Below are 126,343 nucleotides of genomic sequence, written 5' to 3' on the forward strand. Positions count from 1 at the left end.
ATGCCCTGATACATCGACACAAAATGCCCTGAGCAACACAGCACCTGCACAATTTTCTTTAGACCTTTGGGCAAGGATGGTCCCCAGCTTGTGAGGACAGTCTCCATCACATATATTTGTCTGTCCTGATCTCCCCCTTTTCACAGAATAATGCAAGCTTACCTCAGCAGTGAGTCATTAAATGTTTGCAGAATCTTTTGAATAATGTTAAATTTTAATCCAGAAGCTAATGATGAGTTTGATGGCACCTTGGTACTTATTTCTAGGAATGTATTCTCACAAAATGCATATGCACATGCAAAATATTAGAGAGAAGGAAGCAAAGGTATCTTGGGTCCATTACAGTCACCACACCAGGCTGGATGCAACTCCCTGCTGTTAGCAGTGGCCTTTCCATCTAATCGGGCTCTGCCAACTGCTTGGTGGCTGGGAGCCTCCAGAAAAGCCAGCAGAATGGAGGAGAGGAACGGAGACCATTGTGTTCATATGGCCAGGTAGCAAGTAAAAAGGACAGAGTGGAGGTTTAATACTGTTTTGTTTCTAGAACCTCTTTGGGAACTGGAGAGAGCAGCTTCCAGGGGAAAAATGTGCATAGATCTGGAAACCTCAGTCCCTCCTAGCCCATGCTGCATTGTGGCATAAAGAACAGGGATTCTTTCAAGACTTTGGGGAAGAAGCTCCTCTGAGGCCTAGAAGAGCCCTCACAGCTCCTCTCAGCTCGAGGTGAACAGCCTTTTGTCCAATGCGCTGCACCACCTGTCCTGTTCTTCAGTAGGATCTGACTCACATTTTATATGTGGTGACGATCCCCTTAGCCCTCTCTAATTTTAGCTTGGTTTATTTTGGTTTGAACCATGATGAAGAAGGATATTTGCCTTGGGAGTGTCCTCCTTCCGCCCCATCATTGCCACTCCTCCAGCAGCTGCCTGCTAATCTCCCTGTTTTGTTTTTCTACTCCTTTTGGGGGTATAGTGATACTATTTACCACCCTATCAGCAAGGCAGTTACTGCCGATTCAGGGGGGTGTGCTGTTTGCATTCACAATGAGGATGAGCTACTCAAAGCCAAATGCAGGCTTGGGAGAAGCAAAAATAGTTCCAGCCCAACATATGATTCAGGTTATAGCCAGAGGAAATGGCACTTTGCTGATGACAACAGCACACGAAGAATACTCTTGCATTATAACAGAAGTATATCCCGTGTTCATATTAGTAAAATCCTGGGGAATTGTATGCAAATGTTGCCTCTTGAACACAGGAAAATGCCAAGTCCTACACCTAGGGAGGAACAACCCCAAATATATTCTGGGGGCCACCCAGCTGGAAAGCAGCTCTGCTGAGAAGGGCATTGGTGTTCTGGCAGACAGCAAAGTGACCAGGAGCCAGCAATGTGCTCTCGCAGGAAAAAAGGTCAATAGTATGCTGGACTCCATTAGAAGGACTGTTGCCAGCAGGCCGAGGGAGGTGATCCTGCCCCTCTGCTCAGGCCTGGCGAGGCCTCACCTGGAGTGTTGTGTCCAGTTCTGGGCTCCCCAGTAGCAGAGGCACACGGAGCTACTGGAGCGAGTCCACCTACGAAGGGGTGGAGCACCTCTCCTGTGAGGAGAGCCTGAGAGAGGTGATGAAGATGAAGAAGATGGGGTTTTCTCAGCAGTGCCCTCTGATAGGATGAGAGGCAGCGAACACAAATTACACGTGAAATTCCATGTGAACACAAGAAAACTCTGCTGTGCATGTGAACAAGCACCGGCACAGGTTGCCCAGAGAGCTGGTGGAGTCACCCTCTGTGGAGATTTTCAAAAGCTTTCTGGGCAACCTTCCCTCGGTGGCTCTGTTTGGGGCAGAGTTCGGGCCAGATGATCTCCAGAGGGCCCTTCCAGCCTCAGCCATCCTGTGGCTCTGTGCTTCTGCCTGGTGGCCAAAAGCTTCTTGTGGCAGTGCCCCTAGAAGGAGTATTCACCTTTTTATATGAGTGATTTGTTTCCTTCTGCTCTTGTAATCACTCCCTTCTGTTATGGTTTCTCTAATTTTGCAGTCAGCTCAGCTAGGAGAAAGGTACTTTAAAAAATAAATAAATAAAAAATAGTATAGACCAAACACACCTCACTGACAGCCAATGTTTCTCAGAATGTGTTCAGGTAAGGACCATGCCATAACCAGTGGCATTTTGCTGCAATAAGGTCTCTAGGAGCAGGTCCTTCAGTTATTTTTCAGCCGTAGTCTGCTATTAGGCCTCGCTCATGAAACCAATCAGGGCTGCCATGTCACTAGGTAGTTTGAACTAAAGAAGTAACTTTCATGTAATCAAACCTAATTGACTTCAGTGACCTAAAAAGCAAAGTTGCTGGTTTCAGGGGCTTTGACTTCTCCTTCAGGCTGGAAGAACGTAGGCACTGGGGGTTGCTCCATTTTCAGTGCCTGTTAGAGAACGGGCAGTGGTAGGGTCTGAACTAGAAATGTCATTTCTCCTTACCCAGATGAAGCACACCAACTGCCAGCAGCAACTGCCTTGTTTAGCTTGGCACATGTATGTGATGTGGTTCCCTCCACCCTCTATCACAAGCTGTTTGTTGAAAGAAATGGTTTTTTTTTTTTTTCAGAAGAAATTTGCAGAAGAAATTTCCCATAAATAAGTGGGAAAAACAAGGTTTTAACAACAGGCACAGGGGAAGGGAAGGGAAGGGAAGGGAAGGGAAGGGAAGGGAAGGGAAGGGAAGGGAAGGGAAGGGAAGGGAAGGGAAGGGAAGGGAAGGGAAGGGAAGGGAAGGGAAGGGAAGGGAAGGGAAGGGAAGGGAAGGGAAGGGAAGGGAAGGGAAGGGAAGGGAAGGGAAGGGAAATCTTCTAGTTTGGTATTTTTTAAAGCAACAAATTTGGGTTTTAACACTCCGATTTAGAGATATGTTTTATGCATAGTCTGCTGCCACTAGAAACGCTGGTGACATTTTTATAAACTAAAAGTGGGAATTGCCTGAAAAAGAAGAATCTCTTGAATGTCAGAAGTGCATGAGGGTAGAAAAAATCTTAAATCACTAGGAGAATAAGCTAAGATAGATTCTTGGTTGAAATGAATCTAGTACTATGAAGAGAAAGGTGTTAGCACCTAGAAAAGGCAATCTAGGGCCTCTACTGGGTCTTGTCTTGAATTTATTTCCAAATGTGTCAAAGTGCTTATAGCTTATACAGCTAATAAAGCTTTTACATTTAAAAGCAATCAATATCTGTTTTCTCTCAAAGCTAAATAGTTTTTGCTACTGAGAAATAGCAATAAATATATACAATAAAAATATTAAATAATATTAAAGAATATGTCTGGTATGCCTGAGGTTGGGAAAAAAATAATATATATATGCTAATTTGGATGAATATTTAAATATTCTTTAATATAACTTAGTATTTTATTATTTATTCTTTAGTCTTATTCTTTTTCTCTGCCCACTTACGTCCTCATTACGTCTTCAAAATAACGAAAAAAAAAAAAAAATGGATGTATGTACATGAAGTTAGCCAATGGCTTTTGTTAGCCAATAAAAACATCCAGAAATCCAAATATTTATTAGACTCCTAAATCTGGGAAAAGAGATGAGACTCTCCAGAAGAAGTATCTTCCAGGCTCCTGAGCAGTGGGAGCCTCCTGCCATTGATGTCAAACCGTGTGCAGTGTTTGCTCTCCAAAACACAAGATTTGTTCCCTGTACCAGGCACAGTCAAGTGACAAGTCCAAGTGAGCTGTGCTGTGAGCAGTCAGGGCTAGGATCACGGCCCTCGTGCTACTGGAGAAGAGCTGAAATCCACCTTTTTCAGTGTGCACAGAGCATTTGCCCTTTTTCTAGCAGTTATATCAGTCAGAGCACCTATATTAAAATAATGGAAGGATAACAGCAATGCGTTTTGTACAGGGTTCTGCATTCCACTGTCTTCATCTGCTTTAAGACAGCAAACATTTCCCCCTTTCTCCTCTGTTGCTGGTGATGCACAGCCTTCACAGCAGCTGTTGCCAATGGTGACTGCCGGAGCTGGAGCAGATCAAGGCACCCATAAGGGTGTTGTTGCTGCCATGCCCCTGCTCTGTGGCTCACAGCTCAGTAGCTGCTGGCTTTGAGGTCACAGAGAGAAATATTTGCTTTTCTTCCTTTGTTCTATCAAGTTTATTTTCTGGCTTGTCCAGAGGATAATTTTGTCTTGTGATGGAGTGGAACAAAATAAACCTGCGACTTCCAGTGACTGCAGAGCTTTCTGTATCCTTCTCTGCATTCTTCCAGGGTGATTTAATAAAGGGTAGGAGCTCAAAATAACATGGCAAAAACTCGTTTTCAAAACTTGGGAAAAGGCTAATGGTGGTGCTCCAGGGCTGTTTAGTTCCAGAAGAAACAGGAGTCTTTTCTTAGCCCTGGCACAAGTTTCCTCTTTGATCATTGCCCTATATCCACAGCTGCTGTCAGACTAATATTTGTGAAATTGCTTTGGGTCCTTAAATGTATTCCAGAAGCATAAAGCAATATTGCCTCTGTGCTATACATGCAGAAAAACATAATGAAAAGAGGAGGTGGGTGATGCATCCAACAGTCCAAATACCTTTCTCTGTTGGGCTCAGTACACCTTCAGTTCTGTGTTCTTGTTTTTTTACGTTGGATGTCTAAAAGTTAGTGACAAAAACATGTCTCTTTACCTTTCAGCACTTACAGGACAAAATTCAAGGCTTGCTTTTATTCAGCCTTCCTTTCCCTGGCACACGTAGCTACAGCATACAGCACTCCGGGTGTGAGGAAGAAGGCGTTTGGTGTTACGAGACGTGTTAAGTTTCACGGCATTGCTGCAGCCCAAGAAACGATGCAGATGTGCTCTATTGACAGGAGAGATTTTGCTTACTTTGCATCAAAGACATTTACACTGGGGCTTACAAAAGGATTTAAGAGAGTTAGGTGCCCGAATCCCTGTGCAGCTTAGGTGGATTTAGGGGCCTTGCTGCCTCTGGTTCTCTTGCACAAAATGGTACGTGCATACAAGTCCTCTGCTTCAGTGCATTCTTCTGATGCACCAGCCTGGCACAAATCACCTATTGCCTTTGCACCGGTACTTTCAACTTATTTTTGTTGGCTTGTGTGTGAGAGGAAGGGAGAGGCAGCAAGACTGAAGAAGTCACAGAAGGTGGGTGTTGGAGCCCAGGTGTGAATGCAGAGGGGTACAGCTCGCTCCCCAGGAACTGGCAGGCTCCTCAAAGTGAGAATAACCCCTTTTGCTGCTTCCAGAGACACAAGGAGGTGTGTGACAAAGGATGAAGGGTATTTCAGACTGGCACACTCCTGCAATTACAGTTATTATTTTTGTAGTGTGGCTTTGTGGCTTCTTCAGCCTTTGTATTCTCCATCGTGCATGCACAGCATATGGGTTTCTGCTGCTTTGCAGGCTGGAGGTCACCTGAAGAGCTGTGAAGCAGGCTCAGAGACACAAATATGGCCCGAAGTTACATTTGCCCCAGCACAAACTTATTCTTAGCTCTGCTTCTAATTGTATCTGTATGTGTTTAAAGCTGAAAGACAAAAGTAACTGATTCAGATCACAGTTTAGACCAGCTCTTCTAAACCTTTTCCATTTTACACTGCTCTGCCAATGGTCTTCTAACATAATATGTAAAACCTCTTTGTTGTGTGAGTCAGGGCCTTTAGAACAAATGTTGTTACCTGTGCCAATCTGCACCCTGACTGTAGATGTGTGTTTTCTCTGCTACAAATTGTGTTTGCATTACAAAGCAGACTTTTCATTTGAAAATGTGTCATCTTCCATATCCACAGACTTAGAAGGTATGTTTTCATGAATAATTCAACCCTACAAAGAGCCTGGCAGGAATACACCTTAATAACGTGCTGAAGCATAGAGCCCTTAAGCACAGTGAACATCATTTTTAGTATTAGAAAAGAAAAGCATCAACTGATTTGACTTTGATTTGATATCAAAAGAATATTTTATTTGTTCAAATACTCAGGAAATCCCAAACTTGTAGGAGCCAATGCACCTCTCTGCATGCAGCATTTTGAGCATCAGCCTCATCAGCTCCATGGAGCTTACAGCACACTGTCTTGACACTGGGAGGGGTTTGTGCGACTCAGACCACACTGGGCGAAGTGGCTGGGTGCTGAAATACTTGGAAATGCCTCTCTTGTGCAGAAGTTGTTGGTTGTTCACAAAGCTTCCCTTTGAAGAATACTTTGACGCCCTCCCCCCCAAATATGTGCCATGTCCAGTGGGGTGAAATTGCACTTTACCTGATAAAAATTTCCAGGACCACATTCTAATTTTATTTTGCTTTTAAAGCTACAAGTCATCCTTGTAACACCCTTATGTCAAGCTATAAGACAGGAATGTACCTGCATGCTCATCCTTCCTCAGATATTCTCAACACACCAGGTATGTTGAGAATAGTTATGACTGTCACCACTAAAGGAAAAGTAAGGCCATAATCCACCACTCAGAGGGAGCTTTTTCATTGACTGCAAACACTTTGGATACTTCCTAATACACTTGCTCTCTGTCATAGTTTTGCCAGTTTGTAAATACTGGGGAACAAAGCTCAAGAGATGGAAGCTCTTTATGAGCATGAGTCTAGCACTTTTTATTTTACCTGCTTGCTACTCCCTGGAAGTAGGAATTGTAAAACATTTTAGCAATTCAGAAATATTAATTTTCTCTGTAGCCAGAACATTCAAAGCAACCAGCAGAACAGCAGCAGTCATGCCTTCATGAGCATAATAAATCACTAGGCAAGCAGCTATGTGACCAGAAGCTTTGAGAACACATTTAAGTTTTGACATTGAACTTAATCACATATCTTATTCTGAGAGTAATGGGTGGAGGATCAGGCTTAGGTAACATGAAAATCAGTGGTTAGTCAAAATCTGTGTATGAATGTTTACATCAGAAACCACTTGCTTCTCTAGGCACAGGATATGGCTGAGTATTTACACAGTTAAATCAGATTTGTCACCCTTCTTGTTGAACACAGGAAATGTGCTATTAAGTATTTGTTTAGATACTCATAAACATACGTGAAACTGTGTACACAGCCACTCTGTGGAAACCACGCCAGCCTCTCTCTGCCTCTTCCTTTATCTCAGCTGTGCTTTCTCATCTGTCATTTCTCATTTTAAGCTAAAATTCTAATCTTGTGGGCAGGTGACTACCTTTAACACCTACTGCCTCTTGTACAGAGGCAGTACAGTAATCAATTGTACAATGCATGTAGTCTCTAGGACTATTGTAGCACAATTATTTATTTATTTATTTATTTTAAAGAAGCACTAGTTAGATACTAAGAGTGCTCAGAAATGATTTTTTTCCCTATGAAGATAACTATGTGAAGAAGCAGAAGGGTTTAGCTCTCTGTAGCTGATCCACCATTTGGGCAGGAGGGCACTCAGTCTGCTCTTCCTGCTACTCTTCTGCTGGAGAAGGTCCTCCAGGTTTTGGAGAAGCAGCTGGTCCCTGGGAACAACAAGCTCAGGCCACCAACTTCACATTGCTGAGCACAATTGTGGTTTGTTAAGGTGAGGTTCAGTGCAGCTCAAGGAAAAGGACATCTTTGGAGAACAACGTTAGGAACCTAAATAAGTGTGTGATCTTCAAGGCTGCTGGTCACCTGCTGCTCAGAGTAAATGTAGACAGTGTTAGACAGGCCTTGCCGTATGTGAAGTCAACTTTGGGCTCAGAAATATTGTTTAGGGAACTGGCGGGAGTCTCCATGCCTTAGAAATGTGCTCTTCTCTTCCTTACTGTGGTTTATTAAGCTGCTTCCTGGGACCAAGCAAAGTGAGAGCTGGCTGGAAATGGAGCACACCGGGAAGCAAGGGGAAGTCCAACTGCTCCATACATTTTTTGGCTGTAGGCAATGTGGAGCAAGGAAGCATAGCAAATATTGTTCTCAATCCAGCAGGGAGATGTAACGCCTCCAGAAACTTTCCTACTGCAGTTTACGCAAGACGAGGCTCTGGAGAATATGCATCAAAGCAAAGGTGCTATTGCTCTGGTTCCTTGGGCTGCGATAGCAATTAGGCCATACTGAGTTACATTACTTATCTCTCAGTAGAGGGAAGGAGCTACAGAAGCCAGATATCAGCTACGTGCAGGGATTAAGGACATGACCCCAAATAGACCCCATTAATTTTCTTAGCAGCTCAAATGTCATCAGTCTTAAAAATCAATAGGTAACACTGAATTATGAATAGTTTTCAGCTGGAAAGTTTGAGAAATATTGATGTGGCTGCTGAGCAGTTGGTACCACAATATTAATGTGAACTGTGAATCTAATTAGAGGTACACACAGCAGAAAATTGACGAAGACAAGGTTAAAGTATTGCCTGCTGCCTTTCAGAAAAAATTGTGTTATTTGCCTTAAATTTCAGGTTTTATATTCTCTAGGTAGGTTAAAGAATGGAATTACAACGTAAACTAATAAACCCCAAACTAAAAAGCTCTGTGCAGAGCAGGAACTCCTTTGTTGTCCACAAGGACAAAACATTTATATGATTAAATCTTAATTTACTTATTTTTTCTCCCTGGGTGGTATATGTCCTTCAGTCAACTGAAGTTTTAATTTTTCATCCCTCTATTCAGACTTCCTCTTGTTCCCCAGTTATCTTTTCTTTTTCTTTCAATGCTGAGAGCGTTTATGCTTTCCCAATCTTTTACTGTCTCTATCTTAACCACAAGTACTCATAGCTCCTCTGTTAAGGAACACATATCATGCCTATCCGCCCTGTTTAAGTACAGGAAAGGAGCTTTTTGTTTAAAGCACTTTATAACAGATAAGAAAATGACAAGTGATTGTTGTACTGGCTCCTTCCCGTGGCTGGTGGGCAGTGGGAGACACTTTCCTGGGAGGCACAATTACTGGCACGACTTAGCACGAGTCCCACCAGCTGTGGCGTGGCCCTGGTGCCTGCTGAGAACAAAGATGTGAGCGTGCACTGTACTTTCCCCAGCCCATGAATACCTTAGGTTGTTACTGTAAGTGGGATAGGAGGAAATTCAGTTATAAATGGAGGCTTGTATTCTTGCCATTGCCCACAATAAACATATTTTTCATTCAGCGTTGTAAGAAGTCGTGGATGCTCAAGAAGAGCCTGTCTGTACCTCATGCATGGCGGACAATGGGAGAAATTCAGCCCCACGTTAAGCACATTGGAGTCAGCGGAGTTTCTTCTTCTTTGGGCCATTATTTCAGGCCAGTCTTCTCTTTACATCCAGATTACTGCTGCAGGGTGGGTGTGATGCTGGCTTGGTGACCACCCTGGTGCTGCTCTGCAGCACCCACTGCAGCAGGGAGGGATGCTCCCGGGACCCCGAGGGCATCTTCCCCACAGTACCCCCACCCCACAAGTGCCAACATGTCTCTTGGACCAGCCTGAGCCAGGAGCTGCTAAACATCACATGGAAATTCAGGCAGATGGAAGGGAAGTCCTGTTTTCTGCAGCCATCCTGTGCCTTGCATCGTGAAGACCCCCTGCCTCCTTCGTTACCCGCACACTTCCTTGAACGCAGCCTCAGGAGCTGTTGCAGACAAACCAAGATGTTCAATCAGATTTTATTATTTCCTGCTTCCAACACCAGTCTCAATGTTAATGGAGCTCTCTCTGTCCCTCTCTTTTATTTATTTCCCAGCCACAGCGTGTAATAGATGTCAGGAAGTGTGTTATCCCCTCTCATGGCCGCGGAATCACAAAAGGCTATCACTCTGAGTTTTCTGGTTCACGGGCAGTGCAGCTGGTATTTCACAGCTGGCAGCAGCTTGGGAGGTTGGGGAACCGTTGACAGCTACATCACAAGTCACTGCTGAGAATTGTTTTAATGAGGCAGAAATGCAGTGTTTAAAGTCCCAAAACATATACAAATATCACCAGATAGAATACCGGGGAAAAATGAAACAACAATACTGTGAGTACAGTTGTGCATCTGCTTTGTTCCCCAGTTCGTGTTTGCCCAAAATGTGATAATATATTTGAAAAATCTTGCCTTTGCAAATGAGAATCCCATATGATTTTGCCTAAGCCAAGCGACGTGAGATGATCTTCACTGCTCGGGCATGCAGCTTCGGGGGTCATTACTGAGCTCGCCACGCAGATGGGCAGTCTTGCTACAGACAATAAACGGGAATTGTCTTTGTTGCAGTGTTTAACTGGCCATCCCCAGATATTACAAGTTAGGGCAAGGCATGCTCCTCCATAATAAATGCTGGTGCACAATTACCAAGCTTTCTGAAAGCTTGCCTTTTGTCCGAGGGCTGATTCTTCTCTCTCATCCTCTGCCTCATCAAAAAGAGCAGCACCCCCCCTTCTCCCTCTTCACACACACACTTCAGCGTTCAGCAGGCAGCTGTGCTGCAGGTAAATATCTCCAGACATCATTGGCAAACCTGCACAATGCTGAACACAGGCTGTGCGGAAATCCTGCTGTGTCCTGAGCCCCAGATGACCCCTTCCTTCACCAGCCACATGCACAGGGCTGCAGCTGCACTCTGGCATCACATTTTTGGTTGTTCTCTAACAATTTAGCATCTAGGGACCATTCTTTCAGGCATATATATGCTTTGCTGTACGTGTCCTTGACTGAAGCAGCGTGTATAGAGGCAAGAGGGAGCTGCTATCTCAGGGAGATGCTGCTGCTAATTGCCTGCTACTGCTGAATACTGGAGTGCAGCCCAGGCAGAATTAACCTACGAGATCACAAATTATGCCCATTTCAGCTAGGAGTGTAATTGCACTGCTATTATGCATCCGACTTCTGTAAAATACCATTATTTTACTGTTTAGAAATGTGCCCTTAGCAGTAACTATAAATACGCTTGTATTCCACAGCAGGTTAATTAGACATCAATTAAAATATTTATTGAATAAGTTATTAATTGGCTATAACCACCATGTTAAATGACAATTGGTTAAAGGGATGTGAAATTTTATCTCAGACTCTGTGTAGTTACAGCTGATGGCATGGCAATTTTATTAGGTATGTTGGGAAGAAGCACTCATACCCTCTTTTTAAGGTGTCTGATTTTGTCCTTCCTATTGAAACATGGTTACTTGTTTAGACAGGATTTTAAAATGAAGATGACTAAAATGATGCCTAAACATTTCCTAGTTTACTTTTCAAAGTGGCAGAGATGAAGAGGAAGATGTGCTATCTTGACCTCTGCAGCATTAAAGCTCTTCAACCTTGGGCTTGGGGGAGCACTTGTTATACATAGCACACTAAGGAGCAAATGACAAAGAGTGACCTCTAGCAAAATGAGTTCATAAATTACGTTCTCAGCCCCTCCTCTTGGTGACATCCTCACAAACAAGCTGCCCTGCTTTCCTTGTGGAGGTGGGCAGCATCCCCAGGGCCGCATAGCCTCTCCCTCCCCTCCTCTCACCTCAGCATCACTCCAACCTGCCTGTCCCTGCTCTCCTTTCTCCTGCCTTTCACCTTCTCCTTCTCCTTCTCCTTCTCCTTCTCCTTCTTTTTTTTTTTTTTTTTTCTTTTTTTCTTTTTTTTTTTTTTTTTTTCTCCTGCTATGCTAGGCTCTCCTAACCAATTTTACTTCCACATTGGAGATGATAAAATAAAACTAGTGGCCGGTGTGACCCAACAGCCACCTGAGTACTTTCTTGTGTAGCGTTGGACCTTTCCCTTCCCACCTCCAAGCACAGAATCACTCTGCTCTCGGTGCCAGTCATTTCCTAGAGTTCATTTTGAAAGCATTACTGTGGGTTATCTCCTGCAAAAGCTGCTGCTTATCAGCTGCCATGCTCATACGGATGAGGGCTGCCTGCAGGAATTAACACCATGCGCGCAGAAGGAGCATGGGCTGTGCCTGCAGCCTGCCAAGCTGCAGCAGATCGCACGTGAACAGTGATGCTCTCCAGAGACATGGGCACACACACCGTCTCTCATAGATGTCAGGACCTCTTCACAAAACTCGAAGCAGAGCATTTTGCTTGCTTCTGGTTTGTGATTTTATGTTATTACGATTCCCCCACCCCCAAGTAGACACACAATCAAATGACCTTTATAATGAGGAAAAAATGAGGAGAGAAAATACGATGCTCTTACTGTTTCTCTCTTCTTATGCTTAATAGATTAACTATGGCTGTAATTTAGAAAAGGCTGTCTGCGGAGGGCATGTGACAGTGAGCAGATGCAGTGAATACTGTTTTTAAATTTGATTCTTTATTCAGTTACTGAGATTGAGACTGTGAAAGAGATTTCCCTCCAGACCACCATGCTTTTGATTACTGCATTCTGGTATTTTCACATATTTTAGACTGTAGTCATGCTACCATGCAGCTTTTAGTGAAAATCCCCTTTTTTCTTGGCCTTTTCCAGTTACTTAAGATGAAGGCTTCTTTTCCTGTAATGTTATGTCACAAGGAAGGAGATATTTCCTTATGGTTGGCTTGTACTTCTGTTGGTGCCTTCCTAATATTTAGGAATTGACTTTGTGTATGTACACACCACCAAAAATAAACAAATAAATAAAAATTAAATATGGTGAGGGCAGACCTTGGCCTTTTGCAGCCCTATCTGCTTTTCAGTGTGGCTTTCCTGTGATGGACAGTCTGGTAGCCTAGGCTGTTCACAGCCCCTCTGGGATTGCCCATTTCTTGCTGTGTGCCAGCACACGAGAAGTCTCTGGGGTCCATGGCACTGCCTCTCTCAGCATCACTGCTCTCTCCACTAAATGCTCCTGAGTTTGGTGCTTCCTCTCAGTTCTTTCTGCTCTTAGCAGGTCCTTATGGTAAATTAAGAGAAATTTTCCTTCTTTCCCTGGAATCGCCAGGGCAAGGAGGAGAGGGTGGGCAGCCCACGACAGCAGGGATCTCCCTGTGCTGAACTGAGCACGCCACACTTTCTGCTGGTGGGGTGATGCCAGCTCATTTGTAACATCTGCTGACTGGGGGATTCTGCATGTATATATATACACATATATGCATATATATATATATAGATACAGATATAGCTTTTGGCTTCTGGGGTGTTTTTCCCAAATAGCTGAACAGACAGAAAAACTCTAACTACAAAAGGGTATTTACACATTCAGATGGGTCCAGCAATGCTTTCCTAATCATTAGCCCAGCACTCTGCACATTCGTGTGATATTTCTGGATGGGAATCTGCTACACTGTGGGAAAAGGGAGTACCAGAGCAGGAAAAAAAATGAGAGGGGGGAACATGACAGAGGGGAAAAAATAGATGGAAATGCAAACTGCATTTTCACAGTAACTGACAGCTTTATCACACTTGCTGCTAAATGTTTAGAAAGGAGAAGAGCCCAGATGCCAGGGAGACCCAATCCCCCAGTTTGTCTTGGAGGGGGCTGGGATAAGGAACTGGAAATAGCAATAGGTTTTGTCCCAGACATCTGTCTTGTCCTCACGGCCTGTGTCGGGCCATGCCATGCCATGCCATGGGCCATGCCATGCCATGTCACCCAGCACAGCAGCATGTCCCTGCCACATCCTTCCTCCCTGGCCTGCCATCTACACTACCTTCTGCAACAGGCAGGTGATACTTGGGCTCCTCAGCCCACAGGAATTCCTTTCATCCCAGCTTAGGAAAAGCAGTACGCATGGCAAAGTGAAGAGATATTGTACTTAAATGACACTGGTGTGTTTGAAAAGAAAATTCAGAATTCCAGTCTCATTCCTCCCGTCCACGTGTTATCTACATCCTGCATGATTCATAAACAGCACAAAAGGGCCCCTGTCTCTTTTTCCTTGGCTCTGTCGTAATAGAAGGTTAATGAAAACCTTCGTGAAAATCAGTGAAAGCTGAAAATCCTGCTAGCTAATGTCATCTAAGCATTTAGCACAGAAAAAAAACAGCAATGCAACTTCCCAGGCAAATGCAAAAAAGCTTGATTAAAACCTCCTGCAGAAGGCTGGCATATTTGTCCAGGCCCATGATATTCAAAATATCGCCATAATACCTGCCTTATAAAAATGCATGTATTTCTTCAGCTGTGTGTATTTAGACCTTTTAGCAGTTCTAATGAGCTTTCAGAATGAAGCTACTACAGCAATCAGCTTCTGTGTAACAAGCAACATTTAAATATTAAAAACGTAAATTAGCTAAGCTGGTTAATTACAATTTTCCAAATATTGCAAAAGTGCGAGTAAGGCTATTAACTGCTTTGAAATTCAGATATCAGTTCCTCCCACTCAGGGAACATCCAGTTCAGTAGAGAAGATGAAGTTACAGAACAGTCTCCTGAGCTAGCCAAAACAATATCTGCTTACCAGAGCTAAAAGCCCTACATTTCAGCTGCCATTCAGAGATGTTAAAACGACACAGAAGCCTGAAATCAGAATTTACCAGTTTGTGGAAGTACAAATGTCTTCCAGAAAAAAGTTTGTTGCTGGCTCTCTGAGCCCTTTCCTAAGGATGCTGTGACTTCGGGTGCTGGGCAGACTGCATCCCATATCTGCAGCCCCCTGTGCTCATGAGGACCTTTCTCTCCCCGAGGAACATTTATGTTGGTTTGATGTGCTAGAAATGTGCAGCAGGCAGCATTTGAACTGCTCTTGCTTCTTCCCCAGATTCTTGGTAGAAATGACCCTGGCAGCAAACATAACATCAGGAAAATATCTGCAAAAGTCAACTGAAGAGGACAGTCTCTTCATTTTCTCTTAGTGTGGATGATCCTAGGTACACAAGCCCGTGGTGTGACCCTAGTTCTTTGAGCAGCATAAATTCCTCTTAAAGTCACCCACTGGGAATGCCCCAAGGTTTCAGCCTGGCTGCCAGGCCCCTCTGCTTTTCCTACACAGAGAGCTACTGCACACACCTCTGTTGAAACGGGTGCAGGCATGGAGTAAATGGCCTATCAGGAAGATGATGAATGGATCCAAAATTATAAATGTGAGCCTCTTTGGGTATGTCATCTGCCTGTACTGCTTTGTGCTGCAGAACAAAAGAAGGAACAGAGAAAATTCTTCCCTTGGATCTTTACTGGAGGTGTTCAAAACCGTACAGGACCAGTCTCTGCTAAAAGAGCTCTGCATGGCTTTTAGTTCCAATATTGCTAAAAATTGCATATTATTTCCTTCTTGTTGTTGTGGTGGTGGTGGTGATTTTTTTTTTCTTTTTTTGCTTTCTACATGGCTGTAATTCAAAAGCTTATAAGAGAGAATGTCTTACAAAAGAAAAGTGAGGAAAATATCTGTTTGATTACACTTCTTCACAAGCATAAAAGCTTTCTTTGTTGTAGCTCAAGGAAACAGCTTTTCAGAGCCAGTTCTGCAGCAGCTACATAAGCATTTGTATTTCTAAGGCATCTCAAGATTTTGCATGTTGCCTTTGTTTACTTTTAAGTAATCTCCAATTTTACATCTGTCTGTTTGACCTACCCTGGTTAAAATCCCCAGTAGCTCCTTCAACTCTACCTTAGGTGGAAATGAAGCTGAAAGCTCTTTCTGGAAGACATTCTGTGTTAGAAGCTATCAACACTTGGTGGTATCTTTTCTCTTGGAAATCCCATGTGGGCCTAATTTAGAGTTCACTCCAGGCAAACTTCTTTCAAAAAGTAAGTGAGAGAATGAAAAGGTTTGCTCAGTTGACTTTGGTTGACTGGTAAGAATTGAAGTAAATAATGTTTTTTGCAATCAAACGCACTGCAGACCACAACAATTTTTATTGATAACATCAAAAAAAAAAAAAAAAAAAAAAAAAAAAAAAAAAGCACTGAACATCTAACAGAATAGCTGCCTTTAGTAGCCTGAGTAATCTTTCAAATGAATTAATAGAAAGTTAGTCATTGCAATGATAAACTCTTATTTATAGTAGCTCAGTGTCTGTGGGTTCCCAGTCTTGGAAGACCCCTGGTCCTTGGCATTGCACATAGTGTCAGGGACTGTTCTCCCAGTACAGGTTATAAACTGGGACTGGGATGAGTCAAGGAGATAGTATTGTCTCCTTTTCACAGTTGAGAAAATGAATCATTTTAAACAGAAAGCCCGGGCCTGACCTGGAGCCCAAGCAGTCCTCCTGAATCTTGCTGTCCATCCATCATTTCTACGGGCCTGCTAGACATTATGTTGGGAATACATGGAAATGAACAGGTAACTCTATAAAATTTTGCTTTGCCTTAACAGTGATTTGCCCTGATATATTTGTAGCTATTGTTGTTTTTGGGTGCCTGAGAAGGGAATATGTGGGTTGTAAAATACCTCTGTTGAGGCAGTGGAGCAGCTTTAATTTCCCGTCACGTAGGGTGAGGCTGTTGTGGCCAGGAGCAGGGGATGCAGTGTCTCCCAGCTGCAGAGGAGTGATTTTGAAGATTATCTTTGTGGTCACTTGAAACTGTGAGGCAAGAAGGGCTGTAACTGAAGTGAATTTAGTTCAGATGGACTAGGGTCTAAAGGGAAATAATTGGGCTGTATGAAAGCAAGAGCTGCAGCAATGTTTTTGATTTATCTGCAGAACAGGTTTTATCAAGTCTTTGCAGTCAGTTCTCTTTAAAAGGATAACTTTGAAAATGCTCTTGATGGTGGCAGTGTTTCTGTGCCAAGCTGCAGCAGCAAGGAGATATCAGCATGATCTCCTGTCTGTGCAGGAGTGGTATTTGTACGAAGCATCCCCGCTTCATCTCTAATTGAAGTCCTTAATAACAAAAATACCTTATTTGATCATGCTGCTCGAATGTTAGCATCCCAGTGACGTTCTTTGTGCCTTACACCCTGGTAACAGGCATGAAAGTTACAAACCTTAAATAAGCCCATCAGTAGGAGGGAGAAATGCAGTGACAGACCCTTGGTGTCCCTTTGAAGCCATCCACAAGGAAACTAACCTGCCAACCTGAGCAAATTAGATTTTTTGATGTTCTCCTTCCTTTCTCTCCCCCAGTTCCTTTTACTGACTTGACTTTTATCTGTTCTTAAATGTTGTTAAATTTATTTTTCCAGGACAAACAACTGAGTGGATCCACAACTACTTGCAATAAAATTCATCTTTGTCTTTCCTGGCCATGACCAAAATTGTGGATTCATCCAAAATACCCCTGTGTTTCTTTGCAGCCTTATTAGGTCAGATCCTTACTGGATTATCTTCTACTTTCTGTTGCTGTCTGAAAATTATAAATCAATACAAAGTTCTTTGGGACAATTCCTGCATGGTTTTGAGCAGTAAGCAATTTAAGTTCTTTTCTTTGGAGAGGTTGGAGGCAGAGAAGGTGGAGAGGATTACTGCTGGTCCAAAGGCAAGACACTTGCTGTAGTTGCATGTCTGCAGCAAAAGTGCATGTCCTCTGCCCAGCGCAAATATCTGCCTGGGGAAGCTCCCTTCCAAGCACATCCCCATGGTATTTTACTGCTTCATCAGAGCAACCACTTTTGAAGGATTTTATCCTTTTGGAGAGGTGACTGTATGTAGTCAGATTTGTTACCAGTTTTGCTTCCAGTAGCAGTTCCAAGTCTGTAACCTGCAAGGAGTGCCCTTTATTCTCCTGAGCCTGGTCCATCTTCCTGCTCCTCCCTGACTTTGGTGATCACAGATGTCCAGGTGCTGCTCAGAGGCTGGATATTGGGATGGAAAAGAGAGGAGAGGGAAGAAATAATGCTACTATTGTTTTGTTGTTGCTGCTGTTTCTTTAGGACTCAACAGAACAGTGGAGATTTGCAGTAGCAAATGGATCACCGAGGAAATAAATAAGATGCTGTGGAAATATATGGTGAGTATAGAGAAAAAGGGAATTGGTCTTGCACATTGTAGATAAACTTGAATAATGGGGTCACATACTGCAAGCTTTGTAGTCCAATTTCATTTCCTTCACACATCATTCAGTTGTATAAAAGCAATTCATCCAGTTATCACCTCCTAAATCTCCTTCTACATTGTTGTAGGCATTGATGGCTCTTATCTCATTACCATATGCTGCTGCTGGTCAGGAGCTATTCTTTGTGAGCAGTATTACCCTGGTAACAAAATAAAAACAAATGAAAAAGGAAAAAGATGAATAATTTAATGTGGCTGTTTCAAAGACAATTCTTGATTATTATTTTTTTTAGATCAATTTTCAGACTGCAGTAAGGAATGAGAAGGTACCTTGCAGTGAGACTTGTTACGTCATGTGATTTCCAAACAAATGTTCACAGAAAATGGTATTTTTTAAAGTAAGCACTGGAAACAAAAGCTTGACATTCCTGTTGATTTTTCCTTTCTCTCCATGTATCTTCATATCAAAGGAATAAAAAGAAATGAGATTCCAACACCAATTCCTGTCACTACATAAAACAGCAATTTAATGCCACAGTCTTTTTTTTTTTTTTTTCACTGCAGAAGACCTGGCTTTATTATGTCATAGTGTGAGGAATATTTTTATTAGTAGCAGTTCTTTGCTGAGGGAAAAATATTAGTTCAGTTATAGCCCAGGTAGTAAGTGAAGTTGGAATCTGGCCTATGCTTGGCTAAAAATCAAGTATCTTCCAATATAAAATAAAATATCTTCCATTTTTAAGGTAGCGAGTTTTTAAAATACAAATTAAGGTGGTGTCCTGGTGATGTCCTTTTAAACAACCTTCAGAATGGAGCGTGCTGATTCTGAAAGTACATTTAAATTCCTGGGAGCATCTCAGCAGCTGGAGGAGAGCAGGCAGAGGGACAGATAACAGCAATCAATACCGGCTTTAATAAAGGACAGTGGCAAAGGAGAAGAAATGAAAAGAAAAAAAGAAAAAGAAGAAAAAAAAAAAAGTGAATTGCTGTAGGTCTAGAGGATTTCGGGTCACTTCTTTTGGCTTGACCTGCTGCTTTCTCCCATAATTGAGCCAGGGAGTTAAACCTCTCTCCAGGCAAGGAGAGGAACTGGACATAGGGGGAGTGAGAGGATGGCAGAAAGCTGCCTGCTTTCTTGTGGGAAGGGTTGGATTTTTTGTTTTGTTTTGTTTATTTGGTTTAAGATGAGAATAAATACATTAAAACACTCAATAGCATTTTCAAGCCTTGAATGGAGGTTTATCAGGGGGAACTATGGCTCTCTAGCATGTGCAGGCCAGCAGTTAAAACAGTATCACAGAGAATCACAACAATATCACAATAATAAGAATAAATCTGCATTATATTTACTGCTACTTAAGAGTAGGGGTCACTTTTAAACATTGGAACTGGAACTACATGTGCATTAAGCAGGGTTGGCAAAAAGAAGGGGAAAGCACATGTATTATTAGCCCAACCCTGCAGGGAACATGAAGTGTAAGAGGCTGTGCTTTAAGGTTAGAGATGGGCTCAGTGTGTGCACTTGTCTCCTCCACCCTCAGCTAGGGCTGCTCCCTACAGCATGTTCTCCAGCATTTTGCTCAGCCCAGTTTTATGTCAGGGACTTCAGTCCTGCTGCACCCTGCCGAGTTCATCTTTTCCTTTCCTTTTTTTTTTTTTTTTTGTTTTAATTTTTATTTTCTTGTGTGATCTGAGATGCACAGCTGTGAATCCTGGTTGAAATGCTGCAGTTGTGGTGTGTCGCTGCAGGTTGGACCAGAGCAGGCAAGCCCAGAAACATGAGAAAGGTGCAGAAGTCCTGGCCTGTGGAGCTGAGCCCTGGTGCTCTTGGGTGCTGTGGCTGTGGGCTGCTGAAGCCCAGCCAAGCTCTGCTTGGCTTCAGACATCCACAGAGAAGGCCATACATTGCATTTATGCCACTCCAGCCTCCTGCTCAACTTGAGATCTGCTAGAGATGGCCTTTATCTGGGTGCTTCAGTAAACCAGACCTTTGGCCACAGTGTGCCATGCAGAGCAGCCAGTGCTGGCTGTGCACCTCGTCCCTCTGCACTAGGGTGGGACGAGACCAAGTTTCCACTAAAGCTTGAGACCAGATGTGTTTTTTTCCCTAAGACTGGTAGTTTAAAATACAGAGCAAAATGATGGGGAGGTGGGGCAGGAAGGGTGGTCTGCAGGGACGTGGATGTTGTCTGCCTGCGCGAAGAAGAAAAGCCTTTTACTCCATTAGTCATCCCCTCATGAAACGCCTGGCCTCCAGAGGCCTCTGGGATGTTGTGATCTCATCCAGGCTGCAAGGTGGGTTTCTGAAAAGACAGCTAATGGGATCGGCTAAAGCTTTTACAGCAGCACCAGCTGGAGAAACCTCGCCCTGGAGCAGCCTGCCCAGCAATGCGGGGTGCTGAGCACATTGCAGCCCTGTGGCAGGGAGGGGAGAGCCGAGGCACAGCGGTGGCTCACCAGGGTGTGGTGCACCACTGCTGCCTAAATATGTGAAGGCACTGCCCCAACACCAAGCAGCCCTTCTGTTCGCTGTCAGTAAGCTAAATGAGAAAGCAACACGTGAATGTCGGCGCAGTTGCTTGGTGCTGCCCTTCGCCCTGCTTGCGGCATGGCCACATGGAGTCAGCCTCCCTGTGACCCAGTTTGCATCCCAGTTGTGCATCCCAGTTTGGGGGAACCCAGTATGGGGCTCCGGGGACTGCTGGCATGCAGTGGCATGGCACAGGGTAACATCAGGCTGACTGGGGCATCTCTCGTGGGATTCAGCAGGTTCCTGTAGCTTGGTGTCAGCACGGAGATGCTGTGCAGGTCTGCAGTGAACTGGATGCACTCAGGCATGAACAGGCACAATTACAGCATCCAGAAGCAAATTATAAGTTTAAAACTGCTCTTTGCAGTTTGGAAAGCCCAAATTATAGGGCCCACAGAAGAGTGCCAGAAGGATAAGAAGTAACTAGAAGAAAGTAATTATTAATGAGCTTAAATATTCTCATTTGCTGCATTCACATTGTAACAGTGCTTTCCTGTGAAATACAAATAAGTGGTCAACATCCCTTGGGGGAAAAGCAATGCAGTGGTTTTACGCCTTAACCTCCCGGCCAGTGATTGCTAGACACTTCTTGGTGATTAAGCATTAAGTAACTGGAATCAACCCTTTGCAGAACTAAACCTAATTTGGACATAGCCCAATGTGATTGCTTGATAGGATATAGCTTAATGGCAATGTGCTTGCAGTTAAGCAGAAGAGAAAGTAAGAGGTAAAAGATCCTGGAACAAAGAGCCTGTGCTTGTGCCTGTGACAGAAATATGATCCTTTGCTTCAGCACAAGAGGTCTTAAAGCCTTGTCATCCTCCTGAAGGTTGACAGTGATGTACAGACAGGAGAAAGCAGTGCAGTGGCACGCAGCAGCCTGCATCACTGCTGCTCTGGTTGCTGTTGAACAAGGACTTGCTGCAGCCAAGCTCAAATCCAGACGTCTGAGGAGATGGGGCTCAGAGCATCCTTCTGGGGGAAGGGCAGCCCTTCCTCCCAGGAAGCTGCAGCAGACTGGAAAAGAGGTGGAGGCCACACTGAATATGAGCTGCTAGCCCAGCCCTTCTTCCGAGTGATTAAAGACAGGGGAATATTGTGTGGGAGTGAGCAGGATACATTACCTCCACCTCTGGCAGCAGCATACTGGCCAAGTGAGTCCTCTTCTGGTGCCAGTGATTTAAAAAGGTCATTGAGGAGCTGGAGGGTGCTCAAGGAAGAACGATTAGGATGAGAAAAAATGGAAAACATGAGGAAGACCAAAAAGAGGAATCTGTTTATCTTATTGAAAACAGGATAATGCAGCCTGCGGCTTCCTACAGAGGAAGCATAAGTTTATTAGCAGATAATTCTTCAGCTAACAGATAAATACATAGCATCATCCATCAGGAAGAGCAGAAGACAATAGCACCTTAGAATAAAAATAAGGTGCAAATGTCTAACAGTAACATTAATTGACGATTAACCTAATTAGTGGCTATGGGAGATTACATTTTTTTTTTCCTGATGAAAGAGGTGCTCTGGCTCTGTCAGGGGTTAACATGGAAGTCTGAGCTCTGTGCTCTGCAAAATGTCAAATCGAATGATCTCAGTGATCTCTTCTAGCTCTGTTTTTGAATCTTGTAACATATTTCATTCCTAATTCAATATGGGAAAGAGGTTTCATTTCAGTATCTTTAATTTCTACCAAATGCATTTTGCATTCATCTTGCAGTGGTTTTGATTTCCTGTAATGAAATTCTGGCTGGTCTCTAGCTCCGTGTGCATAAACATTGCTAGCACAGCAGATAATATATAAGATGTCTCACAACCAGCCTGCAATATGCAAAGCTTCATAGGAGCACTCCATAACATCGCAGGCAATTATGGCAATAAATGATTAGATTATGAATCTGATTCTGTGTCCAGGGGGAATTTCAGGTGAAATCCCACCCTTTTCTAAAAAGAATGGCCAGGCCTTATATGAAGGGCTTGCAAAGTGCACCCATAACCATGTTTTATTGTAGTTGTACATTGCAGATGTGCATGCAGGTGTACCTAATTAAAAAAATAAAAATAAACTTTAAAAAATCTTTCATTGATAGTTTGTGTGAGATTTTAATTTTTCAAAGCTTTCAACTCCTTTTCTTCCAGTAGCTACTTTGTTACAACACTGGAAGTTCAAGGCAGCTTTCAGAAGCTGCAGGATCCAAACCTGTGGAGGGATTTCTGGGTTAGACCATTCACTACTTCTAGTATATCATTGCCACTGTTTCATTACAATGACATTTTAATAAATATTATTGTTGATATTACCCCAAAAGTTTACAGTGCCGTGGTACATCGACACATAACAAATAGAATTTATATCACTATTAATTTATAAATTGACCATATGCACATGCTGCAGGAATAATAAAAAAGCAGCTGTCTGAGTATGTTTGAGGACATAATGTTGGCAAACGCTGCATGGAAAATTTCAGGAAAGAACATTTTTATTAGGGTTAGTTCAAGATGCTCAGTTGGTTTAAGATGTCTGTCTGGATGCCTGGTACAACTCACTTTTCAACTCCTGACATGGAGCAGACAGAAGTTCTCCTACTTTCTGTTTTTAAATAGCCTACTTTGTGCAACACTCATGGGTATCCTATGTGAGGCTGATGAATTCAGTCACTAAATGAACGCATTTTTACTCCATGAAATTGGTCTGCATGGGCATGCTTGTTTGGCCAGCTAACTTTGTAATTTTTTTCAGACAAATTAAAGGAAGCAGAGGGAAAAATCCAATACACACACCATGGATTGTGTCCTGGACTTTGAAGGCACCCACAAAAGGATTTGATATTCTCAGGGTTTTATACACAGTGTTTCAGTTCTATCAACTCAATTATTAATGTCTAACTTTGTTGGTTTTCTTTTTTTGGATTTACAATGTACAAACATGTAGTTAACAGAAGCCCTCTGGGTTTAAATAACAATAATTTTAGGCACCAGTAAGCAACAGACAAATTCTATTGAAAAAACTTTAGACACTTCTTTCCATGCTTGCTTTAGAAATTACCTAAAAGCCCTGGCTCTGACTTACATTTCTGTTCCTCTGAGGAGTCCAGAGCCTCCAGTGGCCAAAACACATACTCTTCAAAATCAAAATGCGAGGAAAATTATTTCTCCTTGATATAAAGACACTTGGGGGCTGAGACTGAGCCTTCTGCCAGAAAAAAAAAAAAAAAAAAAAAAAAAAGACAAATCAAATTGTTTTTTCACATCAACAAGTCTGTGTTTCTCTGTCCTGTCATATGCAGGCATATGACATTTTGTTATTACTTTCATTTTCTTATTTTCCTTTTTTTTTTTTTTTTTTTTTTTTTTTAATTTGTATTCCCTTTTTCTAAAAGTTGTTACTGTCTTGTGAGGAAGACAGACAGCAATGTGGAGTTTTAACTAAATGCCTCTTTCAGATGACTGACCTGCCATGAACTTCAGATACAATGACTAAAACAAACAATTTTTTTCTCTTACAACTTCATGAGCAAGCCATCTTACTATAAAACTTCTTCTAGATCTAATTACTTAAACTTTTGGGGTTTTTAAGATTAAATTAAGGCTAGGCTTTGGATGAGCCAGGGTACATCTCAGAATTAACTTTTCTCTTATCTAACTTCGTCTTGGAGGCATTACCATTTATCATGAAAATATCTGGGGCAGGTAAGTATTTCAGCTGCTTTTACTCACCCATTGCTTCCTAAGACTTGTTAATAGTTCATTGGGAGCCTGATGCACACGATAAAAGTAGGACTATTTCATCAGAAGGACTCCCACACACAAAAGCTCCCTCTACACACTGTGGAAAGGGCATTTCATTCCCCTTGGAGCTCCAGGAATACAAGAACCAAAGTACAGACCTGGTTGAGCATCTGTGCCTGCAAAGCCATGGCTAAGCTGTCACTAAGAGTGTTATGTCTGTTAAGTAGGGACAGAGTTTGGAAGCATGGCTTTGCTCTGTTTTAGCGCTCATGTTGAAGGAGGCTGAGGTCATTCACAAGGAGGCTTTATTTTTCCAGTAATGACTCAAGACAAAAAAGGATCTTTTAATTACACCCCAGTGACAGCAAAGCATGAAAGCACGATTCATGATACACTGGAGACTGCATGATATCTTGGTGGCAGTTGTTTTGTCCAAAAAAAAATTATGTAAATAAAACTATTTACATTTTTTTTTCTACGTATGTTCCTCTGAGGATTAATATTTACAGAGGATTTTGGAAAAATTCATTTCATACCCATGCAGATATGTAACCAAGAAACTGGACATTACAGTAAGGGATACAAGATCCAGAAAACAAACATAAGATGAGCATCCCTGTTTCCTAGGACAAACAGATGCAGGTGCTGTGACTCAGCCCCCAGACCTGATTCCTGGGGACAGAGTTTTGACCAGTCCTGGCCCCGCTGAGGATGCAGGTGTGGCAAAGGAGCCTGGCAGACCAGGGACATGGCTGCCTTCATTGAGAGGGGATGATACTGTTTATTTATTTATTTATTTATTGTTTATTTTTGTTTATTTTTCAGTTGTGAATAGGGTGGAGCTGCCCCAGTCCTTTATCTGACAGAAATGAAGGCACTGTGAGTGTTCATACCTGGGATGCTGGTGTTCAGGATTACTGCCCCACTGGCAGGGGGCATCAGCAGCCCACAAGGATGGGCATTCACTTTGTCAAGGCAGTTTTGGTCCAATGCAAGGCAGGTTTTTGTGCAAAAGAAGGAGAGTGGGCAAATGTTAGGTGTCCTCTGTTCTTGTCCCCATTTGTCTTGCGTCTACCCCTTGGGGTCCTGTGCCTTCTTCAGGGGGAGCTGGAACTGGCCCCTGCTGCAGGCACAGTGCTGAACTGCAGGGAATCAGGGGCTGAGCTATTTTGGGCATCTCTCACACTCCAAACTGATAGCTTTGTGATGGGATTTTTGTTCTAAAGCCGGGGGAAGAGGGAGAGAAACAACCACAGCCTTTCAAGGGAGGAAGTCCAGAGGGAATTTCTGGTGCGTTCCCAAGTCATTCATTAATATCAGCTGATGAGTCAGAAAAATGTGGCTGTCTGCTGACTTGCAACGCGTCTCAGGAACAAACAGGTTCCTGTAGCAGCAGTTCACCGTTACTAATGCAGAGCCAAGCCCTTTGTCAGCTTTGGATGATTCCCACATCCAAATCAAGGGCTGCATTTTGCTTCCTGTCTGCTTGTCCGATCTCTTGGTCCCCCTGCTGACATCTGCGTGCAGGCTTACAGAAATAACGTGTCTACAAAGCTCTGCAGTGTGCTGTGTGTAGATATACATATATTCCAATCAAATCAATCAGAATAGTAGATCATGTCATATTCAAGTATATTTAGGACAGTGTTTTCCATTTTTAATACCTTTTGCCTCTCAGTGTTGAAGTTTCAGGTCACACAGAGTCCTCGAGGCACGTGCTGAGGGTGATCCTGACCCCTCGAGCAATGTGCTCACCTCAGCGTGGCAGCAGTCCTCATGGCCTGGGGTTAGGCCGCTGCAAGACCTGCTGCCTCTGCTGTGAGACAATCTGCTCCTCGGGGTTAGCTGCGAGCGAGCAGATGGCAAACAGGCTGATCCTGCTCTCAGCAGGGGGCTGGGCAGCCGCGAGGACCTGCTGAAGTCCCTTCCTACCTGAATTACCTAAAAACTTCCAATCCCAGCCAGCACCAGTCAGGATCACAGGTCACCTCACCCGTTTGCCTGAGTCAAGTATTTGGCTCTCTGGCCCACATCCAACCTTGGATTTCGGCCACACCTTTGCATCTATATCAGCACCTTGTGACAAAACTGCCCCTCTCCCATCCCTCTTCTGATTGTGCACACAAAGACAGAGCTTTTTAGGTCAGGAGAATTAACCTCACTTCAGATACAACCCAAAACCATCACAGGTGGTATGGCCAGTAGTCTATAACACCTATATTTCACACTGGGGTTTTGAACTGCCGTGTTCCCAGGCTGTCATGAGCACTGTAAGTCTGTTCCCTCTTTTACATAGGGTGATGATTGTTCATGAGGTACTGGAATTAGTAAATAGCTCTGATCAAACATATTTATCTGCCGGTGTAGCAAAAAATTGCTGGGCCACAACATTGTATGACTAATCACTTACAGTAGCTACATAGGCTACAGGTACCTGATAACAGTTTTTCAAGACCTAATTATCTAAAAGGTTGTTTGTGGGTCTGTTTTTTAGGACCTAAATGCCTTTTTTTCTTATCCAGTGAAAACTCAAATGCGTCTCAGTTTAACCACAATCATTGAATCTGCTTTTCAGGAAGAAGGCTGCTCTGAATACATACTATCGTGGTGCATGCACTGTTTTCCATAAATATAAGGCAAACCCAGGGAGAGGGTAGGAGGGGCACAAATGTTTTGACACAAATAGGCAGAAAAAAAAAAAAAAAAAAAAACATTTTTCTAGTAGTTAATTTTCAAAACAGAAATCCTATGGGATTTCAAAATAGAAATCACTTCTACATAATTAAATCTTTTGAGAGGTTCATCTGCATGCTTGTCCCTGCTTTGGGGATGGAGTTTCACCACCCATAATTGCGCACAGTTGGCCACCCCTGACGCCCCACAGAAGGATGGCGGCACGGTCAGAAGTTCCCAGCGATTCGTGGGGGACTTGGCTGCAGCTTGAAGCAGTGACGTGCTGGGGAGGGGAAGGGCATTCAGGAGGAAGAGCTAGAATAATGAGAGAAATTATCACATCCCCCGGGGGATGGGATTTCAGAGATAAGCCCCATTTCTAACCGTGTTTCATGTTGTCTGCTGAGTCCTTCAACCTGAAAATGCATTACCTGAATGTAAAGAATATGGAAATGGTGAGCGATTAAGGAGATTTATCCCATCCCCTGCATTGACTCAGGGTGGAAAAAAAAAAGCCTGCAAACATGAGCAGTACTACACCCTAATAATAACAGGGTAGTTTCTGAGTTGACTGCTTTCATACATGGGTGTCTGCTCTTCGTTTCTGTTTCTGTCATTAGGACGCTGGGTTTCTCAGCATCACAGAGAACAACAGCCGTTTATCTTCCAGGGTTCCTGCACGTTTAGGAGCCCAGCTGCAGGTATCTTGGCTATACATTTTCCCCAGTGCACCACACCCATGCCTGCAGAAGCTATCAAGCTGTGGACCCTACAAAATAAAGTGAGGGCAATCAGGCAGCAGGGGTTGAGGTGGGAAGCTGCTGGATGCCCGCCACCATGGGGATGCCCCCAAGCACCCAAGGCTCTCCCAGCCCCACTAGCAGCACCCATCGAGGCAGGAGCTGCTCAAACACCTCACACCGGGGCATGGCTGCTGTCCCCACTGCCTGCCATGCTCTGGGAGCCTCGGAGTGACAGATGGCAGCATTTACGGCATTGCTGTGGGGTCCTCTGCCAGCCCTGCACTGATCCCAGGCTGGCAGCGCCAGACAATCCCCCTCATTCATAAAACCCTGAGGTTTCATTGTTACCTTTGCCGCCCCCGAGACTCTTGGGTTTCGAATGGTACTGATTTATGTTCACAAATGTCCTAGAGATTTTGTGAAAAATAACAGGTGGCATGGGGTCAGGGGCAGGGAGGCAAAAGCGTTTTTCTTTTTGCTCCAGTTCCTTCCTAAGCTGTGCATGAGCTGTGTTTTTCAGTTAATGATGAAGTGCTAAGACTGCCGGGACACTCTGCTTATCCAAGGAAAGGAACAAAGCACATCTTTTAGCAAAAAAAGCAATATTTTTTGTATCTGAAAGACCGATGGCGCCCACAAAGCACTGAGGCTTTGAGGCTGGTGCTCAGGGGAAGGTTAAGTGTGAGCAGCAATAAAGCTCACTGACAGCTTTACACCAAGAAACCTTCTCAAATGGAATCACGACGTATGTAAAGTGTCCTGCACAGGGCTTTCATCTCTGCAGGCACTGTTTGACAGAGCGACTCTGCCACTGAGGTTTGTGTCATCGTGAAATATGATTTTACCTTTGCATTTGGATGTGAAGCTTAGAAGCAGGAAAATGACTTCTTAAGCAGAAATTGCTTTTTAAGCAGAAATTAAAGATTATATTAACCACGTGTACAAAGCGTGGTGGCCCATTTCAAGCATTTTCTCAGAAACTGCTTGAAAGAAGGACATCTACAATGCATTCATCTAAGCCTTGCTTCCAGCGGGGGAAGTGGTTACAGCAGAGAGTAAATGACTGTCAGAACAAAATGTTGTTATGGCACGGCGATTACACGACCCCGTATGCAGCTACAGCACAGTTGTAACCTAACGTCCGTGTGAAAAGAGGCTGTAAATGTCAAGACCAAAAGGGGCTATTCAGAGAACATAATACGATTTCTCAGCACTAAAGCTGCAAATCCTCCCCGGATTTCTTAAACATATGAATTGCTATTGTCTGGCAGGGTAATTCAGAAAAATCCTGGGCCATCAGGCTTCTTGGCGGGTAGCAGTAGCCTTGGATGCACCTCGTAGAGAGTGAGTGGCCTGCTGCCCGGTGGTGGAGGCAGGAGCACGTCTCTGCTCCTTATGATGTACCCAGCTCCAGATGTGGGACAGCTGGGGAGGCTGCTGCCCGCCCCAGGGGGATAAACACCCACATCGTACCCATTCAGCATTCTGCACATGGGCCCTGCCATCTCACTTTTTTCTTAAAATAACTAATAATTGAAAGTTAGTTCAAAATCATGATGGCCTATTTTCAGGTTACCATGGAACTAAGAAGTATGAATCGAATAAACACTGACAGATAATGTTCAAACAATAGCTGCTTGCCTTTAAAGTCTGAGGAGATGCACCAGCTTTTGGCTAAAGCCCCCCGTTCTCCAGTACAGAAGGAAAATCTGCTTTGTTTTGCTTTAGTTAGCTTCAGCACAATAATAGGCTCGATTGCATTTGGGGAACTGAATCAGGTTTTTACACGTATGCAGAAAAGCCATGTTTTTTCTTTTCTGGTTTAGGTATAAAAACAATACATAAGAGAAGAGGCTTTTAAATTTATCAGGCAAGCAAAAAGAGTTTAAAATCTTTGACTATAGATAAGGCTAAAAGCCATTGTTTCTGGTGCAAAATGGAATTTCAAGAGTATATTATACACATGAAAAAAAATAGTAGTTTTACAATTTCTGCACTTTTATTAAATCCTGCTTTCATCCAGAAACAGGAGGGTGAAAAACAAGGTTTTTTGTTTGTTTGTTTTGTTTTTGTTTGTTTGCTTGTTTTTTAGATTTCATTTGCTGTTCTTTATCAGACAAAACGAAGAACCTAAGCAGGGTATGCTAAGTTGTACAGTGGCTTAAATATATTAATTGTGTGTCCTCCTGGTTAGCAGAAACAAATGCCAAATTCTTTGCAAAGACCATATACAACTTCATACCAACCCACCTTCACAGCTAGCAGTCAAGGATGTCTAACTTTGTCTTGTGAAAGAATCAAAGAGAGGAAATCCAGAACAAAATTCAAATCAATTATTCAAATGAAGGTGTCCTGCTGCTAAATTTTATTACTATTAAAGCCACTGATTGTAACTACTTTGCCAAAATGAATCTATTCATATGCCCTGCCCCCTGGGGACACCTCTCACTGTCTCCAGCAGCTGGTAGCCACAGATCTGGGTGGGAAGAAACTTCAAGGAAAAAGCGATTGCCCTTGAGTGCTGTGCTGAAAATGGAATAAATCTGTGGGACAAACCTGAAGCATAAGCTGCTGGCTAGGCAGGGAGGCAAAACTGGGCTTCATGAGAGGAAATGTTCTTGCTGTAGGAGTGGGTGGCCATGGTCATGCTCTCTTTTCCTAGCTTATGAGCCTGGTATATAGGTTCCTGTGTCAAAATATTGTTCAGCTGCATTGTAGGCCCTGACTTTGCTTCTCCAAGGCAGATAAGAGCTGTGGTCCCCCCGGAAGGGGAGGTTGAAGGGTTATGTGAAATGTCCTTGCTGCTCTTTCCTGTGTGCCACAGGAATTAATCACGAGGCAGTATCTGCTCTAAGGTTCCTCATTCCCATCAGGGAGGTCACAGCCTGTTTGATACAAAACACAGACTCATAAATTACAATGGGAGTAGTTTCCTCCTGGATGAAAAGGAAAAAGTGACGCACTGTGGCACTCAGAACATTGTAGGAGTCTTTCTAACACATCCGTGTAGAGCTGTGTTGAATGGGCAGATGTTACCTCACTGAGATTTCATAAAATCCCTTCAGCAACTTGGGATCCCCTCTCTGGCTCACGTACTGTACACAGAAACCTGCCTTATCCTGCTTCTTTCTTCACCAAAAGACCAAGAGATGCCAAAGTATTCTGGATCTTTTCCGTTGTTTTTTTTTTTTTTTTTTTTTTTTCATAATATTTTTTTCAAACATAATTTTCCCTTTAAAAAATGATGAGCTGAAATGGTCGTCAATTACAGTTCCTGCAGAACAGTTCCTTTGGATATTGAGGAAGCAGCAATGGAGAAAGTGTTGCGTCTTGTGACCTAGTGGGAAGTGCATCTTGTTTTCTAACAATGAATGAGATTCTTAAGATAATGGCAGAGCATTAACCCTAAATCAATACTGTACACAATCACAGAATAGCTTGGATGGGAAGGGACCTTAAAGACCACCCAGTTCCAACCCCCTGCCAAGGGCAGGGACACCTCCCACTAGACCAGGTTGCCCAAAGCCCCATCCAGCCTGGCCTTGTGCACCTCTAGGGATGGAGAATCCACAGCTTTTTAAAAGTGAGTTACGTTTCCCCTCTTCCAGTCAGTGGGAACTTCAACAGACTGCCATGACTTCTCACATATGATGGACAGTGCCTTAGCAATTACATTTGCCTGTTCCCTCAGGACCCGTGGATTCATCTCATCATTTTTGTACCTTCCCCAAAGCTACAATTATTTTTGCCCAGGCTTCATGCTGTTCTAAGTATTTTCTGATCCAAATAAATGCTTCAAACACTTTCACAACTTTATCCCATTTCCCATTTGCTCTTTGGTATAAAATATTTTACACATTTTAAGTATTTTTATCTGTGATGTAGAAGAGTTACTACTTAGCCATTCAGCTCCAATTATCATTTAACCATCACCCAATTATAGTCTTATTATTAGATGCCTGCAGGGCAGATTTTGCTAAATGTTTGACTCTTCTCATTTGAAAAAACAATCCTCTTTGCAATATTATCTCTCTCTCTCTCTCTCTCTCTCTTTTTTTTTTTTTTTTAATGAAGAAGCCAGTGGTATCAATACAAATGCTGTGACATTTACAGCAGTTCAGCTGGGAACACGCTGCCTGTTCCTTTTATACCTAATTTGCTGATGATTTCCAACTGTGTAGAGCACTATCAAGCTCTCTGATAGCAGCGTGTGCTGGTGCCCTTGTCTTTTTTTTTTTTTTTTTAACCCTTATCTAATTTTGGCAGGACCACAGTTCCTGCTCTTAAATGTGATAAAAGGATCAGCACACAGCCCAAACCTACAGCCAAAAGCTTTGAGACCAAGCAGGCAGGATGCGTCAGCCTAGCACATACTGGAGTGGGGTTGTGTGACCTGTGTCAGGGCAGTGCTCTTGCCAGTGAGCTTGCTGGGTGCCTACAGATCTAATACTATTGATATAGGCATTTCTTGTCTTTCTGCTAATTCTCTTTATTTCCTCTATCCTCATTTAGAGATAGCCTCAAACCCTAAATAAGAAGTGCTGCTTAACCACAGAGATTTATGAGGATATTTTCTAGCCTACTTGTGGTTTCCACGGTGCAAGCCTTAATACGCGGAGCAATGTGGGGAGAGAACTGGGAGGGTCACAGATCTCAGGGCAGGAAAGTACCATGAGATGTAGCACAAATGCCTGCTGTGAACAGAGAGTTACATTTAGTTTGAGTGTCCACATATTGAATTAAAGAACTTGTGTTAAACTAAAACCCTTCATCTAGTAAGGCATAAAATCTTTCACTGAAGCCTTTGAGAAGTGGAAAAAACATTTCTATCAGAAGCATTTGATAATCATCCTTTCTTTTTTCTTTCTGAAAAACGCTTTCACATAAAAATTGCTTTTCCTATTATTGCTACATAAAATTGATACTTATTTATCCATTGATAGTTTGAATATTATCACTGACTCCTCTATCTGAATTAATGCTTTCTTAATACTAGGTATTTTGAGACCTTATAGAGACATTCTCTACAGATTTTGACAAGCAAATGACATTTTCTCCTGGAGCTTTTGGCAATTTTGCTGTCTTCTAATTATATGGAACATTAAGTTTAATTCTGTAAGAAATGTAGTTGTTAACTAGATACAGTTTTGCAGGATCACCTCCCCAGTGCTTCATATAAATATTTGTGTCACAGTGATGTTATTTTCTTGTCCATATATCCATATATATATCTGTGTGTGTGGAGATTGCTGCTGTCACAGCATTGTTCTGGTCACTTCAGCAGTACTGCTTGTGCTCTTTTAATTCCCAAGTGCTACACACAACCACTTCTTTCCAAGATTTCTTTGCCCACTGTGTGGGTCCAGCCAGCACTCCTTCTCAGGTCCGTGTTTTTCCTTTGTCTCGTGTTCAGATACTTCTTGTTTGGATGACTCTGACTCGAGCTGACTGAGTGCCCCAGCTCACTCTGCGTGACTGTCATATCATAGCCTCCTTCTCTGTCACAACTTCTTCGTTTTCCACTCATTGACTTTGCATTGTTTTTGTAATTGCTTTCAGGTGCTCAACAAAGAAACCCTGCCTTGGTCCTACACAGAGTGAATCACAAATCTGGCAGTTCATTTCAGGGCTGCTCTCATTGTTAATCAGGTAGGTCTTAATCCACTGGCTGTGTGAGGGTTTTGTTTGCTTGATGTTGGTGAGGCTTTTTGAGATAACACCCAGATACTGTTATAATCTATATAGGTAAGAGTGTCCACAGCTGCCTTTCATCAGCCAACCTTGTAAACTGGGAAAGTGAGACATGTTAAATAATGCAGGTTTGTTCTTATAAGGCACTCATGTCAGAAATTAAATGTACACCACTCACATCTAGCTTACCCGTAGTTTCACCTAGGATGGAAATCAACCAGCCAGTCCATAGATGTCAACCAGTGACATCTTACCTGTCCTCTTCAATCAGCACATCACCATCTTGCTTTAAAATTTCTGTAGTTCTCCTAGTCTTTAAGAAGCTACTGAAAAATCATTCCCTTCTCAGCCAGTTCTTTTCAGACACTTGGGATGCACCAGATGCACTTGGTACCTGCAACAGGAGGCAGTACCATTTTCCAAAAGCAGAGAAAAAACATTTTACTGAATGTTTCTGCCCTTTATATATATATCATCTTAAACACTCTTCCATCTCCAGTTATTGAAGGTCCTCTTTTAGCTTTTATTTTTAATGAATTTACATTATATTCAAAACACATTTACAATACATTCGAAAACAATGTAATAATTGTCCTTGAACATATGGTGGTAGACTCATGGCTAGAAAATACATCTTTCCTGCACTGACCGTGATCTGTAGTAGAGTTACCAGGCCCTGCTGGCCTTCCCAGAGTATCTGGAAAGTCCCAGCACGTCACACACGCCACTGGGAGGTGGTGGGACTACGGTGGCCTTGTTTTGGGGTGGCTGGGTGTGATGCTGTGCATGGGGAGCCGCAGGGCTGTGTAAGCTCCCCGCCTTATAACCCAGTAATGTGCTGAGGGAAGGCCGGGGCTCAGCACCCTCCGCCTGCCTGCTGGGTCTGCTTCTCGCTTTTGTTTGGAGGCTCAACAGCAACTTTGTGCTGTAAAAGCTTGAGTCCATTTGAGAGGTTTCCAAAGCGCTCGGCAGCTTTTCCAACCTGCTCAGACTCAGCGTCTCCTTGTATGACAGCCTTTTGAAATGCCCACAAATATGTTTTCTCACCCCCTATTCATGTATTAAAAGCTCATCTCAGCGATGAAACGCTTGCTCGGGTCTCACTTAATGAACAACTGTCAGACGTTTAGCACCAGCAGATTTCGCTCAAAGATTTGTGAGGTTTCCCCTCAGACATTTCCAGCTCAGTCTGACTGGGAGTACCGGGCAGGGGAAGGAAGAGACTGTTCCTGTCAATGGGATTCCAGCTGGTTTGGATATAAAATCTTTCCAGGAGACCCGAAATGCCTTATTCACCAGTCAGACATCACATGCTGAATAAAACCAGCTCGCTGGTTGACACGGGCAGCCCCGCTGAGGTACGTGATAATGGTGCCCCTTGTCTGCTCCCCTCACCAAGAGCCAAGCGGCCCTGCCAGGCTCTGTGGTGGAAGCACGGCGCTAGGCCCAATGCCGTGGCTGGGAGAGCACCCTGGCATCACATCCTGGCAAGGACCATCTTTTTTACGTCGCTTTTGGGTAAACTTCAATGACTCATCTCGTATTCTAGCTCATCTATGGTCGGCATTTTTTTTTTCTTTCTTCTAATGTGCTGATCTGCCAAGCTGTGAGTGGTTTGCTGAACAATGTGCAGTGCTTGGGGAACAGATGGGTGCTTTTCTTCCTCCCGGTGGCGTGCAAAAGTGAAATTTTATCATTCAAACTTCAGTCTGCAAAATTTCATCTGAAATGGTTGTTTTAACAGCTACTCTGCAACCCGACAGCTCCATTGCATTTCCTTCTGCATCGGATGTGACTTTATGACAAACCTGGTGTCCAGCAGCTAGCAGTCTGCGTTAGAGCTGTACCTTGAACAAGGTAATCTCAAATTGCCCTCCTGTACAAACACGTGCTTAAAAAAGCTCCTGCCTTTGGATCTTTACGTCTTCAGCAAGGAAAGGGGGCTGCCAAGCTTATCAACAGAGCAGGTGATGGGTTCCCAGGTCATTCGCTCACTGTGGAGTTCAGTGCAGCCTAGGAACTGCACTTAAACCCAGACAAAACCTCTGGGGGAAAGAAGGGGTTGCTTTTCCATGTGTTATTTAATGAAAGGCTGACCAGGGGATGAGCAGCAGGAGGAGGAAGGTTTCTCAGATGTTTTTCCACTTGCTAAGAGACTGCCTGAGGGTTGCTTGTTAGAATTTCTTTCACTGAAGCTTTGTTTGCTACCATGAGGAAACAAACAGCACAGCACCCAAGTGCACACTGCTCACCTACACAAAACACTGAGGGTAACAGCTAAAATAAGAGGTACATTAGGACATCACGACTGCTCAGAGAGTCAGATCTTGGGCTACTGCAGTGATTTTCTTTCACACACTCAGCCCAAGGTGCTCTGAAAGCCCTTACTGCCACTTCAGAAAGAAGAAGGGTCTTGCTCCTCGGTTGCCTGAAGGACTTGCTACCCTGTAGGTAAAAAAAAAAAAAAAAAAGGACTTAACACCTTGGGTGTTCCTACATGGAGCTGGTGCAGGTCAGCTCCTCAAAGCTGTTGGCGACTGGCTCAAGGCTTGCCCAGAGCGAGACCAGGTCATGGACGTGCTAGGGCTTTCACACGCTTCAAAGGTGTGTTTGCTTTAGCAAACTACCCCTTACAAGGGCTAATTAAGCGACAGCAGCTGCTCTTCTCAGCTCTGTTTGCAGGCTGTACAGGGGGAAGGTCCTTGGGAGGGGCTCTGAGGAGCTCCCAAAGCCCTTGCCTCCAAGATGCTGCCCTGTGGTTGCACCTCTCCCCTATTTCACACCTCATGCCCCCAGCCCTGTCCCCTGGGCTCCACGGTTGTCACTGGGGATCTGGCCAGGGGAAATTGCTGTGAAATCAGTTGTGGGTGGAAGGATATGTGTGTCGTAAATGACTTCATGGATTCATGAGGGGGTTGATCTTTCCAATTATGAAATAAAGCTTGCTAAATTCTGGGGTTTGAAACAGCCTGTTAATATTCTAAACTCAAAAAACAATAACCATACGGGATTGAGTGAGTCACGAGGCAGGTTATGATAAGTAGCTTTGTTTGTCAGGTCCCAGCTGCTACGTTGATAAATCACAGGGGAATTTCTCACTGGCTGTCCCAGGGGTGAATGCAGCAAACACAAAGTTTTGTATCAGACTTTATGGGCTGGATCCTTCAGCACGCTGAGTTCCCTCAGACTCATGTGAACATGAACCAAGGACAAACTGAGCCACTGAATCACAGATTTTATGGGGAGAGGGCTCCTCAGGGACACCAGGCTGGTGGGGCCACCACCCCGGCTGGGGATTTCAGACGCGCAGCCCTTGGCACAGAGGGGCAGGAGGGATGGAGGTGTGTGGGAACAGGGCTCCCCTGGGTCTAGTCCTCTGCCTGCTTTTGGCTGCTCCTGCGGCGTATATCTGCATACAAGCACACTCAGGGATACGTCCATTTAACCAGGGCAAGAATTGAGGTCTTACCTGCTTTCTGGCACAGAAAATATGAGTGTTTCGGGGTGAGACCAGTCTGAAACACATCGCAGGGGCAGCCGTGCATTCGGCTACTTGAAGCTCTGTATAGAAATTAATTCACCCGTGCTTCTGCTGACACCTTCTGATTATGCTGCTATCCCAGTGAAATAAAGGGTGTGCTGCAATCAATTTCCCGCCCCCTACTCCACTGCAGATAGAAGACAAAAGATATATTGCTAATTAAAATGTTCTTATCTGCTGGAAAGCAGTTTGTAGGATTTATTTGAATAAAACTGATGATGCAGCCCACTCAGATCACTGGGAAATGACCTCCTTATTATGAAGTCCCAGAATAACTTAGCAAAGCAATCTTGATTTCCTGAAATCTGTCAAAGGAAGAACTTTGCAGTTAGTTACAGCATATAATATGGACACTCCTGAAATGTCCTCCGCTTAATGAACAGCTGATATTGGCTAACCTCGTAGAAATAAGAGAGAATTAGTACCAGCTGCAAAATGCATTCACTGGGTAGTGAAACTGGCAGTTGGTATTATGCCTGCTATAAATATTTTTAATTAAAAATTGTTTTCTGTCTCTTCAATTGGTATAATAGCGATGATGCTTACTGAGAGTTACTGAAGATGTAATAGGATTCCCCTTCGTGTATAGCAGAGCTATTTATTCTGCTGTAATTTTGCTATAGTGGAAATTTGCATAATAATGCCTGGATTCTAGTACAAGAGAAAAATAGACCGAGGGAGCATTTTATCTGTGCTTTGCAGAATAAAACACACCGGCACTGGTGTGAATTCCTAAAAAACCTCAGCGCTCCAAGCCTGGCTGCTCAGGTACGAGGTTAAAATAATTTCAAAAACCTTTCGGGGGGAAATTCAGGGAGAATGGGGACTGAGGGTGCTTCTGCTGCCCTGACCTGGGGAGCAGCAGCCCCAGCCCTGTGCCCTCAGTGCTGTGTCCCCTGCACCACTCTCCCACGGGCTGGCCACAGTGACAGGGACACCATGGGGAGCCTGGAGCCCTTAGACCAGCTCTGGCATGATGTTAGGTGTGACCTGAATGGGGTAGATGGTGAGACACAGGGGAAACCTCTGTTAACAGCCCCTGCTGCGCCTTTGGGGATGTGTGATTGCTCCCTGCACTACGTGGGAGACCTAAAGCAGACAAGTGATCATTTTCCAATCCCCACTTGACTCTCTTCCCCTCTGAGGCTTTCGACGAGTACTCTGATTTAGGCATTCCCTTCCACCTTCTTCCTCACCCCTGCCTTCCCCCTGCCTGCCTCCTGACACATCCATCCCGACCACGCTCAGCTGCACACTCAGGCCCTGGCACGGTTTCTGTGGCGTGTTGTTTGCTTTCTGACAACACCCAGAGGCTAAAGTCAAGACAAAAGCCCCATCCTGTCCATCATTGTGTGATGCATGATCAGACATGTCCCCTGCGCCAGAGACCTTTTGATCTAAACCTGCTGCTTTGATTTCATAATGACACTGAATTCCTTCCCCATTTGGCTCTTATCCCTTTCTTGGTGACAGCAATTTTATTGCAGCAAGGTTTTCCACAGACAAATCTGTCGACTTTATTTTTTATCTGCCATTTCTTCCTTCTTGTCCTGGGTTCTTCCTTCTGCACCAAATTGTCTTTGCTGTGGTTTTCCAGCTAACCCTTTCAGATGCTCTTATGGTGTGCAGTCCTCTCATCTTCTCCCTCCTTGTTCCTCTTCAGGGTTCAGCATGTGTTCTATTTCTGCTCTCTCTCTTTTAAAGGGAAGCCCCTGCTCTTGTAAACTCAGCTAGCTCTTAGCTGAGCTGAATTTATGATGACCACCGTCCCCTTTCCCTTATCTCTTCATGCCTAACTTTGCAAGTGCTAGCTACATCTGAAAGCTCTGTTACTGAGTCAGTGATATTCCTCTCCATTTCTTGCAAAATCTTCCTCTTGTCTTCCCAGCCTCAAAATATGAATAGATATCTGACTGTGTGAGTGCTTGCTTTTTTCTCAGCTTCAACCCCACCAGCAGTGAAGGTGAGCTGTTATTTGTTCACTGTGTCCTTATGCCAAGGTGCGGATTGGTGAAAAGATAGCTCAGAAGAATGGGAATTAGCATATGATCCCGAGATGATACACTAAGTCTCCTTCTCTCTTCTGAAAGTCATGTTTTCCTCTCCCACTTACAGCCTGCCAGCTGTGATGACCTCTACCTCCCCAGGCATTTCCCCAGCTCTCCACAGAGCTGGCAGCAGCACGGTGGCAGCGTGGTTTGCAGTGGGCACTGTCACTTTTATCTGTCAGCACCTCTGCAGATCACTGCATTCAGCAGCAAAGACGAGAATTAAACAAAACCAGAGAAGTGACTTACACCCCAGTGAGAGAAAGTGAGGAGAGGAAAGAGAACCAAGGAGCACAGCCACGCCAGTCCGAGGGTGCAGAGGTCATGGCAGCAGGATAAGGAGTGAATCCAAGGGACTTTTCTAGAGATGGCTGGGCAGGGAGGTTTCTGTTTGACTATTTTTGTTCTGCCAGTCTACCTCTGAGCATTGGGTCACTTGGAGTCATAATTTTATTCAAATAATGAAAGACCTCGATACTAACGCAAAAAGGACAACAAATTTGAGACCTTTTTTTTCAGCATCTAGTCCAGTTAATATGTTTTGGTAGTTGGTTTGAACAATGTTTTGATCAGTTGGGATGTTTTGTATGGAAAAGCTGATGATTTAAGACCTGGTCACACCCAGAGTAGCTCTCATTTACCCATGTGGCTGTTTCCTGCCCTGCTGTGAACTAAAAGAATTAAGAATACCCTTAGCCAAGATAAATTTGAAATACAATTCTCCAGTTATTTGAATCAAAAGGCAGTATTGATTATTTAATTACGCAGAAACGATCCAGATGCTGAGCATTTACTACAGATTAATGACCATCCCAGAGCAGTTAATGGCCCTTCTCGCTGCCATCAACACAAGCTGCTTATTAATCCCTGGAAAATGGCTTGCATAACAATCATAACCTGCTGTTAAAAGTTTATAAATAGATAAAAGTGTCACATGGATTTACGAGTGCTGAGGCTGAATGGGATCTGTGTGGCGTTTCTAGTGAATGAATGCCATGTGCATGAGCTCATCTGATTGCTTGAATTATCACAAAATCCCAAGTTGCTCTTTTGGATTTGAAAATGGCATGTAAGAAAGTGCCAAGTGGCTGGAGTCCTATCTACTGACAGGGAAATAATTACTTTGCTGCATAATAAAGAGGCACCTTCAACCTAACGGCAGCGCTCTGCCCTTTTTATCATACAGCCTGAAGTGCATTTAAGGGAGGCTGTGCGGCTGTGCTGTTTCATTCGTTTGCTTTGCTTTTATCAGGGAAACAATGTGTGCACATACACATATATACATGTACAGAGCTGGCCCGGGTGCCCCCAAAGCCCAGCAACCATTCAGCAGGCGTAGGGGTCTTGCTTGACTGAGACCTCTGAACTCAAAAGAGCCTTTCAGAGCTTTTTGCACCCAGGTCTCTGCTTCACACATGGGGAACGTGGTACAAGCTCCATGCTGCCAGTGAAAGCTACTCTCAGGAAACGTGTTGTCCCACCGCAGCACAGCCGGAGCTCCCTGCAGCAGCCCCATTCCCCAGGCAGCTGTCCCCAGCTTCTCACCCCGCCAGACACGCTGTGGCTGGTTATTGCATCTGAGCAGTGACTAATAAAAATGCTATAAATATGTTGTCATCTGGAGCCCGAGCAGGCAGCCCGGAGCAGCAGAGGGGTCTGCGGGAGCATCCCATCTGTGTCAGGAATTAGGGAAGTGGCTTCCCCATATCCGACCAGACTACAGACCCCGAGGTACGAGGCAGGCTGAGAAATTACTGTCTCCTTCAAAGAATCAGACAGGAGGGGACCTGAGGGACCTTCCTGAGTCACAGCTTCCAAGTCTGTTAGCGCAACTGCCTGTGATTCCTATTATTTTTAGCAGACCTGTCTCAACTGGGCAAAGCCACGCTTCAGTGCAGTGCTGCACCACGTCCGCCCTTTGTGTGGGAGAAGCTGGGTCCCACCAGGCACCAGTCCCTTGTCCCCTTCCGTGGCAGAGCCAAGGGAAAGTTTCCTCTCACAGTGGGCAAGCCCTCAAAAGGCTGGGTTTTCTTCCCCGTACTGTGACATCCTTTCATCCTCCCATTGAGCCTGGGCTGAGCAAGCAGTATTATTGTTTTATATTTCCAGCCGGCGAGCAACAGGGATGCTCTGTTCCCATTTCCTTGGAGACAGACGTACCCACAGCAGGCATGCTGCCCAAGAGGCCTGTGAGTTGGGGGAAAATAAGGTGTATTTCACCAGAGAGCCTCGAAATTGCACTCATTCCTGTTCTTGGCCAGTCAGAGCAATGTGGCAGAGATCCCACAGCCTTGGGGGTGCTGCCTCCTCCCCACACCTCAACATTGGGATCCCCATTGCCTCAATTTGCCTTTGTGTTCCCCCTGCCCATGGCTCGCCACCTTCCTGCCCTTCTGTGGTGTTCCCAGTTCAAGAAGCCGATGCCCACGGCCAGCACAGCCCTTGCACAACCCACACCTGCCATTTTTTGGGGTGGGCTGCACTTTGGGGTGGGTGATCCTGGGGGTAGGGGGCGGTGGGACGGGGTGAACTGGGAGGTCTCTTCCACCCTCGTGGTGCTGTGACATAGGGACATGAAAGAACCGATTCGCCTCCTCCGCTCCTCCACCACACCGCATGGGGCTTTGTGCAGCGCCCCAGTGCCACCTAGCGGGGACATTAAAACAAAAAAAAAAAAAAAAAAAACAAAAAAAAGGATTTAGAGGCGGGCAGGGGACTACAGCTCCCGGCACACAGTGCGGCCGCGGTTCCGTCGCAGAGCGGAAGGTGGCGGCGGGCAGCCCGGCATGGCGGCTCCCGAGGCGGCCGGGACGAGGCCGCGGCGCCCCGGCAAGAAGAAGGCGGCCGAAGGTGGGCGAGGAGCGGGGGGCGAAGGTGGAGGCGGCACGGGCGGCTGCTGCTGTAGTGTCTCCTCTGCCGGGCCTGGCTCGCCTGGGGAACTTTTTGCATTTATTTTTGCCTAAGCGGGTTAATCCGGTAACTCCGGTGAGGCCAGGAGCGGTGCGCAGCACGGTGCTGAGCAGCAGCCGCGTCCCTGCGCTCGGTTATTTGTGTAGTTAAACGCGGAGGGGGTGTAATAAGCATTGGTGAAAGAGGAGAAACAAAAACATCTTTTTTTTTTTTTTTTTTCCTTTCATTAATCTATAGCAGTTGATGAATCTGAGCTCCTCACCGTGCCAGATGGGTGGAAGGAGCCGGCTTTTACAAGGGAAGACAACCCCAGAGGGCTGCTGGAGGAGAGCAGTTTTGCAACGTTGTTCCCCAAGTATAGAGAGGCCTACCTGAAGGAGTGCTGGCCGCTGGTGCAGAAAGCTTTGAGTGAGCATGTATGAATGCTTTTGTAATAACATTTTGTTATTTAGGATATGTAGGTGTTATGTTGATCAAAATAGCCCACCTTGCTTTTCTGATGTTGCGTGTGTATGCTTCTATACACTTGCACTTAGGACTTATGGTGTCGTTCTTGCATTGGAATTAAAATTTACAGAGGTCCCTGTAGCCAGATACATAATTCTTTATAGATGTCAGTAAAGCCTACTGCAGCAGCAAGTGTCATCACCATCCATAAGCTGACAACTTTGTTGCACCTGGGTGGAACAAGATGAGAGAGGTGGTGTTTCAAACCTTGTGCTCCACATCATCTATCAGTCTATTTCCCTTTCCCTTTCCTTTCCGAATTTTCTTAAGCTGAGAGTCAGTCTAAGAGTTTTGAAGAAGTGTCTAGTGTTATGTTTCTTAACTTCATACTATTATGAGATTCTTATTTAGAGATCAATTTACTGTTTGTTTTGTTTTGTTTTGTTTTTTTTCCTCCCAAATGTTGCAGTATGTGAATGCAACACTGGATCTAATTGAAGGAAGCATGACTGTCACTACTACTAAGAAGACTTTTGATCCGTATGCAATCATCAGGGCTCGAGATTTAATAAAACTTCTAGCCAGAAGTGTTCCGTTTGAACAGGTATGTATTAAATCCAGGAAAATCGTATCAAGTCACATCGTAATACTTATAAAATAGTACATTTTCAGAATGTGGAATTTTCAAGTGGCATCAAGGAATTTGAAATGTATTTTAAAAGTAAATATATCTGCCAGTGAAGACAGGAAAAATAAACAACAGTATTCTCTTGATTCCCATGAATAATACCTTCGTATTCAGATGTTACTACCTTCTGCTTGTATCTTCAGGCAGTTCGCATCCTTCAGGATGATGTTGCGTGTGACATCATTAAAATAGGATCGCTGGTGAGAAAAAGAGAAAGTTTTATAAAAAGAAGAGGACGACTTCTTGGGCCAAAAGGATCTACTCTGAAGGTATTTCTGATAGGCATAGTAACCGTAAAAATCTTAGACCCAAATTTGTGTCAGATCTTCATCTTACACTGACTCCATTCTATCTGTTGTTGTAGGCCCTGGAGCTGTTAACCAACTGTTATATTATGGTCCAAGGCAACACTGTCTCAGCACTTGGACCTTTTAGTGGGCTGAAAGAGGTAAGGAGAGGCCAAAGTGCAGTTTGTGTAGCACACTTCTGTGCCCAGCTCTGGGGTGGACTACAGGCAGAATTTGGCAACCTCAAGAGTTAGCCCCCTGACTTGTCAGCTATGCGTTAGTAAGGTACATTTACATGAGTGCTCATAGTCTCAGCTCATGAATTTTGTTGCTGTGTGGGACCTTTCTGTCTTGGAAATAAGGAAGTACTTATAAAATATTTTTTGTTGTTGTTTTAAAGCAAGGTTTAGCAAAGGTATGGAAGGGATGACTTTGCATATGAGTAACACATGTCTACTTCTGTGTGTTTGGCTTTTGCTCCCATTGCCTACAATACAGAATTTTCATAGTTAAGAGGTGTAAGTGAAAATACTGCACTGTTAATGATACATAACTTGGAGGAACATCTAATATATTTTTAGTAATTATGTAGGGAAGGAATGCTTGTTAAAAGCAAAGAACACCCTAACATCCATGGTAGCAAGAAAGTAGTGCTTGGAGGTCATACTGAAGTGTCCTGGAAACCTGACAGTATAGCTGATGATACTTGTGACGTGCTGTGCCTTCCAGTTGTTAGCTTTTTCAGTCTATCTGCTTTTGTTTTGTTTTGTTTGGGGAGTGAGGGAGAGGATTTTCTCTGATTCATTTTGAAGAAACTTAGTGTACCTTGTATTCTAATTGATCAGACTACGAAATATATGCTGAGTCTTCTGTTTGTTTTCTTTTCTATTAAATACAGGTTAGAAAAGTTGTTCTGGATACGATGAAAAACATACATCCTATCTATAACATTAAGGTTAGTATGCTCCAATGTGCACCTTTGTTTACAAAGAAGTACTATGTCTTTTTCATAGAGCTGTATGCGAGTAATTACATGTCTTCCCTTTGATTGTTTGCTTGATATCTGCTCCCTTAAACTCTCTCCATCTTGAGACATATTTATCTTTCCATTTTTTCTGGTCATAATTAAATCCCTCAACTCTCAATGCAGGGAGAAATGGAATGTTGAGATGTAGTGTATTCAATGTAAGAAAGTTTGGTAAAGCCTGTATTTTGAAGCTCTTGGGTGCTACTGTGATTCTATTGTTTTAATAACTTCTTTGTGATATTCTAAATCTACCAAAGACTTTGATGATCAAACGGGAATTATCAAAAGATCCTGAACTGAGGTCACAAAATTGGGAAAGATTTTTGCCGAAGTTCAAGCGGAAGAACTTGAAGAAACGCAAGGAGCCAAAGAAGAAAAATATTAAGAAGGAGTACACACCATTCCCACCTCCACAGCCAGAAAGCAAGGTCAGCTGAAACTTTATTTGATTATGTAGGAGTAAAGCATGATTTGAAATCCTGTTCTTGATAAGAAGTTGGCAGGCCGTTTCTGTCAAGTTCTGATTATCTGGTAGTATATATCTAGCTTATAATACATAATTTTCTAACGCTTGTCAGTACTTTTCTTGTGCAGATTGATAAGGAATTGGCAAGTGGCGAATACTTCTTGAAAGAAAGCCAGAAGAAACGAAAGCGAGTGGAAGAGATAAAGGTAAAGTTGTTACAACCCACTATTAAGTTAAAGCCAGAAATCAGTCACTTTCTGCTTTCTGTCCCTTTTGCCCTGCTCTGCACTGACACCTGACTTTTTTTTTTCGTTAACTTTAGGCAAAGCAAGCAGAAGCAGTCAAGAAAAGACAAGAAGAAAGAAATAAAGCTTTTATCCCACCAAAGGAAAAGCCAGTTGTGAAAGCAAAGAAAGGTAACCTGTTTTTTCTTTTTTCTTTTTTTTTTTTTTTCCGTATTCTAAAACCTGTTACTGTTCATTCCTAGCCTAAGTAATTATGTGGAGTTACAGCCATAGGAAATGAGAAAGGTCGTGCTGGAAAAAAAATAATTCTAGCAGCTAAATCCATGGGTAGAGTTGCTAGAGACAGTACAAAGATTATTCAGCCTGTAACTCTGGATCTGTTAAAAGACAGTTCTCTCTAGAGCATTTTCCAGGTGAAAATACTGGGGTAGCCGTCTCAATTGATTCTTTCAACTGTATCAATCTTTCAGACTTGTAGTGAAGCTGCCGTAACTTTTGCAGTTGAATGCTAGCTATTTTTTAAGAAAAAGAAACCCATAAGCAATATGTATCTTAAAACCTATGCCACGAGTAAGTATTGGTATAAGATAGGACAAATAGTGTTATCAAAAATTAAAGCTGTAACATAGGCAGAGTGAGAACTTGTCTGAGATTGTTTTTTACGCAGTAGAGAAAAAAGTCTTTAGTTTCCTGGATTCATTGCTTGTAGCATATATTTATTCACTGTATTAGATGCACTATGTACATACAACACTTTTTTATGATGGCAGTAAATTTTCAGTAATCTTGTGACTGACTGCACTGTATCTCACATACTGTGCTCTTTCAGCTGATGTGTGTTTTGAACTGAAATCCTTCAGTCTTCCAAGGATAAACGACAGCAGTAGTTTGTACACAGAGAAAAACTGAGATTCAAAAAGGACACCTGATAATCACAGCTGGGTGTAGGAATTAACTATGTGAGACAGGATAATTAGACCCAAACTCATGACTGCTGCCCAAAAGAGAAAATGCGGTGACCTAGATGAACGGAGACTAGTTTATTCGTGTTGCTCACTATTAAGATTCTTAAGTACTCTGACACTGTCTGTAGAAGTGTCTTAGGAAGGTTTTCATGAGGGGGTCAGATCAAAAGGCTTTGTCATATCCCCACCAACCAGCACTTCCACATCCTGTTTCCAACAGTGGTCGTTAATGGATGACCGGGGGAGGAGTATGAGGATGGTACAGTTACATGCAGAAAGATAAAATGCCATGAATAATTATGCAGCCAAGAACTGAATAATCAAAAACTTCTTTTTATGCGAGACTAACTAGGCCATAGACATATGTCCAAGAGAGCATGTCCATTTTAATTTTGGTGGAGTACAGTTGTGGTCTGATGAGTGAGCGATAATAATTTGTATGTATGCAGTGTATGGTATCTGTGTTCAAATGCAGATGTGTAGGATTTTTTATATGACTGTTTTCCTTTGAATTCCACTGAAAGAGGATTGTGTATAATGCTAATTTCAACAAAAATTACAATAGTTTATAGTCATTAGTGAGTATAAAATGAGTCCTAACCAATGCCACGTGATGCAGTTTACCGTGGATACGTATAAAGTCATCTCATAGACTGTTAAAAGTTAGAAAAGTAAAATTCACATCTGTTATCCTTGTGTTTTTTACCGTGTAGCTTCCACTGAGAAAAAAATTGATATTGAAGCCATCAAGGAAAAAGTAAAGAATGCAAAGAAGAAGAAATTAGGAGCACTTCCTATGGAAGAAGTCAAATTAAAAATGGCAGCAGATGAAAAGAAAAAAAAGAAAAAGAAGTAATTCACCACTTGAGATGCTCACTTTTCTCCTACATTAATGAACGTTTTCACACTTGGAAGACCCGAGACTTGGAGTAAACCATTTCTCGCCATTTCTTGCATGGACAAGAAAATACAAGATAAAAAGATCATTCTCTTTTCATAAGCACATTTTAACTAATGGACCTAATGCGGCTGTGCAAAATTGTCAGGGTTGGTGTAGAAAATTTACTCTGCTGTATTGTTTGAGGAAGTAAGACAGTGTTTGGGTAATATCCATCTGCCGAAAGAGAATGTTTCATAATAGAAACATTTAGGAGTATGATGCAGAATGTTAAACATTGAGAGAACTCAGTAGGAGTTTAAGGTAATACTTCTGTGAAAGACTACCAGATAAGATTAGGAAAATGACAGAATTTATTACAATATTATGCTTTTGTTTCTGTAAAAGCTATTTTTTTTATGTCTTGTCTTGGTGGTAATAAACTTGTTCTTAAATCCTTTTGTTCTTAAATCATTTAGTTGTTCATCTATGGCAAAGTCTAGGTCTTGTTTTCCAGGAAGCAAGCTCACAGCTTCATATGAAGATTAGACAATCCTAAATATAGTTGAATGCCATTAATAAATTGCGACTTATTAGCATTATCCTGAAGAGTGTTTTAGACAGACTGTGATACAAAGCAAGTGACTTTCCACATAAAATATGCTGCAGAGAAAGCATAGAGTGTTGTTACCTTTCTTTAAATATATTATTTATTTCTTACAAGAAAGTGAGAAATTTAGTTCCTTTTTTTTTTTTTTTTTTTTTTTGTTTAGCTCCTTCCCTTTTTTGAAGGAAGTGTAGAGGTTTTTTGTTACCTAGAAATGCAAAGTGTGATGAAACAAAGTTCACCAGAAGAGCAGATGTTCCTTAGTTGATACATCTGAGATTAAAGAAGCAAATGTAGCAGTCAGTGGTAGTGCCAGACCACTTTCATGCCTGTGAAATCGGTCAGTATGTTTGGTAGAGATGGTTATGCTAGAACATTGCAACTCACTGCCTTTAGGTTAGTGACCTTTTATTTGAAATTAGGAAGTGAGAGCATAGGGATTTCCTTTGCTGCATGAATAAATAAGAATTTAGAATACATGCTAAAAAGTCAGTATGCATGTGCACTGAGAAAGATCTAGCATGATCTCTTTAAGGTAGTGGACATTAGCCTTACTGAATGGCACCTCAACTTTCCCCTTCCTCAATGGAAAACAGGGAGAAAATGCAACAGAAAAGACTCAGAGATTGAGATAAGGACAGCGACATCACTCAACAATTATTGTCATGGGCAAAACAGACTCAGTGTTGGGAAACTAATAACTTTTATTTATCAGTAGCAGTGAGAAACTAAAAACAAAACAAAAAACACCTTCCCTACCCATCCACCATCTGCTACCTCCTCCCCACAAGCAGAACAAGGGAATGGAGGCTGTGGTCAGTCCCTAACACTGTCTCCGCTGCTTCTTCATGGTCGCTTTCTGCCCCTGCTCCACATGGGGTCCCTCCCATGGGATGCTGTCCTTCCCAAACTGATCCCACATGGGCTGCCTACAGGCAGCAGCTCTCCAAGAACTGCTCCCACATGGCTCCGTACCGTGGGGTCCATCCCCCAAGAGCAAACTGTTCCAGCACGGGTCTACCATGGGTGGGCGACAGCTCCCCCCAGACCCCTTGCTCCTGCGTGGCCTCCTCTCCACGGGCTGCAGCGTGGAGATCTGCTCCGTGTGGGACCCATGGGCTGCAGGGGGACAGCCTGCTCCTCCAGGGGCCTCTCCCTGCACAGGCTGCAGGGGAACTGCTGCTGCATGCCTGGAGCACCTCCTGCCCTCCTGCTGCACTCACCTGGGGGCCTGCAGAGTTGATTCTCACTCCTCTCTCCCAGCTGCTGATGCACAGGGTTTTTTCCATTTCTTAACTCTGCTCTCCCAGAGGCACAACCAGCGTTGCTCACTGACTCAGCTCTGGCCAGCAGTGGGTCCCTTTTGGAACTGTCTGGAGCTGTCTCTGATCTGACATGGGGCAGCTGCTGGGCTCTGCTCACAGAGGCCATTCCTGCAGTCCCATGCTACCACACCCTTACCCCTTACCCCATAAGCCCAATACAGCCTTTCAGTTGTGTGATCACTTCTTGAAACTTATTTCTTGGGGAAGACTCTCAATCCTTTAAGGTAATCCATCATTCACAAATGGCAGTTTAATTGCTTAGAAAATCATCAGGAAAATACTAGTTCAGCAGATGCTTCAGTGAGAAAATGGTAATTCAATCACATACACCTATCTCAGAAATTATAGGAAGCTGATATGTTTAGTGATACCAGCAGTATGAAAAGCTTTTAGGAAAGCTAATGGGTGTGTAGCAGTTAACAGTGTAAAGGGGAGACCCGAGTTCAGTCTCAGTCAGGTAGTTCAGACCTCTCATGCAGCAAAAGGACCAACTTCAGCAAGGCATGGGCTACCCCAGGAGGCATTGCAATGCTTCAGTTTAAATGGCTGTTCTCACACTGTGATCCCACAAATAAGTGCTTCAAGAGATCGATCTTCAGAGCCAGAAGCCTGTAAGGAAGAGTTGGGTGATAGCCAGGGAAGAAGCCTGAACGTACTAGGGGAGGGAGAGTCCTCAGTTACAAGCTGGACTGAATGAGGCCCCTTTTCACTGCAGACAGCCTATGCAGATAGCAGCTCCCTGTTTGCTGTTTAAAAGGTTAAAATTAGCAACTTTAGGGCTGATTCCATGATACTAATGGCTGTCTGGCCTTGCAGGTTGGCATTTCATTTCAGAAACCTGAAATAACCTTTTTAGGACCTGAGGGAATGACTTGAAGCTGTGACAGGCCTGGTTCAGGCTGGGTGTTAGGAAAAGGATCTGCACCTGGAGGATGGTTGGGCACTGGGGCAGGTTCCTCAGGGTGGTGGTCATGGCACCGAGTCTGCCAGAATTCAAGAAGCATTTGGACAACTCTCTCAGACACATGGTCTGATTTTATTTGTTTATTTTTTTGGTGTGGTCCTTCGGGGACCCAGGAGTTGGACTCAGTGATCCTTGTGGGTCCCTTCTAACTCAGATACTCCATTCTTCTATGATTATATGAACCTGATTTGGCTTAAAATACCTGACAAGAAGAGTGTTTGTTTTCCAGCTGAGTCAGCTAACTGCATGGCTACCTGAATAGCAGTGCAGGAAAAAGTATTACAGCTTGGTGGCAGCCTGACCTTAAAATACGTATGTGTACTTCCATGAAAGTGTGCTTCTTGAATCTTGGACCCACAGCTCAGGCATCTATGTGGATTTTGCATCAAGTCTCAGTAAAACTACAATAAAACTTAACAGATTTCTGTGAGTCTTGCCTTACTGTTGTCATGGGATGAAAGTGTTGCACATTGTGTTTAATCTTGTTATGGTTGACAGGATCCAAGGATTGTTGGTTAGATGTTTATTTACTTAACCTGCAAAATCAAGAAAGAGCCTTCATTCTTGTAGGCAAATTAAACTAAAGGATTTATCTACATTTTAATTGTAACTGCCTGCATGGGCTTACTGTTAGTGTGTTTCACACCTGTTTTCAGAGAGAATATGGCTGTAGAGTTCTAACAATTTTATAAAAAATAAAGAATAGAAAATAAAATGGGTTTGGAAGGTTGAAGTGGTTTTAGTATTTTCAGAAACAGCTTGAATTTTGCAAATTATCACCTTAAACTGATTTTAGAGCTTACAGAGTAACAAAAACCTTCTTGATGGATGAATGTACGTCGGTATTTTGCATTTATCTTATGGAAGCCATGGGTATATACCATAAGAAAAGCATGAATGACTCTAAGGGGTTAGATTATCAGGAGTTAAAACACCTGCATTTTTGTATACCATTAAAAATGAGATGCAATACTTGCTTAGCTTTGGGTTCTTGAATTTAAAGTTTTTTGTTTGTTTGTTTGTTTTTTTAAGTTACCACTTTTGTTTGTTTGTTTGTTTTCCTGAGACCTGGTGATTTACAGGTTTTGTTCTGTTTTGTTTTGTTTTTTAATGAAGACTTTTCTATGGAATTCCCTTAGAGCTGCTAAGGTATGTAGTTCAGTGACAGCGCTGTGAATATTTTGATCTTTAAGGTCTCTGTGTTCATTCTGTTTACTCTCCTGGAGACCAAACATAGATTAAACTTAGCAGGGGAGAATTCCTGCTGAGCTCATTTTGCTCCCTGGACACAGCAGTGTGTGTTCTTTCTTCTCCTGCATTTCTCTTTGCAGTAGTAAGATCTCACTGCATGTGGCTTCAGTGGGGCAGACCTTGTGGTGTGGGAGCCCTTCTGTGCAAGAGGGCATGCGTGGGGTATGTCCTGCTGCCAATATGCCTGTTGTTGTCCTTGATTTTTTATTTTATTTTTTTTTCAGATGGGACTTTGGAGTACATGAAACTTGAAGTTTGGGTATTGCTCAAAAGAAAGTGGCAAAAAGATAAGTGTGAAGGAAAGTACCTGCCCTTTTTAACAGGTACACCCACAGCCTTGATTTTGCAGTTTTTGTTGTTGTTGTTTTATTTTATTTATTTATTCTGAACACCCTGATCTGCCTAGATTGGAAATCAGAGTTGCTTGGCTCCCTCACAGGTAGGCCAGCCTGAGTACTGGGTCACTGGTCACTGGCTGTGGAGAAGAAACTGTTCCCTGCCTGTCTGTGACGGTGACATCTCAGCTGCAGATGCTCTGACGCAAACTAAATGTGAAGACAAATCAAGGGCAAGGAAGAGAATTAGGAATTCTGTTCCCAGCCATATTTGCATTTTGAAAAATGATTTATTCAGGAAATGCTCTGATGCTGAGATGATTCAAGTGCTAACTACTAACTGCCTGCAAGAATAACGAGAGAAACTTTGGGTCCCTGTCGCAGTGCTTCCAGCAGTGGCACTGGGAGCAGGTGTGCAGGCACATTGACAGAAACTGCAAGGGCAGGACCACAGAAAGGAAACAGCAAGTGGGGGCTTCCTGGAAACGTGTGCCTGTGCCCTGCAGAGTGGCATGATACACAAGTGTCTAAACCTGCCTCAGAAGAGATACAGATCACTAAGGCTCGGGTCTGTGCTCCTGCGGCTCTGTTCTGCTGCAACCTCAGCTGAAACCTCAACTTCAGTGGTTGGCAGCAGTGGTGCCCGGCTGAACGCTGCTTTCGGCCTGCTCCAGAGGCACAGCTTCCAGGAGACTCTTCCCTTGGCAGACACTATGGGCATGGCATGATTTTATCTGGAGCTTTGTGCTGTCTTTCCCAGCATTATGTTTCTCAGCACTGCGCGGGCTGGAGCTGAGTGTGTTTTGTTTTGTGCAGAAAGAGTTAAGCTTTAGATCATGTTGCAGATACATGATTGCCATGCATGGGGAGCAGGAAATAATGGTTTATTGATTGAAGCAGCAGTCAAAAACCCCATACTTAGGGAAAAAAATAAATAATAAAAAAAAATAATAAAAAAAATTGAGGTGGTACATTGTCACATTTACACACATGTGAAGCTCTGTGTCCTGGCACAGGGTCCTAAGCAAAGAGAAATACCAGCAGCCCCAGAGCACTGTGAGATGGGGCAACACACTGCCTGCCACTGGATGAAGTGAGCATGGTAGGTCCAAAAATTATTAGAGAAAAAGGTTTAAATGGAAAAAAAAATCTCTCCAGGCTACTCAACACCATGCTGCTGCATCTTGCTGGAGGAGGGTTCACGGAGTGTGATAGGCATGAGAGATGTTTGCTCTGCCCCCTCCTTGGCCACCCTGCAGCCCTCCCTGGGGAGGTGGCGTGGGCAGCTGCTCCATGCCCCCCATCCCTCCCACACTGCTCTGCTTTGTAAAAATAAGTGGGTAGTTTAAAACCCACTTTATTGCTTCTGAATGATGTGAAGGCTCCTTGTCAGCTCTCCTGGCTCCTCCATGAATTGAAGACAGTATTTCTGTATTTCTAAATCAGCCGTGGATGCAAAAAATATTTCTACCCATATTTTATTCTATATATATATATATATTTTTTTTTTATTTGTGTGTGTGCTTCTAGTAGTTTACAAACAGGAAAGGAAAAAATCAACCCAAATGTTCTCACAGTCTCCTCGCTCTACTCTACTCGCTGGCAGGTGCTATAGACCAGTACTTGGGCAGGATCCAGGCAGCTGGGATTGTCAGAATAAAGAAGAGCAGCCTCAAAACAACCACAGAAATGCAGTACTCATCACAGGCAGGTCTGTCCCAGGCTGGATACCACTTGGAATCACCTGGAAAGAAAACAGATCACCGGGTTTTAGGTGTAACTGCGCTGAGGGCAACAAATTGAAGCAGAAACATCTGTGGTACTTACTAATGACTTTGTCACGCTCTGGGTTTCCTGGAGAGAGAAAAGAAGTGAATATAAGCAGGCTTAGACATTGTGAATAATTTGATCTAAACAAAAGAGAATTAACTATGAGCCTGACAATGGGCAGAGAAGAAATACAGCAATGGGAGCTGCATTTCTTACCAGAAACATGAACCTGTTGACTTCAGGAGAGCCCTGCAGCTGCTCTTGGGGATTTGCTGCAGAGAGCTTGGTCACATCTTACTGACTGCCCCCTGATAGTGGCTGGCATAGAGAGGACTCACCTCTCAGGTACAATTATATCACAAGAGGGCATGTGTGGGGTACGTCCTGCTGCTAATATGCCTGTTGTTGCCCTTACTGTTTATTTTATTTTATTTTATTTTATTTTATTTTATTTTATTTTATTTTATTTTATTTTATTTTATTTTATTTTATTTTATTTTATTTTATTTTATTTTATTTTATTTTATTTTATTTTATTTTATTTTATTTTTTCCCCAGTACTTATATTTAAGAACCGCAGTCTGTAGCTGATGTCAAACTATCCCATCCATCAGGAATCCCCTCTCCTTCTTGCGATGCTGGTGTTTTAACACCTTTAATATCCCTAAGCATCACTGCTATGGTGGCTTCTGATTGCACTTTTTTTTTTTTTTCATACTGTGTTTGGGACAACAGTATGCCTTCTGCCAGAGTCTTGTGTGCTCTTTCTGCGTGTGCCTGTGGAGGAGGGTGGGTTTTCTACTTACGACACAGGTTGTTGGCACACTGATCGCCCTTGCATTTGCTGCATGCTGCTCCCGTCTCGTAGGGGTGCCAGCCATAATTCCCTCTGTGAAGGAAAGTAACACTGCTCTGAACCTGCCATTAGCAGGATGCCAATTCCTCCTGCTCATTTGCCTTTGAGCATGGGTTTTGCTTCACCTGCGTTGATGGGGAACAGTTTTTTGGGCTGCCCTCCCTGACCACCCCACTCCCCCCCACCCCTAGATGTACCCAAATTCCCTGCAGATGTGGCCAGGCTGCCAGCACCCATGGCAGGGCCTTCGTGCTCTGGCAGTGACCTTCATGCTCTGACCCAGTAGGGCTGGGCAGCTCAGGACCTAGGCAGGATCCTGTCTTCACATGCTGGGAGCTGAGGCTCGGCAGGCATTTTCAGAGCCTCCATGTCCCTGTGTGCCCAGGGCAGGATGTGCAGGATGCAGGCAGTGCTGGATGTGACACGGCCCCATTTCTTAGCAGGCCTTAGCAGGCCCATTTCTTAGCCTGTTTGCAGTGTGCTCACCCAGCTCCAAAGCCATCTCTAGTGGAAATGAGATGCTGGCATTGATTAGCTGCAAAAAGGTAGAAAGCATCCATCCTGTTTGCAGCCAATACGCATATGAAGGACCTCTGGATAAACTTTTGCCTTGAGCAGCCCCAGCTTTGTGAATCCAAGTCTGATAAAGCTCAGGCTGCAGCTGCAAGCACTGTACACTTTTACCCAAACCATTGACCTGAAAGTTTAATTCTGCAGGCAAATGTGTAAATATTTTTAGACTCTGGGTCTGTACCTTGGCAACTGTCTGCGGCCACGTTGGCACTGAGGAGCAAGGGAATAGTTTTCAAATGATCGCTTAAGTATGCTCATTTCTGTATCTTACATTTTACCCTTTCTATCAGTGCCACTGCTTTTTGGCTACAACACACAGCCCCTGTTTAGTGAAAAAAGGCTGCTTGGATAGAGGTGTGGATCTTTCTCTGTTTCGGGGACCCATAAACACGTGAAAAACGGGCTGATCTGATCAAGCTGCACATTGTGGGAAGGAAGAAGGGGCAGGACCCAATCCCTGTGAAATATTTGTCATGGAAAAGCTTACGCCGGCCCGTAGTTGCAGATGAAGTGTGCTGCATTGGTTCCCGAGAAGTACTGCACCGTGGGACAGAAGTGGACAGCACAGCCAACCTTGTAGCTTCGAGCCCAAACGATCTGAAAAGACAAACATGAACGCCAGTGAACGAATATCTGCTTTAACACCTGAAGCATGAGGGAAAAGCCCTGCCCTCCTCTGTGTCGTACAGCAAGTGGGCTGAGGAGTGCTCCTTGGGCAAACTTTGCAGAGGAGAGCAGTAGTTTATCTCCCTGGAAAGTATTGAGCAGCCTCAGATCAAAATCCAACCCCTAGAGGCCCGTTTGTGAGCAGCCCTGCTGTCTGATAACCAAGGTTAACAATTGCAGGGTTGCGTGGCAGTGGCCCTCCCGTTCCTCTCTTTGTCCTTTCTCCTTGGGAATACTGGTTAGGAAAAAAAAGGTTAGGAAAAGTGATGCTTCCAGGAGCTGCAGCCATCTCCGTACGTGTTGGCAGCACTCAGCTGTAGCAGAAGTGCCCCATGTGTCCCAGCCTGATGCGGGGGCATTTCATCAGCCTTTGGCACAGCTCGTAGTGCCACACAGAGGCTGTCTGACAGAGGGGGGACCTCATCCCACCACACACTGCAGCCCACAGCCACTGCCGCTCCCTGATTTTAGCCTACTGCTTGGCTAAACCCGGTCATTTGATGGCTGTCCGGCTTTCTTCCTGGAAAAAAAACACAACTGGGGGATGTAAAAAAAAGGACTCTTTTCCTTTTTAAAGTGGGGATGTAAGAACATCTTGTGCATACAGGCACAAAAAATCACTACCGCACTTGGTTTGTTGAATCTTGGACAGAAATCTAGAATTCCTGTGTCCCAGTGGCAAGGCTGGTTCTTGGTTCAGGTGGAGAAGTTCCATGCCTACCTGTGTGTAATGGCCGCACACTCTTCTACAACTATTGGCAGTATAACTGTAGTCTTTGACCTCATTGTACCAGGAGATGATGGCTCTGTTCACAGAAAATATTGAGAGCGAGCCAGTCCAGATGTTTTCTCCAACTGAGGTAAACCTGGGGTGAGTCTGCCCTGGCTCTCTGAGGTACGTGTTATGTTTAAACTGGCATCTCTTCGCCCAAGCTTTCGCAGTCTTTGCCAAATCTGGATCCCAAGTCTGCAAGATAAAGACAAGAGAAAATGGCTTGGGTACTTAAGCAATGCGGTAATGCGGAGCAGCTTCTGAAGCAGCTGGGACTCAGAAGTGTATATGCCCTGGGCTAGTCTGGTTTTTGCTTCTGCTGAGACAATTCTGCATGGTAAATTGGCTTGTAGGTTTGTGTCTACTGGGAATTTTGTCACTTGTTAAATGTAGGGAAGATTTTGGGGTAGTGGGCAATCATAGTTGATGCTTCAAATGTTAGCGCTGAATTTGTATTTGTGGAGTCACTCATGCACTTGCTATTCAATCCTACAGAGAGCTGTTATTTAAACCATTGGATTATATAAATATCTTTTGTTTGCATCGGAGGTGTAGCCAGATTCCTCTGGGTTTTCTTGTGCACTCAACCTGATTAAGCAAACACAGTGCTGTGCCTGCTAGAAACGCAGTGCCACCTCTGTGTGCCTGTAGCTTTTTTTTTTTTTTTGTACTGAAAATTCCTTATTTGTCCTTCTATGTATGGATTAAAATCTCTCAGTTACTTCTGCAAATTACAGAACCACTAGAGAAGCTGTTTTGAATGTATCATTAATGGTGATAGAGGAAAAGGACTTGGAGGTTCTTAGATTTTTTGTCTGTTTTACATAATATAGCTTTTTGGTATTGATGATATATATGTACTGAAATAATATGTGTAAAGTTTATGCTCTTAGTAAGTAATAAAAATTTGTAAGATCACATGAAAACAGATCTGCAGAGATTTGCAATTATTTTCTAACCCATGTCTTCCATTTCTCCCTGTGGCAAGCATTTGGGGTGGGAGTTTTCCTACAAAACTAACACACACGTAATTTGCCTAGAAACACAGGATATGGAATATGAAAGGTAAGGCTGGGGGCAGAGGGTCTTAGTTGAAGTGAATAGCTGATAATTCCTTAGATGATAGCTTTTAAATAGGATGAACAAAATCTGGTGTTGTTCACAAGTTGTCTTCCACTCCTAGCATTTCTGCAAGTCAAGACAGAGGCTGCAGTTTACATTCTGGCAATGCTGTGAGCTCACAAGAAGAAGACCACAATGAAAGCTGTGTGACAGTGATTGGTGGATCTTAGTGCTCTGCAGTCTTGTTTTTCAGATTCTGCTTAAGAGTCTGCACCCTTATTTTCTCCTTCATCCTGTAGCAGTGTTAATAATAACAGCTCAGTGTAAAGGTACTTTTCCTTTTTTGTACAAATGCTTCATCTGGCTGAAAAAGCAATGGGCAGAGATTTATAATCTGGAATGGTCTTTAGTTTAAGTGTAGTTTTAATCATAGTTTGCTTACAAAACCACATTTACCCAAAAGGATTGCAATCAAGTGCATGAGTAAAAAAGCACAGGAAAGGGAGGTTTGCCTATAAATATCTCTGCTGTTTGGGAAAATAGTAATTGGAGGTGGGTGTTTTTTCAGGAACCATTTTTCAGTTTTAGTTTTGTAACTCAGATGAGTTTTTCATTGATTTAGGGAAGGAAAACTGATTGTATGACTGGTGAAAAGTGATTCAGGAGCAGTCACTGCTGTGAAAGCCTTGATAAAAGCAGTGAGGATCTTTCTGCTGGTTTGGAACAGACCTAGACAGTACTTTGGGGGACTGTGAAGGGTGAATGGGAAGAAGGGTTCACATTTGTCTGGTTGAAAAAAAAAAAAAAAAAGGTAGATCATTATTTTTAACAGCTGTGTTACTACTGTAGCTGTTGGGGCTTTGTCACTTTTACTTAAAGGAGTTTCTGTCTAGTATTTTCTTTTTAAAAAATATTTTTTCTAAAAGGTGGAAATGCCTTGAGTTCATATTCTTCACTTTTACATATCTAGGTGAACAGTTATCTACAGGAAACAGAAGTTTCTTTTTTCTCGTTATCTTGAAAACAAGTCATCTTCTTTTCCTCTTTTTTGAAGTGCTTTAGTTGGTTAAAAAATTAATATACATGTGGTTTTCAATACTTTTAATTTCATAAAAGATTTGATCATACATTTTACTGCTTTCTCCACGTAAAATTATTCCTGTGAGAGGTCATACTCAAGACTGTTTTTGTTGGTGGTGGTGTTTTGGATTTTTTTTTTCAGTGCTTTAAATGAAAGCTACCATGATTTTACTTCTTCTTTTATTTGTAATGACTCTTATTTGTTTATTCACTCTTTTTTTCCACAAATTTCAGATCTACTTTTCAAAAAGATAAAGCAATGTTCACTGGAAATCTGGGGCCAACACTGGAGAGGTTTCCTAATGCCCCACTAAAGAAATCTGAAATAAAAAACACAGCAGAAGAGAAACTAAATTGTTTCCTGTCAGCAGCTTGCTAGCTGCTTGCCTACACCCCCCTAACAGGCACTTCTTTTCTGGTGTTTGAGAGCTAGAAATGTAAATGGAGCTGGTTTTGAACTTTGTTTTAGGTGTTGCTGACTGTGAATGGGGTTATGTCCTCTTCTGGTGGTGGCCATGTGGGATGATGAGAAGGAAGCAAGAGGAAAGGCCAGCATTAGGGCAATCATTATGGTCCAGGTGAAAGACCTTTGCACGTTATCCCAAGAAGAAACCTTTAGCATTAAAGGTTTCAAGCATTACCCAACCAAAGCACAAAAGGAGGTGGCTGTTACAAGAGGCAGCTCCCAAGCTTCTGGAATTGAACAATCCCTCCCAGATCAGGCAGAGATGAGCTTCACAACCCATAAGCCAACCTTGTGCATGCATTTACAGCTTCCCAAGTGCCACAGACCATCTTAAACATGAGGTGGCTACTTGCAGAGGCTGGGCTATGTTTTGAATCATGACAGATTATCTTTTGCATTGATGACTGCAGAGACAGGCACTGTGGTGCAGGACCTGATGCCTTCAGCCCCCAGTGCTGCCGCACTTGTTGCATTTGTTTTGGCTTCCTCTACAGCCCGGTGCCTAGGAACCACTGCTAATAGCTCTCTGCTGGCTCAGGCCGTAAGAGATTTGCAGAGAAAGCTAAATCAGAGCTCTTCAAAGCCTTTTGGCAATGTTCTCCGCCCTCGCCAACTCTAGTATGAAAGGTTGTGCTGAGGTCTGCACATAAATCACACCCCGGGCTGCGATGCCTTGGAATGAGGAGGCTTTTCACAGCACCAGCTACAGCACCAGGTTGGGGGTTGAAATCTCGAGTTTCAGATAAAGAAACTGAGCCAGGCAAAACTATACACGTACCCAACCGTATAAAGCCATCTGATAATCAGAGCCTTATCTGCTGTAAAAAGGAATTGCTACTATGACTCCAGGAGACAGTTTCTCTCTCTCTCTCTTTTTTTTTTTTTTTTTTTTTTTTTTTTTTTTAACATTTGATTACAGAAATCATCTTTAAGAACTGCAAAAACCACAATGATCAGTGCTGCCCGCTTGTACGTAAGCAGTGAAGATCCCCTTACCATGTACAGCATGTCGCTGGCTGGTGGGCTCACTTCAGACCGGAATTTGTTATGCTCTGTCACACATTTCTCAATAAACTCAGCATCTCCAATATCAGGCAATGTCTGTGGTGTATAGGAGCCAGCAGAAAGGCAGAAACGCAGTAAAGCCAGCACGCAAGTGAAAAATCTGCTCATCATGATTCTCAGCCTCTGGTCTTCCAGCTTTAAGAGCAGAATAGTTCAGCTGAATAAAGTGGGTTTGGCTCCACTGGCAGCGTTTTGCTTCGAAGGCTTGTGGGCTGGACTTATCTTAGCCATGGTAATTGAATATGGCATTTGTCACAGGAAATGAGTCATATTTCAGAGCGTTGCTAAGAGAATAAGGAAATTAAGCTGCAAGTTCGCATCAGAGCTGTAGAGGCTTTGTCTCTCTCTCTCTTTTTCCTTTTCAATTTCTTTTTCTTTAATTGTGTTGAGCAAGCTTCTTCTCTCCTAACTTTTGGTTTTTCATTGTTTGGGGTTTTGGCCCTTTCCTCCCACCCACAGCAATCAAAACATGTTGCAGTAAAGTTTTGGATAATTTTTCTGTTTTTCATTAAAACAGCACTGCTGTTAAGGCTGCTCCTCTGAGCCAAAATGCAATGAAAAATAATTGATGTGAACTGTGAGTTTTACTCTAGCGTGAGCAATCATTGTGGTTGTACATTGATTTGTTGGAGGGGTAAGTTTGGTTGAGAACAACAACCTAAACATGCTGCACTTGCTGATGGGATTCTCCTGTGACCACACATTCGTGGTACATGTTGCTACCCATTTTTCTTTCCAGACATTAGTAATTCTTTAATCACTCCCCGTGACCTGAGCACCAGGCAGAGTTGGGTGCCATGAAGCTTGATGCTGCCTCGTGCCTGGTGCCCAGCACCCACACCAGGCTTCACAGCCAGGAGGAAGGAGTTGAAGTCCCAGGCACATCTGCCCAACACTCCCTGCCCAGACTCACCACCCTTTCCTCACGTTGCCTTTAACTATTGCCTCTCCATCAAGTTCAGGCTTTCTCCTGTGGTCCCAAGGCTGCTTACAGGCAAAAAGGCCTCCTGAGGGAATCATGTGAATGAAACATGGTGCTCAGAGCTCCCCTGCAGACCACGTCTGACAGCAGAAGGTGGGTTGAGGTGAGAGGTGGGTTGACCCCGGCCAGCAGCCAAGCACCCAGGTAGCCACTTGCTCACTCCCTGTCCCCAGCAGGACAGGAGGAGAAAGCAGGAAGAACAAAAGTGAAAAAACTCATGGGTCAGGATAAAGACAGCTCAGCAGGTGTGGAAGGAAGGGGGAAAAGCAGTGGCCACTTTGGAAGCCACTTCTGCCCCCTTCTTCCTCTACTGCTTTTATTGCTGAGCATGTTGTTATGTGATGTCCAATATCCCTTCTGACAGTTCAGGTCCTGTCTGTTAAAGGCAAACACAATAATTGTGTTGTTGCTGATGTTTGTTGCTTCTGTTGTTTTTTAAGGTCTTGATGCATAATTTTGAGAACACTATTTTGTTAATCAAACTATTTATTCCTTAGTAACTAGATGTATATATGTTTATTCTTCAGATCTTTATTTAAAGCCATTAATTTAAAACATTACTTATCTCTTAGTATAACAGATGGCGGCAGACAAGAACTGACAGTGGTGAAATTAACTATGAGTTTTCTTGCATTGTGAAATTTTGCTGTGTATCATAGAATCACAGAGATCATCTAGTCTGCCCTCCCCCCAAACAGGATCACCTAGAGCACATTGTGCAGGAAATATGACAAGAAATATGACAAGCACTTGGATAGTACAGAATAGTACAACCACCAATAGCACAGCTTTAATGGAGAGTAACACACACAGGCTAAGTGTAATAAAGGACGAGCTTTATTCTTCCTGCTCTTAAAAAGGAATGCATACAGTTAAGTCTCCACTATCTACGACAAATTATGGTTGGGATAATTCAAAGTTAATGGAAATGAGTTATTGCTTCTTTTGGATCCAGAGTGCCCCTTCAGACAAGTCTTTGTGATGCTCCAGGTTTCCAGAAGGCTTGTTGATATATACAACAGTGTGTTGTATATGCTGGAGGCAGCATGGTGCCTCCAGCAATCTATACCTGAGCCACAGTTAAGAAGCTCTTACAGAAATAGAAGCCATGATAATAAATTACAATAACTCTATGCGCTGCCACTTAATTCTTTCCCTGAATGCAGAGGAAGATCTTTCTATGGTGGGTAAACATCAGAAATATAATGGAGAAATAATGGAGTGTTTTTTTTTTTTTTTTTAAATGTGTGCAATTCTCTGACAAAGATATAGTGGTGTGATCACTATCAGTATCTTAAATGATCATTACTCATATATAAATGTGTGTGGAAACCTCTGCTGTATTAAAAGAGTACCTGCAGCGCTCAGTACCAAAAACAGCAGCCTTAAAATCAAGACACTAAGACAGTAGCTGTCGCAAGAGGAACGTGGCTGCCCAGCTGGGGGGGTGTGGGCTGGAGGCCCGGGGGGACGGGGTCGCGGTGGTGGCCGGGGCTGCGTGTCCCAGTCTGGATACCAGTTGTCATAACCTTAAAAACAGCAAAGAAAGAGGTGTTAGAACCTGTCCAGCTTAGCCACACTCATAGGAAAGCAACGAAGAGAATTGGATACGTACTTATCAGCTTCTCACGTTCTGCATTTACTGTGGAGAGATGAGAAAAAGGACATAAATGTGACCGTCACTCAGTGATGTTTCTTAGCATAAAAAGGCATGCCAGTGCTGCTGCCTGGCTGATGGCAGCAGCGCTGTCGGTGTTGCAAGCGTCTGGCAGGGGGCAACTCAGTCAGCAAGGGGGCTCCCCACTGAGGTGGGGTTAGTGCTTTTTGTTGAGCAGGAGGAGAAGCAGAAGAGAAGCAGCTGCAATGGGAAGTATTGGTGGCACGGGGAGGAGGGAAGTAAATAAAAATGAGACTTGAAATTTATTTTAAATTGATACACAAATCAAATTTATATAGTTAGAGACAGACAAATCTAACTACAGAATTTGTCAGAAAAAAACAGATCTTTACTAAGAGCTTTGATGCATTTGCAGGATTGCACATGTGCCCCTACTGACATTGTGATTTGTCCTATAGGAGAATATGGTAAAACTGGTTCTAGGATCTAGCTCTTAAAAAGCTCTCTTCCTCCTCTCCCTCCCCCTAGTCATTGTGATGCTTCTAGTTTTTCTGTGGTTCATCAACTTGTGACTTCGAGATGAGTCAGCCAGGATGTCACAGAAGGAAATAAGAATACCAAATGCTCAATTATTTCTACAGCTGAAGCTATCTAGTGCCTGGCTGGTAGAGAACATCTCTATTAAACCTCTGTACAAAAGTCATATTTAAGACATCGTTGCATGCTTTTTACTCTCTGATTATTTAAAACACTGTTTCTGACAAATCTGGAACTAGGTGTAAGAACAAAAGTCCACAGGTGCAAACGTGGAAAAACAAGCTTTCACTGTGGTATTTCAGAAAACTGTAGAAGTAAGTGTGTTTTTCAATACAGCCTGATTGGTTCCAAACTATATATTTTTTTGCAAAATGTGATATAAAATATTAAACAAGCAGGAAAGCAGAAGTTAAACACACTATTTCTTGTAGAAAAACAAAACAAAACAAAACAAAAACAGATGGGAATATTTGTGAGGGATATTTTAGATTTGATTTCTTGGTCAGTTAAAAGACAAAAAATAGTCTGATATTTCTCTTCTTTGGAAACTCCGTTTTCTATCCCTGGGAGCTTTAAATAACAAAATATCCCAATCAATTCCTTCTTATACTATTTTAACCAGGGCTTAGTCCCGTTGGTCTGTGGTGGGCTACAGACTCGCTATGCATTTAGCACATTTCTCCTCTGCTGTATTTCCACTGATAATTGTGATGCTTTTAGCTCGTCACAGCAGATCACTTCAGTCTTACCACAGAGCTTGTCCATACACTTGTCATTACTGCATCTACTGCATGGTGGTCCCTCTTCATAAGGTTTTGTTGGGTAATTCCCCCTGCAGAGCAGAAGAGCAATACTTTGTTAGCTCTGTCTTTGGAAAATAATTTAAATACATGGTTTCATCATATTGCTAGAATAATTTGCCATTGTAACCTATTATCAGGGAAAAATAATTTTATGCAAAAAAATGATCATTATCATTATTTGAAATTCCTCTTGGATCAGACTAAATCTTTCACTGACATGGGGAGGCTTCTTGGGTAATACTGTACTATTCAGACTAACTATACAGGAATCTGCCTCTAGCCCCTCTTTACCCACACATACTTTAAATTAATCTGTAAAATGTATGTCCAGAAATCACAGGGCATGGAATAAACTAGAGGATTGTCTTCTTTTTTTCATAGTATCACTTAGGTTGGAAGAGTCCCTTAAACCCGTCTACTCCAACCATCAACCTAACACTACCAAGTCCACTACTAAATCTTGTGCTTTAGTGCCACCACATCCACATTTCTCTTAAACACCTCCATGGACAGGGATTCTACCAGGGATACTCCCCTAGGGAGCGTGTTTCAGTACCTAGCCATCCTTTCCATGAAGAAAGTATTCCTGGTCCTTAGTCTAAACCTCCCCATGGTGCAACTTAAGATCATTTCCTCACATCCTGTCACTTGTCACCTGAGAAATGAGACTGACGCTCCTTGCTGCAGCCTCCTTCCAGGTAGTTGTAGGGAGAGATAAGGTCTCCCCTCAGCCTCCTCTTCTCCAAACTAAAAATGCCAGCTCCCTCAGCTGCTCCTCATGAGTCTTGTTCTCCAGCCCCTTCACCAGCTCTTCCCCAAACACATTCCAGAAACTCAGTATCTTACTTGTAGTGAAGGGCCAAAACTGAACACAGTACTTGACGTGCAATTACTTCTGCAATTAATTCAATTGCACCGTTCCTACTATTCCTGCAGAGACTGAACTCAAAACAGATTTTATCTGGCAATTTTATCTGGCAATTTTATCTGGCAATTTTATCTTGCTGATGGTGAGTGCCCTCAGCCTGAGCCTGCTCACCTGCTTTGTTAGAAAGGGATTTTCTGCAGCCCAGACTCTGCCCAGCACCTTATAAACAGACAGGGGACCCACTAACATGTGGACATAGCTTCTTCAGAAATTTGTTACAACTGCTCCTGCCATTAGTAACATCTGATACCAGGTCAGTTATAGGTTAGTTAAAAAGCAGAAAAATGAAACCCCAAATGCCATAATTGACTTACGCTGGCCCATAGTTACAAACAAAATGCGCTGCACTATAGAGTCCTTGAAAATTTTCTACTGTATCGCAGAAGTGAACTGCACAGCCAACTTTGTAACTTGTTGCCCAAACAACCTGAAAGGCAAAGTGAAATATGTGATGCACCTGAAGGACTCAAAAAACAACCAGAATTCACAGTATTGAATCAGAAGGAACTAGTGGCTGAACTGAAGGATCTTGTGGCAGCTTAAAACAGACAATACAGGAGCAACATCAACTGCTCAAAGTACAGCAGAGACCTGACTTGAGCAGAGTCTGACTTGAGACCATTAGGTGGTTTTGCACTTATTACCTGGCTCCCTTGGAAACATGACATTGTTAGGGGGATAATCCTTTTCAACCATTAGTGAACAGAGGGCTCAGACACCCCTGCAGCTCAGAATATAGTTCCAATCTCATCCAGCAGTAAACTGCAGGGCTAAGCCTGTATTTTTTCTCCGAAACCATTACACTTATAAACAACTAGACAGAGAAAAAACTCACCTGTGTATAGTGACCACATATTCTAGTACAGCTACGGGTGTTGAAATCGTAGCTTTTGAATTCATTAAACCAGTCATTCAGAGCTGCATGCACAGAAAAGATGGAGGCTGTGCCAGTCCAGATGTTTTCTCCTACAAAAGTAAAGGTGGGGTGCATCTGCTGTGGTATTTTAAGGTAGCTGTTGTGCCGAAACTTGCACTTCTTTGCCCATGCTTTGGCAGACTTAGCTAAAGCAGGGTCCCAGGACTGTACAAAGGAAAGAAAACATACTAGGCATAATAACTCTGAAAACAAACACACAAAAAAAACATAATAACACTGCATTGCAGTGACTTAGTTGGATTCAAACAGTTTTAAACAGAAGATTGCAAAGATTTCTTTTCCCCTGACTCCCACTGAACTGCATTCAGTTTCTTTCCCTGTCTTTTCAACTCCCACAACAAATTTTTTCTTCGTCTTTCTCCCTCAGATATTGCTAGACATGTAGTATCTATCCCTCTCCTGTGGTATCTGACTTTTTACAATACTTAGAGCCGGACAGCAGTGTTTAAGCTGCCTGGTCCATGAAGAGACTGGTTTGTGAGACTTACAGAAAGATTTTATGCTGCTGGATAACTAGGCAATAAAATAGCAGGTCAAATTCAGTATGCAAAATTACAAGTAAAGGCACATGAGGAGGAAAAATAATTTTGACTTAGTATTCATGACAGATTTGGAGCTGACTCTTACTGCTTGTAAATCTATGCTTAGCAGTAGTATAAAAGGCAAATAAAGTATTAGAAATTCCTCAAGAGGGACTGGAGAATGAACCCAAATATATAAGTTCACCACTGAAGAAGTCCTGTTAAATACTGTGTGCAGTGCCTCGTCTTAAAAAGGGACACTAGAACTGGCAAGGGCACAGAGAATATGGGGGATTGTCAAATACTACGGATGCTCTGTAGCTTTCTGCGGAGACAGCTGAATGTCTTGTGAAGTATGCAAATAAGCAATGATTACTTGCTCTTTCCAGCACAAGGATCAGAGACTATCAAAGGAAGCTAGCAATTAGCAAGACCAAATCAAATGCAAGGAGATTTTTACATATCATGTAGTTAAGACTGCAATTTTGCTACAAGATATTAAGGGTGATAGAAGCTTGCATAGGCTGAAAAAAAGTCATGCAAGAAAAACCCATCACAAGCCTTTAAATAAAACGTAGCACCTCTCATTCAAGAGTTTCTGTATATTTGTCCTTCCAGGACTGCACGATCTTTGGTCTGAGCAGCTAAATTCACTCCTGTTTTCTAGCATTCTAACGCAAACATTTTATTTTATTTTATTTTATTTTTTAACAAAATGCCAATAAATTAACATTTTGAGTAGTCTGACTTTTACATCGTTATCTGAACTTCCTTTCACAGAACTTATATCAGGCTGCAGTTGTGCATTTAACTTCCTTTTCAGCTAAGCGGCACTGCTGGAGGGTTCAAAGTAATGTTGTAAACTGACTGGGTTTGCCTCCCCCAGCTATCTCTCTACCTATTCCTTATGTACTCCATTGAGCAAGCTGAGACCTATCCATGGCCTGCTCTGATATCCATTATGTTTATGGGAAGATCTGTTTTCCAGCCCAGCTACTGGTATCCCTACTCTCCAAACAGCACAGCAAAGGAAGATGAGGTGTCTATACGGGTGTCTAAAGGGGCAACCCCCTTTCTTCAATACGGATTCTAGATTGGAAGACACAAGGTGAGGTGCTAGATTTTCAATAAGCCATGTTGCCTTTCAGGAGCTTTCTAATGCCAAGCAGCTTCCCTGTATGAAAGCTGGACTAACATAAGGAAGATTACTGTCCCTCTTTGAAAAGGATAATTGAAACGCTGAGAACTGAACATTACGTATATTTTTTTGTAACACAGTCCTTTGCTATGGCTGAAGTTTAGAGCTGCAACCTGTCCCCAGACAATGAATCCTCTTCCAATTAATAAGACAGAACAGTACTGTGAAAATTAATTGCTTTTTTATTTCCTACAAAGAACTATCAGATATAGTACCAAAATCATTGACAGAAACAGAAAGGAAAACACAGAGCAACTGGAGAGTAAGGTGGGCTAACTCAGCAGCACCATCTATGTTAATTTTCAAAGCAATCACAAACTCCTCCTTACCATGCGAAACATATTGCTGGCTGGTGGATTCGTTTTGGATCGAAAGTTGTTGTGAGCACTCACACAGTCTTTAATGAACTCTGCATCTTCAATGTCAAGCAAGGGATTTTGTGCATACACACGACAGCAGGCAAAGAGATCCAGTAAGAGCACTGCAGAAAAAAAAGATGTGATTTTCATAATTCTTCAATGCTCTCGGTATTTTTTCTTAAGTTTTTAAAAGAAATATCCCTTAGGTGGAGATAATGCTGCTAAGCAGTTTCTCTGTAGTCCTCTGGGATGTGGAAGCTCTTCAAAGTGTCAGAGCAACAGGAAGTGGAATTGCTTCACAAGGTACAGAACCATCTGACATCACCGCTGGCTGTCTGAGGGTAAGCTGAGGAACACGCATCTGCCACGCATATTGCCAAGGGGTACTGCCACACTTAAATGTCTGCCTTTTCTTTGAATGCCTTCCATCCTGGTTGAATGCCAAGCCATTCTGTGGCTGCAGGTCTTATCTGAAGAGGTGCTGCGCAGCAACTTTGCTACAACCTCTGTCAACCATAAAAATTGTAGCTGTGACACAATACAGATCTGCTGTTCAGGTGCTTTTCCTACTGTGCAGCTTAGTTGTGCCAAGTCAACTGCAATTATTTCGTAGAATCTTTCTTCCATTTCAGAGTTACTCTAGGAATAAATGGAATTAGCAGAACTGCATATATTAAATTTTGTGTCCCCGCCAGGACAAAAACAAACAAACAATCAATCAATAAAAATTGTTCCTAAGCAGCAGCTTGCTGTGGAACCTTCTAAGCTTCTAATTTGGTGTTTAGCAAAAGTATGACATTGAAATCCCAAGCATAAATGAGGGTGTTGATTCTCACCTTCACTAGCCACCTGTTTATCTAATAGGCTGAAGTTCTTGGAAGAGCTTTCTGTGCTCATGTGAGGAGAGAAGCTGTAGGATTACCACTCCTGAGGTAAAGTTCCAAGCCTGATCCCTTTCTGGGGCAGTAGGATGGGCAGTGCTGGGATTTGTATTCTTACCAGCTGTTCTACAAGCTGGTTAATTTAATTTTATTTTTTTTTCAAACCTGTAGCCCCCCAACATTTATATCTATCTATCCCCTTAATGGGAGTCATGCAATTAAATATTTATCTCTGTGAATGTGTATGGATGTTAATGCATTACTAATTCTCTGCAGCCTCCTCCCCTTATGCCTGCCATGATTTGTCCGATTTCATGAAGGTAGGACCAGCTGCAAGAGGCAACAGTGTGGGCACCTTCTGAGGTTTTGGATCTTTTGGGAGAGAAACAAAAAGGGGACCTACAATTATTTTTGTTTGACAGGCTTACCACAGCCCTTACAGAGGGGCCCTCACAGCAGAGACCAATGGGATGAGGTTCAGCACCACTAAGTGCTGGGTCCTGCACTTTGGTCACAACAACCCCATGCAGCACTACAGGCTTGGGGCAGAGTTGCTTGAAAGCTGTGCATAGGAAAAGAATCTGGGGTGTTGGTCGATACTTACCTGAACCGGAGCGAGCAGTGTGCCCAGGTAGCCAAGAAGGCCAATGGCATCTTGGCTTGTATCAGCAATAGTGTAAACAGCAGGATCAGGGAAATGATCATCCCCATGTACATGTACTCAGCTCTGATGAGGCCACACCTCGAGTACTGTGCTCAGTTTTGGACCCCTCAATACAAGAAGGATGTCGAGGCCCTGGAGCATGTCCAGAGAAGGGCTATGAAGCTGGTGAACACAAGTCCTGTGAGGAGCGGCTGAGGGAACTGGGGTTGTTTTGTCTGGAAAAGAGGATGCTCAGGGGAGGCCTTATTGCTCTCTACATCTACCTGAGAAGAAGGTGTGGGGAGCTGGGGGTCGTCGTCTTCTCACAGATAACTAGTGATAGGACTAGAGGGAATGGCCTCAAGGTGCACCAGGGGAGGTTCAGGTTGGAAATGAGGAGACATTTCTGCTCAGAAAGAGCAGTCAGGCATTGGGACAGGTTGCCCAGGGAGGTGGTGGAGTCACCGTCCCTGGGGGTGTTCAAGGAAAGGTTGGATGTGGTGCTTAGGGACATGGTTTAGTGGGTGACATTGGTGGTAGGGGATGGTTGCAGCCCTCAGAGGCACAATAGACTTGGACAGAGCGGGATCAGGACAAGATTTGTCCTTGCTTCCCATTTTGTTTTACAATAGTTTCCAGTGCTTTGAAACTCTCCCAGAAAGATCACAGTGTAGTGGGTTTATGTGGCAAGGTTTTGGTAGCAAGGGTCCGTAGGGGTGGCTTCTGTGAGAAGAATCCAGAAGCTGCCCCATACTAGATAAGGGGCCCGATGCTGGCCAGAGACGAGCCAATATGTGATGTTGTTTGTGCCTCTGTGAGGGCAGATTGAAGAAAGGAAAAAACAACAAAAACAAAAACAACAACAACAAAGCTGGGAGAGAGGTGTGAGAAGCAGCCCTGCAGCCCCCAGGGTCAGTGCAGCAGGAGGGCAGGAGGTGCTCCAGGCAGGCAGCAGCAGTTCCCCTGCAGCCTGTTGCAATTGGCACCTGGTGTACCGCTACCAGTGCCAAGGTCACTTATCTAGCAGAGTTTCTATTCTCATCTGCTGTCTTGCTCTGTCCCAGAAATGGGGTGTAGGCATTGGCAAAAGTGATGGGGCCCTCACCATTATGGTCAGTGCTCCCCTCCCCTCCTTCTAAACTGAACATCGATGAAGGCTCATCACCTACTTGTCCCTTAGAAGTTATCTTGCCTCTTTGCTAAGCCAGGCCCAACTGACTTCAGTTTACTGACAGTTATTATCTGAAAAGGCACAGGAAATCTGTAAGAATCTGAAGCTTTTGCTCAGATGGACTTTATGTAAAAACATGACTATATTACATTGACAAGCAATTCATACAAAAATTATTAGCAATGTAGTAAAACTGCGTCATTAATTTAGCAATCCAGTGATCTAGCAGTTTTATATTTGTGCAGCAGAAATGTTCTGCTTGGAGACTGAAAACTGAGACTTTTTTGAAGCAGAAAAATTTGATATATGCAGGATAGTCCGGGTTGTAAGATCACAGAATCATAAAATATCCTGAGTTGGAAGGATCATCGAGTATAAACTCCTGGAAGATGCTTTCTTGGAGAAGATGACTCTGGCTCCATCTAGTGATTACATCTAATTAAAGTAGAAGTGCTGTCTGCCCATAAGCATCTAGAAGTGATGTTTTCATAAAAAGAATTATAATCTTTCACCAGCATTAATCAGCCTTTCTCATAAACCAGATGAAAATGAAGCCTTGTGATTTGGATATCCACACAGTATTTGTCTGGACAATACAAACATTGCCTGTCCCTGCATAAATCTCAAGTGAGATTTAGCACAATGAGTGTGGCATGGGCAGGAAGCTGTACAGCCCAATCATTTGAAAAAAAAGATCCCATGGTTAGGTTCCCCTTTCTCACTTTGCACCTTTCATTTTAAAATGGCTAGAAACATAAGAATAGAAACAAAAATAGAAGAATAGAAACATAGTAAGAAGTAGAAACATAATGGATATAAACATTATTTATTTATGTATTTATGCAATTATTTTGGTAGTAATGAGGGTATAAACAATCTTAGAATTAACAAGGGAGGCCATGAGTGTGGTTGGACTGCAGGCTGTTTTACTGTTGTTTTGGTTAGGCCACTTTGTACAGTGCTGCTTACTGCAACTACGCCCCATAGCCTAACTGAGCAGAACTGTAATGCGCAGCTTGCTGACCTCTCTGAACAGTCTACGGGGATGCCATATGGACCAAAGTACAAGAGGTTGCTAGTTGTTCTTAACCTTGTGGTGCCTACCTCCTGCCAGTAAAGATGGCCCTTTATCACATCTTCTTTGGTCTTCAAGCCCAGCCTGTTTCACACCCTCCTTCCAACCAAAGAATAAGGGATGTGTGATACATCCGCCAAAGGCTGTCTCCTCCCTTTGGTGATAGGCCTGCTGAAAACCAAAGTCACGACAAATAGGCAGTGATAATGCTGGGGAAGACAGTGGTCTCCTGAGTGACAAGTATTGAGTGACAAATGGTGCCCAGTGACAGGACAAGGGGCAATGGACAGAAATTGAAACACTGGAGACTACACCTAAACATCAGGATGGACTTTTGTCTTGTGAGGTTGCCTGAGCATTGTCACAGGCTGCTGAAAGCAGTTGTGAAGTCTTCCTCCTTGGAGATATCAAAAGTCATCTGGGCATGGTTCTGGGCAACCTAGGTATCCCTGCTTGAGCAACGGCATGGACAAGGTGGCCTCCAGAGGTGCCTTCTAACCTCAACCTCTCTGTGCTCCTGTCATTCCTTCATGGAGCTGAAGCTCCACTGGGTTGTGCACAATGAGGGATTTTGAATGATCTCAACAACATAGATACAGGAAGCTTGTTGCAGAGTACATGTGTATGCCTAGCTGTGCTGCATCTCTGGTTATCTCTTTATTTTTAATTTCAAGGTGCTAAATGAGAAGATTCAAAAAAATAAGGCTTTTCTGCTGTCCATTGTACATCCATTTTCTTAGGATAACACCTGAAATAGTTGGTGCATGGCAGTAGCATGAAAATGTGTATATTCAAGAACCACTATAATACTATTGGAATATTACTGAAAAATACTCAGGAATCTCCTGACAGAGGATACAGAAAGCCATTACAGTCCACCTCCACGCTGTTTTTAGAAAAATGTTATTTGGAATGAACTACCTTCTCAGCCACACCTAGACTTCCTCCCAAAGACATTAGGGTATTAGGCAAATTAGGGAACGGAGCAAAGTATTTTTTGTGTGGACACAAGAACCATCACTGAGGATGGTAACAGCCTGTCAGTGTGTAGATATATCATTCCAGTGCCTCACAATACTGAGACTATAGTTATTCTAACTCTTCTCGGTAGCAAAGTATAATAGAAAATTAGGTCATCCATGCACAAAATTTTATATTGCAGGTACTAAGCAATCTTTTTCCTTACAACGTTCGAAATTAAGCTTTACAACCATAAGAAGCCATCTAAATGAAGATTTTGTCTTCAGAGACCTAACTTTCAGCTAAAGCACTGGGAAGAGCTGCTGCTCAGGAACTTTCATACTGTGCAATTTTGTATGAAGGAGTTGCCTATTTATGGTCTTAGGTATTAGACTCCTAGATTTGAGAATGTAATCCAAATTTTAAATAAAAGGCTAATATATTTAAAGTCTGTTCTGTGTTTGAGTAATTTTTGAATAGAAAACTAACTGAAGAAAAAGCTATCATGTCTGATTAAATTAATCTACAACAGAAGTCTAGCTTACTTTCTTTGAGACTCTTTTATAATATTTTATTTTTTTATGCAATCAGTGGAAAATACCAGTACAGATTTAAATCATCAACTGCAATGTTTTAGATCTGAGTTGTCTATCATAGACACAAAGAAAGGAAATATAAAACAAATTTGTTCCAAAAGACAAACTCATGGAAGATTCCTTTAAGTTCAGATTGAGTTCCGAACAGTAAGAAAATAGCAGAATTTGACTTTTTTTTTTTTGTTGTTTTATAATAACGGTGAAACATTACCCAATAATAATGTATTTTAACAGTTATTTTAGCATTTATTAGATAAAACTGATACAATTAAGAAAATCTACTTTATTAAACTGGTAACAAAACCAGCTTTGGATCCTTCTGTAAATATAATTTGTTTTTAAGAGAAAGTGAAATTAAAGCATATGAATTAAAGACTTGCTGTCTTAGATATAGAAGAATAAAATCTGTGTTGAATAAAAGGACTTAAGCAGGTTTCCAGAAAAAAATAACAGAAAATTTATTATTAAAATTTTAGAACACTTACAGAACAGGAAATACTTTATGCATAAATAACAGTACAGGTTAAAACAAAGAAAATAAAAAGTTTACAAATGAAACACAAGGTTTGGCATTTTATTTTGAAGGAGGAACAATAAATACATTACTGAATAAAAACCAAATTGTACTAACTTGTTAAACATCAAGATTTCTAAAGAACTGTTTCTACAGAACCTTTTTACTTTGTATATTTTAGTTGGAACATTCTGTCACTCTAGTAAATAGGACTGAGTACATAATATGATGTACTTCCTCTCAGCATCCAAATTCAGCAATTGTCACTTCAAATATTGGCTTAGGATGAATCGTAACAGTTATTTAACTGATAAGTAATTTTCTCCTTGAATTCCAGGAATATACTATGCAAATGTGGTAATTAAATTCAGTTGAATATGTAAATTTGGTAATTAAAAACAATACTTCAGATCTTATCAGATGCCATCTTTAGCTTAATGTTTTCCCAGCATGGGTCTTACCTACAAGTATGTTCAGTTTTATAGCATGTTATCTTTTTATAAACAGCATAAAGTAGTAACAAAATTACTTGAAAAGAAAGTTGTCTTTAAAGTTATGGCAAAAAGGTTTTTGCTTAATTCATTAGAGATTATCTTCAGAACATAGTATGTATTTCAAATACAGTTATATGGACATATCCATGTCTGGAAAATGCTTTTTGATTAAAAAAGCAATTAATAAACCAAGAAACACCAACAATGCTCTTGAAACTATAAGCGTGATACAAGCCTCATCACATACAATTCTGAACTCCCAAGGCGGATGCCATCTTGAGTAATCTATAAATAAACATATAAATATAAGTTTTGTTGGGAATACATACATTTATAGCAAATAAGGAATATATACAGTGGTGTGAAATTGTAATACGTACAGATAATTTTATCACGTTCTGCATTTTCTGGGAATAGGAGAAAAAAAAAAAGAAACAGTTGTACCAGACAGCCAGTATTTCTCTCCTTAAATTTTTACTAGTTAGTTAAAACTAACCAATCAGATTTACAATAAAGAGAATTTGACAAACCTGAGAATTTGCACCAATAAACCTTAAAAATAAAAAAGCCAAAATGTTTTGATAAAACCTAAACAGCAATACTTTGAAATACTTCATAAAGATATTATTGCTTGTAATAATAACATTGATAGGTAAAAGCCCCATATAAAAATGAAAATAAAGCCCCATACAGTCCCTTTAACTGCAATCTCCATATTTTAGTTTTAATACAACTGATTAGTAGCTTTGCAGTCTCTGAAACCCATTAGACTGTTCAAGAGTATCTGCTAAATACTACTTGAAAAAGTATGTAGATGCTGATTTCTTTGGTATGGCTAATGAAGTCAGCAAAGTATCAGAGTGCAAAGTAATACACTTAACTGCAATCATGAGTTATGCCTATGTCTATAATCAAATGGACACTTGATAATTATCACTAATAATTATCCAAATTCAGTATCCTGAACAATGTATTTGTTCCCTGAATATAAATGGCCTTAGGAGTTGTTTACAATTACCTGCAAATTGGACCTGCCAGAGCACCAGCAAGGAGCAAACCACAGTTTGCAAGTCTTTATTAAGTAGGTGGTTCTTTTTTTCCCTCTACATATTATATTTTGCATTTGCTTTTACTTACTACACAATTTATATCTACAGATGTCCCCTTTTGAACATCGACTACATGGTACTCCTTCTTTATATGGTCTTCTTAGAAAATTACCACTACAAAAGAAAAATAAAAGTTTCTATGCGACGGGTTGCCTCATATATTTTTAAGTAAATCATGTGTTGAAGTAAATACACTGAAAACACAATATGCTGCTCACAATTCATTAAAAACCTTGGAATAATTTTGAAATCTTTCTTTTCATTGTCATTGTTCTGTCCATGTAGAAGAAGAGAGTCTTAAAAAGATACTATTTTTCTTTCAGACTTTTTACTGAAATTTATTGAAATACTGAAATCTGTGTTTTCAAGCTCCTACTGCTTTAGGAACAGTACTGGCTGGATTTTTTTTTTTTTTTTTTCCTCAGAGTATTGATTTAACTGTAAGATGAGTTAGTGTTTCAGTTTCAGTCAGCAATTTCTTTCATTGATCTTTTAGTGTTTTCTAATGCCTAAACAATACTTGGCACAATTACAGCTATTAAATTGGAAAGAAATGGTAGTATAATTTTATTTTTCTCATTTACACAGAAAGAAAAAGCAACAGATCTAACAACTGGGCTGTTATCAACTCATTTCTGAAGATACAAAAAAAAAAAAAAAGCTGAAACAGCATAAAAAGCCAACTGCATAAAAAGAGTACAGAACTGCAAGAGGTAATTCCAGCTCCAATTCCAGTAGCTTGCAGCAACTTTCTCATTTCTTCTAGTTCGTAGTAAAAAAAAAATAAAAAATCAATGAAGTGGAGCACAAGCCAGTGTTTGGGATTTGCTTAAGATCAGCACAGAATGACTTTATCAGTAAAGTTAACAGATTAGAAAAAACAAGCAAATACATGTTCTAGCAGTCACGGCTCTCTTCATAACTAAATCAGACAACCATCACTCTCTCTGATGGTATTTACGAGGGTAACAATAAATAAAAACCCCATTTTACTTTCAGTGAACTTTTTTACAATTACTTTCATTTTCTCAATATTTAAAACAGAGACTCACGCTGGTCCATAGTTGCAAATAAAATTTGCTGCATTTCTTATTCCTCCAACTTCCTCACAAAAAACAACAGCACAGCCTAGTTTGTATGACTTGTCCCAAACAACCTAAAAAAAAGTTTAAAAATAAATTAAAAACTACACTCGATAGCAACCTAGTTGAATATCTAGGAAATACCAAGTTGTTTTAAGAGACCATACATATTATCCTCATTTTGCAACATCTGTTTTCTCATAAAAAAAAAATGCTGGTAGGAAAGCATCTTAAGATGAACTTTAAAATTTTCACACCTCAAGATTATGTGATCTATGCTGCAAGTTTCCAGAATCTTCTATAGAACGATCTCAGTAAGCATCACTGACTTCACGGTCCCTGTGTTCCAAAGAAATTAGGGGGCAACTTCCTGATAGCTCCTTTACATAGGAGCTTTAAGCACTCATAACTTGGGACTGCAAGAAGGGCTTCTCATGTGTGCTGGAAATGGTCTACAAGTAAATGGTAACTACAAGTCTGAAAGCTTTAGCACTGCACAATTCAGACTAAACAGCGTTATCTGCCCTACTGAAGTGAAGATGGTTTACTGTCACTTCCAATTTGAGCATCCTCTGCCTTTTCTTGGGAGATTCTTCCTGCATATGACTAACCAAACTGCACTGAATTCAGTGAAGAACTTTTAACTATATACCTAGAACATCTGGATAATCTTTGTTTTTACTTCTGGAAAGCAAAGACAGAGTGGTTTACTATCACTTTCTGATAGTGCAGGCCTCAGACTGACAAAATGAACATCCCCCAAAATGAATGTCCCCTGAAGTTCCATCTTGTCAGTGTTAACGGCTAGAAGTGGTTATGTTAAGAAGACCTAATCTTTCTCAGAAAAGGACTTAAGTGTTTAATGTGAAACTACCTGAGTCCAAGATTACGGACAGCGTTTCAGGGCCCTTGGTGTAACAGTCTGCATTTTGCACATTTCTGCTGCTTTGAGATTTCTGGATCATGGTTCTCTCAGCACGTCTACAAAGCCTATCTGTTTATGATTTGTAAATTGTATCCATTTTCAATTCTTTGTCCAAACCTTCCAAGACCATGGTGGCCCCTGGATCATGCAGGGTCTTTGCTCATTGACTTTTAAGAAATGTGTACTTTTACACATTCACTGGTGTTTTACCCATGTAATTTGCTTTTTTTTTTTTTTTTTTTCCCAGTGATTAGTTTCCTTCATATTCCTGCCTGAAAGGCATGACTATTTTGTTTGGACTTAACCATGTAGAACAAGCAAGAAGCAAACAACCTGAATTGGGGGAAAGAAAGCTTAGAGTCCAGTATCACTCCAAGAAAAACGTGCAAAAGCCTCCAAAATTCTCTGTAGGAAAAGATCAAACAACAGATTTTTAAATGGTAGTTGTAATCTTCTAGAGATTTACTGCTCAACAGAAAGCAAAATGCAAGTTCTCCAGCCTCGCTTTTGAATATGTAGAAGAATGTAGAAGGCAGAACAAAACATCTAAACTCTCACATTACAACTCCCTACAACTTCTTAATGAGGGAGGGAACTGCCAGTCTATTCTCCCTTGTAACTGATGGCAGAGCATGTCGGAACAGCACGAAGCTGCAGCAGGGGAGGTTCAGATTGGACAAGGAAAAACTTCTTTACTGTGAGGGTGATCCAACACTGGAACAGGCTTCCTAGTGAGATGGTTGATGCCCCATGCCTGTTGGTGTTCCAGAGGCATTTGGATAATGTTTTCAGTAACTTTTTCACAGCCCTGAAGAGGTTATGCAATTGTACTAAATGATCTTTGAAGGGATCTTCTAACTGAACTATTTTATTCTATGTTTGGTCATAACTTATACTAGTTTGTTTTCAAATGCTTGTTTTTTAAAATACAGCAATAAATAAATCCATTTAAAATATTAAGTGTTCAAAGAAAAGCACTATTTTCTTAACAGAATTAAGTTTGTTGGAATTACCACTGACAGAAATGTATTGCAAATTGCCTCTTTTGTTGCGGATGCTCTGTTTTTTGGTCTTCCTTTCTTACTAGATGTGTAGAGGATACAATTTTCTCATGTTAACTTTTCTGTTAGAGAATTCTCAAAAGCATTCTGCAATTACTGTATTTACTTCTAACAGCAACTCCAAATGTACAGAATTAAGAAGCGTGCGGGTATGCAGTTGGAGAACTTGGAGCAATTATTTTATAGAGTTCACATAGTACTGATACAATTAAATGAGTAGTGAGGCTTTCAGTGACAACAATCCTACAGGAAAGAATTATAGATTATTATTACAGGATTTTATATAAAAGAGAGTAGACCAGTGTAGGGGTAGCTTGCACTATTGCCACTCCTTGAGATTGGCAAAGAAGACAGTAAGCTGCCAGTCACTATAAACCCCATACACAATTCTGTATTAGTTACAGTCTCTGATTTATCCGGTAGGTACTATACAAGAACTGCTCATAGCATTTTACTGAAAATGATTCTTACCTGAATGTAATGATTGCATTTCTTAATACATGTGTGCAGTGAGAAATTGTAGAATATGTTATGCTTATACCATGCGCTAACGGCAGTCTGAACATCAAATATTTGATAACTTCCAATCCAAATATTCTCTCCAACAGATTCAAAAGTAGGATGACACTGATATCTCTTACTTAAATACGTGTTACTTTTAAAAACGCATTTATTTGCCCATGCCCTGGCCGTCCTTGCCAAAGCTGCATCCCAGCTCTGCAAAACATTAAAGTAGAAATAGTTGTGCAATGTCAAGTTACAGGAGAATCTCAAACAGTCAGATAAAACCAGTCAGGTGATAAAGTAGGCACATACAGATCATGATATACCAATGACAGACATTATATATTGGAGTTACATCAACAACGCTTTTGCTTGTTTAAGGCATATACCCATGTTTTATTTTGATGTTTCCTATGGCAGCAGAGAAATAGGAATGTATTACATTAGGATTTTTTTCCCTTCACTGTTGAAAATTAACTTTGTACATGCACTTGCTAGCACCAAAAAAGATGTTTGGAATGCAATTTTATCTTCAGGTAAGAAATTAGTCAGTAAGCATGAAACTTTTGGGGTATTTTTTCCTATTGAACAGGTCATTCAGGATTTCCATTATTTACATAAAAGTTAAAGTAAAAAATGGACACCTCCTCTAGATTCAGATGGAAAAAATATTAGATGTATTTTTAAGAGATTCTTCAGCAACAAATACTTACCTATCCTACAGTAATGTTTTAAATACACATAAGAGCACTTTACAAAGTTAGTGTCATAAAATAAATGCTTGTTTGGCCAATAATTCTTTCTGCTAGTTATTATTTCTTTGCAGTCTATCACCAGTCTATAACATAACTTCTGATTATTTAACAAACACCCTTTTTATTTGTGCTCCACTCATGACCGTTTTCCAGCAGGTTTCCTCTATCCTTAAAGTACATAGTTTTATATCTTATATAAAAGATCTTGGGTTTCAATGCCTAGGCTGGGCTTTATACATACATTTTGGTTCACTCTTCATCTCCACGTGGTTGCCAATATGGTTTTCTTCCTAAGGTCTGTTGCTTTTTCTAACAATGTTTCCAAATCCTTATTTATTTATTTTTTCATCTTTTTTTTTTCTGGTTTTCCTATTCCTGAACACTAAGCACAGTGTCTTTAACCAGCCTCTTGACCTCCAGGGTTATATCCTCCCTAGCTGCCATTCTGGCTTCACACCCATGCCTGCAAAGATATTATCTGCCACCAGCACCTCTTCCCAAGCCTTCCTCGAACAGTACCCCTCGAGCTGTCACACAGTTTACCACATTTACCTCTTCTTGCTGCACAGAACTGCCCTAACCACCAAATCCTCCCACTTCCAGCACCTTCGGTTCTGTTTCACCCTGCCCCAGCGTAACGCGCTCCAGTAGGAGAGGCCGAGGCTCTCCCTCGCCGCCAGGCACTGCCCATGCAGCTCCCACCCTACTCCAGCCTCCTCCAAACCCTTCTCCCCGACGAAGCGAGGCGGCGGCTGAACGCCAGCCCCGCCTGCCCGTGGCCCTTCCCTACCATTTGCCGCATGTTGCTGGCGGCGGGCACGACCTGGCGGCGGAACTCGTTGTGGACCCTCACGCACTCCCTGATGAAAGCCCTGTTGCTGATGCTGGGGAAGATGGGCTGAGCCCACGCCGCCTCCAGCACCAGCCCCAGGGCCAGCACCGCCGCCCACAGCCCCGGCCCCATGGCTCCGCAGCCGCCCCAACGCTCCGCGCCCCGAGCCCTTTCCAGAAGCTTCACGACCTCACCCGCCCAATCCCTCCGGAGCCTCGCCGAGCCCCGCAGCTGCCCCCGCTCCCTCGGGGCGGTGCGGGGAGCCGGCAGCCGCTCCGAGCCCGCCGGGGGGCGGTGTGGGGCCGGCCGGCGGCTCGCAGCTCCTCCGGCGCCAGGGAGGCGGCGCGGCCGCGGCCATGGCGCTGTCGGTGCTGCAGCAGGCGGTGGTGTCGGCGGTGCTGGTGCTCTGCGCGCTCCTCGCCGCGCCCAGGATGCTCGGGGGAGGCGGCGGCAGGGCCGGCAGGGCTCCGCGGGGCCCCAGGGCCGGCCCTGGCCCTCACGATCCCCGGGCGCAGCACGGAGGTACCGCGGGCAGCCGCCTGGCCGGCTCTGCCCGGGGAAGCCCGGAGGGAGCCGCCGCGAAATGGCGGGCGGAGGGTGGGGGGGGGGGGGGGTGGTCGTGAGGCGGCTCTTGGGTCTTAGAGCATCGATTTATTGATGTTGCTCAGTCACTGGAATACATATATATATTGGATATATGTATGGCAGCTGCAGTGAGTGGGTAGGTGGCGTGGTGTTGCCGGTGGCTGCGGCGCTGACAGGTTAGGGACTGGGTTGGAACTTCAGCCAGGACACCAGGTGGGACGCGCTGGCACCGGCTCTTACCAACTCTGTCAAGTAAGGTATTGAGAGGAGCCCAGGATCCTTTCTTTAGGAAAAGTATCACTGAATGGGCCGGGCTGCTGTTTGCTGTTGCATAATTATCTGGCTGAATGTTTGATGCGCAGAAGTACAGAAGTACAGCCTGTGGGGGTAGGTGCATAACACTGAATTTATTGCTCAAACAACCAAAGCAACAACACAGCATGTGTATTTCAACTGTTTACTTATTTACTTGTTGAAAACTTGTATGGTAAAGGAAGATAGAAACTTAATTTGAGAGTCTTTTCTACCTAGACTTAACTTTACATTCTGTATACAGAAGAGTACTGTAGGTAACTTTATTTTGATGTAGGGCTGACCACACCATTTAGAGGAGCGAAGAACAAAGTGGGAGGGGAAATTCCAGTTGTGAAACTAATTACACCTTCGATTTCACTTTTTTATTTTGTCTTCTTTCTCTCATTTCAATTTTTAAGGTAGCCCTCAGGCAGTTCATCAAGTTCACCTGAATCCAGGAAATTCCGAGGGTCATAACTACCAGAGTATTCAGCAGATGAGAAATGCAATGGAAAAACAGATAAAGAGTGAGAGGACAAGAGGAAATGGTAGAGACTTAGCGTTCACCCTTATGCCTTTGTATGCTCTTGGAGTGGGAGTGTTTGCAGCATACAAATTCCTAAAGGTAAGCCTTAAAGCATTCAGTTATTGAAATTAGAAGGAAATGTAATACTTGCTCCCCGCCAAGCATGGCTGTCTGAATGACATTTTGTGCTCGGTTTGAATTTGAATGTAAACCACAGTTAAAATTGTAGCATATATGATTCTTCCTGCTGAAGAAGGCTTCTGACTTACATATTTTCAGACACTTAATGAGAATCTTATGCTTCTCCCCCAGTCTCAAATAAGAATCTGAGAATGCAAACAGTGCTGTTACCCGAGGCTGTAACTGAAGTCTCATTAGTGTTTCACTTCTTTTTTGTATTTGAGAATGACCTCAAGTACGGGAAGGAGGTGATTCCTGTAGAATAATAGCCTTAGGGTAGCAATTGGGTAGAATAATGAGCAGCCTAGGCACACACACACACTGCCAGCCCCTCTTTTAAGGGAGGAAAGAGGGGAATAAATAAAAGTCAAGGTTAAACATGAGAAGCAGGAGAGACAGTATCTTCATGTCCATAGTCAGTTTTATATCATCTCCTGTGCAAGAGGAATACAGCTGCTTAGTAAGATGAAGATAAAGGTTGAATAGTTTGGTTTTAATAATCAATGTAATTAGGTTGTATATAAAATTTAACATCATTAAAAACTGTATTTTGTATATTAAAACTCTGTACACTTATGCTTGTGGAACAGAAAAATAAGTATTTTTATAATAACGGCTTTATTAGTTTAAGAAAAAGAGTTTTATCTCCTAATTAATGGTAGGAGATTAGATCCAATAACCTAGAAGGTTCCTTCAGTTCATTTTTGAAAACTGGAGATGAAGAAGCAACTGCTTCCTTTATAACTTTTCTTTGTTATATTGTTGTTGTTTGAAATCAGAAGTGTTACTTTACTATTGCAAGAAGGCATAGCAGAAATAGTTTCATTAATCGAGTGCAAATGTTTATGGTTGCTATTTGCTGTCACTGAATTTGTAAATGTATTTTTATTTTTAATATCAGAATAGTTAATGCAGCCTTTAACACAATTTTATTTATTGAAGATGAAGGCACATGAAGAAAATCTCGCTAAGAAGGAAAAAAGCACGGAAGACAAAGCAAAGGAAACCGGTAAGATACCATTTAGTATGGAAACATTCACCAGATGTGTATATCATACTGAAACAAAGCTACGTATTTTAATTAATGCAGTCTATCTGAACAGGAACAGTCTTTACAGTTACTTAAGTGCTATTAGGAACCTAAAAAATCCACTTTATTCTATATATTTCAAACGCTCATTAGGTTTGTTTGCAAACTCCAGATGGTAGTATTCTTTAGAAGAGATACAGTAATACCTTGTAACCTTGTAAAGGTTCTCTACCTTGTAATGTGTGGCGTTTTTGTCACTTGAGACCTGATTGAATTTTTCTTCAATAGAATAGGTTGTTTAAATAGGATATAATATTCTTTAAAATTAATAGGATATTGACCTAGAATACATTAAGTAGCTTTAGAATTGAACTGTATTGATAACAGAACAGTATAGACAATTTGATACAGACTGTTGTATTTCTGGGCCAAATTAGAGACTTGTCAAAACCATGAGAGGTTTATAGAGGTGTCAAAGTAAGAAAATAAATAAATGATGGTATGTTTTTCTTCATGATACAGAGTACTCTTGGCTGTCAGATTTAGACTATTTTGGACGTGCCAAGAAGTGGGCTTTCCTTTGGAGAAAAAGTTAGGGCACACAGAAGTTCTGTTATTCTCATACTTCTTTTTGGCCCTCTTATAGACAGTTAATTAAACAATGTATCAGCCTCTTTTGGTGTCCCTGTACATCAGATCTGTAATTGGTTTCAGCAGTGGTCTGTTACACTGCTTACTTACCACTCTTATGTATTGCATTTTTGTTTCTTCCCAAGTTTAATAGTATTTTAGAAAGAGTTACTCCTCTCAACTGTAGTGCCTGAAGCATTGAATGTAGTTGCAAGGTGTGAGTAAGCAAATTAATGACAGTGTATGAAGGCACTACTGTTGGCTCAGGAAGTCTTGGAGCTGCACAGTTTCAGAGGCTGGGAAGGTGACAGTCACAGTCTCAGTGTCTACCAGCATATACTGTTAGACACTACTAGAGGCATTACCAGATGAGAAGTATTTCAGTTATACATTGTAAAGCTTCTGTTTTTAAAGCTACAACCTCCTTTCCACATTCTAGACTTCTATAGAGGAAAAAAAAAATCCTGTATTTTGAATCTGTCCAACCATTGTTATAAAGTAATATCCTTTCAGTATTGTAAATAAATTTCATAACATAGAGCATTCGCCTTGCCCCTCCCTCCCTCCTTTTTTTTTTTTTCTTTTGCTAGAACATCAGCTTTTAGAACTGGAGCAGCACCTAGCACAGACAGAGAAAATGTTAAATTCTTTATTGACTCAGTTGGATCCACTGTCAAACTGGTGAGTGATTTGAAAACATTTTAGTTAGTATTGTTGTCTGTAAATTGAAATTTTCCAAAATGTTAACAAAAAGTTCAAAAAAAGTTTCTTATAGATAGAGAACATTGTTTAGCAACCATTTAATTGCTTACTATTTCTGTAGCCTTTTACAGGTGGTACCTCGTCTGCCATTTAGGGCGTTTTCTAGAGACATCTCCTCTCTTGTTTACCAACATAAATGCAAAAGCTCAGACTTACGACGATCAAGTTACTGTGGCTTAACAAGTTAAACTTTAATGTGGACTGAGGAGAATAATACTGGAAAAATAAGCTCAGCATCATTTGAAAAGCCTTGTGAGGATTAGATTTCTGGTAGCAAAATGAATGTCTTCAATATTAGAAGATGAAACTGGTTATCAGTGTATAGCTGTTTATTTCTGTGTTTTGAAAGGAACCTGATAAATGAGTGTGTGTGCTTTAGGGAACTATAACTAGTCTGTAGTAGTATAAAAACAAGGGAATAAGTAATATTACCTCCTTGTAGTTTTAAAGATGTTCTTTGCTTAAGAAGGTAGGGCCTTACACATGTACCACAAATAAAAGTATCCATGCTGTATATTTGGCGTAGACTGACAGCTTTCATGAAGCCTAGTTTAAAACATGCAGAATTTCATGATTGTTCCTTAAGTGTACTTCTGAACTCACTATGTGCTGCGACTATTAAACAGTAAACTCACTGGCCAATTTGCTTAAGAAATTTCTAGCAGTGATGGGGAGGAGAGGAGAGAGAGTAAACAAAGTGAGAAAAGCCTCTGAACTCAGTAGCTCTATGTTAGGCATTGTCATCCTAAAAATAGAATCACTTGGGTGGTTGTTGCTTTCTGTAGTCATTGCTACACCTTAGTAGCCATTGGAGCTTCAGCATTTGAATTCAGCAACTAAATTACTCAGTAGGTGTGTGTGATCATAGAATCACAGAATATTCTGAGTTGGAAGGGACGCACAAGGGTCTTTGAGCCCAACTCCTTGTTCTACACAGGACTACCTATAAATCAATACCATGTGTCTGAGAGCGTTGTCCAAATGCTGCTTGGACTCTGGCAGGCCCAGTGCCATGACCACTTCCCTGGGGAACCTGTCCCAGTGCCCGACAACCCTCTCAGTAAAAAACCTTTCCCTGACATCCAAACTGAACCTCTCCTGATGCAGATTCATGCCGTTCCTTAGGACCCTATCACTGGCCACCAGATCGCTTCCACGAGGCTGCTTTTCAGCCTCTCATCTCCCAGACTGTACATACATGTATATACAGAATTGCCCTGTCCCAGGGCAGATTCTGGCACATTCTCCTGTTAAACTTCACACAGTTGGTGATTGCCCTGCCCTCTAATATGTCAAGATCTCTCAACTTCATGGGAGACATTCTTGTTGACCTAAAAGTGTTTGCTAAGTATGGCATATATCTACTAAAAGAAATACTGCAATCCTACATATTGTTATAAAACACTCACTTCCAAGGTAATCTTTCAGCTGTTGACATCTCTCTTTTCCAGTGTCAATGCTTTAGCTTGCGAGCAGAAAGATGAAATAATGACACAGATCCAATCAATTAGACGACTGATGAAAGAAAGTGGATTGGATAAATCAGAAAACAAGATGACAGGTACTTGAATTTTCAGTAGTATAGGTACCCAAGTAGTTTATATTTTAAAAGAATAAACAGATCTTTCTGTAATAATGTTCAGCTCCTGTATCTTTGGTTAAGTGTGCATGGAATTAATTTATTCCTGAGGTATATCTTTCTTCCTGATTGAAGTATATCTGATGCCACGTCCTGATGTATTGTTTTTGTTTGTTTGTTTTGTAAGAATAAGCGCTAAAGTACATTGAACTAGGTCAAATAGCAGTCACATTTTGTTAAAACATGCTTCTTGAATGTGAGTTCCTGAGCAGTCTGTTACTACTGGTCTAACTTCAGTCTGAGGATTCCCAAATGGGGACCTCTGGGGCTGTGGGCAATACTTGCATGATTGCGTTGAACAGTAAATTGTCTATTTGTTTCCTCTGGAGGCTTCCAAAAGATGAATAGAGTCCAAGAGAAATCTTCAATGTTAAGAATGGTTCGTTAGAAATTTGGGGAATTTCTGCATTAGCTGAGTTATTAAAAAAGAGAGAAAAACAGAAAACGTATATGCTGCTTCTAAGCTGCCTCTGAAACTTGGAATCTGTCCAGTAATTGAAACCTTTTTTTGTGCATTTTAAGATGTCAACCACATTTGTAATGAGAAACTTGAAGATCTCATTCAGTCATTTGCGGAACATCCTCAAGAGAAAGAACTAGATGACAGAGAAGATGATGGTAATGAAGATTTTCAGGAGGATGTTGATGATGATTACAAAATAGAAGAGCATGAATTATATGATGAGTGTGAAGTACACCGGTTTGAGCCAGATGTGGTAGAAGACCAAGAAATGATCAACAAAAACGTCATAGAATCAGAGATGGGATTGAGGAGACGTAATAGATATGAATGAAATCTGCATGTATAAAATTTACAAAAGCTAATGATTTTGTTTTTCCACAATGTTGTATGCACTTTAAACTGTTTCCAATGAAGCTCCATGCACTGCTATATGCTTTAAAAAGAGGGGTGAAAGCTGCCTGTATTCTTGTCTGTGATGGTTCTCTAAGTGTCATCAATGGCAGCAAAGTTTCACTGAGGATGTTTACGTATTTTTTCTATTTATTTTTTCCTATGAAAATATTTCTGTACTCTGTATATAATGCACTGTAATTATATCTGATGCTTCACTAAAATGTTGGAATATCTTGTAATTTAGACGAAAGAATAGGTGCTTCGTAAATGTTTTATAACTAGTGAGTTTAGTACCACTTGAACTGTGACTTGAGTTTATTAAAGAGCATGCACTGTTGAATTCAGCTCTTTTTGGAAAACTTCTGGGGGTGGGGAGGAATGAAAACCAGTACACATTAAGACTTAATGTGTTCATAGAGAAGTTTCTTTCTTCGGAGAGAAATTCAGCCACAAATACTGTTAAAATAATTCTCATTTGTCTGTCTCCTCAGGAATGATGTATAGTTTTGTACGTCAATTGAAACCTTACATTACAGCATTACACTGGATAATTTTCTTTATTCCCCAGCCATCGGTGGTAAAACTTGGCAGCTGCCTAGTAATTGCTGATACCCATTAGCACTAGTGTCCCTGATTCATATTTGTTTTAACACTGTAGAATCTGGCCTTCTGCTTCATTGTAATACATTTTTGTTATGACAGTACCAATAGATGTATTACTACATACCATTCAAGAACTTTCGGGCTTGGGTGTTTTTTGTTTTTTTTTTTTTTTTTTTGGGGGGGGGGATGGAGTTACGTTAGCTTGATGGTGGCATTTTTAGGTCAGTGTTTAGAAAAGCATTTTTTTTCCTTTGCAACAGTCAGTTCTGTCCAGACCTTAGTTATTTTCTATTATTTTTGTGTTCACTTAGCCCATGTGCCTATGAAACTGCCACCCTTCAATGCCAGGAATTACTAAAGAGGTAGGCTTGACTGTGGAATGCTGTTTTGTTGTTGTTGTTTGTTTTTAAATGCGTAGCTTTTAAGTACTACGGTATAATTCCTTAACTTTTTCCACTTTTTTTTTAAGGAAAATAAAATGGATTTGTTTCTGTGGAGGAAGCCCGCTTTAGTGAAAGGGACCAACACTGCTGGTGTTCCACTCACTGAAACTGACGGAATTGTTCATTTCTGCGTAGAAACAGAGTATCTTTGCTTCTGAAAACAAGCCAGGGGTTTGAAATTAATAGCCTCCAGCCATACATCTCCACCGCAGTCACTAGCTTTGCAATAAACGACAGCTTTTGCCTCGGTTTGGAAGCACCCCAGGCAAACAGCCCTCCGGGCCGGGCGGCCGGCACCGAGCTTCGCCGCCGGTCGGGGCGCAGGCGCGGGGCCGCCCTCCGCCCGCAGGGGAACGGCCGGGAGCGGGGCCGCCCTCAGCCCGGGGGGTGCGGGAGGAGAGGGGCCGTGCGCCCGGCCGGGCTGCCCTCCCCTCCCCTCGGCTCGGCTGCCTGCCTGCCTGCCTGGTAACGGGTGCTGGGGAGCTGAGTGCCCCGCAGTGGGTAGCAACGGGGCCAGCCTTTGTTAATGGCGATTGGAAAACGACGGGCTTTGGGTGCCTCAGCCGGCGGGGTGGAGGGAAACGCAGCTCTGCTGGGGAGAGCACCGGGGAAAAATGTCGGTGTGGGGTGGCTGGGTGCCAGCGGGGCCTGCCCGCAGCACCTGGGGCAGGGCGGTAACACGGCTTCGCCTTCCCGAGGGGTAACAAACCCTGACGCTGCAACGGGAGGTGCCCAAAGAAGCACATGGGAAAGGGGGTAGGACTTGAGACAGAGGTAAATTGGACGAGGAATCTGGTAAAGCGTTTGCAAGGAAAAACTGAACTTAAGGAGTGGTGAAAAAGGGAACCTAGCAACGTTTGGGAGCTTGCTGATGAAAATACCCAAATTATCAGCGATGGAAATGTTCTTTCTAAAACAATTTTTTATTTACAGAAGTACTCCCATTGAAAGCATGCGAATTTCTAATACTCTTTTCTGTTTTCTAGTTTATTCTGAAGGCTGCTATTCAGTTTGAATGGAGTTGAAAGTTGAAGGAGTTGCTGCATCCCCTCGACGGCAGGCTCAGCTGTCATCGAGGGGAAAAAAACATAGTCAAGTATGTTAATAGAAGGCTTGTGGTTGTTCTCCATCCCTACTTTGAATCTTTTACAAAACTTTAATCATGGTTACAGTCATGTGTTTCTAGTTCAAGGCTTTTTAAGAAATTCTGTAAAGAAGGAAACTTTTAGAGAAATTACTTTTGTCAGAAGGTGATAGTTTAGTATGACAAATCAGTATGACAGTTTCTCAAATAAAGGAAAGGATTGCAAAAAGAAACACACGTCCTAAAATAACCAATCTTCTGCATACATAGGTAGGATGCAGGTAACTCAAGAACAAACTAGGGTTTTCAATAGAGACTTTTTGTGCTGAAACTAACAACAGGTGTGATTGCTTTTTTGGAAAACAAAAACGTAATAAAGTAAAGCAACCCCCAAAACATAATTTCAGAAGGCATCATTTCAAACTGTCACGGTGTGAAATAAATTGCAGTGCTCATCACTCATTACGAAAGGGATTTTTTTTTCAGGTAACAGCCAACATTTTGAGATAAGATAGGCAGACAACACCCACAAGATTACTGTAGCAAAAACTCAGACTACCTTTTGAAAGCCTGGTTAGTGCAAATATGACCTTGGATTATGAGAGCCATTGGTTTTATTATAGCTAAGGTAAATATTAACATTTTTATAACAATTGTTTTTTCCCACAGACACTGAATTGTTTATGCCCATGAAATAAACTTCTGTAATATTCCCTCAGCCTGCAAGCACTATGTCCTTCACCTAGTAAATATGGACAGTCTTCAGGATGATTTTGTTTGCTTTCTTCCTGATTTGATGACTTCCAGGAGAGGAATTTACAAAGACTAAAATATTAACATTAAAATCGAGAATATAGTGTGTTCTTTTCCTTAAGGCAGTTGAAAAAAAATTAAGAAAAATGTGTACTTGTGATTTAATGCATTGAAAAAATACATGTGACTTGGTGCGCTGTGTATGCACAGAAAGCAAGACTTTGGTTAGTTTAGTCTAAGGAATAAGAGTAAATTGCACTTATCTCTTAAAAGCTTTTCACATATTTGACCACATGGTGGTGCTGCTTATTATTTGCAACCTGCCTGAAGAGATGCTTCTTCTGAATACCCTTTTCTGAAGGCACAAGGGGGTGGTGTTGCTCAGCTCTGAACCTGTTTCTTTTCAGGAATATGCTACAAGGATTTGTGGGGAAGAAAGCAGTTAGAGTACTCTGGCAGCTCTCAAATCATGAAAGGTATTAGGCTGCAGCTGGAAACAGGATATCTGCGCAGTTCAGACTGTCATCTTGAGATCTCTGTGCTGTTAAAAAAAAAAAAAAAGTTAAAAACCAAGATGCTAGCAGGACATGCACAAAGCACAGTTTCTTTCCTGACTGGAAAGCTAGTTGGGGGAATGGTTATAATATGCTAACTCATACAGTCATCTCTAGGGATTTGCTGTTGGCTGTTTTCAGAAATGCAATAGTGAGGGAGATGAAGCTTTGACTCGAGTCTTCCTCTCCCCATGTTCTTGCCTAGTTGAGTTTGAAGATCCATGTCAGTCGTGCAAAATTAGCAGTGTGAGTACAGAAGCTGCCTAGGCACCATCATGTGCTGTTGTACTAAAGCTGAGAAGATAGAGCTATACCAAATACCTGTGCAGTTTTGGGGTCTGCGCTACCACCGTGTGAGCCAGCTGATCGTCTGTATTGTGGTTTTGGTTGGGACATTTCTTAAACAACCCCTCAGCCAGCCCATAAACCAATTAGGACCACATGACCTGGTGAAAAGTGATTATACAATCAAAATCCCAAGAACACGAATTATTTTTAATGTATTGTTGATAGCTGGCACAGACAGTATCTGGATTCTTAATGACTAGAAATTTTTGTCTTGATGAATATTGAGTCTTCTTGTCTCATGATCTGTAACAATCAACTTTCATTGTAAATTTTTTGTTTTGCACTTTCCTTAGTGGCATCTCAGTGGCATCAAGGATAGATATTTTGAGGCAATGTTTCTGAATATTCCAAGGGAAGCTGAAAGGGAGAGCTATGTATTTTAATCCTGATCCTTGTCAGCATGTAATAATACTGCGTCATTTTAGGGGTGGAGACCAGATACACGGGCTTCTCGTGGTCCTCGCCCACCAGAGTAAGTCTGCTTCTAGTTTAAGTCCGCCTCTAGTTTTCATCTGACTTTTTTAATTGCATTATTAGCATCCTGCATATGCATGTATTGGTGTGTAAATTACCATTGCATGGAATTTATCATCTTATGTTTGTTCTCTATTAATTATTATTTAAAGTTCTTGATTATGCATTTATGTTAGTGAAGTGCCTTAAAGCCAGTATATCTTTCTACATTATTTTGCAAGTATGTGTCACCATGACCTTGGATTGTTCATATCTTCCTCAAAGAAGTTCAATTTCTACACATTGTCAGTCATTCTGTAATAAAAAAATGACTGGGAATTAAAGAGCTCTTTTATTTGAAGAAGCAATCTTGTTATAAAAGGTTTCTTTGGAAATACTGGCAGTAAAATGCAAAAATAAATGCAGTTGTGGTGCTCCAGAGTATAGCTAAAGTGAAGACATAAGGCTCAGAGATGCATTAATAATTTGGAGATGTTTTCATTTCTTTAAGCAAAATGAAATACTGAAGTATAGTTTACTTCACTGCATAGTTGGCTTCCACTGTATTAATCTTGTCCAAATAATTTGAAAGGTTTGCATCCCAAGGAGCTATTTCTTCGCTGTTGGCTCTCTGGTGACTAATTATAGAGGGATGTTGCCACAGACCTGCTGTGGAAGACAGGGATAAGGAGTTCTTAATTTATGATTTTGTTGCAGCAGCTCCTGGTGGGGAGTGAAGAGGAGCCAGGATGGCTTTGCGGGACTGTCTGAGGCTGGGAGTGAAGAAGGGTCATTCTGCTGGTGTACTCAGCAGCTGGGAAAAAGGAAAAGCTCAGTGTCCAGTTCCTGAGGTTTTGTAAGAGGGACTAATAGGCATTTCCAAAGTAGGCTGTTTCCAGTTGTAATGAAACCCTGTTCAGAGTAGGGAAACTTTTGTGAAGGAGCTAATACATATATATATAATATAACAACTATAATAATGTACATGATATAATAACTAGTAGGCAGCTTCTCTTATTTTTCAATTACAGTAAAAGCAAGCTTACTTGCTTTTACTGTAATTGAAAAATAAGAGAACATACAGCTCTTATAATGATTTTAACTTCCTGCAGGGTGCCATGCCTAGATCTAAGGAGGCTGGGAGATTCTGATGAAGAGGTAATTATAAATCAGTTTTGTCTTGAATAGTTTTCAGAGTTCATGTGTCGCAGGAGTTTATAAAAATATGACACTGAATATAAAACAATTATGATTACTATCCTTTTTAATTTTAGGATGGGAACTCTTACATACCGTACAGTAGGGATTATCCTCATACTTGCCCTCTAGATTCATCTCCAGATTGGAGAACATCATTACAAATGCCACCTGCGCAGCATCTCCCATCTCAACAGGTAGGTCTGTCACTACAAATCTTTTCAAAATTTTTCCCTTTAGTAGTAATTTAGAAAAGTATCCTTAGCGTTATCATAAAAGTTCCTCTTTTTTTTTTTTGATTAAATTCTCATCTAATGCTATTGGTTCAAAATGGTTTTGGCAAAATACTTTTTACTGAGAAGCCTCTAGAATATTTCAAAAGTTCAGTTTCTTTACTCTTCTTCATTGGTAGATGCATTCATTCTTTGCATTGTACTCAATTTTAAGGAATATTTTAATAACTAACTTTATTTACTATTTGTCAAAGCAACTGAAAAACTTAATACTTTTGAGATAGGTAAACAAAAGTTCCCCACTTTCTAAACAAAGTGTAACTTACAAAAATAATAAAGATCAATCGTGGTCATTAAGCATACAATTGAAGAAAAAAAACTAAGTTTGCAAAGAGTGAGTATAAATTTTGTGGAAGAATAGTTACTTTTGATGAAAAGGAAACTTTGAAGTTAAATGCAACCATTCTTAGAGTTTTGTTTAGTCTCTTGTCCTTAAAACACAGCTGTGATTTTGACTTCGGAATTATGTTTGGAATTATGTTTAACATATTTATGTTAATATAACATATTAACAGTTTTATTGTTAAAATTTCCTGAACGCATACCAACATTTTTTTCCTGGATGACTAAGAAACTTAATTGCCACCAGGCTTACATACTTTGTAAGGGAAATCAGTAGTCCAGATGTTAATATTCTGATTTATAGATTTATAGCACTGTTCAGGATTCAATATCCAGTATAATAAATTTAAGAATTAATTTAATTACTTGGTTATTACAATTGTTGCCTGAATGTAAGAAGAGTTTTCCTTTGAACTTTTATGTCTAAATAAAGTTTGGAAAAAAGGAATTTGACAATTTTTTATTTGTCTATTCACACAGAGGAGATTTTGCTAATTACTATTTAATTGTTCTTTCAAACAGATTTCTAGAAGGCCTTGTCAGAAGAAAACAGAGGTAAAGTAGCTGAAAAAATATACACTGACAAAATTAGCAACTGAATAGCAGAGTACGGTGGTATATGGTCTCAAAGTGAAATATGTTTTAACTTCTTTTGTGTAAGAGGAACTAGTTCATTTAAGAGACTTTTTAATCTGTCTGTTTTAATCTGACTTTTTAATTTGAGAGATCAGATATTCCTGAATTAGTTTAAAAATTTTAGATAGTACTGCCAACATAATTTTCTGTCATAGTCATAATCTTTTTAACATGTTACCATACATTTTTATTTGGTTAGGATGCAGTAAATATCCTAACTTATCAATGTTTCTAATTGATGGAAGAATTGGAAAATACAATGCTTAGGATTACATTATTTCAAAAAAAAATAAGTAAACCTAAGAAATACTGAATGAGTTTGTCTAGAACAGCAGTGTTGCCAGAGGGAAAACAATTATAAATACAATTACATATCATCTGTATCCCTTGAAGCAAATAATATATTGACCTTTATGGCAGGACTATGAACCAGCTAGAGCTATTAAGGTGAATGTGACAGGATCATCCTTTTATATGTTTCCCTATATGACCAAATGTTTTCTCAGCTTGAAACAGAATAAAATGTATTTAAATAAAAACTGAAGTATTTTTTTTTTTAATAGAGAAAATGTAGAGCAATGAGGTAGAATAGCGAAGAATTAAGTTTTTGTGCTTAATGTGCTTAATCCCTGCACATTGTGTCTTGCATCTACACATGGACGCTGTAAAGTCAAAGACTTCCTGAGTTGCTGCATACTCAGAGGTGGGGGGAAAGAGGTTTCCTTACCCCTGCTGAATGCAAATGACCTGATCCTTGCAGTTTCTCAGTATGAGCTATAGCCTCTGATCTGAATGTGTGCTGCCATGCATCCCTGTCCTCCACACCTTGTACTCTGTAGAAGTGTCTCCTAAGAGTCTCCTTCCTGATCAATCTTGGTATCTCCTCCAGGGAAGGCATGGTGTCCTCAGTGTTAGAGAAGGTAATTAGTAAAATTGTGAATAAAAACAGAAAAGTACAAAACATCCATCACAAGGACAAATAGAAGTAGTTTTCTGAAAAGGTGATTTGAACATAAATAATTACTTTGCTGCAGCTTCTCACCTGTTCATTTGTATTGTTTAAACTTCTTCATACTACCAGAAGCATAACAGTTTTATTGTTTCTTAGAGTTCCAACATAATGAGAACATACCAACTCACGTTCATTAATTTAGGCTGTCTGTATGTATTGTACAACCTGAGAGTACTGGACTAGTAGTGCAGTAGTTCTCAGAATATCTACATACCCAATGTAGGTATTTATACACATCTTAAGATGCAACTGTAGATGTTTAACCGCAGATGGCTAATTTTCCTCTGCATAGCATTATAAGTGCAGTGTCTATGTATTTGAGTTGGTATACTCTTCTCAGCTCTGGATGCCTATAATTTCACATCTTGTTATACCTTTTTTTTTTTTTTTTAAATATTAAATTCATACATATAAATCTGTCTAGATGCAGGAGTGTTAACAAAAGGTTGTAAAGGCTTTGACTGTTTCAAGGTCTTCTGTTCTCTGCTTTCCTTTAACTCGTCTACTTCCTTCCTGCCTTCATTATGTTTTAAATACTTTAGTGCTAAATTTGCAGTAATGCATCTTCTGTTCATTTACCCTCTTTTTGCCATCTCTCTTGTCTCTTTTTTTTTTTTTTTTGACTTGACTTGACTTTTACTTTTGGGGAGAAGATTTTCTGAAATGTTTTAATATATTCCTCTGAGTGGTCTTTATTTCTGCGTTGCTCGCTTCTGGGCCCTGACTGAGTTTTCTTTAGCAAGATATATTCCGACTTCCTTGATAACAGACTACGTAAGTAAATCTTCCCAAAATAGGTCACTTTTGGAGGAATAATTTGAATATTGTCTTATCATTCAGGAATTAACCAGTGAAGGGATGTAGATCCTCTTTTGAAAGAGAAGGCTGCCCTTTCAAGAATATAAATCTTCTGTTTTTTTTTTTGAAAAATGATTTTCTAGTACAGGACTGTTCACTGCTGCTTCAAGATGAGATGTGCCAAGCAGAGATGCTAGATAAGGCCATCTTATTTTTGTTAGCATTGAAGGGATGTCACGTAAACATTGAAAGTGTTATCTGGGGAGAGAAAGAAGAATGGAGTTCTGGGCTTCTCACATTGCTGTTGTTCCTACTGATCAGCCTCCACTGCATAGAACACTGGAAGGAACATAAAGTTAGGAAGGTACTTAGTTGGCTTCACAGCCTTTCTGACTGGTGTTGTAAGGAAGGTAATGTAGGGACTAATACTCATCTGCCATCCAAACTTATTAGAAACTGTGACTGGAAAAAAAAACTCATCAGCCCATTTTCAGCCATCCAAAATCAAATGTCAGAATTCCTGTTTTAGTCATCTGTAACATTGTCTGGTAGGACAGCACCACAGGGTCTTGACCTTGTGTAAAGTTATTTGGCTGTGTACTACTTAGATTACACCCCCCCCCCCAAAAAAAAAAAAAAAAAAGAACATGAAGAACTCCATGAAAATGAAGCCTGAATGTGCTGTCATATTTGCATTTTTTCCTTAATATGAAGCATAGTTGTCAAGTAGTTTCATAAGTTTTAGTGTATATGAATTATAAAAATGGTGTTCTCCTTCAGTGTATCAACTAAGGCATTTATATCGATTGTTCTTTGCTCTAGCATTCTGTTTTAGAGCAGAAGATAATACCGGAAGATCTGCCATCCCCAACAGACAAATATAAATTGAAGTATCGTCAGTATGAAGCAGATGTGAAGGAAGAATATAAGCAGTATTCTGAGAGAATTGCAGAAAAGAAAAAAGGCCCCCAACAGTGTCCAGAAACTTCAATAAAGGTAGCTGGCAAAGTAAAAATTGCATTTTTAAGTAGTAAATTTGAGTGGGTATTTCATTACAGTGTGTAGAGTGACTTGCATGTGCGTGTAAATAACTCCTTTCATGCATTTATTGTAAAGAACCCTGTATGGTTTCAACATTTAATGTTGAGTAGGATATAAAATAAGAAAGTTTGCTTCAGTTCCTCTAGAACATGAAACTGGTGCTCTGAGAAACAAAAGTATGCTTTTGTTTTCTGGTAAGAGATGTAACATTTGCCCTTATAGTGTACATCTATCATAAGTGTCAATATTAGCGTAATTGATAGGAATAAGTTTTCTGCTGAAGACGATGAGAGTAAAAAGCACTTGATAAAATGTTATTTCCAAATACAGAGATGCGTTCCATCTTATTTATTTTTTAATATTATGTTAAATTATGATTGTACCTAAGATTTAGAAAAGAAGGGGTGAAATATGTGGTCTGTACCTTTGAAAGCTACTAGCACTGAAAATTGAAAGAATTTTTAAAATAATGGAAGATAATATCTGTACTTTTTGCTTTGGCCTTTCTTAAGATCCAGTACAGCTAGTCTGCAAAGTTGGACTGCAAGCTGTATTGATTCTTCCATTTTTTTTTTGTTTATTTTTAAATTAAGACTAAGGTGCAAACAAGGGAATATCAGTGGAGGAAAAATGTGAAAACAAAGATGGGAAAAACTGACCTGTTCTGGAAGAGAGAGTAGAGAAAATTGTCTGCACGGAGCAAAATGTCATTTCAGGTATAAAGAGGTCAAAGAGAAAAGGTTTCTAGCAAGGAACAGGAAACAAAAGTGAGCAACATCTGTGAGGACTGGTCAAATGCTAGACTGTGCTGAGGGTGGATGACCACTTAGGGATCTTAATGAAAGGCAAAATATGCAGATGCTGAGCTTCCTTAAGCACATACTGTATATATTGCTTTTCAGATAAAAGGTTTGTGATAAATGGCAACAAGATTACTTATTTACTTGCTTAATGCTCAGTGTAATAAAGAGGGACACTTTTACAGAAGACAAAGATTTATGGCTGTGTGGGCTGAGGTCTCTTTTGCACATATTATTTATACTTCTAAAGGGATGTTGTCCCATTAGAGCCACTCTTCTAAAACTTGGATAAAATTTGGAGAATGTAGAAGTATAAGATTCTACAGGTAAAAGAACTGAGTGAAGGAAACAATTCTGTTGTCTTCTTAAGTTTATGTTTGTTTCATGGCAGTGAAGAATGCCATTTTTGGTGTTTTGTTGTAGTTTTACTTTTGCTTTTAATGTTTTCACTCTTATGCACTGATCTGACACAATCATGCCATGTTTTCCAAGATGTGAATCCTTTATGTGTTGTACTGCAAGCCCATCAGAAGGGTATTTACAGGAGTAGTCAAGTTAGTCTGAAACTGAATAAATAGGTAGCAAACTGTATTGGATTTACATAGTAGGGGGCTGCAGGAGTGGCCTCTGTGAGCACATCCCAGGAGCTGCCCCATGTCAGATCAGAGCCAGCTCCAAAAGGGTCCCGCCACTGGCCAGAGCCAAGCCATGGAGTGATGCTGGTTGGGCCTCTGGGAGAGCACAGTTAAGAAAGGGGTAAAAAAAAAAAAACAAACAAACAACTGCACAACAGCCTTGGGGAGAGGAGTGAGAAGCAGCCCTGCAGCCTCCACGGTCAGTGCAGCAGGAGGGCAGGAGGTGCTCCAAGCACGCAGCAGCATTTCCCCTGCAGCCTGTGCAGGGAGAGGCCCCTGGTGGAGCATGCTGTCCCCCCTGCAGCCCATGGGTCCCACAGGGAGCAGATCTCCACACTGCAGCCCCCCCATGGGTGGAGGAGCCCCCGGTGGAGCAGGTGGATGTGGCCTGGAGGAGGCTGCGGCCCATGGAGAGCCCCCGCAGGAGCAGGCCCCGGGCCGGAGCTGCAGCCCGTGGAGAGGAGCCCACGCAGGAGCAGGGGGTCTGGGGGGAGCTGCCGCCCACCCATGGGGGACCTGTGCTGGAACAGTTTGCTCCTGGGAGATGGACCCCGTGGGATGGAGTTGTGTGGAAACAGTGCTTGAAGAGCGACCATGAAGAAGCAGCGGAGACAGTGTTAGGGACTGACCACAGCCCCTAGTCCCTGTTCCCCTGCACTGTTCAGGGGGAGGGGTTAGAAGAGGGTGAATGGCAGGAAGGGATTTTTAGTTTGCTTTTAGTTTCTCACTGTGCTAGCCTGCTAGTGGTAAACAATAAATTATGTTTGTCTCCCTGTGCCGAGTCTTGTTTTGCTCATGATGATAATTGTTGAGTAATATTCTGACCTCTTCTCAACCCTTCAGCCTAATTTATCAGCCTAATTTATCAGCCCTAACATCTCATCCCTATCCATCATATTTTCTCTCCCTTTTCCTTTGGGGAGGGTGAGTGAGAGAATGGTTGTGGTAGAGTTCAGCTGCCCAGCAGGGTAAAACCACAACACAAGCATAAACTGCGAGAGAAAAGGCAGAATTGGTGCATTCCTAGTGCTTTTGGTTTCCAGAAAGATGCATGCTAAGTGCTAGAAGCTGTGTATGTCAGTTTTTGTGACAGATTTTAATATATCTAACAAAGACTATTCTGCTTGACATTATCACTATCTGATTAAATAATAAATTTCAATAGATTTCAAGATATTTATCATCTGATTTGTGGGACTTACAATAACTTCTCTGAAAAGAAGCTGCTCCTAGAGCAGAATAGGTAATGAAACCTACATTACTGATTTGTGTCCCATGTTTCCTCCTTCCCAGCTTCTGTAAATGCAGTCTCCTTTGTTCATACAGTCTCCTTGCTTCATATCCCCCATGTGGGAAATACTTCTGTAATATATTCAGACTGATTTACAAGTCTCTTAGACCCAGTTCAGCAATATACTTCAGCTGTTCCTTATCCAGCCTTTATTTAACTTCTTTGCTGGTCAAGAAATGGCACTTTTGTGATGGTGAACTTTGCATGTGATGGCAAATCTGCTGCTTTCTCTTGGCTGTTCTTGAATGCAACAGAGAAAGAATGAGCTCTTTTCTTGAGTGAGGGACTAACAGTCTACCATCTATGACTGGCTAATGGTTTTTCACAAAGCATTGGTACTTTGGACCAAGGTACTTCTGATTATTTATTTATTTATTTTTTAATATGGTTGATAGTTGTTGTTAAGGGCTCAAAAGCTTTAAGGCAAGACTTGAGAGCAAGATTTATAAGTTCAATTTTCATAGAAATCTTGGCTTAAAATGTCTTTACTTTTTCTAATTAGCATGAAGAAGGAGAAAGACTTTTTCAAATAAAAAACCCTTTTTAATAAATCATTGAGGAAAATTGTTTTTAATAATTAAACTTGATTTCTGAAAATAATGTGTTTTTGTATAGGGTACACAGCTCAAAGTTGGGCACAAGGACGATCTTACAGCTCTTGATGAGAAAGCTCTTCTGCAACAATGCTACACAAGGAAGCCCTACAATATGCAGCATGGTGTGAAAAAATCAGAAGCTGTAAGTGTTTTAGCTGGTATTAGGCTGTTAACTGTCTAGACTTGCAGAATGACTTCCCAGATGTTCAATGGAAGTTAGACTTTTGATGATTTGGTCCTAGTCTGTAATTGCAACCATGGGGGTTTGAACATCTATTTTAGTGGGAGTTGAACTGAGCAATCCAGTGAGCAATTTTTTAATCTTATTTGCAATGCTTGTATTTTATGCAGTAATATGTATAAATAAGAATGCAAATTAAATATAAATAAATACAGTTAAGCAGATCAACTGAGTGACTCATGTGAACCTGACCATCCTGTTCTATTTCTTCTTGTCTGTAGCTCGTACCTGAGCCTGCATTCCACAATTCATGGATTTCATGATTGCATCAGCTTTTACTCTGACTAGTTTCTAGCGTAAATAAGCTGTTTTCCGTCATTATCTCTTGAAATGGAGTATGTGATGAGACCCCGCTTCATAAGCAATATGGGCTCTGCTGCTAGTATTAGGTCAGGTCAGCTATGGCTTTGGCTGAATCTTCAAGATCCAAGGATGGAGTTCTACAGCTTTTCTAAGCAACATATTCCTTTGCTGTGTTACTCTCCTTGTGAAGATGTTCTTCCTATTACCCTTACCAAGCCTCCCATGGCTCCATTTGTGACATTGACCTCCTTTTATAATGTTGGCAACTGTTGCAAAAGTAAAAAATAAACAACAACAAAAAACCCTTTGTAACTGTCTTTTGGTTTTAGGAAGCTTTTAGAACACTTTATAGCTGCTTCCTCTGCAAAGTAAACAAAGCCAAACTCCTTTAGCCTCTCCTTTCAATTGCTTCATCTCCAATGCTCTGTTAGTTCCCCTCCGGTTTCCTCTTATCCTATTGATTCTGGGGGAGAGAGAGGCCCCCAGAGTGGAAACAGGCATGGCTTCACTATAATAAACTTACTTATACCCAGTAAGTTTCTTTAATTTCTTACATACAGACAGATTTTTACTCTCTTTAGGACTGTGCAAAAGGAGTATTGTACATTTAAGGCTAAATCTTGATTTTGGGATTATTTACAGTGATGAAGAACCTTGAGACTTGGTACTCTGTGTTTCACTATTTGCATATGCAGAGTGATGTCTTTCATAAGTGAATTTTGTACGTATTGCTGAGCAGAGTTAGCATTCTAACATTCTGATGGAATACTAAGCCATAACAAATTTTATGAGACTATAAAAGTAAATAAGTTTTCATTTATTTTGTTTGCTCATCATTATGCACTGAAGTTCACCTTGCAAACATCTATTTGATTTCTAATCTCGTTAAAGTGGGACTTGTCTCATATAAAATCTAATTATTTGCTTAATAAGTGAATGTTGCACTATTGATGCTACTGATCGTTTTCACGATCAGAAAATCTTTTTTGGAAAGTAGTCTTATGAAGAACTTCCTGTTCATTATTTTTAGAATTATTTTAAAGATCTGTATTGTTGGGTGAGGCTAGTGGGGCAAACTGTTTTGAAGTATCATTAGAGTAACTACTTAATGCTAAATCAAATACTGTGAAAAGACTGAGAAAAGGAGCAGTGCCCAACCACAAATGACAGGTACACTGCAGCTGGCATGTTTTAAAAGGAAGCCAGCAGGTGTCTCAGCAACATGTCACAGGGACCTTTAGAAATCCTTCTGTTACTGATGAGCACTCATAGTTGCACAGGCTGTCTCTCTCTTTCTAGGAGCCTCTCTAGGGTTCTCTCAGGTTCAAGATTCTGACAAAAGTAGGAATAATGGAAAAATCAGACGTAACTACTCCTTATTATAATAATGCAAATGGATATATGTTGTCTCAATTATGTGCATTTGATTTTAAATTGCTTTAAAATTTTGCTTAAGATGACAATATTTTTAACATTTCCTTTTACCATAATCATTGCTAAAACCTCTAACATTAAAACAGATTTTCTTTTAAATTTTCTTTAGCTTGGGTTGAGAATTGTCTTATCCAAGATGGATTGCAGTAAATGTATGATAGCTAAAGAACACTATATATGATAAAAAATATTTTTTTGGAAGGTTTGTTTTCTATAAATAATTCTTTTGTGGACAAGAGTTGCATCTTATTAACCATCGAGAGTTGCTGTAAGCTCAATGTCTACCTCAGCAGTTATATAAATTCATAGTAGAGATTTTGTCCAAGAGGTGAATGGAAGATTTTCTTCTGAGAGTACATTTAGTGACCTTCTAGTATTCAACTGAAATACAAAGTATAAAGTTGAATTTTCAAAATCAGTTTTTTATCATGCTAGCTGTTTTAGATCTATAAGAGCAATCCTTGGAATACATTGAGTTTTAAGAAACACTGCTGTGCATTATCAGTGTGTCTTCCTTTACATAATGCTTCTTAATGTCAGAGACTCAGTAATTTGGAATACCAGTAGATCTGTTAGTTAGATGCAAAAATGAAATATGAAAGCAAAATAAAAAGTCCCCAATCTGCTACAATTTAGAAATCTTTTAAGGCTTAAAATCAGTGTAAACACCATTTGGTCTGATGTTAAATTTTTCATTGTTTTGGGCTAATGCTAATCAGTATTTACCTGAAGATTTGTGAACAATACCCATAGCATCTCTGGGGATTTATGGATTATCCATTAGTTACCTTCTGTTTCGGAACCAACTTTTAATTCTTCTTCAGCCATGGGAAGACTTGGTGTATCTAGAATTTGGTTGGTGTGTGATAATCTATGTGGGGGAAAAAAATAACCATAAAAATATCTTAATTCTTCAGATTCAGAATAGCTAACAAGTCATCAAAGAGGTTGTCTAAACCCCTCGGAAACAATCTCTATTTTCTCAAAAATAAAGTTGGGGGAAGAAAACGGAAATGTAAGTGTGGTGAAAAAGTTTGGAGATTTGGAAGATGAAGTGAGATGGTGGGGCATAATGGTTGCCAGTGGCCTCTGTTCTGACCTTCGGCATCCTCTTGTGCCTTGGGTTTTCTGTCTATGAAACCAATGATGATCCCAATGATACCAAGCACTTTACAGTGAACGGCACAAAGTTATGCTTGGCTGTTACTCTAAAGCAAAAATGGCAGTAAGATCCTGTTAAATCTCCTGCCCCCTTAGGATGATCTCTCTTTTATAAGGAAAGGGTTTTCCGGTTGGTCTGTTTCAGTAGAACATTATTCTGGCATGCAGCAAATAGAAACTGAGAGCCGAGACTAAACTTTTAACATTAATAAACTTTTCCTTTTATTTATTTATTTATTTATTTATTTATTTATTTATTTTTTACCAACTATTGCTGGAGTCTCATTCTTTCAATGGGAATCTGTGTCAACCATGGTACTTGGAATAGTGTGAAATTCCTCAGGCTCTAACGTACTTAGAAAATTTATTGGAAATAAAAGATAAGGAAATCTGTCAGCAGAAATATTAGAAATCTCATATTTATTGACATCTAATATGCATAGACAAGTTGAGTGTGTAGCAGAGAATATTATTTGTCATGCAAATAGGACTCTAATTGAAAAGATGAAGAAAACCCTTGAAAATTCCAAATTAATTGTGACATTTGTAAGATTGTGATCTCTGTACACTGTCCTAAGAGCTCTTTTAGTATTTGATGTGCTTGTTAAATTTCATTTTCTCTCAGTCAGTTTTTCTTTACAGGAGGATGTTGCTGCAGAGCGGAGAAAACAGGCTGTGGTAGAACAAGTGATGGTGGATCAGTTATCCAGGTAAGTGAATTTACAATGTTAAACTACAGTGTTCCCTACAGAAGAATTTAGGTCAGAGAGTGTTTGACTTCTCTTGCTTGGAAGATGTTTTGATGACCTCATTGTAACTCTTATGTAGTCTTAAATAGTGCTATTTCTAAAATCCCTTTAAGTGAAAAACCTTTTTAATCTAAAATCACTTTCAAGTGCTATGTTTAATTTCATTTTTCATCTGACAAGAAGTGTTGATTTTACATCTGAATCTAATTTGTGGGTTTTACAGTAACAGTACTTTTCAGAAATAACCTTCTTTTACATCTGCAAAATATATGGATACCTGTTGTTACAAATTACGTATCTTTAGTATTTATTTCCTGTTCTAAGGCTGTCACCTTTACTAAAATTCCTTTATATTGACACATATTGACACAACATCTCTCTGAAGTAAAGGAGTTATTATATGAGTGTTAATCAGGAAGGAAAAAAAAAGGAGCAGATTAATCAAGTTGATCTAGGTTGTACAGGAAAGCTCTCCTAACTTCATTGCTATGCCTTTACCTCCAAGATAGCATTGTTTCTATGTACAAAGATCCCATCGTAGGTTAAGGAGGAGAAAAAAAAAAGTAATTAATAGGTAAAGATGAGTATATTAAAATTATTTTTCTTATTATTGTTCCCATAAACTTGTTCTGAACAAAGCCAAGTGCAAGGTCCTGCATCTGGGTCAGGGCAATCCCAAGCATAAATGTAGGCTGGGCAGAGAACGAATTGAGAGCAGCCCTGAGGAGAAGGACCTGGGGGTGTCGGTTGATGAGAAGCTCGACATGAGCCAGCGATGTGTGATTGCAGCCCAGAAAGCCAAATGTATCTTTAAGTATAGAAATCACTGATTAAAACAAAGCAAACAACAACTAAGAAATGCTTGTCCCATATCATATCTTTACAATGATGTAGTTAGAGCTGATGATTACAGAGATTGTGTTAAAATGATGCTAGTTGTGTTGAAGTGTTTCAGTGCTGCTGGTGTTGGATTGGTTTTATGCATCTTGGATCATAGATGGTCATTCCATTCTTAACCTTCTTCAGCTGCTTCTCCTTATTTTTGCATGTATCCATGCATCTCCTGCTCTGTTGACAAAGTCAAAACAATATCCAGTAGTGCTGCAGCTGCATCAAGAAGAACTTTTAATTGCAAAAATTTCTCTGTTTATTTTCCAAATATAACTGTGCCAGTACTGCCAAACAAATTGGTATCAGATAGCAGGATGTTAATCGGGAAAGATTAGTTCGAAACTGTCACATGGAAAATCTATTAATGGAAACACAAAAGGTTTTTTGATTGTTTTAATAGAACCAATCTTGCAGTTAAATTATTATAACTAATGTGTGCAAAGTTGGATCTGCACAGATCAGAGAGAAAGTTTATAAATTTACATTAGCTATGCAGAATTGTTTTTTCCTTCTGATTATTAATTATTTCAATAGCATGTATTTTAAGGGGTCTTCTCTTTTGTTTATTTGTTAAACTGATACGAAGATACTAAGATTAAACTGATACAGTTAATCAGCTGATTATCTTAATAATCAGTTTAATATCTTGATATTTTAATATCACTTCCATAACTGTAAGAAAATATACTTAAAATAATTTGCCTATCTGCAAAGTTATTACATAGTAGTGCACTACCAGACTGTTCTTTCATGTATTTGATTTAGAGTAATGGATTTCAGAACTTGTAAAAACAAAAACAAACAAACAAAAAAAAAAAAAACCAAAACCTAAAAGAACAACCAACCAAATAAACAAGAAACCCTCCCTCAAATTTATGCAGGTGTAATGGCTAACTTCAACGTGTTATTATTGCATTATTCACATGGCATTTTTATTTATTTATTTTGTTTGTTTTTCTTCCTTGAGTAAGAATATGTTAGAACTGAAATTTAAACTTAGTGTTAGTCAGGGAGCTTCTCCCTGTTCTTTTTGGTCAGAGCTGTTATAAGTGACCCAGAACAATCCACACGTGCTGATGTTTCCAAGGAAGCTCATGGACTTCTGGGACTTGGGAACACACCCATGCGTTTTAGAAAAAGAACACTGCATGAAACAAAGTAAGTTTTCTCTAGTGGTCATTCTTTAGAAATATTTTTGTTGTTGTTGTTATTTTGGGCTCTGCAGTCTCTCTTTGCCTTTCCAGGTGTTTTATTCCTCACTTGGAACAAACAACTTCATCTGGGGTCTTATTGTTTGCCTCCCCCGTTTCTATAATTGCCTAGTGGGACCTATTTGTGGATTCTCTGTGTATAATGATTCATAGTATTTATAAAACATGGAAGAACCATCTTAAGCTCATACTGATACTGTTTATCACAGGATTTTCTCAGTCTGAGTTGGTTGAATCCTTGCAATGCTGATGTATGCTTTTAGAGATTCTCATCCTGAGGTGCTTAAAATTACATAAATATACATCTATAAATGCTTATGTAGATCTTAACAATATAATCATACTTTTCCTTCATGTTTTGATTTCTGCTGAAAAATTGGCATTTAAATGTAATTTCTGAACTGTGAGCGTTAAAACAGTAACTCCAACAGCTTAAGAAAAAATGAGAAAATATTTTGATTTTCAGCAATGCATGCTGAAAACAACATGATTCTGCAGTTCCTGTTTTTATTATGTTAATCTTTCTCAACATGCAGGCAAATATCCCTGCTTTGTATGTTTTAACATGATCTTCTGAAATCTTTTTCAACAAACATCATCATTTTATTTAAAAGAAAAAAATGGCAAAAAAAAAAAAACTGTTTCAAGAACAATCTCTCAGTCTCAATCTGCTATACTCATCACATGAATAAATCTCTGTTTTGGGAACTAGTTATAATCAATATAAAGTATCTAAGTGAGGAAAGAAGCCCCCACATGGGTATTTTGCAAGAAAATTGATTGAGTGGTGTAAGCATGATGGTTGGTAGAGGTTTAATTCTTGACATAAGTGCATATAAACAAAATATCCCATTCATGTCTATGCTTTCTGTAGATGTAATCTCATATGATGTAATTACAGTGTGCTTTCCACATTGCAACTCAGAGTTGCTTTCTAATTCAACTACAAGAACCATATCCTCAGCCAGTTGCCAAGGATACCGTATTTTACATTTTTTTTCTGTTTTGAAATGGTTATTTTCATATGCACCATTGCTTTGTGAGCATATAGATATCATTAATATGCTGCATTATTTTCACAGAATAAGGACCAAATCAGGATTGACTGAAAGCGTTCTCTCTAACAAGCTACGCTTTGATAGTAGGATTATATCAAGGTAATCACACATTCTGTAAAGCTTTTTAATTCTATGAATTTATGAATGATAGTTGTTACCTCGTTGAAATATTTAATTGCACTGAATTTTTCCTTCTCTGTTACATGTGTAGAAAAAAAGTATATGCTATGCAGGTAGAGAGCATATAATACACCTGACATGGCTGATACAGTGGGTTTACTGTCCCGTTATACAGCATTAAGATACATAAGTAATGTTACCATCATGTCAGTCATAGCTCTGTGCAGGACAATTGGCACAGGGATGTAAAAGAGTGCTCTTCACCATTACGTGTCACTTAGTTGTAAATTCTTTTAGCCTTTTCTTAGTGTGTGGCAACCATTGTGGATTGAAAGGATGGCTTTGTCTTTTTTGTAGCTCCTTACATACTAAGCTTACAAGCTGAGGGCATCTTTGTTCTGAATTGAGTAGTGGTGACATAAACATATTCTTCAGCTCTGGAGCAGCGGGCTGTATAGACATAGTCAAGGATTCAGCCCCATAGCTTCATCTACCATAAAGAATGCAGTAGTCCAGATTTACATCATCCTTTAGCGAATGAAAATTATATTGGCATACTAAAACATGAAGCTTTGAAAGACGTTCTTAATGTTATGGAACAGAATATTGCATTAAGATGTGTTCCCAAATCCAGAAGATGGATTCCAGAATGGTTTAGTGAAAATAGATGGCTCTTTCAAAGATAAAGATTGTGCGAAGCTTTGAAAGACGTTCTTAATGTTATGGAACAGAATATTGCATTAAGATGTGTTCCCAAATCCAGAAGATGGATTCCAGAATGGTTTAGTGAAAATAGATGGCTCTTTCAAAGATAAAGATTGTGCAATACGCAAGATTGGATATAAAATGCATATTTCAAAATAGAAGTGTTATTTGTGTTTAGGTTGAATAAGGTTTGTGTAGATGCAAAAACATAAAGGTGCTTTTCAATTTTCCTTTTAGAAATGGTCGTGATGCCTGTAGAGAGTTGATTGGATTCTTTTTTGCATATGACCAATCCCTTACTGTGTATGAATTCCGGCAGTTTGGAAAAAACAGGTAGGTTAAGTTACTTTAAAAAAAAATAAATTATAAAACATCTTTCACTGTACTTATCAAACATAAATAAGTGTAATTGTTTTAAGATTAGTTTTGAATTATTTCACAGAACAAATGCCTTGCCTTTCATTCAGAAGGGAATTTATCATCATCAGCGAGGACAAAAGAAGGGAAAAGCTTATGATCTTAGTGACTTCTATATTGTAAGTATTCTACTGAATGCAAGGCAGTTTTATTGGTGATTTGAAAATAATATTTAGATATAATATTTAGATATTCAAACTGAAAATTGTTATCTAGCATTTAGGGGAAGACTTCTGGTCTTCCCTTCAGTAATGTTGTTAAACTAAGTTTTTCAGGAGTCTGGACTATTTTGCTGTCCCATGATTTAGGGATTCCACTTTTGGCTTCAGTTTGTAGATTTTCCACTAGAGGGCACAAGACTGCAGACAATGTAGACCTTTTTGTAGCTAAAATGAACTATTTGGGAAGGAGAGTTCTGAAGTAGAAGACCTCAGTACTTCTTAAAAAAGTAATGATCTTTGTGAGGTTTGCTGATGTTTTTGATGAAGGCATTGACTGAATATTTTTTTAAGCATGAGGGAATTGGTTTTAACTTAAAAGTTTGAAAATATTTACCACCAGCTTTATAGAGAGAGCTTTTGTTACAATTTTTTGTTTTGTTTTGTTTCTTTTCTTTAAAAAGGTGATTGTTTGAAACATCATTTGAATAAGTAGCATGTATAGTCAAGTTTCTACTTAACCGAACATTTGAAATTATGGTAGACTTGATACACCAGATAACCTGATTGTTGACTATGGATCATATTGTGTCTTCTGTGCTGCTGTACATCTGTACTTGGTGAAGTGTTCATTGTTTTTAAATATAGGCATTTTCATAAATATTCATAAATTTTGAAATACAGGATGTTTTTGCTGCATACTCCTGTAAATCTTAAGTTTAGAGCAACCAATGCATTTGAATGAAGGCAACATGCATTTGAATGAAGGTAAATAAAGGCAACATCAGCTTTTAGCATTTTGTAACCCTTATGTAAGCACTTGATTAACCCTAGCAGTTTACATGTAGCTGCCATATAGGAGTTTCCAAAATGAAATAGATGACTTTGTTTATGGTATGGAGATTGAAGGTTTTTTTTTTTTTTTTTTTTTTTTTTAGAAATTTTTTTTTGGTTGTCATTTGTATCTTTGCAACCTGCAAATGGAATTATGGGAATGTGTATTAAATAAAGGTATGTCTTAAAGACATCCACAAAATATACTGTCCCAGAGTCCATTATCTCTTTGGAATGATGTCGTATTTGTGAATATCCATATCTTCAAGCTCAGTTTCTCGGATGACATTAAGATACACAAATCTTTCACAAAGTCCAAGTGATTGACACACTTGCACAGCAGCAATATCTTCCTACTTTGGGTGTTGGAATCTTTAGAATCCAAGCCTGCATGGATATTATAGTTAGAGCTACTGCTTTTTTGATTCTTCACAATGTTCTTTTTTTTTTTTTTTCTTCTTTTTTTTTTCCCTTCCTCTCTGTCTCACAAACCAGTTACCTCACATATTTTCCAAAGTTAAAGAAGCTATGTCCCCTGTCCCTAGCTTGGAGGGAAGAGGAATTTTAATACTCAGAAGGGACAGTACTGAATAGAACTTTTTACTACTGTTAGTGTGTTTTTATTCAATATTTATTACTGAAATACAATAATTTTAAAGAATAACTACATATTTAAGCATTGCAAGGATTATTTGAACTTTGGGATGTCTACCTTTTGGTTGTTTGTTTATATTAAATATGATCGTAGGTTATTGAGTGTAACTGTAGAGGGTTTCTTATAGTCTGAAAACCTGGCTCTCAGAGAATCATTGTGGCACCTTCTGTGATCCTCTGTTCTGTGGTCCAGTGAGTTTGGGATTCCATAAGAATGAAGGGATAAGAAAAATACAAAAGTAGAGCCTGGCTGAGGGAACAACAATCTATAGTATCACATTACTCAATTGTGAATTAGGGTAGAGTAGATGCTCTTACTAGACAAACCTCCACGTAGAAGATAAAGTTTTATTTTGAAGTCTGTTTGTTTTTATTTAGTATTAGAAAAGCTCTGTTAATAAGGTTAACTGACCTTAGTTACACTTTTTCCATCGTTTCATAGCAAGACTTTAATGATCATACTTCTGAAAGTCTTGCAGAACATATGCTACAAACTATGTGACCTGTTTGTAAACCATTCTATGTTTTGCCAACAGGGAGCTAACCTAACTTTCCGAAGTGTTGATCATAATCTTCCAGAAAGCGTTAAGCAGAACCCAGTCCTCACCCTTCGTGTGATAAATATTGATGAAACAGCTATGGATTTTCTCAAGTAAGTGCAGCTAACTTTTTCAAATTAGTCTTCCTTAAGCAAAAAATATTTTTTATAAGAGCTTCTAACATGTTATTTATACTGTTAAAAAATCTGTATATAGGCTGTTGTTAGGAGAAATTAGTAATAGATTTGAGTGGATGTTCTATAATTCAATAACTTCCTAGAATGATAAGGAGTAACTTGAAAAAAAAAAAGAATTAATTAAATACGAAGCTATCTTACTTGCTTTGTTTGAAGTCTTTTTAACACAAACCATATTCTGAAACTTTTCTGATGCGATGAACTAATGTACTATGTTCAGAGGAAAAATAATTTTTTTGTGATCAACATTATTATTGAATCTTTTGTGAAGCTTATATTAACTGCTTATATCAGTTATGCCAATACAAGTGTTTGAACACAGTCAGGAGAGGGATTGATGGTTTCTTTTTTTTTTTTTTTTTTCCCCCATCTTCCTTACTTCCTTTTTGTATGCGCTCTTTCTTCAGTCTTTGAGATACTGCTACACATTGTAGACTGCAGGCATTTGGGCATCTTATTTCTCAACACGTTTATTTTCTCATCCACTTGCTGTATTCCCTCCAGTCAGGTATTGATACACATCAGTAAGATCACCCTGAGCATTCTCCAGGCTAAATATTCTCAGTTCTCACAGCCTCTCCTTGTAAATCTACAATCTATAAAAGATTGGTACTACAATCTCTTCTTGACTACGACCAACAGTAACAGACTCAAATATATTTAGTATCTAAAAACTACTTTCGTCAGAACATCTTAACTAACCATTATTTTTCTTTTTGCAAGTGTTGAGATATATGAAGCTTGTTCTCAGTTACGGTAATATTCACTTTAAGGTCCCTTTACACTGAAAGCTCTGCAAAGAGGCCCTAGTGAGCTAACAGTCCATAAAACTGTAAATTCAAATTTAATTGGTTGTAGAAACATATAGCTGTATGATGCTAACTGTTCCCTCTGCAGGGTCTTCATGAAATAAAATAGTTTAATATTGGTTGGCTTATGTAGGATATTTTACATCTTAGAAGCATATCATTTTGGTATTTTTTTTTTTCATTTGTTGATAATTTTCTACCTATGGAATTTGGAGGCGATCCAGTGTTGTTTCTGAAAGGCTGAGAATGAAGACCTGTTCATTGGGTTTTAAATTCATATTTTCTGCTACTTTTTTTCTGGTACTTCTTTTTTGCTACTTCTTTTTTATACACTCTTAACCTGAGGTGTGCCTTTTTTTTCAGGTAGTAAATCGAAGTCTGTCTAATTCTTCTGAATGCTGTGTCTGGGTGGGGGTGTTATTGAACTGTAACTCGGTCTTCTCTGGTGGAAAACTCATGATCTGAGTCCTTTTATCCAGATTAATGTACCCACTCAGGTGGGTAGAGTCAAAAAGGTCTGTTGCAGATTTTCAGGAGCAGCTATGCCCTTCTGCCACAAGCTATGAATCTTTTGTGTTTTATGTTTGTTTTAGTGAGAGTACATGTATGTTGTCTTCTGTAGATGGTTGCCTTTACAGTTTAGGTAGTTTGATATGGACAAGTTCATACGGACTTCATAATGGGAGGTAACCAAACTGGAGTGAAAATTCTTAATAGCAGAGAGGTAAGTCTTCGGCCTCCAAAATAAGGAGTAGTCCTTCATGGCAAGGCACTGGTGAACAAGTAGTTTGAAGTTGGCAGTAGTTTTTACATCTGTTTTCCTACTGTAATTAAAAGATAACTACAGCACTTTTTTTTTTTTTTTTTTTTTTTTTTAAATCTTCCAGTAGGTTCTTCCACAGTATTTTTTCTATCAAGCTTCATACTTACTTCTGATTGGGATTACTGGGAAGCCCTTCTGAGAACACACAATACAGAATTTCACCATAAGTTTTAGTGAAGGAACCTGAGATGCACTGATCCAGCTTTTGGGCTAAACCCTTGCCATAGTTTGTTCTCTTAGTAGTTAACTTCTTTAACTACTGTGAGTTTACATTGTTTTCATTTGGCAGACATATAGTTAGCATGTAGGAATGAGAATAGAAACAAATGACCTCAGAAACTCAGTATTTATTAAGTCAGATTCCATGTCAAATACCTGTAGCTAATCATGTTTTCTTCAGAAGAGGATGCAAAACAGCACATTGTTGAAAGATAAGGTGCTTTCAATAAGGTGTTTATTAATGGTTAGCTTGTATTTGAAATGAGAAGGCTTATGCATTTGCCAACAGAAAACTTACGTGCTTTACCTTGCTTTATGTGCTTTAACCTTGGTAGTTAAGACTCCTATTTGGTCCCAGTACAAGGTGGCTCCTCCCTTCATAATTTATCACTCATATCTGAACTAGAAGCATTTCTTTCTTCTGGATGTGTATAACCTACAGTTAGCAGTGTAAGCACAGAAAAAAAAATATAAAAGTAATTCGGAATGGTGTTAACATTTCCGTCATTAATATCTGTCATTACAGATTTTTAATTATCTGGACATATTACAAGAAATTGATTCCTTGATTTGAGGGAGATTTTATTTTCCCTGAGGGTATATGTTTATCTATTCAACATTCAAATAAAAATGCATCAATATCCATAAACATGTTTTCCTGGGGATTTGAACTTTGCTGGTGTTCTTTTAAGAAGGCTGATCAGAATACTGGGACAAATTCTCTTTTTGTGTGATTCCCATTTATTGTGTCCTGTTCATTTGCTTTTTTTTTTTTTTTTTTTTTTTTTTTCCCCAAGCATTTTTGTGGAGCATTTTTAGAAATCCATGACTTATTTATTAGAGCCCTCTTAAATGGATTACATTATGTAGTGCTGCAAGAACTAAGCAAAGAAAGCAGGTTTTTAAACAATAATTAGCATACATGCATATTTGTCTTCCTTAAAATCTTTGGTGGAAAACTTTTCAGGTTCTTCAAAGTTTCTATCAATACTATGTCCATTTCTTCTATGAAAAATGTCCATCCATTAGCTTGCAAATTTCTCATTATCTCCTTGTTTAGTAAATTATGGCCATTGCTCTTTGGAGCTGCTTGTAGGTTGCATGGAGCATGCACGGTCACTGCAGTTACAAGATCTGGAATTCTCTCTTACTGCTCTCAGGTGCCTTTGATGGACCATGTCCATGGCAATTCTTCCTCGGTTCAGGACATACACTGTCGTATACTGTTGGTTGAAAGAATATGGAACCTGTTCTTACTGTAAGGAACTCGGTCATAGTGTGTGAAATACGTGAATACTGTCAGATGGAAATCTTTCAAATAATTCCATTTCTCTGCAGAAGTATTCCTTTGTTGCTGTGTTGGTCCCCAGTGCCTCCCTAAGTGATACTGTTCTTGATCTGCATCGTGGAAGATAATCTCTTCTGCCCTTAATAACAATGTTAGTCTTTTTGCCCATGTGTTCCATTAATCATAAATGAGGCAAGACATAAAACAGGTGGAAATTTGCTGACTATTTTTCTTTAATCATTTAGTTGTTGGTCTTACAATTTAGACATTTTGCTAGGAAAATAAAGATTCAAGACATTACTTGTATAGTCTTTTTTCTTTTCTTTTCTTTTCTTTTTTTTTTTCTCTTAAAGAGAGATTTATAGCTACTTCATGTTATTTTCCTGGTAACTAAGTGTTGCTGCTTTAACAAACTTTTCCACTGGTCTGAGCTGAAGATTAGGACTGTCCAGATATGCTTCTGGAGACTGTACAAACAGGAGGAATTATGCATAAGTTATAAATTGGTAGAGGAGCTGCGAATGGAATAGTGTCAGACAAGAGTTTCTCTATATCTGCAACTATTCAACAAGGAATTTTTTGTATGCCACGTCAAACTCAAGAACTTGGATGCAATGCTTATCAGGGTAGTATAAGAATTAAATACAAAGTTCAAATTTATTTATTTTTTACTACAACTATTTTGAATTCAGTAATATTACATTTTCACTAATAATAATTTTCACTAATCAACTTTAAATTGTTGCTATTTTAGAGCTCCCTCTGAGGAATTCAAGCAAGAATGTTCTGAGCAAGATAACAGCAGAGTTTTCAAAAAGATTCAAGGTTTGTGTCTACCAGAACACACTTATTTTTAATTTCTGTATCTGACTTTATAGCTCAGCACAAAGAAGAGTGGTGGCATTTCAAAGATTTTATTTGAATAAATGAAGCTAACCAAGAGTTAGATATTTATCAGAATATTCCTAAAATCTGATACTGGGATAAACTGTTCATAAGAATACTTTCTACTCTTAACTTTGCTTCTTTAAATAAACAGTCTGGCTAAAGATCATGGAAACAGTACGCAATAATTGTGAATGTAACAGATAAAATATCACTGTGATGACAAAATCTTAAAAAAGAATGCTAAATCATAACACTGATCCTATGTTAAATTACCATCAAATTAAAAAAAAAATACTGGTGAAATATTCAAACAATCTTATTTATTCAGTTAATTCTGCTTTAGATAGTTCTTTGGCCATTATTTCTACCCATTAAAAAGTAGTTTTTTCATATTCTTCAATGTTATCTGTACTAAATATGTGAGTACGATTTAATAGTATATTCTAGAATATGTAATTGTATTTTGCCAATTTCCTACCTGTAGTCTTTTGGACAAGAGCATAGCTTTGTGTTTAAAACTGTAGAAGGATGTTTATGTACTTGCTGTGCAACTTGTAGACCACAAAAACTGTTGAAGTGAACAGTTTTTAGTTTGTAGAATCTCCAGCATAACTTTTAATAGCTGAACCCACTTCCAGTAGGCACTTTCTGATCACTATAATGTAGTTGAGCACTTACTTTTAGAAAGATTGTTGGAATAACACATTAGGGATATATTTTTTTATATTCTAGTTCTCCACCTCTTTTTTTTTTTTTTTTTTGGTCCTGCTGTAATGCACACAAGCTGATTTCTCAATTATCTGACCATATCTAAGACTTGCTGGTGTGCCCTGGAAGAAAGCGTAGTGTATATACTTCAAGATGTATTTCAATGTACTTCTGAGTTTGATCTTTACTGGAAAAAAATCATCCCTCATCCTCCCCTCCCAGCCCTAAAGAGAAACTGCTGCACAGAGATTTTGGTAAAGCCATCATTTTTACCATAGAAACAGTTCTTTGCCTAACATTTTGGAATGATTTTACAGAATTATTGATATTTGTTCTTGTTTCCACGTGTATTTAACATGTTTGTACTGAAAAAAAGTAACTGTGTGTCCCATAATGGGATGTTTGTATTACCAAAGTAGTGTTGCTGAATTGCTTTGGGCATTGAATAATAGTGTGTATGTATTTGATTCCAGTGGAAGTTAGCAGTTTCATAATCTGAACACAACAGACATTCTTTCCTTCTGTGATCTTTTTAATGTTTTATTAAATGTTGCTGCTGCTTTATGTGATTTCTATTCACATGTTAAGTAAACGATAATTTTCTTTTGAACTCTCATCTGGTCATCAAAGGTATGAGAGTCTGGATGTGATGATGTGTCTTTTAACCAGCAGTGTGAAAAACAGTTGTGGTCTTGTTTACTTTTGTAACAGCCCTATAGCATACGGTTAACTTCAGTTAATCGTTATGCCCTTTCCTTCTGTAAATCATCAGGTATGCTCAGAGAAACACTAAGTAAAAGAGGAGTTCGTGTTGTAACAGGCCTAGGAAAATATTTCCGATGTATAGACAAGAACAGAAATGGTTTTCTCTCTCAGGCAGACTTTAAAGAAGCTCTGAAAGTATTCCATCTGGAAGTGCCTGAAGGGGTAAGTTGAAATTATAAGGCTGAAATTATAAGGTTATACTCATATACTAATACTTAGGTAAGTGAATACTTATCTCACTTTAATTTATGGTATCACCCCTTTGCTTAAAGCTACATCTTAATACCTATTTTTGCATTTTTTTTCCTTGTGTTGTTATATTGGCATTTCTGCATTCAGGCCTATTTAAATTCTTGAATGAAGAAACAAATAAGAGTGCAATCTTCTTGTCTTATGAAGAGGGGCAAGTGGAATTGCAATCCAATTTTCTTTTTCAACCTTTTGAAGATATTCTATAGGATACTATTTACTAATTGCTCTTCTTTTTAAATATTATGTTACAAGGAAAGCACACAGTTATCAAAATGGTTAATAATGTGAATTATGGTCATCAGTGACCAATGATGACTTAGGTTATTTTGAGAAGTGTTTGAGTCCGCTTGGATGGGGACATTGTTCTTTGTGACAGTATTGTAATTTCCTGTTGTAGCAATTGTTTTTTATTTCTATGACATAGTGAAAAACTTTGGCAAAATATTTTAAAATTACAGGACTTTGAATCCTTGTGGCTTATTCTTGATGACAGCAAGAGTGATAAAGTTGATTATGGAGAATTTGTTCGTGCCATAGTTGGAGAAATGAATGAATATCGGAAAGCATTTGTAAGAAAAGTAAGTTTCACTGCAGATAGTGTAGATATTTTGCAGTCTAACTTCTGTTGGTTGGAGTTGGTTATTTATTACATTTTGATTTTTTTTTTCTTAAATTTTGTATCTGGTAATTGACTTTTTAAACTGTCAGATTAGTGTGTTAAAATAAATGTAAATTAGAAGACAGCATGCTGTTCCATTGTTGAATTAGTTAATTTTGAACAGCAACCTAGAAACAAGTCCTTTATTATTTTAGGTTTGAGTATGCATGCTATTCTTACAGCTTACTCCAGTGTGTAAGGCATCTGGCACTGCAAAGCTCTGTCTTCCAGAAATCTCTTCCTGTATTTTGGCAGATGACTATATTTGTTATCCATATGCACTGTGTGTGTTTTTTTTTTTTTTTCTCAATGTCTAAAATAGAGGCAATAATACTTCTCCTCTTTGAGACATACAATTAGAGGCATTACATTTGCAAGAGTTTTTTACATTTGAAATGTCACTTTGTTATTTGTCTATATAGAAACTGGAAAGACAAAGGGATTGGCAATGTATTGTGACTGTAACCAGTATTTCATGCTGGAAACAAACCAGCCAGTATCATAGTGATGGGATATCATAAAGATCAAGAAATGGGACATGCTTTTGTTCTCTTAATCATGGATGACCTGACTGTCCCAGCCTTATATAGTGGTATGTGTATTAGAGTAAGCTGTTGAAATTAAAGTGAAGCTGCTCTTAGTAGTGCTGTAGAGGCACATTGGAATGATGCCGGAATCTTAGTAATTGGAGGAGACAGAAAGGAAGCAGCTTAACTGCTGATTCTAAGGATGAGCTAGAAATTTTGGAGAGAAGACAATTTTTTATTTTTACTTTTTTTTGAGTTTGTGAGTGGACCACATTTGAAGTAAAAGTTGTCAAGATAAAACAATTGTGAAATTCCATAATGTTGAATCCTTTACTAGTATCTGGCGACTATGATAGTAGATTCAAATTACTTAAATAAAATAGGTAAATCAGAATAATCCATCGAACGAGATCTGAAAATATGTGTTAGGTAGCTAAGTGTGTTTGGACTTTATTTTTTTCTGCCTTTTTTTCCTCTTTGTTTAGGCTTACATGAAACTAGACTTCAACAAAACTGGAAGTGTTCCTATGGTAGACATCAGAAAATGTTACTGTGCAAAGAAACATCCACTAGTATTGGCAGGTAATTACCATTAACAACAACAACAACCAAAAATAAAAATCCACAATTAAAGCAATGAACTTGTTAGTAGAGATATGAGATCCAGAAACTGAAACTAATATAAACTGTTTTCATTTCAGCTGTTAACATGAACTTTTTTCCCTCTGATTACCTATGATGTACCTTATCTGGAACTTGGCTATAAATAGTAATGGAATTCATTACTATTCACAATATTACAGAATCACAGAATTTCTAGGTTGGAAGAGACCTCAAGATCATCGTGTCCAACCTCTGACCTAACGCTAACAGTCCCCACTAAACCATATCCCTAAGCTCTACATCTAAACGTCTTCTAAAGACCTCCAGGGATGGTGACTCCACCGCTTCCCTGGGCAGCCTGTTCCAATGCCTCACAACCCTTTCAGTAAAGAAATTCTTCCTAAGATCCAACCTAAAACTTCACTGGCGCAACTTTAGCCCATTCCCCCTCGTCCTGTCACCAGGCACGTGGGAGAACAGACCAACCCCCACCTCGCTACAGCCTCCTTTAAGGTACCTGTAGAGAGTGATAAGGTTGCCCCTGAGCCTCCTTTTCTCCAGGCTGAAAATTAATGCTTGCTTTCTATCATGCTGCAAATGCTTCATATATATAGGTTAGATTCCTTTCCTTACCTGTGTAGGACTACATTTAAGTAGTTATATATCGGCTCTTATGTGCAAGAAATCACTAACCCCTATGATATCAGTAATTTTAAATTAAGAGAATACTCTCCTTTTCATATTACTGTTTTTCCTCAACTTCTATAAGGCTTCCAAGTGACACTAGATGTACTCATCACTTGGGGATCCTTCTGAATAAATTATTAATTTATTTCTGGGACATGGATTGTCATTCTTTACAGAGAAAATGTTGGTATCTTCGTTATTTTTCAGGCTTCACAGAAATGTTTGAATACCACCATTGGAAAGATAAGAGTTTAAATCTTTGTTTCTAAAATAATATCTCCAGATACCAAACTAGTTAATGTGAGTCTCCTTAGTGTCCCGAACCTTTCTATTTTACCAGTTGAAGAAAAGATGTTTTCTGTTTTGCCAGTGACCTTAATAGTAATATATGTGAGGATATTTTGTGGATTAAGGATGTTGGACATTCCATTTTTTTTTCCATTGCTGTAATGCTATATTTTCTCCATTTTTTTCCTCAATGCAATAAAAGTAAACTAAAGTATAATCTTTATTAAGTTGCTAGAACACACGTGTCAATTCCAGAACATTTTTGAATGTAAACTTGCATCTTAAATTGTTCCTAGAGCTTTGAACTCATATTACATTAAACACATGATTTATCACAAGTTTACTTCTGATTTACCAGAATTTTAATTAAGGAATGTGCCATTCAGTTTTAGCAGTCATTTGAAGAAAAATCTTCCTGATCTTATAATCTATTAAAATTGACTTTGGCCTCATGTTTCCAATGATATTTAATGCTATAGTTTGCTATTAAAGGAAGGTAATTTCTGCAGCTGATGTTAAGTGAACAAATGACTTCATTGCCGCCTGTGAAATATTGAATTTGTTCAAGAAAAATATTTGCAAGCCAAAATCTTAGATTTTCTTTCCTAAAATATATTAACTGTCATATATTCACTGGTCTTGAAAATGTAATTAATGGAAAAAAAATGCACTCACAGGCAAAGCTACAGAAGAAGAAATTACAGCATCATTTCTAGAAACATTAGGAGAGTCCTGCAGCAATCCCAATGAAGTGTCCTATTCTGAGTTCGAAGATTACTATGAAGGATTAAGTATTGGAATCATGGATGATGATGATTTTGTTAACATCTTAAGGAACCCTTGGGGAATTTAGAGTGGAAGAAGACAAATGAAAAAGAAAGACCTTCTGAACAAGAAGTGAACTAAACAAGGAAGAGTTTAGTTGTGACATGCATTACTTCACGATTAGTGTCTTAAATCAATTTAAAGGACTGAAAATTGTAGATGCTTTCAGAATAATAAAAGTTAAGTTTCTTACAGTCTGTTGAGCAGTACTAAGCACTTTTGCCATATAAATGGTGTCCATGCATTTTCATTGGCTGTTCACCATACCAGAAGGCAGCATTAACTTGATACTAGAATGAAGTGTCTTTTTCGAATTCCCTCTTATTTTAAAATACTAAAATGTGTGAGATTATGTGCAAGATAAATTTTAGTTTTATGATTTTGTAAAGCTTTAGATATGATGTAAATGGTGTAAATATCTGTGGTAGCTTTTCTTCATTTTTCTTTTTATAAAAATGCCATACTTTTTCTTATAACGTTCTTTGCTTTGTTTCTCATGTTTTATGCTGGTGGTCAGCCTGAGAGAGAGCAGGCCATCCTCATCAAATTTGGAGGAAGACCGCAGTACTGAAAATGCAGAGAAAGTCACACCAATTAACCTTTAAACTAGTATCCAGACCATCTCTGCTGACTTTTTTTTTTTTTTTTTTTATTCAGGGATTTTCAGATGAGCATTGAATCCCAACAGCTTTAACAAGCACAAATATATTTTTCAGTGTCCTTCTTTTTCTCTATTTTGCTAAATTGTTTTCAAAACAAATTTATATTTAAATATCTGGCTTCTCTACTTTCTATTGCCGTGATTTTTTTTTAAACTAATCAATTATATTGTCTGTCACATTGATATACATAATTTTATGTCTTTTCTGAAAGTAGGAAACAGAAAAGTATATATTACAAAAACACATTTTTCAACAAAAATTAAACTTCAAATTAAAATATGCCTTGCTACTTCAAATATTCAGCCAGGTATGCTTTTCAGTGTAATACATCCTGTTAATTCTATAAGGTTAATTGTGTTAAGAAATAAAAAATATATTATTAATTAGTTTTATATATACATATATATGTAGATAGCCTTTGGTTTCAATATACCTTTCAAAATTAACTGTATGTTGAACAGGATTTTTTTAAGCCTATGCAATTAAAGTATATTAGTTTTCTCCATGCATGTCTGACTAGTTTTGAATTTAGTCCATGATTGTTAAAACCTTCCTCTGGGACAGAATTTGCGCTTCATAGGAATTTAAGTGCAGTGCTGAAAATGAATGCTAAAATGAGGGCCTTTGGTCCCTCTGTGGCGGACTGGTTTATTCTAGATATAGCACTTTCTTGTTCTAATTGCTTTGTTATCTTTTGTTTGTACCATGTCTGCATGTGTATCTAGAATTGCAATTTCTCCTCTAAACCCTCAAATGAGGATTTTTTTTTTTTCAGTTCAGTTTGGGGCTGCAGAAGTCTGTCTGTGTTGGTTTACAGGGAAAGACAGATTCTGTCAATGCTTATTCTAAAGCAAGAATTCTGATGTGGCACATAAAATTTTATTATTTTTTATTTTTTAATTCCCAGTTGCTACTGGAATGTCTCTTTCTGGTAAGATTTTGTCGATTAGTGTTTGTGGAATTGGTGATTCTGAGAAAGGTGTCCTCAGATTTTACAATGGTCTCTTTGTTAATGTGTCTGTTCAAATAACTGAAAAATATCAAGTGGCATTTTTGTCAGTCTTTTAAAGAATCACCTACTCTGTTATTAGACTTGTTCACTTATCAATGTACCAAATTGAGTTACGACTTCATAAGTGTGACAGTGATTGGGAAATGACGTATTAATGTAATTTTTTTTTTTGCGAGAAAACCTCCCTGGTGATGCTTTTAGGAAGGTTATTCCACATTATCCTATGGAGCAGAAAAACTGATCACAACTGGATGCTTCCTTAGTAAGTCTTCTTATCAGCACAAGCTGCAAAGGTCATACCTGCTGCAAATTAAGTGGTTATTATTGTTCTTATCACTAAGGTTAGGTGAAGGATAGACATGAATGATATTTCCATAACTTTGGTAATAATGCAGTTTTTTCTTCATCTGAAGATAGATCCTTAATAGGGTAATCTACAATAAATTCTAAAGGTCAGAAATTACCTAAAAAATACAAGCCTATACTTTGGTAATTCTCTAAAACCTGGTAGGTATTAAATTTCTATTAAATACAAGGTCAGTTATACATCAGTGGCTGCCTCAAAACATCAGCTATGATGTCTGTGGTGAATTTATAATGGAGTTCATGAAAGTTCCTTTAAAAAAGTCACTTTCTATCTGCCTGCTGGTATTTGTTCTCTAAACTTAAAATGGTGACAAAGAACAGACAGAAACTTCCACCAAGGCTGGCACGCCATGCTTGCAGTTAGCAGAAAAAACTAGGAGAACAGAAACTGTATTCAGACCAGGGTCTGTGGTGTGGGATTCTTTTTATTATCAGTAGTGAAAACCAGCATCTGACAATGCTGGAGATCATAGCCTGGACAGTTCCTCTTTGGAAATCAAACACCATAGCAGACAATCTTGGTAAGGAAGTAATCAATGCAAGTCTCTAAACCCCAATGGGTTGTTTCTCTGAGTACCTAGTACATGTAAAATTTTTTGTTTGAATATACTGGAAATCTGCTTGTATGGTTGTACTCTGAGATGACCATAATCAACTGTTGTGATCTATATTTCTGCGTTCCTGTATTCAGAAAAGCTGTCAAAAGACTCTTTTTCAGTAACAGTGGTCTCAATGCTCAGTTTGCATTCTGATTTGCTTATATTTACTTGTAAATCATTTGATGAACCCCAAAGCCTTTTCTTTGATCAACATTTTGTAGCTTTAAAACTTGCTGGAGGTATCTGCTGGGGCTTGCTGCCTTTAAATGTGTTCAAACAAAATGTTTTCTGTATTTAGTACCTTTCTCATAATTGCTTATGTTTTCTGAATTAGAGGGTGGGTGTTCTTAGATGGGGTTTTCTCAGTCACAGAAGTTGTCTGCCTTCTTTCCTGAAAGTTAGTGCTTAATATAACTAGTGGTCTTCATGACAGCCCTAATTTAAACTTATGCTAAAAAGTCTGAGCAATCAGCTGTAATTGAGGACTGCAGAAGTGCATTACACTGCCAATATTTTGCCCTGATAAATGTATGTACTCCCAGAAGACAAGTGGAAATGAATGAAGTGGTGCAACTCCTCATTTTTGAGGGCTATGGCCACTTCATCAAATGAATGTGCACTGGCAATGCTAGCTGGAATGTTTAAGAACATTTTTAAGAATCAAAACACAAGTACGGGTACAAATATTCAGAAGCTGCACTTTGTCACTTAATGGAAATATAGTATGTGACATCCTCACCTGGGATGGTCTTGGTGGTATTGCTACTGATTCAGATGCACAAATTCATTTTTCTTCCGTAAAAGCCACTGCCACCTGCTCAAATTTTATGGGTCTTAGGAGACAGGAAAAAATAAATACTAAAATGTGTGTGTAGAGAGGTGCTGCTTAGTTCTTGTTTTTAAGCATGCTGCATCTAGTGTAAAAGAGAGAGCCTAGAGCTGATTTCTTGTGGGTTGGTCTAGTTAAGTCCATAGAAAAACAAGCCAAGCATCCTTCTGTGGCAGAAAAAAAGATAGTAGAAAATATTTTTTTTCTACATATTACTCTAGCACCTGATAATCTATCCTTCCTCTCCTTTATAGTAATGAATTCAGAGACTGAGACAGTTCTGTGCTGGCTTCTCATGTTGTTAATGTTCTCGTCTTTGAGAAGCTGAGTCAGGTTTGATTTCTTTCTACAGACACCTTTTCAAAACATTACCTGGACTGGAAAGTACTTAGGAAGGAAATGTGGCAAGAAGGTGCCAGTTGTTGACCCCAGGAGTTGTTTTGTTGTGTGACTCTCACACTTCTCTTACATACCTTTATGACTCTGGAGAAGTAGAGGCTTAAAGATGGATATTAGAGGAAAAATACCCTTCAAGAAAAAAAAAAAGCCATCTTTTTATTACAGATTCCTTATTGACATGTTATCTGTTGCATTTACTCAGAATTTACAGTATCCAGTACATATTTTGTGGCCTTATTTCTCCTCATTCATGTTATCGTTGCATGGGGTTAGTTGGATTCACGTGAAAGAGGTTTAGTATTTTTGGATCTTTTGCTGGCTGTGTCTCTTGACCTCTTTCTGTCATTCCTCTCCACCCCTGGTTCTGGAAGAAGAAGGGAATCTGAGAGACTTTGGAAAAGAGTTAGGCAAAAGACCATAAAATGTTAGCACTTTTAGGGGCAATGGAGTAGGAGTAACAACAGGGAATAGCAAAGAGCTCCTTGCAGGAAGGAAGCAGGGATGTTACGGCTTCTTCCCTTCAGTTGTAAGATGGGAGTGAAGCTCAGCAGGAACGGATTAATTTAGGTTCCAAATGTCTCTGTTCCAAGGGTACCTTTTGCTGTTCTGGTGTCCTTTTTTTTTTTTTTTTTTTTTTTTTTTTTAATCATTCCAATTTTGATAATTCTGTTTATGCTGTTATTATGAGGTTTGACTCAGGCCCTCACAGGATTTTATTTGGAATCAGAATGCTGTGGGTGATACCTACTTTACCCTGAGTTACACTTCATGTGGGGAAATCCCAGGCCATTATTGGAATGTGCAAGTTAAAATGAGGGGAAGCTAAAATAGCAGGTTTGGTGATCTATCTTAAGCAATACTCCCTTTTCTTACAACCTGTGTTAAGTGAGTGAACGTTTAATGACTCCTATGACTAATTCTGAGATCCTATGATTTGTCTTGGCATGAATTAGATCCTGTACTCACGCTGGTAAAATTACTCCCCCGAAGTCATTTCCTTTGACAATAGTATTTGCTTTGCAGATGTTAGTGATTAACCGCACGTTTCATTTGTGAGTATTGCCATTGTTTTCATGCAATAGATGTTCTTGAATTCTTCTCCTTTTTCAGTATTTCAAGACCAAAGGGAACAGTAGCAGAGGTCAAACCAATGCTACAATTTCACTTAATTATTTATTTTTAAATCAGCATTTTGGAAGTGTCTGATACAACAGCACGGTTCAAACCAAGTTATAATATTCTGCTTTTGTGGGTGTAATGTACTTTTGAGAAATAAGCTTCTAGATATTACTGTTGTTTTAAGTAACCATAGGGAAATAGACCATTTTAATTGCTAATTCCTAATATCCTGATACAAAATGTTGAGAAGCATCAGACAAAAATCAGCATGGTACGTGTCATTTCGGTAACCTAAATTAACAAAAATGTAAAGGGAGGCTGGTGACATGCCTCTGCACTCCTGGAAGTGTGCTCTGTCAGTTCTGCACTGTGAAGCTGGATGTGCTTTTGATGAATCAGGGCACAATGATGCTCTTCCTTTAAGAAAGCCTGTGCCTGTAGACCTTTTCATGCATCTGAGTTCTTGAACACATTTTGCATAAAGAAGGGGCTGGATGGCTGTAGGATGGGAGATGACACAGGAAACATCCTAAGCAATTCTCAAAATTAACATTAATTAACGTTAAAAGTCAAAGTCAAAGAGTTATTAAAAAATGTAAATGAGCCTGATAACTGGTGGCATTTTTTTTTTTCTCCAGATGAGCATAATATTCACTTTTTCTGATTCTCCTAGCTTTTAAACCAGAGCTGCCCTTTCCGGAGCAGGGTAGCAATCTTTCAATCACAGCATTGGAGGAGCTTAAAAGTACGCTCAGGATGGCAGCTCTGCTTTTAGAGCATCTCTCTGTGTTTGGGCTTCCACCATACTTCTCCTTTTGATGAGGAAGCTTGTTGAGGTGCGTCATGTGTCAGTTACTATTTCATTAATACATTTTCTAGCTTTGAAGCCCCTAAAAACAAACTGAGCCACAAGCTGAGCTGGGCACTGTGCAAACAATTACTTCCGGATACAATCCTTGCCTCAGAAAGTGTAACATTTGTATTGGAAAAGGGGAGAAGGGAAAGGAGAGGAAAAAAGATTGGAGACAGGGAATATTAAGTTAATGATTGAAGCAGCTGAAGTGTAATGTAAGCACAAACATCTTATCTTGCCTCTAGCTTAACAAATATCAATGATACTTTGTAGAATGAAAACAATTTTAAAGTCAGAGCAAATCTTCTCTGCATAGGTTAGCCAGAACACTAAACTAAATCTCTAGACAGCTAGGGTTTAAAATACAATGTTGATGATGATTTTCTTTGTTTAGGCAACTCCCAAAGAGATGATCTTTAGAATTTATTAATTTATTTATTTTGGTAGGATACTTTTAATCTTCTTCCATGTGACATTTCTGACTTTTTAAAGGGGAATTATTACATGATACGGGAGCACTTCTTCCATTTTTGATAGTAAACATTTACTAATAAGTATAGTAGAGAAGATGTTGATTGTGTGTGTGTTTGTTTTTGTCAGCCTCCATCTTGAGGGAAAAAGGAGCAGATGAGAACATGAGCGGAACAAAGTGGCAGTAAGGGACTTCCTCATGCATGCCTTGCCATTAGCTGCCTTGCATACCTAAACAGCTTTGCTCAGTACAGCAATGGCAAGCTGACTTCTGTCTCTTTGCCAGTGTTGCTGGCTGTCAAACTGCAAGCTAAGTAGAATGGTGCAGGTTGTAAACCTGACACCTTAGGTCTTGCACGGAGACTGCCAGGGAGCCGATGCTGCTGCAGGCCTTGTGTCCTTGAGGGGAAATTAAGAGGGGTATAACACTCAGCTCAGTTTTGCTTGCATGTGTTAAAGGTTGGGGGCAGGGAGGGGGGGGGTTAAGGCACTGCAGCAAAGGTATTCCTACCTTTGAAGGTGCTGCTACCTGTAGTTTGCAGGTCACATCAGTCCAGGGCCCAGCAACTGTCTCTGTTCTTGGTTTCTACTGCAAGAGGTACTCAGGGCCTCGGACAAGAACGCTGATGCCCCTGCTGCTCCCTTTCCTCTGGTTTGGAGATGTCTCATCAGTGCTCCACTCACCCCATGTGTGCACAGGACAGGTTCATGGCAAGGCGCTGGTGTCCTATTGGCTTTATTGTGACAGTTTTGCCCTAATCAGGTGT

At 40.4% G+C, this 126,343-nt stretch overlaps 5 protein-coding genes across 6 annotated transcripts; 3 read left to right on the forward strand and 2 right to left on the reverse strand.

Moving 5' to 3' along the window:
• The first annotated feature begins 41,417 nt into the window (after positions 1-41,417).
• KRR1 (KRR1 small subunit processome component homolog) lies at positions 41,418-47,051 on the forward strand. 2 transcript variants are annotated; one of them, XM_082772196.1, is made up of 10 exons: positions 41,418-41,534; positions 41,832-42,010; positions 42,511-42,645; positions 42,873-42,998; positions 43,094-43,177; positions 43,915-43,971; positions 44,301-44,471; positions 44,638-44,715; positions 44,832-44,925; positions 46,433-47,051. In XM_082772196.1, the coding sequence occupies exons 1-10, from the start codon at positions 41,471-41,473 to the stop codon at positions 46,573-46,575; spliced, it is 1,131 nt and encodes a 376-aa protein (XP_082628322.1). In that variant the 5' UTR covers positions 41,418-41,470; the 3' UTR covers positions 46,576-47,051. The 2 variants fall into 2 exon arrangements, with proteins under 2 accessions (XP_082628322.1, XP_082628323.1); XM_082772197.1 differs by having other exon boundaries at positions 41,466-41,534; positions 41,835-42,010.
• Positions 47,052-52,014: 4,963 nt separating this feature from the next.
• On the reverse strand, positions 52,015-68,184 carry LOC309874166 (uncharacterized protein). Its single transcript, XM_082752108.1, has 12 exons — positions 67,242-68,184; positions 65,092-65,337; positions 64,571-64,683; positions 63,275-63,357; positions 61,986-62,012; positions 61,680-61,899; positions 59,320-59,527; positions 55,665-55,910; positions 54,765-54,874; positions 53,655-53,737; positions 52,906-52,932; positions 52,015-52,822 (listed from the first exon to the last, which is right to left on the reverse strand). The coding sequence occupies exons 1-12, from the start codon at positions 67,419-67,421 to the stop codon at positions 52,671-52,673; spliced, it is 1,695 nt and encodes a 564-aa protein (XP_082608234.1). The 5' UTR covers positions 67,422-68,184; the 3' UTR covers positions 52,015-52,670.
• Positions 68,185-73,721: 5,537 nt separating this feature from the next.
• On the reverse strand, positions 73,722-80,021 carry LOC309874175 (GLIPR1-like protein 1). Its single transcript, XM_082752118.1, has 6 exons — positions 79,832-80,021; positions 78,254-78,499; positions 75,767-75,870; positions 74,743-74,828; positions 73,986-74,012; positions 73,722-73,890 (listed from the first exon to the last, which is right to left on the reverse strand). Exons 1-6 carry the CDS (start codon positions 80,003-80,005, stop codon positions 73,736-73,738), a joined length of 792 nt encoding a protein of 263 aa, XP_082608244.1. The 5' UTR covers positions 80,006-80,021; the 3' UTR covers positions 73,722-73,735.
• A 101-nt stretch (positions 80,022-80,122) lies between these two features.
• On the forward strand, positions 80,123-87,137 carry CCDC107 (coiled-coil domain containing 107). Its single transcript, XM_082772217.1, has 6 exons — positions 80,123-80,395; positions 81,172-81,377; positions 82,401-82,467; positions 83,709-83,799; positions 85,332-85,441; positions 86,042-87,137. Exons 1-6 carry the CDS (start codon positions 80,230-80,232, stop codon positions 86,311-86,313), a joined length of 912 nt encoding a protein of 303 aa, XP_082628343.1. The 5' UTR covers positions 80,123-80,229; the 3' UTR covers positions 86,314-87,137.
• A 1,283-nt stretch (positions 87,138-88,420) lies between these two features.
• On the forward strand, positions 88,421-120,339 carry CAPS2 (calcyphosine 2). The gene is made up of 18 exons (XM_082772186.1): positions 88,421-88,517; positions 90,586-90,632; positions 91,726-91,771; positions 91,888-92,007; positions 92,968-93,000; positions 95,714-95,887; positions 99,274-99,396; positions 103,036-103,103; positions 105,072-105,191; positions 106,327-106,401; positions 107,365-107,460; positions 107,570-107,663; positions 109,727-109,842; positions 113,820-113,890; positions 115,434-115,588; positions 116,137-116,256; positions 117,349-117,445; positions 119,119-120,339. Exons 1-18 carry the CDS (start codon positions 88,437-88,439, stop codon positions 119,292-119,294), a joined length of 1,812 nt encoding a protein of 603 aa, XP_082628312.1. The 5' UTR covers positions 88,421-88,436; the 3' UTR covers positions 119,295-120,339.
• Positions 120,340-126,343: the final 6,004 nt, after the last annotated feature.

The sequence above is a fragment of the Aythya marila genome (genome assembly GCF_965140915.1).
Source record: "Aythya marila genome assembly, chromosome: 1".
In the NCBI taxonomy this organism is placed as follows: Eukaryota; Metazoa; Chordata; class Aves; order Anseriformes; family Anatidae; genus Aythya; species Aythya marila.

Excerpts from the sequence above, each read along its gene's own strand:
- KRR1 (XM_082772196.1), top strand. The coding sequence starts at position 41,471 with ATGGCGGCTCCCGAGGCGGCCGGGACGAGGCCGCGGCGCCCCGGCAAG. Across the intron at positions 44,472-44,637 it reads CTCCACAGCCAGAAAGCAAG|ATTGATAAGGAATTGGCAAG; the intron begins GTCAGCTGAAAC and ends TTTCTTGTGCAG. Across the intron at positions 44,926-46,432 it reads AGTTGTGAAAGCAAAGAAAG|CTTCCACTGAGAAAAAAATT; the intron begins GTAACCTGTTTT and ends TTTACCGTGTAG.
- LOC309874166 (XM_082752108.1), bottom strand. The coding sequence starts at position 67,421 with ATGAAAATCACATCTTTTTTTTCTGCAGTGCTCTTACTGGATCTCTTT. Across the intron at positions 65,338-67,241 it reads CCAGCAATATGTTTCGCATG|TCCTGGGACCCTGCTTTAGC; the intron begins GTAAGGAGGAGT and ends TCCTTTGTACAG. Across the intron at positions 55,911-59,319 it reads CCAGCGACATGCTGTACATG|ACTTGGGATCCAGATTTGGC; the intron begins GTAAGGGGATCT and ends TTTATCTTGCAG.
- LOC309874175 (XM_082752118.1), bottom strand. The coding sequence starts at position 80,005 with ATGGGGCCGGGGCTGTGGGCGGCGGTGCTGGCCCTGGGGCTGGTGCTG. Across the intron at positions 74,013-74,742 it reads CTGTAGATATAAATTGTGTA|AAAATGCAGAACGTGATAAA; the intron begins GTAAGTAAAAGC and ends TCCTATTCCCAG. Across the intron at positions 73,891-73,985 it reads AGAACGTGATAAAATTATCT|ATTACTCAAGATGGCATCCG; the intron begins GTACGTATTACA and ends GTTTATTTATAG.
- CCDC107 (XM_082772217.1), top strand. The coding sequence starts at position 80,230 with ATGGCGCTGTCGGTGCTGCAGCAGGCGGTGGTGTCGGCGGTGCTGGTG. Across the intron at positions 80,396-81,171 it reads TCCCCGGGCGCAGCACGGAG|GTAGCCCTCAGGCAGTTCAT; the intron begins GTACCGCGGGCA and ends TCAATTTTTAAG. Across the intron at positions 82,468-83,708 it reads AGACAAAGCAAAGGAAACCG|AACATCAGCTTTTAGAACTG; the intron begins GTAAGATACCAT and ends TTCTTTTGCTAG.
- CAPS2 (XM_082772186.1), top strand. The coding sequence starts at position 88,437 with ATGGAGTTGAAAGTTGAAGGAGTTGCTGCATCCCCTCGACGGCAGGCT. Across the intron at positions 107,461-107,569 it reads CGGCAGTTTGGAAAAAACAG|AACAAATGCCTTGCCTTTCA; the intron begins GTAGGTTAAGTT and ends ATTATTTCACAG. Across the intron at positions 107,664-109,726 it reads ATCTTAGTGACTTCTATATT|GGAGCTAACCTAACTTTCCG; the intron begins GTAAGTATTCTA and ends TTTTGCCAACAG.